Source organism: Megascapheus bottae, chromosome 32 (genome assembly GCF_031878675.1).
Source record: "Megascapheus bottae isolate mThoBot1 chromosome 32, mThoBot2.hap1, whole genome shotgun sequence".
NCBI classification, from domain to species: domain Eukaryota; kingdom Metazoa; phylum Chordata; class Mammalia; order Rodentia; family Geomyidae; genus Megascapheus; species Megascapheus bottae.
The window spans coordinates 7,700,859-7,822,754 of NC_143540.1; the positions used below are offsets into that span (position 1 = coordinate 7,700,859).

General features: G+C 45.6%; 10 protein-coding genes and 1 non-coding gene across 16 annotated transcripts in view; 8 read left to right on the forward strand and 3 right to left on the reverse strand.

The window, feature by feature from the left end:
- Positions 1–4,125, forward strand: part of Nicn1 (nicolin 1, tubulin polyglutamylase complex subunit) — a 4,483-nt gene extending 358 nt beyond the window's left edge. Inside the window, exons 2-6 of the mRNA XM_090323693.1 lie at positions 1,320–1,496; positions 2,024–2,137; positions 2,965–3,036; positions 3,646–3,750; positions 3,825–4,125. Coding sequence (XP_090179819.1) covers positions 1,320–1,496; positions 2,024–2,137; positions 2,965–3,036; positions 3,646–3,750; positions 3,825–3,866 — 510 coding nt within the window. The 3' untranslated portion in view covers positions 3,867–4,125. The remainder of the gene's footprint in view (positions 1–1,319; positions 1,497–2,023; positions 2,138–2,964; positions 3,037–3,645; positions 3,751–3,824) is intronic.
- A 587-nt stretch (positions 4,126–4,712) lies between these two features.
- On the forward strand, positions 4,713–12,536 carry Amt (aminomethyltransferase). Of its 2 annotated transcripts, none has more exons than XM_090323684.1 (9): positions 4,713–6,551; positions 6,683–6,850; positions 8,095–8,175; positions 9,099–9,230; positions 9,621–9,699; positions 10,425–10,570; positions 10,895–11,075; positions 11,249–11,404; positions 11,506–12,536. In XM_090323684.1, exons 1-9 carry the CDS (start codon positions 6,462–6,464, stop codon positions 11,682–11,684), a joined length of 1,212 nt encoding a protein of 403 aa, XP_090179810.1. In that variant the 5' UTR covers positions 4,713–6,461; the 3' UTR covers positions 11,685–12,536. The 2 variants fall into 2 exon arrangements, with proteins under 2 accessions (XP_090179810.1, XP_090179811.1); XM_090323685.1 differs by having other exon boundaries at positions 6,494–6,551; positions 6,697–6,850.
- A 1,537-nt stretch (positions 12,537–14,073) lies between these two features.
- On the reverse strand, positions 14,074–16,998 carry Tcta (T cell leukemia translocation altered). The gene is made up of 3 exons (XM_090323701.1): positions 16,555–16,998; positions 16,063–16,117; positions 14,074–14,268 (listed from the first exon to the last, which is right to left on the reverse strand). The coding sequence occupies exons 1-3, from the start codon at positions 16,775–16,777 to the stop codon at positions 14,226–14,228; spliced, it is 321 nt and encodes a 106-aa protein (XP_090179827.1). The 5' UTR covers positions 16,778–16,998; the 3' UTR covers positions 14,074–14,225.
- A 229-nt stretch (positions 16,999–17,227) lies between these two features.
- Positions 17,228–41,071, forward strand: Rhoa (ras homolog family member A). Of its 3 annotated transcripts, none has more exons than XM_090323695.1 (6): positions 17,228–17,381; positions 24,295–24,371; positions 33,121–33,278; positions 35,018–35,138; positions 38,539–38,669; positions 39,807–41,071. In XM_090323695.1, the coding sequence occupies exons 3-6, from the start codon at positions 33,123–33,125 to the stop codon at positions 39,978–39,980; spliced, it is 582 nt and encodes a 193-aa protein (XP_090179821.1). In that variant the 5' UTR covers positions 17,228–17,381; positions 24,295–24,371; positions 33,121–33,122; the 3' UTR covers positions 39,981–41,071. The 3 variants fall into 3 exon arrangements, with proteins under 3 accessions (XP_090179821.1, XP_090179822.1, XP_090179823.1); XM_090323696.1 differs by having other exon boundaries at positions 24,295–24,316; XM_090323697.1 differs by lacking the exon at positions 24,295–24,371.
- On the forward strand, positions 36,506–36,638 carry LOC150043181 (small nucleolar RNA SNORA31). The gene has a single exon (XR_016533513.1). It is a non-coding gene; the product is annotated as a small nucleolar RNA SNORA31 (small nucleolar RNA).
- Positions 41,072–42,164: 1,093 nt separating the features above from the next.
- On the forward strand, positions 42,165–43,321 carry Gpx1 (glutathione peroxidase 1). The gene is made up of 2 exons (XM_090323694.1): positions 42,165–42,493; positions 42,753–43,321. Exons 1-2 carry the CDS (start codon positions 42,248–42,250, stop codon positions 43,110–43,112), a joined length of 606 nt encoding a protein of 201 aa, XP_090179820.1. The 5' UTR covers positions 42,165–42,247; the 3' UTR covers positions 43,113–43,321.
- Positions 43,322–53,896: 10,575 nt separating this feature from the next.
- Usp4 (ubiquitin specific peptidase 4) lies at positions 53,897–80,281 on the forward strand. Of its 2 annotated transcripts, XM_090323665.1 has the most exons (22): positions 53,897–54,046; positions 56,354–56,481; positions 57,670–57,800; positions 59,508–59,634; positions 60,661–60,806; positions 60,929–60,990; positions 63,127–63,267; positions 64,304–64,421; positions 65,386–65,559; positions 65,717–65,875; positions 67,086–67,310; positions 68,974–69,057; positions 69,610–69,704; positions 70,971–71,162; positions 71,401–71,489; positions 72,379–72,606; positions 74,400–74,470; positions 74,949–75,067; positions 75,393–75,542; positions 77,508–77,611; positions 79,122–79,210; positions 79,598–80,281. In XM_090323665.1, the coding sequence occupies exons 1-22, from the start codon at positions 53,946–53,948 to the stop codon at positions 79,760–79,762; spliced, it is 2,898 nt and encodes a 965-aa protein (XP_090179791.1). In that variant the 5' UTR covers positions 53,897–53,945; the 3' UTR covers positions 79,763–80,281. The 2 variants fall into 2 exon arrangements, with proteins under 2 accessions (XP_090179791.1, XP_090179792.1); XM_090323666.1 differs by lacking the exon at positions 63,127–63,267.
- Positions 80,282–80,626: 345 nt separating this feature from the next.
- On the forward strand, positions 80,627–84,043 carry C32H3orf62 (chromosome 32 C3orf62 homolog). Its single transcript, XM_090323690.1, has 3 exons — positions 80,627–81,099; positions 82,687–82,865; positions 83,523–84,043. Exons 1-3 carry the CDS (start codon positions 80,705–80,707, stop codon positions 83,786–83,788), a joined length of 840 nt encoding a protein of 279 aa, XP_090179816.1. The 5' UTR covers positions 80,627–80,704; the 3' UTR covers positions 83,789–84,043.
- A 4,225-nt stretch (positions 84,044–88,268) lies between these two features.
- Iho1 (interactor of HORMAD1 1) lies at positions 88,269–103,208 on the reverse strand. The gene is made up of 9 exons (XM_090323703.1): positions 103,115–103,208; positions 101,566–101,634; positions 100,433–100,607; positions 97,984–98,153; positions 95,564–95,612; positions 95,301–95,388; positions 92,681–92,784; positions 91,450–92,565; positions 88,269–88,435 (listed from the first exon to the last, which is right to left on the reverse strand). Exons 2-8 carry the CDS (start codon positions 101,619–101,621, stop codon positions 91,456–91,458), a joined length of 1,752 nt encoding a protein of 583 aa, XP_090179829.1. The 5' UTR covers positions 101,622–101,634; positions 103,115–103,208; the 3' UTR covers positions 88,269–88,435; positions 91,450–91,455.
- A 343-nt stretch (positions 103,209–103,551) lies between these two features.
- On the forward strand, positions 103,552–116,025 carry Cimip7 (ciliary microtubule inner protein 7). Of its 2 annotated transcripts, XM_090323692.1 has the most exons (5): positions 103,765–103,809; positions 105,162–105,278; positions 105,895–106,008; positions 114,453–114,509; positions 115,604–116,025. In XM_090323692.1, exons 2-5 carry the CDS (start codon positions 105,195–105,197, stop codon positions 116,012–116,014), a joined length of 666 nt encoding a protein of 221 aa, XP_090179818.1. In that variant the 5' UTR covers positions 103,765–103,809; positions 105,162–105,194; the 3' UTR covers positions 116,015–116,025. The 2 variants fall into 2 exon arrangements, with proteins under 2 accessions (XP_090179817.1, XP_090179818.1); XM_090323691.1 differs by lacking the exon at positions 105,162–105,278 and having other exon boundaries at positions 103,552–103,809; positions 105,903–106,008.
- A 1,012-nt stretch (positions 116,026–117,037) lies between these two features.
- Klhdc8b (kelch domain containing 8B) lies at positions 117,038–121,661 on the reverse strand. Its single transcript, XM_090323687.1, has 5 exons — positions 121,157–121,661; positions 119,528–119,692; positions 118,703–118,927; positions 118,454–118,555; positions 117,038–117,918 (listed from the first exon to the last, which is right to left on the reverse strand). The coding sequence occupies exons 1-5, from the start codon at positions 121,530–121,532 to the stop codon at positions 117,722–117,724; spliced, it is 1,065 nt and encodes a 354-aa protein (XP_090179813.1). The 5' UTR covers positions 121,533–121,661; the 3' UTR covers positions 117,038–117,721.
- Between the last annotated feature and the right edge of the window lie 235 nt (positions 121,662–121,896).

Genomic DNA, 121,896 nt, shown 5'->3' on the forward strand with positions numbered 1-121,896 from the left:
CTGGCCTGGATGAATTAGTTCACCGTGCATTATTGTCTTCTGTATTTCCTGGAACAGAGCTTCTAATCTTGCTCTCTTCAACACCTCTTCCACCCCCACCCCCTCTCCCCACATAGCTGGCACCGAGGTGGTGCTGGAGGTTAACAGTAGTGAACCAAACAGAGATCCTTTGATTTCTGGCCACAATTGTTTACATTCCCAAATCTCCTTCCTTCCCCTCTGCTGGAGATCAGAATGAAACTTATCCCTTTTCCATGACTCCCAATCTCCCATCTCCAGTGGCACTTCCATATTAACTAACAGAGGCTGGAAACTGAGGGCCGGGAAGGTGGCGTAGTAGTAGAGTGTTTGCCTAGCATACATGAAGCCCTGGGTTCAATTCCTCAGGACCACATACACAGAAAAAGCTGGAAGTGGCGCTGTGGCTCAAGTGGTAGAGTGCTAGCCTCCAGCAAAAGAAGCTCTTTCCTCACTGCTACCTGGGAAATCTGACCCTGGAAAACTTTAGATAACTAGGTTTAAGGAGGAGCCTATGTCATGTGCTTGTTGTTGTTATACATTACGTTTACATTACCTTTCTTGGTCTAGTTGGCCTCCCTTGTACTTTCAGTTTTGTGTGCCAGGCCTGGAGCTTGGACTCAGGGCCTGGCCACTGTCCTTCAGCTTCTTTTGCTCAAGGCTAGCACTTTACCACTTGAGCCACAGTGCCACTTCCAGCTTTTTCTGTGTATGGTACTGAGGAACTGAACCCAGGGCTTCATGTGTTCTAGGGAAGCACTCTACCACTAAGCCACATTCCCAGCCCCTCCCTTGTATTTTTAGTTGACCTCATATACACTTTGTACTTTTTTTTTTTTGCCAGTCCTGTGCTTGAGCTCAGGGCCTGAGCACTGTCCTTGGACTTTCTCAAGGCTAGAGCTCTACCACTTGAGCCTCAGCACCACTTCCGGCTTTTTTCTATGTATGTGGTACCGAAGAATCTAACCCAGGTCTTCATGCATGCTAGGCAAGCACTTTAACCACTAGGCCAAACTCCCAGCCCCCACTTTGTACTCTTTTAAGATCAGGGCTGTGACTATCTTTTGGATATGTGGCAAGATTTATTGTTCTGGTTTATATTTGTGACTTATTCATCTGTGAGAAATTAGAAGTGCAAAACTGTCTTTGGGTCCTACTGGTTTTTTTTTTTTGTTTGTTTGTTTGTTTTTTAGCAGAAGAGTATATTCCACAAGAAATGAAGTGATAGGATCCTGGTCTCTTGGCCGCTCATCCTGGTTCTAATTTGTCATGAGGAACTATTGCTCTGATGTGTGCTCTAGTTGCAGGAGATCACATTTAAAAATTACTACACAGCCTTTTTGAGCATCCGTGTCCGTCAACATACCTCAATGCACACACCAGCCAAGTGGGTGACCTGTCTGCGGAACTACTGTTTGATGCCTGATCCACACGGCGAAGAGGGAGCCCAGGATTATGTATCACTGTTCAAGCACCAGGTTAGCTGGGCCACCATATGGCCAGGACCATGTGAAGTGGCTTGGGGAATGGGCCAATGTAAAAGGAAGAAAAAGGAAGCAAGACCTGGCTGGGTTGTGGCTTCTAGGAAAGTACCTTAGAGGGATTACTTTTCTTTCCTTCTCAGAGGAAGGAAGGGGACATTATTTGGACAGGAACTGTTATTTAGGAAGTTCTTGATATACTGTTATTTAGGAAGTTCTTGGGCATTGAGCTTTTTGTTTTGTTTTTATGCCAGTCCAGGGCCAGGGTGCTGACCTTGAGCTTCCTATATCTCAAAGCTAGTACTTTACCAGTTGAGCCACAGCACCATTTTCAACTTGTGCTGAATAGTTTATTAGAGTTAAGAGTCTCATGGGCTTTCCTGTCCAGGCTAGCTTTGAACCATGATCCTCAGATTTTAGCCTCAGTAGCTAGGATAACAAGCATGAGATATCAGTACCTGGCTTGAGCTAGGTTCTTATTGGGTCCTTTTTATATGTGTGTGTGTGTGTGTATTCTGTATCAGATGCTGTGTGACATGTCCAAAATACTGGAGCTGCGTCTGATTCTCCGGCAACCATCACCACTATGGCTGACTTTCACAGTAGAAGAACTACAGATCTACCAACAGGGACCAAAGGTTAGTGGCTAGCCCCAAATTGTTGGCTGGCCTATTTGACCAAGAGTCTTTCACTCATGGTTAGGAAAGCTAAAATAGTATGGTGAGGATAATGAGACTCAAAAAAAAAAAAAAAATGCAGCCTTAGGGCTGGGAGTTTGACCTCGTAGTAGAGTGCTTGCCTAGCATGCACGAAGACCCGGGTTTGATTCTTTGCTACCACATACATAGAAAAAGTTGGAAGTAGTGCTGTGGCTCAAGTGGTAGAGCTCTAGCTATGAGAAAGCCCAAGGACAGTGCTCAGGCCCTGAGTTCAAGCCCCAAGACTGCTAAAGCAAAAGCAAAGCAAAACAAAACAGAAAGACTTCATTGAAGTTAAGGTGTAAATACTACAATTTCATAGTAGGGGATAAGGCTCTAAGCTTGAACACTAGTAGCTCACTTTTGTAATCCTACGTACTAGGGAGTCTGGGATCTAAGGATTGAAGTTCAAAGCCAATCCAGGCACAAAAGTCCTTGAGACCCTTATCTCCAATGAACCACCAAAAAACCAGAAGTGGCGCTATGGCTCAAAGCGGTAGAGTGCTGGTCTTGAGAGGAAGAGCTAAGGGACCACGCCCAGGCCCAGAGTTCAAGCCCCATGACCTACCAAAAAATAAAATAAAATAAGGAATAAAGTCTGTCTTCTGTGTTTCCCTTATGTATAGCAGATCTTAGTAGTTTGCTATCCTCTTGGGCTTATGTGGACCCCCTAAAGAGGATTTTTCCTGTGTCTAAATAAAGACCTTTCTTTGTGCTTCAAGAGTTCTGCTCTAGCTCACTCAGGACAATATGCCTTTGCTTTGCAGAGCCCCTCTGTGGCCTTCCCCAAATGGCTCTCCCACCCTGTGCCCTGTGAACAAGCTCCTCCACTCTCTGAGGTAAGCTCTCACCCTGGGTAAGAACCATGGGGAAATTATTCTGGTCCAGCATATGCATAGGTGAACTCCTGGAGTATGGCTTAGTGGTAGAGTCCTTGCCTAGCATGCATAAAGCCCTACGTTCAATTCCAAAGTACCAAATACACAGAAAAAGCTGGAAGTGGTGCTGTGGCTCAAGTGGTAGAGGGCTAACCTTGAGCAAAAGAAACTCAAGGACAGTGGCCAGGCCCTGAGTTCAAGCTCCAAGACTGGCCAAAAATAAATAAGTAAAATAAAATAAAATAAAAAAGAATTTGGAGCTTGATTCAGGACCTTTGTTTCAAACTGCGACATTTCGGTTGTGGGGTTTGAACTCTGGGCATGGGCGTGGTCCCTGAGCTCTTCAACTCAAGGCTAGCCCTCTACCACTTTGAGCCAAGCACTACTTCTGGTTTTCTGGTGGTTCATCGGAGATAAGAGTCTCATAGACTTTTGTGCCCTGGCAAGTTTTGAACCGTGATCCTCAGATCTCAGCCTCCTGAGTAGCTAGGAGGACAGTCTTTAGCCACCAGTACCCTCTAAGGGTACTAAGGGGAGACTCATGTCTATTGACTCTTCCTTTCTGAGCAGGATCTTCCAGACCCCAGCAGGGTATCCTCAGAAGTGCAGCAGATGTGGGCATTGACAGAGATGATCCGAGCCAATCATACTGTCACAAGGATTGGCCGCTTTGATGTGAGTGATTACCTCCCCCTGCTTGGCTTGCATTGCCCAGAGCAAGTCAGAACTGATCATCTTTTCTGTTGCAGGTGGACGGTTGTTATGACCTGAATTTACTTTCTTACACTTGAATGGAAGATACTACCTGAGATATTGACCCACCAAGGCTTGGTTTGAGCCAACAGAGACAGACGCCTTTTCCTTGTGTATTTTGAGTATTGCCTGACTGTGTGTTTTGTCTGAGCCACACTCACAGATTCAAAACTCTCCCAGCTCACTCTATAGCTTCAGTATGAGTTCCTGATGGGGGTAGCACTGTGTCTTTATTGGCTGTAATGCAATCCGTTCTCCTACTCTGAAAATATAAAAGAAGAATGCTTATTAAGAATACTTACTGGGCCTGGGAATGTGGCTTAATGGTAGAATGCTTGCCTAGCATGCATGAAGCCCTGGGTTTGATACCTCTGTACCACATATACACAAAAAAGCCAGAAGTGGGACTATGGCACAAAGTGGTAAAGTGCTAGCCTTGAGCAAAAAAAGCTCAGGGACAGTGCCCAGCCCCTGAGTCCAAGCCCCAGGACTGGGGAAAAAAAAAAAAGTAACAACTCACTAAGAATATTAAGAATCAAGAGTGCTCTCAAGCGCTCTGCCCCTCCACCTGCCTGTCTTCTTGCTTGATTCCCCACCCTGCGTGCAGAGAACTCGGATGCCTTGCTGTCACCCAAATGCTAGGAAGCTCAGGGAAACTACTTCCAGGTCCTTCGTCTGTTTCCTCTGGTTGTCCCCTCTCCTCCCCTCTCCCCTCCTCTCCTCTCCTCTTCTTCCCTTCCTTTCTTGTATTATTATTTTTTTCTGTTTTGAGGCTTGCCCACGTGGTTTCTGAGCATTTGATCTCAAGACTAGTGCTCTCCCAGGTGGTTTTCTGGTGGTTTATTGAAGATCAGAGTCTCACAGACTTTTCTGGCCCAGCAGCCTTTGAACTATGACCCTTAGATCTCAGCCTTCTGAATAGCTAGGTATGATAGAGGTGAGGCACTGATGCTTGGCCCCTTTTCCTTTCTTATACCCACAAACACATTTTTGCTTTCAACTCTTCTGTTGCCTGCCTAAGTGACAGAAGTGGGGATTTCAGTAGCCAGTGTCCCCTTAGGGAAAGGGTTTCCGGCAATGCTGGGGCCACTGAATGACCATTTGACACAGTCCAAAACATATCCACAGCTGTTGGTTTTTTTCTTTTCCTTTCTTTTTTCTCTCCCACATGTGTTCTTTCAATTGCTTCTTTCCAGTCAGGCTTCAAATCATGAAAGATCAAAGGTTGATGGTGATGGGGTCCAAATAGTTTCTCAGGGGTGCCTTTGAGAGACTGAGTTTCTCCATTATCCCAGCCCAAATGTGATGTAGGCTCTACTTCCTTCCCATGTTACAACACTACTTCTCTCTACTTATTCCTGGCTTTGCTCTCGGGGGCTGTGACAAAGCAGTGTCGCAAGATGTCTCAGCCCTGAGAATGAAGTCACACATAGGGGTGGGGCAGTTTTCTGGAGGAAAATGAAGTCATCTTTTGGTGGCCATCTTCCCTTCCTACCACTCAGCCTTTTATTTCATTTTGTGGGTTGTGGGGCTTGAACTCTGGGCCTGGGTCCTTTACCACTTTGCGCCACCGTGCCACTTCTGGTTTTCACAGTGGTTCGTTGGAAATAAGAATCTCATGAACGTTCATACCTAGGTTGGCTTAGAACCACCATCCTCAGAACTCAGCCTCCAGAGTAGCTAGGATCACAGACATGAGCCACCAACGCTTGGCTCAGTCTTTTCTTTCTTTTTTTTTGTAGGTGTTGGATCATTTATTCAGCCCCAGTCAATTTTTGTTTTTGTTTTTTGAGTCCTGGGACTTGAACTCTGGGCCTGGGCACTGTCCCTGAGCTCTTCTGCTCAAGGTTACTGTCCTAAGCCTGGAGCCACAGCCCCACTTCCCGTTTTCTAGAGATTAATTGGAGATAAGAGTCTCACCTTCTTTAGTGCCTGGGCTGAACCCTGATCCTCCAATCTCAGCCTCCTGAGTTGCTAGGCTTACAGGCATGAGCCACCAGGCCCGGCCTAGCCCCAGTCAGTTTTTACAAAAGGGGTGATGCTTATGTTCAGTGGGCGTGCCTCAGTGCAAGAGGACCACAGTAGGGTGAGCAAGTGACAGTTACGGCTCCGGGCACAAGGCCTGATGTACCGCAATAAATATTTGTGGAATGCATGACTCCTGCTGGCTGCTAGTGTCTTGCATCATGGGAGGGCCAGAGACCTTAGAGAAGCCGGGCTATAGTGCTAATGTCTCACTCCAGCCGGTTACACAGTCTGCTGACCTTTCCATCCCCACCCCCATTTGACCTGAATGTGTAATTCAAGACTTTTAGTCCAGGGTAGAACTTTGACCCTCAGGAAGCTAAGCTGGTTCATTGTGAGGAGAATTGGTAGCCCCCAGCTCTTGAGTCTGGGCTGAGTCCATTGTAGATTGTCTAACCTGTTTTGAATAGCCGGAGGGAAGAGCCTCAAAGCTGAGTGGCTACATTTGCAGCTAGGAAGCTCAGCCTGCCCTCCAGGCTTCCCTCCTCTTCTGATCCCCTGCGGACTCCAGAGACCTGCCCTCTAGCCCCTGCTCTGGACTACATCTCCCAGCGTGCCTAGCACTGTGGTATCCTCAGTGTGCCGTCTGCACCAGTTGCTGGTGGACAATGCTGCGGGCTGTGAGCTTTGTGTCCTCTCTTGGCTTTCGACTGACAGCACTCCCCTCAGTCCGAGGCCGTCCACTCAGTAGTGCCCAGGTGGGATAAAGGGTGCTGGGATTAGATGTCGATCTGGTGGGGGGCGGGGAAGGCAGGAAGTGTGGTGGGGAGGTTTCTGGTGCCTGAGGCCCCCAGGGATGGTGCCTGGCACTAAGACTGACTGTCCACAGGATGTGCTTCGTAGGACTCCTCTCTATGATTTCCACCTGGCCCACGGTGGGAAAATGGTGGCATTTGCCGGATGGAGTCTGCCTGTGCAGTACCAGGAAAGTCACATTGATTCACACCTACATACACGCCGGCACTGCTCACTCTTTGACGTGTCCCACATGCTTCAGGTAAGGCATGAGGAGTGATCAATCATCAAACTTTTCTCCTTATCCACAGTGCTAGGCTCCTCAGCTTTAGTTGCTTGGAGGTAGAATTCCAAGATATTCTTCCCACAAGAGTTAGAGGTTTTATTTTTATCTTAGTGTCACTTGTGGGGCTTGAATTCAGGGCCTGGGCCATGTCTCTGAGCTTTGTTGCTCAAGGCTAGTGTATTATCACTTTGAGCTACAGCTCCGCTTTCACATTTAGAGATAAAAATCTCAAGGACTTGCTAGTCTGGGCTGGCTTTGAACTGTGATCCCCTGATCTCAGCTTCTTGATTAGCTAGGATCAGAGGTTTGAGCCACCAGCACCTGGTTTAGAGGTCTCTCTTTTTTATTTAAAAAAATTGTGGGGGATTGCTGTCAGTCTTGGGCTTCAACTCAGGGCTTGTGTTACCTAATACTTTAGCTTTTTCTTCTTTTTCTTTCTTTCTTTCTTCTTCTTCTTTTTTTTTGGTGGGTCATGGGGCTTGAACTCTGGGCCTGGGTACTGTCTCTGAGCTCTTCTGCTCAAGGCTACTGCCCTACCCTTGTGCCAAGCCTCACTTCTCATTTTTCTAATTTTCTAGAGGTTAACTGGAGATAAGAGTCTCAGGTCCTTTTGTGCCTGGGCTGGCTTTGAACCTTGATCCTTAGATCAATAGCTAGGATTACAGTTGTGAGCCAGCCACTGTGCCCCGCTTACTTTAAGCTTTGTCTGCTGAAGGTTTGTGCTCTACCATTTCAGCACACCTCCACTTAGAACTTTTTGCTGGCTAATTGGAGATAAGATTCTTAATGGGGTTTTCCTGCCTGGACTGCCTTTCAATTGATCCTCTGATCCTCAGATCTCGCCCTCCTGAGTAGCTAAGATTCCCAGCCTGTGCCAATGATATCCTGTGAGTTAAGAGGCTTTGGGGATATGTGGGATTGACTATGGAGCCCAGGAGCCCAGGGGCTTTGAAATACAATTCTCAGATCGCAGCCTCCTGAGTAGCTAGGATTCAAGATGTGAGCCACCAATATCCAGCTCTAATGTGCAAGGCTAACACTCTTACTACTTGAGCCACAGCACCACTTCTGGCTTTTTCTGCTTATGTGCTTAGTGAATTGAACCCAGGACTTCATGCATGCCAGGCAAGCACTTTACCACTAAGCCACACTTCCAGCCTGCTAATGGCTTTCTGAATGGCAGTTCTTGTACAGGCCTAAGCTTTCAATACCTTCTCTAGACCAAGATATTTGGTTGTGACCGAGTGAAGCTCATGGAGAGTCTAGTGGTTGGCGACATTGCGGAGCTAAGGCCAAACCAGGTGGGTCCTCCTTTGTGTTGTTTTGTGGGTCATGGAGCTTGAACTTGGCCTGGGAGCTGTCCCTGAGCTCTTCAGCTCAAGGCTACCACCCTACCCTTGAGCCAGGCCTCACTTCCGTTTTCTAGAGACTAATTGGAGTTAAGAGTCCTTGGTCCTTTTAGGTCCTTTTGTGCCCGGGCTGGCTTTGTACCCTGATGCTTAGATCTCAGTCTCCTGAGTAGCTAGGATTACAGGCATGAGAGCCACCACACTGACTCCTTTGTTTTGTTTTGTTTTGTCTCCTTTGGTGGTTTGGGAGTTATCACTCAGTGTCTTATACTTGCTTAGCTGATTATCAGAAGTCACCCCTGCCTTTTTTTTTTTTTTTTTTTTTGCCAGTTCTGGGGACTGAACTCAGGGCCTGATCACTGTCCTTGGGCTATCCTCAAGGCTAGTGCTCTACCACTTGAGCCATAGAACCCCTTCCAGTTTTTTCTGTGTATGTGGTACTGAGGAATCGAACCAAGGTTCTCATGCATGCTAGGCAAGCACTCTACCTCTACCACTAGGCCAAACTCCCAGCCCAGAGATTCTCCTATCTGGTGGGAGAGAAGCTAAGGACATTCTTACAGTATTTGGGAGCTATTGCTATAGAATCCTGTGGGAACATAAAGATGCACTTTAAAGCTTTTATCCTGGGGGTGTATGGTCCTAGGTATCATTGATTAAGTATGAGATTTGGGGAAGGGGTTTTCCAAGGGGGAAAGGGAGGTAAAAATCATGAGGATTAAAAACATTGGATTTGAGTTCAGCCTTGAACTTTGTCTCCATAACCCTTTGCACAAAGGTTCATATGGTGCTTGAGTGGGTTCAAGGGTCTGTCTGGCTTAACCTTGACCTTGATTAATGGACCTGAAGGCAAAGATGTTCTCCTTTGGTGCCAGGGGACATTGTCATTGTTTACCAATGAAGCTGGAGGCATCTTAGATGACTTGATAGTGACCAATACGTCTGAGGGGCACCTCTATGTGGTATCTAATGCTGGCTGCTGGGACAAGGACTTGACCCTTATGCAGGTAAGTCCCTCTGTGTGCTAGTCACTTTGTTTTCCTTGTTCATAAAGCGGAGTCCTTATGATCTAGGACAGGTCTAATACAGACAAGGGGTTTGGAAAATGGCTCTGTGCATGACTGGAACAGCTATGAGACTTAAGAGCACCCTGGAACATACCAAGGATTGTTGGGGATGGGGGAAGGATTAGGAGGAGGGTGAGAAAACTGGTCTTCTCCCCTTCATGAACACCCTCTGGTGATGGTATACCTGAGCTTAGGTCATCTGTACCATTTAGTAGCTATGTGTCCTTATAAGACCTCTCTCATTGACTAGCTTTGTTGTGTCCAGCCTATGGAAGAAGCTTAAGAAGTGATTCCAAAAAACTGATATGGTATTTCTGCTTTTCATTTCAGGACAAGGTCAAGGAGCTTCAGAAGAAGAGCTGTGATGTGGACCTGCAGGTGGTGGATAATGCTCTACTAGCCCTGCAAGGTGAAGTGGCCAGGCTGGGTTGGGAGATACCTTCCTGATTACATTTATCATTAAAAGAGGAAGTGATGGGGCTGGGAATGTAACTTAGAGGTAGAGTGCTTGCCTAGCATGCAGGAAGCCATGGGTTCAAGGCCTCAGTACCATATACACAGGAAAAGCCAGAAATGATGTTGTAGCTCAGGAATGGTAGAGTGCTAGCCTTGAACAAAAAGCTCAGGGAACTGGGTGTGGTGGCTCATGCCTGTAATCCTAGCTACTCAGGAGGTTGAGATCTGAGGAGGAACTTGGTTCCAAGCTAGCCTAGGCACTACAAAGCTCAGAGACTCCTATCTCCAAATAATCACTAGAAAATGGTAGGGTGGTAGTCTTAAGGTGAAGGGTTCAGGGACAGCGCCCAGGTCCAGAGTTCAAGCCCCATGGCCCACAAAATAATAATAATAATAATAAAAAAGAAAAAAAAAAAGAAGTTCAGGGACAGTGCCCAGGACCCAGGACTATCCCCCCCCCCAAAAAAAAGGAAGTAATGAATATTTATGCACTGTAATTTTCAGCTAGGTATTTTCCCTTTCACCCATATTTCACAAGGCTCCATGGGCTAGGGGCAAGGTCAATTTCTCCCACTTTAGAGTATGACTTGTTCAGGTCTTGTGGTTCCCTAAGAATGCCGGTCTAGATGTGAGGAGTGCTGGGACAAGGACACTTGGTTATTGGTTCCCTCGGTCCAGGCCCCACGGCAGTTCAGGTGCTGCAGACCGGTGTATCAGATGACCTGAGGAAACTGCCATTTATGACCAGTGCTGTGATGGAGGTGTTTGGCGTGTCTGGCTGTCGTGTGACCCGCTGTGGCTACACAGGAGAGGATGGTGTAGAGGTATGTTAAGAAATGGGCTGTTGGGTACTACTAGTTCAAGACTATCATCCTAGCTACTCAGGAGGCTGAGATCTGAGGATTGCAGTTCCAAGCCAGCCTGGGTGGGAAAGTCTGTAAGGCTGTTATCTCTAATTAATCACCAAAAAAAAAAAAAAAAAAAAGCCAGAGTGGCTCAAGTCGGGGAGAGCACTAGCCTTGAGCACAGAAGTTCAATGACAGCACTCAGGCCCTGAGTTCAAGCCCCAGGACTGGCCAAAAAGAAAAAAGATTGCAAGGCACAAACCTGGGGCCAACTGCTTACTCGCTCTCTGATTTTCCATGCAGATCTCAGTACCAGCAGCTGAGGCAGTCCACCTGGCAACTGCTCTGTTGAAAAACCCAGAGGTAAAGCTAGCAGGGTTGGCAGCCCGGGACAGCCTGAGACTGGAGGCAGGTCTCTGCTTGTATGGAAATGACATTGATGAACATACCACACCAGTGGAAGGCAGCCTTAGTTGGACACTGGGTAAGCTGGGCTAACATCCTAGGGGGTCCTATAGTTTAGAGTGATCTGGGGAGGAATGAAGATTGGAAGAGCCCTCGTGAAGATGCCTAGATGCTTGGTAGAAGCTATTTGGGGTTCTTTGTAGTGAGAACCTCTTATGTACTGTGGCTTAGGTCTGATGTATTCTGTTCCAGGGAAGCGCCGCCGGTCTGCTATGGACTTTCCAGGAGCCAAGGTCATTTTGCCTCAACTGAAGGGCGAGCTGCAGCGGAAGCGTGTAGGGTTGATCTGTGAGGGGGCCCCGATGCGGGCACATAGTCCCATTTTGAGCCCAGAAGGCACTGTGATTGGTAAGGTGGTTCAGGGAAATGGTGGGGGGGCCTTGTCTTTTCTCCACGAAAGGTGGGCACATTGGTAGCGTGGTGATAATCCCTGGCCTATGCCTGGACAGGTACTGTGACAAGTGGCTGTCCCTCACCTTGCCTGAAGAAGAACATGGCGATGGGTTATGTGCCCTCCAAATTCAGCAAGCCAGGGACACAGCTGCTTGTAGAGATTCGGCGGAAGCAGCAGATGGCTGTTGTCAGCAAAATGCCCTTTGTGCCCACCAACTACTACACCCTCAAGTGAGGATGCCTCAGGGGAGGGCTCTCCCCTTCTAGGATTCTTGCCCCTGGAAGGAATCATACAAGACTTAAGTCAGGACAGTGAGGCAGAAATTTAATGGGAATGGGCAATTGAGTAGTTTGCTTTAGTTGAATGGAAGGGACTATCCCATACTGTCTCCAAAATAATCTACTCCAGCTTCACGACCCCCACTTTTTGGGGGGAGGGGGTCTGAATTCTGGACCTGGGCACTGTCCCTGAGCTCTTCATCTCAAAGGCTAGTGCTCTACCAATTTGAGCCACCATGCCACTTCTGGTTTTCTGGTGGTTCATTGGAGATAAAAAGTCTCATGACTTTCCTGCCTGAACTGGCTTTGAACCTTCATCCTTAGATCTCAGCCTACTGAGGAGCTAGGATGACAGGTATGAGCCACCGGCACCCAGCTAAAGGACCCCCACTTCTCAGTGTGAGATTAGCTTACCCTATATCCTGGTTTGTTCTGACCCTGCTCACCTTTGTGGAGAAGTTTAACACCTGCCAAACACTACCTTACCAAGGTTTCTCATGTTTCAAAGGGTTATTGCCATGGAGAGTGTGGGCTTCAGGCTAGCTGACCCAGCTCCACTTTGCTTTCCATGAATACACCCTCTTGCCTCTTTCTGAGCAGAAAATGAATCCTGACACACAGTGTTGGCAGTTATCCCTGTGTGTAAACTTAGGGATGGCTGAGCGATCACAGACTCATCGTTCCACATTCCTCATCTGTTGCCTAGTAGCGAGCCACAGCAGGCTCACTACCTGGGTTAACTTGAAATCTGAGCCTGTAACTGGATTTGAATCACTAGTGAAGGAAATTAAACGGGGCTTCTTTCCTTGTCATGGTCATTATCATCATTTTTTTTCGTCTACAGGGTTTGTGGGGTGCCAGTCCAACAATTCTTGTCTTTCCAAGCCCCCCAGGACAAGCATGGAAAAGGCTCTTGAGGGGGACTAGATCTGTAACTAATTGGGGGGTGGGGTGGGTGGGTTTGGTTGACTCAATGGACATAAAACCCAGAGTTCAAAAATAACAAATGGGGTGTTTCACCTATTGGGTACCTCTCTACTCTGCCAACTGTAGCATTTGGGGTCCTGAGGGCAGAGCCTCCAGCACATTGCCTGTCACCAACTGCCTCTTGGCATGCACATTTGACCTCTTTGGAATAACCACACAATGGATGCATTTCTGTGTTTAATAAGCCACATCTTCAGTTGAGCCTGGGGTGCCATGGGAGATCCTGATTCTGTGTAGAGGTATTGGAGGATGGGCCTGGGGATATGAGAAACATCCTCCCCCTAGTCCAGTGATGTCTCTCCACTAGGTATGTGTACATGATGAGTTTGGTGCTGTCTTCACTTCTAGTGCACCTGCCCTAAAGTGTGCCTAGTCAGAGGTTACCAGATGGACTGTGTGTGACATCTTAGAGAATAAGCAAGCTGTGGGACAGTGAGGTAGCTGGTGGTCTAGCAGAGGCAGGCAGAAAATAAAGCAATTAGGGAAGGTGTCAGGTGCAGACACACATAATGCCTGTAGGACTACTGGGGTGGGGCATTTGTCTCCTCCCGCTTTGAAACCTCCTCTAAATCCATTGGCTGAAGGAAGTCTAGACCATGTGAAACTGCCTGGTCTTTGACTCTTCCCCCCCCCTCCTCCCACAGAGTACCAGGGGCTGAAATGTTGCTAGTAGTGAGGCTCTTGTTTGTCTAGATAGAAACTGATGAGGCTCTAGGATATGATGGATGAATGGCTTAGTATATCCCCACGAAGTGGGTAAGGTAAAGACCCTAAAATCTGGTACCTAAGATAGGGGACTGGAAGGCCACCCTAGAGGTTCATTTTGTGAGTGTTCTCTCTTTCAGGCACCTGTCTCTCCTCCAAGAATAGATAAGGTCAGTTGGGAAATATTTTTTTTTTCCCCTCCTGGCTCATACTTGGAGCTCTAGTTGGGCCAGAGAGGTGGGTATTTGGGGTCTCTATGTGGATAGTGCCAATAAAGACACTTTTGCCTTATGTGTGGTCAGTTAAGTATCATAGAGTAGAAGGCATGGCCCATGCTAGGGTTACTTGCCTCTCCTGCCAACAAAGCAAAACACCAAGGAAATTCAGGGCTTAGAGGGGAGCAGACTTTCCTTCCAAACCACAGAACTGGTCAACTTTAGGCTTCCTCTGAGAAGGGCAAATCCCTTTAAGGTCACATTCACCCGAGGGGTGAAAAAGATAGGGAAAAAAGCCAAGACAGAACAGGGACTAGTAGCTTCCCCAACTGAAAGGCTTCTCTTGAGCTCTAACTCCTGAGAGAATATGTCATCTCTCCTTAAGGCACTGAGACCAGGGGAGAGGCAAACTCTTCACTTGCCTAGTGCATGGGCTGTCGGGAACAAGGCTAAAGGCAATTGAAGCATGCCCTGCAAGCGCTGAGTGACTTTCAGCCCCCAACCCTGAGCCCTCTGCAGTCGTTCTCCCAGGATCTAGGAGCCAGCAGATCCATTGATGACTCTGGAGGCCCTTCTGCTGCTGTCTTCCCTTATTCTCTGTGAGTTTTGACAGGCTCATTTGCTGCCATCTCCCTGAAAGTGGTGGAGAGAAGAGAGAGGTTATTTCATGGGCATTGGAATACTCTCCTCAGCCTCTTGAGCGCTAAGCTAAGCTCTGTAAAGCTGCATTACAATCTAGTCTTTATTTATTTATTTACTAATTTATTTTGTTAGGCCTGGGTGCTGTCCCTGAGCTGTTCAGCTCAAGGCTACTGCTCTACCATTTTGGGTCACAGTATCACTTATGGTTCTCTGATGGTTCATGGGAGATAAGAGTCTCAAGAGTCTCACAAATTTTCCTGCCCAAGCTGGCTTTGAACCATGATCCTCAGATCACAGTTTCCTGAGCAGCCAGGATTACAGGTATGAGCTACATGTAAGCATCAGGACTTGAACTCAGGGCCTTGTGCTGTTATTTGGCTTTCATCTTTATAGCTGATGCTGTCTGCTACTTGAGCCAGGTCTCTAGTCATAATCTAGACTTTTCTTTATGGGTCTTCCACAGCCTACTCTGGGCCCACCACTTTACCCTTGCAGACCCACTCTTCCTGGTTTCCTAACTTACGACATTGCCAGCCATTCTCAGTTGGCTAAAACAGAACCCAGCTCAGTAGCAGTCTTCTGAAAGCCTCTTGCCTGTACTTTATCTACATCATTAGGCAAACTTTTTTTTTTTTTTGGCCAGTCCTGGGGCCTGAACTCAGGGCCTACACACTGTCTTTGAGTGTTTCTCAAGGCTAGCACTCTACCACTTGAGCCACAGCATCACTTCTGGCCTTTTCTGTGAATGTGGTTCCCAGAAATTGATCCTAGGACTTCATACATGCTAGGCAAGCACTCTATCACTAGACCACATTCCTAGCCCTAAGCAGATGTTTTCTATGCCAGTAATAGGGCTTGGACTCAGGACCTTACACACTCATGTGGTTTTTCACTCGAGGTTGGCATTCTTCTGCTTGAGCTCCACCTCCAGTTCTGGCTTTTTTGGTGGCTAATTGGAGCTAAGAGTTTCATGGACTTTTCTGCCTTGGCTAGCTTTGAATTGAGATCCTCAGATCTCACCTTCTAGGGTAATAAGGAACACAGGCATCACAGGCATGTGTTACTAGTACCTGACTAATACACACACACACACACACACACACACACACACACTATATATATATATATATATATATATATTTTTTTTTTTTTTTTTGGAGACAGAGTTTTCTATATTCCCAGACTAGTCTCAAACTATGGAACCCAGACTGATCTTGAACTTAACAATCCCCATACTTCTGTCTGCTGGATGATAGGATTATAAGTATGCGCCTGTTTTTCTTGTGTTATAAGCCCCTGGAAGCCAAGTCTTGGTTGTCCTTGTTTTATGGGTCTACTGTGACTTCTACTATGTGGTAGAGGCTCAGAGATAAGCTGAATGAGGACCCTGATTCGTTGTGTAAGTGAGGAGGCTGAGACAGGATGAGGTCAGCCAATGTGCTAAGAATAGAGCTCTTTCAGAGAGTAGTCACTTGCTTAGAAATGGAGACTCAAAGTTTTCCTAACTCAGAGGCCTTCCAAATGAGGAGCTTGCTCCCAAAAGTCTACTTATCGCTCTGAAATTAAGACAATACCATCATCCACCCAACGGGTTACTGATGAAGAACTACAGATTCTTGTGTCACCCCAACCTGAAACCTAAGCTCTACATCCAGATTTGAAGGATGCTTGCAAAGACCACTTTGCTGGTGGACTCATACTCAGAGAATTCCTCCCCCTGTCACCAGCACAGGAGTGTCCTCTGTCTGCTAAGCCTGAGGGTGGAGTAGGGACAGATTTACTCACCAAGTAGGGAAGTAAGTAGAGCCATCTGGTGTGGATCCATTTTGGCCGCCCAGACCTGGAGGCGCAAACATAACAAAAGGAACAACAAATATTAATCAGTCAGGTTCTATATGGTCACTGTTGCAATGTGATGGGTGGAGTGGAGGGATTTTTTTTGTTTGTTTTTGCCAGTTCTGGGACTTGAACTCAGGGCCTGAGTGCTGTCCTTGGGCTTTCTCAGGCATTCTACCACTTGTGCCTCAGCACCACTTCCAGCTTCCCCCCCCCCCTCCTGTGTATGTGGTACCCAGGAATCGTGCATGCTAGGCAAACACTCTACCACTAGGCCACGCTCCCGGCCCCTGCTGGGGATTCTTCAAAGAGTAAAATGATGGATGGCATAGGTCAGGGACCAAAGTTCTAATGAGGCCCTCGGAGTTCCAGTGGTAGTTTAGGGGGAGCCTGGGGGCCCCCGTCGTCGGTCAGCCCACGGAGGTTCTCAGGGAGCCTCACCTGGGCGGTGATATAACCCGGTCACCGTGTTCCCGTAGAAACCCCACGCCAGCTGGATGCCCAGGAGACTTAACACCAGCCACAGAAGTAGTAGTTTGAAGAGGGTCACGCGCATATCCTGCGCCTCCCACTCCTGGAGGAACTCGCTGCCCAAGGAACCCAGCATGCCCAGCACCGTGGCGGGCAGAGCCTGCAATTCCTGTCCAGACCAAGGCTCCGCCATGACGGGGCCTGCCTCCCAACCCCGGGATTCTGTCACCGTGGTTCCCACTGCGCAGGCGTGCGGTCTTCCGGGGTCAATCCCGTCAACACGCACGCGTAATACCAGGAAGCGAGAGGCCCTACTTCGCTTGCGCGAAGAGTTGGCAGTTTAGGGAGGAGTAGTAAGACCGCGCACGCGCACCTAGCCCCACCCAGCCGACTTAAAGGACGAGTGACTCCCGGAGTATAAAATAGCAACTGGGTCTTTTATAGCCCCAGCGTTCCCGTGATGCCCCGCGCGGCTGCGTTCATTGGTCAAGCTGCGAGCTTGTAGGGCGTGGACGCGCTCCGGAGCAATCGTGGCTGAGCGGTGAGTGTACGCGCGTGCGCGGGACCGCGACTGGGCCGCACGGGGGCGCGCACGTCGTTCCCCGCCCTCCCGCCGCCGCGCCCGCCCGCCCGCCCTCGCTCGCTCGCTCGCGCTCCCCGCCCGCCGCCCTCCGTCGGTTCTCTCGGTTAGTCCGCCCGTCGCCTCTTCAAGCTGCTCGCCTCCGTCGCCGAGCTTTGCCCCTCGCGGACCGGCGTCGTCGGTGTGAAGAGGCTGGACTCGGGAGTCATCGCCTGAGGTGAGCGGGAAGATTTCCTGGAGCCGCCGCGGCGCCCCCGGGCCCGCCCGGCCGGCACTTTTCCGGCCACCCCGCCCGCCGCCCTGCAGCGGCCGCGCCCCACCTGCTGCTCCCCGGCCGGGTCCTCCCTCCCCCCCTCCATCTTCACCCCGATCCTGGACCCTGACCCTGACTCCCGGCCGGGGGGGGGTGACCCCCCTGGCACCCCGAGGCCGCGGCCCCGCCCGCGCAGTCCCCGGAAGCGCGCCCGGCCGCCTCCGATGCCCCTTCCCCCGCCCAGCCCGGCCTGGTGGAGCCCCAGCCGCCCTCCCACCCCCGACGCTTCCTCTCTCCCGGCCGCGCTCGGGCTGGGCGGGGGCTCCGGGCCCAGGCCCGGCCCGTGGCCGCGCTGGGAAGAGTCCGCCGCCGCTGTGGAAGCGGCGCGAGGCTGTCGGGGGAGTTGAAATGGGAAAAGAAACTCTTTTTTAAAACAACTCCATTTTTGCCTCTTTTCCACTTCGCGTGGAGCGCACGAGTCGCTGTTTTTATCCTGCTGCGCTTCGGGTTCGGTTTTCTTTTTTAAGTACAATGTTCTTGGAGTTCAAAGATTATGTTGAACATGTACGGGTTAGGAGGATCTTATGGCGGGGGGTCCGGCGAAGGGATTTTCCAGCCTGGAAAAAAAAACACACACACACACTTTTTTTGGGGGGGGGGGTAACTTGAGAGATGTTGCATCAAAATCAGTGCACTTCTATTTAAGAGTTATTACCTTAATTCGGAATCACTTAATCACTTGTCCCCTTAGTTGCTCATCGGATCCAGTGTTCAGGTCATTTTCATTAGATGGTAGTATTTGCATCAAATAGATTTTGTGGGGAAGACAAAAACCACCAAAAACCGGTTCAGTATCCTTTTTTGCTTCAGAGTTGATTCTACTTAGGGTTTTTATCTTTTATGGTCGGGTGCTTTTAAATCTTTTCATTTTGTCTTTTGAAATAAGCCGTTCTCTCAGGTATGTAATCATATTTCTGTGTCAAATCTAAATGAGGGAGGAAAGACCCTCTATACCTTAAAGTGTATGTAGTGAGATTTTTTTCAATCATGTATCTTGTCACTTTTGACATAGATTTGTGGACATACTATTTTGAGTATTTCACACAAGTTACATTCTTTGGATTAAATGGATTAAAAATACAAGACTAGGGCTTAAAAATATGTTGAAGGAGTTCTTGATAAATGTATTTTGAGGTTTTTGCCTACAAATATAGAGCAATGCTGGCTTTTGAGGACAAAATACATTGGATTTGTGTGTGTGTGTATGCATGCATATACGTGCATGCTTGTGTGCCAGCACTGGGGCTTGAACCCAGTGCTGTGCCCATGCTTTGTCCAGCTGGCGCCATTTGAGTCAGACTTCCACATTGGGCTTTTTGGTGGTTAGCTGGAAATAAGAATTTCAGATTTGTCCACCTGACCTTTGAACATGATCCTCAGATCTGAGCTTTCTAAGTAGTTTGGATTACAGGTGTGAGTCACTGGCATCTAGCAGGACTGTTTTTGTATCAGTACTTGAACTCAAGGCCTGAATATTGTCCTGGACCTAAGCTCAAGGCTGGCACTCTATCCCTTGAACCACAGCTCTTGGGGCTCCTTTTGGTAGTTAATTGAAGGTAAGAATCTCACAGACTTTCCTCCCTTTGCTGTCTTTGATCAGATCTCAGCCTTTTGAGTTGTTAGGGTTACAGGCATGAGCCACTGGCACCCAGTTTAGGACAGTTTTTATTTTATTTTAAATGGCAGTGCTTGGATTGAACATAGAGCATCTATCAGTGAGCTACACTCCAGATCTGCAGCTTGTTTTGAGTACAACTCTAGTGCTAGAGTTACAGCCTCTATTCACCTAAGAGAATAGTAATATATTTTTTCAACCAATTTCTTCATAGACCTAGAATTTTAGACTCAAGGAACTTTCAGGACTTGTAGGCCAATCCATTTTGTAGGTGTGAAAGCTACTATCAGGAGACTAATAGGAGGGGTTTAGAATAACTTTTTCTATAAGATAGCTTTAATGTATTCTAGAGTCAGTTAAAATACAAGGATTCTATATTACTTCAGTGTTTTCTCATTTTATTGAAGCGTAGTTTGGAGAGTCTGAAAACTTCACTTCCAAAACATTGGCTTCTTTAGCTTTCACAATATACTTCACTGTGTAACTGGATGTTCTTGATGTGAGGTAGATGGATGCACAGAATCTGTTGCTAGCCTAATTCTTTAGATATTTAGATCTTCTTGAGGGCCCAACTTCCAGAAGAAAGTACAGAATTCCTTAATCCCAGACCAGTGTAACTAGGTCTGGCTAGACTATTTGCAGGCAACTGTGAGGCATTTTGGCTTGATTTTCAGTGGAATTGGTAAACTGCATAGAGCAAGTAAACAGTTTGTCTGCCACAGATATGATTTTGTTGGAGTATTTTTGAAGTCTTGAATCCCTTTCCTGTCATTAATTTTTTTTAAAAGTTTTACCTGGTCATTTTTGGGTGTAAATTATGAGAATGAAAACAGGTAGGTGTTGCCCATGGGTGGAGTCTAGGTGGTGACCAGAGTCCAAGAGGTTGAATGTTAATTTGGCTCTCAGTTGTCTTCAAGAAGAGCCAGTCTGTCTGTGAGACAATACACTGATATTTCAATTTGTAAGAGGTGATTTGGTTTGGTAGACTCTGTAGACTGTACATTTGATTTAATTGTATTATGGTTTTTAGTAATAATAATGTATGATAACTAATCACTGGATTTAAAAAAATTAGAGAGGCAATTGAGCACTTATAATTCATGCCTGTAATCTTAGGAGGAGGCCAAGATCTGAGGGGCATGGTTCAAAGCCAGCCTGGACAAAAATTCTGAGACTTAATCTCCAACTAACCACCAGAAAATTGGAAGTGGTGGTATGGTTCAAAGTGGTAGAGAACACTTGACAACAAAACAAAAGCTCAGGGAAAGCAAGCCCCACCATCAATGACAAAAAAAAAAAAAAAAAAAAATGGAGAGGCTTGGCATGATGTTAAAAGCCTGTAACCCTACACTGGAGAAACTGAAGCAGTAAGATTCAAGTTCAGCCAGGCCTTAATGTCTCTCACTCCTGTAATCCTAGTTACTCAGGAAGCTGAGATCTGAGGATAGCAGTTCAAAGCTAGCTGGGGCACAAATAATCTTGAGACCCTTATCTCCAATTAACCACCAGAAAACAGGAAGTAGCACTTTGGGTCACAAAGTGGTAGAGTGCTAACCTTGAGCTGAACAGTGGCCAAGCCCAGAGTGTTTTACAAAAAAAAAAAAAAAAAAAGTTTGGCCTAGTGGTAGAGTGCTTGCCTACCATGCATGAAGGCCCAGGTTCGATTCCTCAGTACCGCATACAAAGGAAAAAAAAAGCCAGAAGTGGTGCTGAGGCTCAAGTGGTAGAGCTCTAGCCTTGAGAAAGACCAAGGGCAGTGCTCAGGCTCTGAGCTCAAGCCCAGGATTGGCAAAAAGAAAAAGAGAAAAAAAAGATTCAAGTTCAAGGTTAGCCTGGCTACAAATTGAAACCCCACTTAAAGAAAAAAATTCCCAAGTGTTTACCCTCTTTTTGTGTATGTGTTGGTCCTAGGGCTGAGCACTGTCCTTGAGCTTTCTCAGGCAAGCACTCTACCACTTGAGCCATACCTCTTTTGGCTGGCTATTTTCTTTCTTTAAAAAAAAAATGATACAGATGATATATAGAGGGGTTACAGTTACATAAGCCAGGTACTGAGTACATTTCTTTTTTTTTTTTGCCAGTCCTGGGCTTGAGCTCAGGGCTTGAGCACTGTCCTTGGACTTTCTCAAGGCTAGAGCTCTACCACTTGAGCCTCAGCACCATTTCCGGCTTTTTTCTATGTATGTGGTACTGAGGAATCGAACCCGGGTCTTCATGCATGCTAGGCAAGCACTTTAACCACTAGGCCAAACTCCCGGCCCCGCTTCTGGCTTTTTTTCTATGTATGTGGTACCAAGGAATCGAACCCGAGTCTTCATGCATGCTAGGCAAGCACTCTACCACTTCCAGACTCCCCACCCTGAGTACATTTCTTTTTGGACACCCATTCACTCACTCTCCCCAAGCTTTTTCTCCTGTTCCCATGTACAAATTCTATACTTCATTTTCAACATAGTGTCTAGTGAGGTACCACTGCTGCATTTGTATACCTTAGCTGGTACTCTACCACTGGAGCCACAGCTCCACTTTGACCTTTTTTTTCCCCCAGTCCTGGGTGCTGTCCTGAACCTCTTTGTGCTCAAGGCTAGCACTCTACCACTTGAGTCACAGCATAACTAGCTTTTTCTGTGTAGGTGGTACTGAGGAATCAAACCAAGGGTTTCATGCAAGCTAGCATGCATTCTACTACTAAGCCACATTCACAGCCTTTATTTTACCATCTTATTAGCCTGTCCGATGGAACCTAAGTTTTTCTGAATCTATACATTAATATAACTATTTTATTTAGTGATACTGGAGATACAGCTCATTCTAGGCAATTACTTTTTAGCTTCTATATTCATAAATTACATTTTCAAGGCAGTTTGAAGTTCATAATTGCTACAAAGTTCCTATTTTAAATGTTTCTATTTCAAGTAGCAGAGTGTGTGTGTGTGTGTGTGTGTGTGTGTGTGTGTGTGTGTGTGTGTTATTGTTGATCCTGCGGCTTGAATTCAGGGCCTGAGCTCTGTCCCTAAAGTTTCTTTTTGCTCAAGCCCAGTACTATACCACTTGAGCCACAGTGCCACTGCTGGCTTTCTGAATTTACTAGAGATAAGAATCTCATGGACTTTCTTACCCAGGCTGGCTTCAGACCAAGATCCTCAGATCTCAGCTTCCTGAGAGGTGTGAGCCACCAGCACCCAGCTTCAAGTGACTTTTTTTTTTGGGGGGGGGTGTCAGTCATGGGGCTTGAACTCAGCCTGGGCCCTATCCCTAAGCTCTTCAGCTCAAGGCTAGCACTCTACCACTTGAGCCACAGTGCCACTTCTGGTTTTCTGGTGATTAGAGATAAGAGTTTCTAGGACTTCCCTGCCTGGGCTAGCTTTGAACTGGGATCTTCAGATTTCAGCCTCCTGAGTAGCTAGGATTACAGGCAGGAACCACTGATGCCCAGCTAAGTGACTCATTTTTAATCTGTGCTGTTGTATTAAGTAAAGGTCTTATGTACTCATAATTATGGTAGTCATATGACTGACAATCAGGCACTGAAACTTCTCATTCTAGATGTTGGTCTCAGTTTATTGATGCTTTAGTGCTTGTTCTAAGTGCTGGGAATATATTTAGTTGGTTTTTGTTGTTGTGGTGGTGGTTGTTTTTGCCAGTCTTGGGGCTTAAACTCAGGGCCTAGACATACTGCCCTTGAGCTTTTTTTTGCTTAAGGCTAATACTTGAGCTACAGTGCCACTTACTGCTTTTTCTGTGTATGTGGCACTGAGGAATTGAACCCAGGTTTCATGCTGCTAGGTAAACACTTTACCACTAGGCCATACACCTGGCCCAAGGCCTATCCTTTTTTTTTGGTCAGTTGTGGGACTTGAACTCTGGGCCTGGTTGCTGTCCCTGAGCTCTTCAGCTCAAGGTTCCCACCCTAGCCCTTGAGCCACAGTGCCACTTCTGGTTTTCTGGTGACCATTGGAAATAAGAGTCTCACAGACTTTAGTGCCTGGGCTAGCTTTGAACTGCGATCCTTAGATCTCAGCTTCCTGAGTAGCTAGGATTACAGGTGCGAGCCACTGCACCCAGCTAGGTTTTTGCTTCTTAAGTGAGTCTTGTCTTCCCATGCTCACTTTGACCTTTTACCCCCAGCCCTTAGCCTTCTGAATAGTTAGGATTATGTGCATTAGCCACCAGTGCCAATTTTGCGTTTTATAAAAAACGTTGATGCAGTTTATGTAACTAATTTATTTGCTTTAAAAGGAGCAATATTGTAATGCCTGCAATTAGGAGACTGAGATCTTAGGATTGCAGTTTGAAGCCAGCTCAGGCAATCTGTGACATTATTTACTGCCAGTTAGCCAGGAGATGCTTAGAAGTAGAGCTGTGGCTCGTAAGTCCTGGCCTTAAGTAAAAAAGCTAAGCACGAGCACAAGGCCTTGAGTGCAAGCCTCAATACTGGGATGAAAAATGAAAAAGGAGGGACCAAGAGGTTGGCCTAGTGGTAGAGTGTTTGCCTAGCATGCATGAAGACCCGGGTTTGATTCCACCGTACCACATATATAGAAAAAGCCAGAAGTGGTGCTGTGGCTCAAGTGGTAGAGTTCTAGCTTTGAGAAGGGCCAAGGACAGTGCTCAGGCCCTGAGTTTAAGCCCCAGGGCTGGCAAAAAAAAAAAGGAAAAGAAAAGGGCACATAATAAGCTGCACACCTTTAGTTCCTTCTTGGCACTTGGGAGGTTGAAATCTGAAGGCTCAAAGTTCAAGGCTAGCCCCAGTAGAAAAGTCAGCAATATTCTTTTTCCACTGAGGGAAGTATGGCTTGGTTCCTTTTGCCTGTAACTCCATCAACGCTGAGAAGCCCAAAGTAGGCAGACTGTGGCTCAGGCATACCTGACCTTGAAGTAAGGGCCCATCTGAAAAGAAATCAGCAAAAAAAATACCCCCAAAAACTAAAATGAGGGCTAGAGGCATGGCTTAAGCTTTAGAGCACCTATATAATAAGCAGCAAATTCCTGTGTCAAACCTCAATACCATTAGCAGAAGTTGAGAGAGGGGGTGTGTATACCAGAACAATATTTGGAATTTTTAATTATGTGGAATTCATATATTCAGTATTTACAATAGTTTGGAAAATAACACTGATTGTATACACATGTGTTAAGTGGAAGAGACTAAGGGTTGTATAAATAAATAATAGGTAATTCTTTGTTTCTTTTATTTTGTAGCCTTTTACCTGAGAAGTTCAAGGTACTTTGTTTAACTTCTATCACATAAACCGTACATTTTGCAGCACATTCATAAGGTATGTTGTCAGTCTATTTCCCTCTCTTATGAAAGAGATCATTTATTAATATAAATTCTGGGGACATGTGGGCACATAACCAGTATTAATGTGCTTCTCTTACTGGACAAGTTTTTTTTTGTTTTGTTTTTTGTTGTTGTTTTGCCAGTCCTGGGGCTTGAACTCAGGGCCTGGGCACTGTCCTTGAGTACTTTTGTTCAAGGCTAACGCTCTGCCACTTAAGCCACAGCACCACTTTCAGCTTTTTCTATGTGTGTAGTACTGGGGACTCAAACTCAGGGCTTCATGCATGCTAGACAAGTACTCTATCATGGCCAAACTCCTGGCCCTATTGGACCATTTTGTTGGTAGTTCTGTTTCAGGGTTGGGAATTGAACCCAGGGTGTTTTGAATGGTAAGGACATGCTTTTCAACTGAACCATGCCCCTAAACCAGAGGTGGGGGGAGAGTGTGTTCATGCACATGTGTGCTTGTCCTGGGGTTTGAACTCAAGGCCTAGGCTATGTCCCTGAGCATTTTTGCTCAAGGCTACTCTATCACTTGAGCCACAGCTTCACTGGCCTTTTCTGTGTATGTGGTACTGAGGAATAGAACCAAGGGCTTCATGCATGATAGGCAAGCACTCTACCACTATGTCATGCTCCTGGCCCCACTATTTTTAAATTTTAATTTATAGCTATTAACAAAGTCTTTGGCTTCCTTTCCATTCAAGAATAGAAAGCTGAGTACTGGTCACTCATACCCATCTAGCTACTAAGGGGGCTGAGATCTGAGGATCACAGTTTGAAGCCATCCATGGCAGGAAAGTTTGTGTTTTATCTCCACTTTACCACCAGAAAACTGGAAGTGGTGCTGCGGCTCAAAGTGGTAGAGTGCTAACCTTGAGCAGAAAAGCTCAAGGACATTCCCCAGGCCGAGTTTCAGCCCCACAACCAAAAGAAAAACAGATACGAGAGAAGTCTAACTTAAGGATGTTGAGGAGAGTTTTCCTATGTGTTTCCTTTGAAATATGGATTTGACTTTCTTTACTGGTAAATTATGGCTTTTGCTTATTCAGAAAACGTTAAGCAAAATATCTGACATTACTTGCTTAGTATGTGTGTTACAAGATGAGTTAAACTTAGTGAAGCCATTATTTTACAGAAGGGAAAAGAATTGAATACAACTAATCCTACCTTAAATTACCTTTCAATCTAGAAGGGGTCCTTTTAAGTATAATAAAGTGTTAGGTTTGTGAGGATATTTACAAAGCAGGTTGCGGGAAGAGGAAGTAGAACATGGAGTAGAGATTAGAAAATACTTGATGGAGAAGTGGTATTCTGTCATCTTAAAGGGTGTAAATATTTGCAAAAGAGAGAAAGGGAGTGACAAGTATGGTGTAGACATAGAATCTCGTGGTTTATATGAAGAAGCCAGCCCTGGCAAAAAGTTGACTGTCTGAAAAGCAACATAAAAATCATGTCTGAGGGCCAGGAGTTTGGCCTAGTGGTAGAGTGCTTGCCTAGCATGCACGAAGACCCGGGTTCAACTCCTTGGTACCACATACTTAGAAAAAGCCGGAAGTGTTGCTGAGGCTCAAGTGGTAGAGCTCTAGCCTTGAGAAAAATCCAAGGACAGTGCTCAGGCCTGAGCTTAAGACCAGGACTGGCAAAAAAAAAAAAAAAATCATGTCTGGGTACACAGCTTAAGTGTGATGATTCTATGTTAAGTTCCTGTTGCCACAGGAGAGGAGGAAAAATGAGTGGTGGTGGCTTCCCAGGCAGAAGGAAGATGGTAGCAGATCATACTGACACTTTCTTAGACAATTGCACTGTGTTGGCTGGGAATATGGCCTAGTGGTAAAGTGCTCACCTAGCATGCATGAAACCCTGGACTCGAATTCTCAGTACCACATACACAGAAAAAGCCATAAGTGGTCTTGTGGCTGAAGTGGTAGAGTGGTAACCTTGAGTAAAAGAAGCTCAGGGACAGTGCCTAAGCCCTGAGTTCAAGCCCCAGGACTGGCAGAAGAAAAAAGAAAAAGAAAACTGCACTGTGGTGCAAGTGGTAATGGAGTATTTCTTTCAGTGTGTGTGTGTGGAGGGGTGGCAGGTGGTGGGACTTGAACTCAGGGCCTAGGCATTAGCTCTGAACTCTTTTGCTCAAGGCTAGTGCTGTACCACTTTGAGCCACAGCTCCACATCTGGTTTTCTGGGGAAAAATTGGAGATAGTTTCAGACTTTCCTGCCTGGCTGGCTTTGAACTGCAATCCTCAGATCTCAGTTTCCTGAGTAGCTAGGATTATAGGCATGAGCCACTCCTGAGGAAGGCACCTTAGTCTTTGTGATTTGGGTTAACTTATTTAACTTTATTTTCTTTTTGCTAATTCTGGGGCTTGAACTCAGGGCATGATCACTGTCTTTGAGCTTTCTCAAGTCTAAATCTCTACCTCTTGAACCACAGCACCACTTCCAGTTTTTTCTATGTATGTGGTACTGAGGAATCAAATCCAGGTCTTTGTGCATGCTAGGCAAGCACTCTACCCAGAGGCCAAACTCCCAGCCCCTTAAATTTCTAAACATTGATCCTTGAGTGGATTTTCCCATTCAGCCATCTTTTGTCTAACACTTGGTGTCTCGTTTGTTACGTTAATTGCTTGGTAAAGCCAGCTTTTGTAGACAGTTGTGTCTTTACAAGTGGTATATATGAATGTATCATGGGTGCTTGATAAGACTTACTGAAATGCCTCCATTTGAAGCAGCTTTCTGCTTGGCTCTGATTTGTTGAACTGTTAGGCGCGTTTTTACTGTTCATTAAATAATTAGCTTCTCACGTTTTTACTGTTCTTCATTAAATAATTAGCTTCTCACTTTGACTCCCATTTTCACCTTTGGCAAAATTAAATCTCATATTAATAAGCATGATTTTTTAAAAAACCTTTTCCTAGTTTTTTTTTCCTTGTCTATTCTTGTCAGAGTAAACCTTAGGGACTTAATTGTACATGCCTTCCACTGTGTTACACCTCAGTTCCTGAAAGAGCTTTCTTTAGTTTCTATAGCTCTTAATGTTTATAACTATTTTCTTGGAATCCCAAGAGCCAAAATTAAGCTATGTGATTTTTTTTTTTCTGGCTCAATTTTGTTACATTTCTACTTTCTTGTATATGCTCACTGGTTCATATTGACTAGTATCTCATGTAAGTTATCCACTAAATCCTGACATGTACTGTTAGGCGAATTTTCTCTCAGTCTGTGCACATTATAGATAGAGACCTACAAAGAAGAGGAAGCCCACTTTCTTTGTGTGTGAAATTAGTTTATCTCTCTCTTCTGAATCAATGTGCATACTTGGGCCTACCAATTAATACTGGTAATTTATGCCATACTGCCTTTTCTTTATAACTTATTTATTCTATAGTGGTAACCATGGAATTCTAAATCAGAAGTCTCTTGAAGCAGTAGTGAGTACCATGACCCTTTTCAGTAGAAGACGAAGTCTATTAAGGACATGTGGCTGGAAATAGATCCTGTCACTCAACAGTCCTTTCTGGAACAAATCTTTGCAGGGTAGTCTGAGGGTATCTGAGGAGCAAGGCAAGATAAAACTAGTCATGTTCCTTTTAGCAAGGTGTATGAAATCCCTGACTGAGCTTGCTGGATCTAAGGTATATTCAATTCTAATCAGCTTCCAGGGACTTGAAGTTAGGCCTTGATTTTTTTCTTCTCTCAGTGTTTTTTTTCCATGCCTGGCACTCTCCCACTTGAGTCAAACCTCCCCTTCCACTTTTCGCTGCCTAACTGAAGATTCTTGAGGTTTGTCTGCCTAGACAACCTTTTAATTCTTTTTTTTTTTTTTTTTTTTGCCAGTCCTGGGCTTGAGCTCAGGGCCTGAGCACTGTCCTTGGACTTTCTCAAGGCTAGAGCTCTACCACTTGAGCCTCAGCAGCACTTCTGGCTTTTTTCTATGTATGTGGTACCGAGGAATTGAACCCTGGTCTTCGTGCATGCTGGGCAAGCACTCTACCACTAGGCCAAACTCCTGGCCCAACACCCTTTTAATTCTTAACTATGACCCTCCTGAGTAGCTAGGATTATAGTTATGATCACTAGTGCCTGGCTTTATTTTTTTTATTATTATTTTTAATAGTAGTATCTTCTTGCTATGTACATGTAGCCCAAACTAGACTTGAACTTTTGATCATTGGCATCACAAGCTGCTGTCATGAAGCCGCTTTATATTTCTATAGATTTACTAATATGGATAATTTCTCCAGTCCGAGGTATGTGATCCTTTGTGACTGAATTCCTATAGTAGTTCCCAGGCTCATCTATGCTGGAATAAGTACATAGGTCAGTCTTCATTTAGAGTCCTTTTATTGCTGAACTGATTCGAAAATATAATTTAGACAAGATTACTTTGTGAATTGAAAGCTAGTTAGTAAGGAATTTTAAAAATAGGGCATATTGCTGGAGTGGTAGAGCACCTGTCTAGCAAGAATATGGTCCTAAATTGAGACTCCCCAGTATCACCAAAGAAAAGGGGGGGAACATGTTAATTTAAGCATCAGTACCTTAAAATACCTGTTTTTGGTCAAGTGAGCAGTTACTTTAAATTCCAAGCCAGTTTAATCTAGGCTGTTAAAAAACTAGGTTAAACAAGAAGCTTCAGTGAGTAGCTCTAAAGGCCTTCAGGAAGCTGCTCAGACAAATGTGAGTCAACATCATAGTCACATACACATGAGGAAATCACCACGGACTGCTGTGTGCAGTGGAGCAAACTACACATTAATGTGTGGTTGTGGTTTAGCCACTTGAACATCTGAGAAACATCTGATAGACCACTCCCACGCTCTGCAGCCTGATAAGCAGGAACACATATGGGCTCTACAGTCACTTTGGGATCAATTAGACTTGCAAAAATAAGTATAAAATTGTTGGTCATCACCTAGTTTTTCTTACAACAGAGCCTCATGAAGCTCAGAAAGCTATAGCCCTTGCCTGGCATCCTTTGTCAGCCCCTTGCCACAAAAGTAAATAGACTTAAAACAGCAAAGCTGATGACCTCATAGCAACTAAGAGACATTTTTGTGATATGTAAATGAACTTCTAAAAGAAATATGTGTAAAGACATAAAAGTGTAGGATGCAATTGTAACTGTGTGTGCGCGCATTGTGTGCAAGTCTTGGGAATTGAGCTTGGTTGCCAGAGTGCTGTCAAGAGCTTTTTTTTGTTGTTGTTCAAGGCTAACACTCTACCACTTGAGCCACAGCTCTATTTCAACTTTTTTTGTTTTGTTTTGCTGGTTAATTTAAAGAGTCTCATAGATTTTCCTGCCTAGGTTGGCTTTTAACCATGATCCTCAGATCTCAGTAGCTAAAATCACAGGCCACCGGTGCCTAGCTTCTAAGGTAGTTTTCATTGTAATGTAGTTTTTTGGTTTTTGGTTTTTGGTTTTTCTTTTGCCAGTTGTGGGCTTGAGCTCAGGGCCTGAGCACTGTCCTTGGACTTTCTCAAGGTTAGGACTCTACCACCTGAGCCTCAGCACTATTTCTGGCTTTTTTCTATGGATGTGGTACTGAGGAATCGAACCTGGGTCTTTGTGCATGCTAGGCAAGCACTCTACCACTAGGCCAAACTCCCGGCCCTGTAATGTAGTTTTTAAAAATCTGTATCCTCTGGGATAGGTATAGCTTAGCAAGAGAACTTGCATAGTATGTGCAAGTCCCTGGGTTTGATCCTTGACACCACACAAAAAAAGCAACAGTCCCTACCCATATTGTCACAAAGAGATGATTAGAACATTCTAAACAAATGTTTTGTCATTTTTTAATTTTATTCTATCAAATATATCAAAAACTGAAATTCAGGAACTTCAGGAGAGATACTGATAATCATTCACCCTGAGTTTGTGTATGTGTGTGTATTTATCTTGTTGATATTTAGACTGTCTTGTATTGGGGATGTACTCAGTGGTAGAATGCATGCCCACCCTGTGCAAGGCCCTCAGCAAACTTTTGAGTTTGATCCTCAGCACACTCCTTTCACATACAGATGTGAGGGGAAGAAGAATGAAAGAATGGGAGCTGGGAAAAATTAACAAACTGCTCCTAAAACTAACACAAACCCAGAGGATACAGACTAGGCTAAAACAGTCTTGAGAAAACAAAATTGAAGGAGTCTTACCTTCTGATCTCAAACTTGCACTACAAAGTGACAGTATCAAAACAGTGTGGTACTTGATAGGAGACCAATGGAACAGAATTGAAAATCGCAAAATAATCCCTTCACATGGAGAGTCAATTGCTTTTTCAACAAGAGTATTAAGAAGGGTCCGTGGAGAATAGTCTTTTGAAAAAATGCTGAATGGCTAGATTTCAACTTTTTTTTTTTTTTTTAAAGTTCAACCCCTACTTTATATGTAAAAAATTAACTCAAGCTGAACACTGATGACTCTTACCTCTAATCCTAACTACTCAGGAGGCTGAGATCTGAGGACTGAAGTTCAGGAAGGAATGTCTTCGTGGTTCTAGCTCCAGTTGACCAGAAGAAACAAAAAGCAAAATTTGACTAGAAGTGTGGCTTAAGTGATAGTGTACCAGCTGTTAGGAGCAAGGGCCCTGAGTTCAAGCCCTGATTTGGGCAGGCAGGAAATAAATTGAAAATGAAATGCTAGAGGTAGAGCAGGCTCCAAGTCAGTTCTACCTTTCTTGCTTCTCATTGTGATTGGCGGGGAGATGTTGTGTCAGTGTCTCATCTTGCATGTGTCTTAATGTTCTGGACTTTGGAGATCAAAGCAATGGGCCAGTCCCTAAATACTGGCTGTATACTGGCACCCAATGAAATGTCAGCTGTAAGAGAAGACATTCTTTTGTCATTACCTTGTTTTCTAGCAGCAATTTATAATTTGATGGTATTTTCCTATTGCAAAGGCAACCACAGTACAGTGATGGTAGGAATTATTACACAGATGGTCTTGCTATCTCGGTTCAATTTCCTGACTTTATGAAGGTGCAAAAGTAGTAATCGTACATCAGCTTTGGAATTTTTATATTTTGCCAGTCCTGGGGCTTGAACTTAGGGCCTGAGCACTGTCCCTGAGCTTCTTTTGCTCAAAGCTAGCCCTCTACCACGAAGCCACATTCCCAGCCCTGAGATTTGGAATTTTTTATCTTTTTGAAAGCTATATGCAAGATGGTAATTTTGAGATGCAACTGGGAGCTGTAGCTATATAATTGTGAGGTAAACCATCAATACCGTATCGTGTACTGTATTGCTAAGCTACAATGGTTTAGTAAGTTGGGCATATAAAATGCAATTCAGTTTATAATATTTGCAGCTTAGGATGAATTTACTGGACTGTCAGGGGATGTATACCTAAATTGGAGGTTTTGGTGGCTGAGGTTCTTACTTAATGATAGAGTATGTGATTTAAGCATGCATGAGATCTTAAGTTGAATCCCAGTAATAGCAGAAAAAAAAAAATAGAGGTTTTGGAATGGCAGATTGCCATGGCTTTTTATTATGTTTTGTGATGGTACTAGGGCTTGAACTCAGGGTGTTGTACTCTTGCTTGGCTCAAGATTGATGCTCTACCATTTGAGCCACAGTTCTACTTCCAGTTTTTTGGTAATTAAAGATGAAAGCCTCATAGGTTTGTCCACTAAGGCTACCTTTGAACTGTGACCTTCAGATCTCAGCTTCCTGAATAACAAAGAGAAATTGTAAGTGTGAGCCACTGGCACCTGACGGAACTTTTTTTTGGGGGTGGGGGGGAATGATAGTGCTGGAATTGAACCTAAGGTCTAGTATAGGCTGAGCAAGTTCTCTGCCTGAAAGCTACACTCCAAACCTGCAGCTTGCTTTGCATCTAAGTCTAGTGCTAGAGTTAGAGCCTCTGTTCAGCTAAAAGTAGGTACCAGGCTGGGAGTGTGACCTAGCGGTAGCTTGCTTACCTAGCATGCATGAAGCCCTAGGTTCAATTCCTCAGTACCACCAGAAATGGCATTGTGGCTCAAGTGTGGCAGAGCGTTAGCCTTGAGCAAAACATGTCCAAGAATAGTGGCCAGCCCCTGAGATCAAGCCCTAGTACTGGCAAAAAAAAAAAGAAAGAAAGAAAAAATAAAATAAAATAAAAAAGTAGGTACCATGGCCAGGAGTTTGGCCTAGTGGTTAAAGTGCTTGCCTAGCATGCATGAAGACCCGGGTTCGATTCCTCGGTACCACATACATAGAAAAAAGCCGGAAGTGGTGCTGAGGCTCAAGTGGTAGAGCTCTAGCCTTGAGAAAGTCCAAGGACAGTGCTTAGGCCCTGAGCTCAAGCCCAGGACTGGCAAAAAAAAAAAAAAAAAAAGTAGGTACCTTCTGTGTTTTTTCAATACCATGATAGAACTACTTTGACTTGAGTAGAAGTAGAATAGTATTTGAAAGGTTTAAATTTAATAAATAAGAATTTTTAAAGTTAGATATAGTGGACACACCTGTAATTCCAGCACTTTAGGAGGCGTAGTCAGGATAGTGAGTTCTCCGTAGCCTGGGCTACATAGTGAGATGCTGTCTCAACACACACATACACACACACACACACACTCTAGTCTTTTACCATTAAATTAATTTTAATTAGTTGGGAGGTGTTTGTGTGTGTATCTATTACTTTTTGTGCCAAGGTTTTGAGTGTACACTAGAAGTTGGATGTGCTAACAGAGGGTTGTGTTCACAAAAGCGTGTGTTTGTGACTTATGCATTCTAGATAACACCTTTGTTCTGTGTTTAAGAGATGGCCGCCATCCGAAAGAAACTTGTGATTGTTGGTGATGGAGCTTGTGGCAAGACATGCTTGCTCATAGTCTTCAGCAAGGACCAATTCCCAGAGGTTTATGTGCCCACTGTGTTTGAGAACTATGTGGCAGATATTGAAGTGGATGGAAAGCAGGTGAGTAAAATTTCCATTATTAATAACTAGTACCATTTTCTATGTTAGGCTAGTCATAGCACATAGAGAATTAAGCCTTTTTTGGGGGGAGGGGGTCAGTTGTGGGAATTGAACATTGAGCCTGGGCACTGTTTCTGAGCTCTTCAGCTCAAGGCTACCCCCCCACCACTTGGGCCACAGTGACACTTAAGTTTTCTGGTGGTTAACTGGAGATAGGAGTCTCGCGGACTTTGGTGCCTGGGCTAGCTTTGAACCGCAATCCACAGATCTCAGCCTCCTGAGTAGCTAGGATTATAGGTGTGGAACCACCAAACCCAGCTAAGCCGTTTTCCCCCCCTTGTTCCTGTTTGAATGTTGACTAGCCAGATAAAGGGATGCCTTCATTTAGGAAGAGATCCCTAAAATACAGGCCCTTAACCTGGAAAAGGGGTATCATAGATTGAGTCGCCTACCTCAGAGCATCTCAGGAGTTATGAATGTGGGAGAGGGCACTTAACAATATTAACTAGTAGAGCCTGGGAAGCTATCTAAGATTACAGGTGGTCATGGCTCCAGGAGCAGGCCTGCTTAAAACAGGCCCTTTCTACCCTGAGACAGACTTTGCCCTTTGGAAGCATCTGGATTTGTGCTGCTGAAGAGAGTAGAGGGTTGGCTATCTTGTATTTACTCTTGAACATAGGGTTAGCACAGTGGGATTTGGTCAGGAGTGAAAGCACTCCACTATTGTAAGATCAGACAGGGGTTTTTTTTTTTGGTTGTTTTTTTGTGTTTTTGTTTTTGTTTTTTTTTTTTTTTGCCAGTCCTGGGCTTGAGCTCAGGGCCTGAGCACTGTCCTTGGACTTTCTCAAGGCCAGAGCTCTACCACTTAAGCCTCAGCACCACTTCTGGCTTTTTGCTATGTATGTGGTACCAAGGAATCGAGCCCTGGTCTTCATGCATGCTAGGCAAGCACTCTACCACTAGGCCAAACTCCTGGCCCCAATCAGACAGGTTTTAAAGATAAGGGTCCAGTATTGTGGCTTTAAAAAAAATTATTTATTTTATTGTGATTGATAGAAGGGCTGCAGTCATATTCGCCAGGTAGGTGCATTACTTCACACACATTGATACGCCTTCTCCTTCATTCATTCATTTATTTTGCCAGTCCTGGGCTTTGAGCTCAGGGCCTGATCCCTGTCCTTGGACTTTCTCAAGGCTAGATAGAGCTCTACCACTTGAGCCTTAGCACCACTCCAGGCTTTTTTTTTCCTATGTATGTGGTACCAAGGAATTAACCCGGTCTCCGTGCATGCTAGGCAAGCACTCTACTAGTAGGCCAAACTCCTGGCCACCCTTCTCATATTTCTGTGTCCATTTCTCCCCCCGCCTTTTTTTTTTTTGCCAGTTCCAGGCCTGAGCACTGTCCTTGGACTTTCTCAAGGCTAGAACTCTACCACTTGAGCCACAGCACCATTTCTGGCTTTTTCTTTTTCTATGTATTTGGTACCGAGGAATCGAATCCAGGTCTTTGTGCATGCTGTGCATGCTGTGCAAGCATTCTACCACTAGGCCAAACTCCCAGCCTTTTTTTTTTTTTTTTAAATGTAAAGGTGATGCCCAGAGGGGTTATAGTTACATGAATAAGGTAATGAATATATTTCTTTTTGAACAGTGGACTGTGCTATTTGAATGTACTTACAGTGTCATGTTTGCCAAAAATGATTAACCTCGTTCTTCTATGGTTATTTTTCCTATTACAGGTAGAATTGGCTTTGTGGGACACAGCAGGGCAGGAAGATTATGATCGCCTGAGACCCCTCTCCTACCCAGACACTGATGTTATACTGATGTGTTTCTCCATTGACAGCCCTGATAGTTTAGGTGAGTTAGTTGGCCCTGCAACCTGATACTTATGTTGCCGCCTGTTTTATACAATCCACATCTAGTGTCTCAGTCATTTCTTGGCATCAAGTGGTTGAAAAGCAACCATAAGCCTTGGGATAGTGGAATGAGGGCTATGGGCCCCTTTTTCAGCCTATCTCCCAGATGCACTGTGATTAGTAATTATGGGAGTTAATGATAATAGAATTTGAATTTGGTGCCTTGCACTTGCTAGACAGATGCTCTACTACTTGAACATACACATCTAGCCTTTTTGCTTTGATTTTTTGGGGGGGGGGAACTAGATTGCATTTATGCATGGTCTGGGGCCTCCTGGACTATGACCCTATTTACATTTCCCACATTACTGGGTTGACAGGAATGTGCTACTTTGCCCAGTTTTTTATTGATTGCCTCAAGATCATGAAGCCTGGGAAATCAGGCTAAGATTCAGGCAGGACTACAAATAAGAGCAAGTTTGCCATTCGTATCATTCTCAGCAGTTGGACTTTAGTTTTCTAATTAATCTGTCTTTCTCTCTGAGGGTACTGGGCAGCTCTATAGAGGTTTTTTAGGTCATAGGGAAAATGGAACTATTGGACATTTTAGATACAAGCATAAAGAATTTCATCTAAACCCTATGGGGCTGGGGAGGCATCTATGACCTTACTCTGGTCATCCAGGATGGAGTCCTATAGGGACAAAATACTTAAAATACTTTCAGAGCAAATCATCATTCTTAGTCTTTAAAAAAAAAAAAAGGCAAAAACAAAACTTGTCTCCTGTCAGGTGCTAGTTGCTCATGCCTGAAATTATAGCTACTCAGGAGGCTGAGAATCCTGAAGATTATGGTTCTAGACCAGTCTAGGGAGGAAAGCATATGAGACTCTTATCTCCAGTTAACTACCCAAAAGCCAGAAGTAGAGTTCTGAATTTAAACCCTAGTACTGGCAAAAACACTAGATAGAATTTGTCTCCTGGACAAATACCACTGATTACCAAAAAAAGAAAAACGGGTGAGGTGGCTTACACCTGTAATCGTAGCTACTCAGGAGGCTGAGATCTGAGGATCACAGTTCAAAGCCAGCCCGGACACTAAAGTCCATGAGATTTTTTATTTCCAATTAACTACTAGAAAATGGAAGTGGGGCTGTGGCTCAAGGGGTAGGGTGGTAGCGTTAAGCTGAAGAGCTCAGGAACAGCGCCCAGGCCCAGAGTTCAAGTCCCATGACCAGCCAAAAAAAAGAAAGAAATAAAATGCTAGGGTTGGAGGCATAGACTAAGGTCAGACTTGGTTTGTTTTTCCCTGTTTTTTATGGTTCTGGATCTGGGTGTCAGACTAGAAGATGGGTCAGAAATTAGAATGTATGCATCTATTTGACAGACCTAGAGCAGTTACTGTCTGCTGCTAAGGTTTCCAGTACGGATGCAAGAAAAAGTGTCCTCGCGCTTTCTGTCTGAATGATTGTGGCAGCCAAGATTGAGTAGAGGACTACAGGGAGAAGATACAGAAAATGTTTCTGATTTGGGAATAACCTTTTACCAAGCAAAGAGCTTGTTTCTTAAAGAACAACCTAAAATCTGGTTTATAGATGAATAGTTGGTAAATACATGGTCAACCCTTACTTGATTACACCTTTGAAAGCTTAAATTTTAAAAAATAATTGAAAACAAAGCCAGGCACTGGTGGCTCACACCTGTAGTCCTAGTTACTCAGGAAGCTAAGATCTAATGATCAAGTGTTGTTTTGTTTTGTTTTGTTTTGCCAGTCCTGGGGCTTGAACTTAGCTGGGCACTGACCCGGGGCTTCTTTTGATCAAGACTAGCACTCTATCACTTGAATCACAGTGCCACTTCCAGCTTTTTCTGTGTATGTGGTATGGAGGAATCAAACCCAGGGCTTCATGCATACTAAGCAAGCACTCTACCACTAAGCCACATTCCCAGGCCACCATGAGATTCTTAACCTACAATTAACAACAAGCTGGAAATGGATCTATGGCTTAAGTATTTGAGTACTAGCTTTGAATAAAAAAGCTAAGAAAATTTTGGGTGCCAGGCACCAGTGGCTCAGCCCTGTAATCCTAGCTGCTGAAGGAGCCATCCCAGGCAGAACAGTCCCCTGAGACTTACCCAACTAACCACTCAAAACTGGTAGTAGTGGTAGTAGTAGTAGTAGTGCCTTAGATCAAAAAACACTGTTTATTTGTTCCCCTGCCAGTACCAGTTCAGGGCATGAGCTTTACTCACTACTTGTGCTCTACCACTTGAGCTAGTCTCCAGCCTTCCTTTTTTTCTGGATATTTTGGAGATGAGTGGTAAAAATTTTTCTGCCTGGGCTGACTTCTCTCTTTTCTTTCCTTTCCTTCTCTTTCTCTCTCTCTCTGCCTGGGCTGACCTCCCTCTTTTCTTTCCTTTCCTTGCCTCCCTCCCCCCCTCCCTCTTTTTTGCCAGTCCTGGGGCTTGAATTCAGGGCCTGGGCACTTTCCTTGAGCTTTCATTTCAGTGTGAGTAGCTAGGATTAAAAGTGTAAGCCACTAGGGCTGGGAGCGAAGCTTAGTATAGAGGGTTCACTTAACATGCACAAAGCCCTGGATTAGATTCTTCAGTTCCACATACATAGGGGGAAAAAATGGCAGTGGCGCTGTGGCTCAAGTGGCAGAGTGCTAGCCTTGAGCAAAAAGTGTCCAAGGACAGTTCCCAGGCCCTGAGTTCAAGCCCTCCTGGACTGCAAAAAAAAAAAAAAAAAAAAAAGTGGAAGCTACTAGCACCCAACTTCATTCTGGAGTTACTTGTCATGGCTCAAGGTTTTGTGGACAAGATAGAAAAATATGTGGAAGCCAAGCCTGCTATGGTACCAGAATTGAGAACCTTTCTATAATTTTAGGTCTGAATCATCTACCATGGGGGGCATGCAGTTCTATTATGATGCCATCTTGTGTCTAAACCCTTTGTTCCTCCAGAGCTCTAACTTGGGTTGCACATTTTTTTTTTTTTTTTGGCCAGTCCTGGGCCATGAACTCAGGGCTAGTGTTCTACCACTTGAGCCTCAGTACCACTTCCAGCTTTTTTTTTTTTTTCTATGTATGTGGTACCGCAGAATCGAACCCGGGTCTTCAAGCATGCTAGGCAAGCACTCTACCACTAGGCCAAACTCCCAGCCCCTTGGGTTGCACTTTTAAAGGAGCTCAGCAATACTCTTGGACTGAGAGAAGCTGGTAATTTTCAGTGCTTATGGAATGGTAGAATTAGTCTTTTTCTGTGGTTTTTGAAACTTGTGGGTTTCTAATAAAATAGTCCAAGCAGCAAAGGAAGTGTCTTTGCAATTTAATGAAGAGCTTCTGGAAAGCTTTCAAGATGAAATTTTAATATTCCCAAATTCGGTTGATATTTCTTTCAGAAAACATCCCAGAAAAATGGACTCCAGAAGTTAAGCATTTCTGTCCCAATGTGCCCATTATCCTGGTTGGAAACAAGAAGGATCTTCGGAATGATGAGCACACAAGGCGGGAGTTGGCTAAGATGAAGCAGGCATGGTCTGGGGGAAAGATGGAAGAAGTGGGGGTGGGGGCCTGTTTCCTATAGTATTTTTGAACTTGAGCACCAGCAAACCCCCTGACAACCAGGTTGTTTTTAGAGGCCCAGAAATCCTCTTGTCTGCCTGGCCCTTGTTTACTGGAACCTGAACAGAGGAACCTTGAGACAGACCTCCTTAGTCTTGTGAAATGGGCTGTCTCAGTTGAGTCCAGGAGGAAGCATCCCGTGACTCCAGATGTTCCACATGCAGGAATTTCTGTCACATTCTCCACTGCCAGTTATTATCTGGGTACATATGAGGCTGAGGTAGCAAGCAACTGAAGGATCAGGGAAGAAAGTTCAGATAGAAAGCCCTGATGTCTTGATAACAATGGAGGTAAATCTTGGCCTCTTTTAGAAGCCAAGTGGCCTCATTGACAGAGCTTTCCCACAGCAGGGGAATGCAGAGGACTTTTAACCTGAGAAACTCAAGTCCCACTGGCCTTTCTCTTGTTAAGGGCAAACTATATTTCCATCTATGGGCAGTCTGTCCTTTGTAAAACTTAATACTAGAAGACCTAAGAGCATGCTTTAGATGATCTTACAATTTTCCAGGGCTGCTTTGAAGGTCTCCTCTCGCTTTTTTGTTGCTGCTGGGGTGTGAGTACTAGGATTTAGAACTTGGGTCCTAGGTACTGTCCCTTAGTTTTTTCCCTAAAGGATGGCGCTGTGCCACTAGAGCCACAGCTTCACTGCTGGCTTTTTGGTATTTAATTGGAGTGTCTTATGAAGCCAGGTGCTTTTTGGCTTGTGCCTGTAATCCTAGCTATTCTGGAGACTGAGATCTATCTCAGTTCAAAAGCCAGCCTAGTTGGAAAAATATAAGATTTTAAAGCAATTAAACATTGGTTAGAATAACCATTGGCCAGGAAGTAGAGCTGTGATGCAAGTAGTAGAGGACCAGCCTTGAATGAAAAGCCAAGCAAAACACTCATGAATTCAAGCCTTAGTACTAGCCAAAAAAATAAATAAATAATTTTTTAAGCTTTTCTGAAGGTATCAAGGAGAATTGCTAGAGGCTAACTCAACCATTGCACCTAGGTAGGCTTTTAGCTGAAAGTACTTTTTTTTTTTTTTTCTTCTCTCCACCAGGAGCCAGTAAAACCTGAAGAAGGCAGAGATATGGCAAACAGGATTGGCGCTTTTGGGTACATGGAGTGTTCAGCAAAGACCAAAGACGGAGTGAGAGAGGTTTTTGAAATGGCCACAAGAGCTGCTCTGCAAGCCAGACGTGGAAAGAAAAAATCTGGGTGCCTTGTCTTGTGAAACCTTGCTGCAAGCACAACCCTCATGCGGTTAATTTTGAAGTGCTGTTTATTAATCTTAGTGTATGATTACTGGCCTTTTTCATTTATCTATAATTTACCTAAGATTACAAATCAGAAGTCATCTTGCTACCAGTATTTAGAAGCCAACCATGATTATTAATGATGTCCAACCCGTCTGACCTGCCAGGGGTCCTTAAGACACTGCTCTAACAGCCCTCTCTGCACTCCACCTGACACACCAGGCGCTAATTCAAGGAATTTCTTCTTGCTTCTTTCTAGAAAGAGAAATGGTAACTTTTGTGAATTAGGTCGTAACTACTTTATAACTAACATGTCCTGCCTGTCATCCTCTCAGCTGCAAGGAACTCTGGTGAGTCACCACTTCAGAGCTTTACTCCTTAATAGATTTATTTCATTGGCCCAGCTCTGGGTGGACATCTAGTTTTTTTGTTTTTTGTTTTTGAAAATGTACTCAGCCAGAAAGGCAAAAGTCCATGGCAGCTGTGGCAGAGTTACAGTTCTGTGGTTTCATGTTAGTTACTTTATAGTTACTGTGTAATTAGTGCCACTTAATGTATGTTACCAAAAATAAATATATCTACCCCAGACTAGATGTAGTATTTTTTGTATAATTGGATTTCCTAATACTGATACTTGTCATTCCCACAAAAAAAAGTGTATTGGTTTTTTTAAGAAAAACAAAAAAAAATGAGTGTATCTGGAAATAAAGTCAGATGGAAAAATTCATTTTTAAAATTCCCGTTTTGTCAATTTCTCTATTAAAATAAGACTGTATCTGAAAACAGCCCCTCCCTTATAGCCCAGTAAGCTGTTCCAGAGCTGGGCTAAGTATACAGGAATTTGGTTTCACGCCTGAGGCAATTAGACACTTGGCATAGCCTTTTTCACCTGGACTGCAGGGTTTGGCTCTAATTCACAGTGCTCCTTTCTTACTGTATCCAGGTTCCTTCCCACAGGAGCTACCAGTTCTCATGAGACACTGGGGCTTCTCTTCTCTCCAGCTGACTAAACTTTTTTTCTGTACCAGTTAATTTTTTCCAACTAATAGAATAAAGGCAGTTTTCTAAACTTCCTGTATCCTGGTGTGTGTTTTGCTTTTCTCCAGGGGCTGGGGACAAGAGGATGAAAGGATTCAGCCCAGCTGTAGACCTAGTTCACCTGGGAGACAAGGGTGTATGTAGAGAGTACCAACTTGGTAGAGGTTGGTCCCAGACTCCTCCCTTCTCCCCCCTCCCCCCATCCAACACTAACCTGGCTCCTTCTAAGAATATGGAAATGATCCCGTGTCTCCTTCAGATTGGACGTGGGTGGGAATGCAATCTGGTCTGAAGGCTGAATGTCTATAGACAACTGCTCAGCTCCCAGAAGGCTGGAGGCTGAGCCTCAGGTCCTGTCCTGTCATTTAAAATGGGGAAAAAAAAATGTAGAAAGAGATGCTTCTCCCGGGTCAGTGAGAAAAGAGATCAGACCGGCACCTGTAGATTCTGAGAATCATGGTTTGAAGCCAGCTGGGACAGAAAAGTCCCTGTGAGACTTTCCAGTGAACCACTCAAAAACCAGAAGTGGTAGAGCACCGGCCTTGAGCAAAAGAGCTCGGGACAGCTCGGGTCGGCCCCATGGCCCACACAAATGGAAACATAGGTAAGACCAGAATGTGGCGCCCTGCTGCAGGTTCCCCTTCCTAAGACCGCCGCTGCTGAGGCCGCCCCTCTCCAGGCCGACCTGCGCCTAGGGGAGCCCTGCCCTGGAGCCGGCTGTTTGCCAGCCGCTTCCGGCTGTTGCCGTTGCCAACGGCCATTCTCCTAGGCGGGGCCGGGCCGGGGTCCCTCCGCCACCTAATTAGGAAAGCTTGGAGCTAATCAGAGCCCTCGAGGCCTGGGGCCGCCTGTGGGGTAACCCAGGTAGCTGCCACTGGATCCGCCCTGGGTGGCAGGAGCCCGACCCGGCGCGCCCTGAGCTTCTGCCCCCCCTCCGCTGTGGGTAAAGCCAGAGTTCCGCCCAGCCGCGCCCTTCCCCCTCCTCCCCCCCTGCAGCCTCCCCAGCCGGGGGAGGGGCGCGGCCCTGGGGGGCGGGGTGAGGCCGGATGAGGCGGGACCCTCGGGGGGGGGGGGGCGCCCGCCGGAAAGGTGCCGGGGCCACGTGACCGCCCGGCCGACCAGTTAGGAGGAGGCGCTCCCGGCCCTCCCGCTCGCCGCCGGACTCCGCTAGAGTTCTCTCTCCCGCTCTTTGCAGAAGCAGTTCGCCATGTGTGCTGCTCAGTCCCCGATGGCCGCCCCGTCCACGGTGTACAGCTTCTCGGCGCGCCCGCTGTCCGGCGGGGAGCCCCTGTGCCTGGGCTCCCTGCGGGGCAAGGTGCTGCTCATCGAGAACGTGGCGTCGCTCTGAGGCACCACGGTGCGGGACTACACCCAGATGAACGAGCTGCAGCGGCGGCTCGGGGCCCGCGGCCTGGTCGTCCTGGGGTTCCCGTGCAACCAGTTTGGACACCAGGTGGGTGGGCCCGGGGAGAGGGGGTTCGCGGGAGAGGCGGGCCTCCCTTCCGGCCGTGCTCCCGGCGGCTGGAATGCTGGCCCGCCCTTGGGATTGTGCAAAGAGGGAAACATCCTGGTGACTCACCGGGGAAAATAATTCTAATAAGAAAACTTTGCTTGTGGTTCTGAGGTGCCCCCCCCCACGTACACACACGCACATGCTCACAGCCCTGCACGCGCGGCCCCCCGCCCTGCCTAGCTGCCCTTCTCTCCTGTAGGAGAACTCTGAGAACGAAGAGATTCTAAACATCCTCAAGTACGTCCGACCTGGTGGCGGGTTCGAGCCCAACTTCACGCTCTTCGAGAAGTGCGAGGTGAACGGGGACAAGGCGCATCCACTCTTCCCCTTCCTGCGGCAGGCCCTGCCGGTGCCCAGCGACGACCCCGCTGGGCTGATGACAGACCCCAAGTTGATCAACTGGTCCCCCGTGTCCCGCAACGACATTGCCTGGAACTTCGAGAAGTTCCTGGTGGGCCCTGACGGTGTGCCCGTGCGCCGCTACAGCCGCCGCTTCCCCACCATCGACATCGAGCCGGACATCGAACCTCTGCTGACCAAGGGCCCCAGCTGTGCCTAAAGCGCCCCTCCTTGTCCACGCTGGGCAGAATCTTAGCTGCTCACTTTGGGGAAATTTCACCCATGAGGGTGTTTCTTCTAAACTTCATGGAGGAACACCTGATTTCCAGGAAAATCCCCTGAGATGGGCGCTGGGCCTGTCCATTCCCTTTGGCTCTCTATCAAAATCCAGGCAGTTTTTGTTGCTAATAAAGTGCCCGTATCATATAACTGTGCTTGTCCTGTGTCAATGTCACGTACCACGTACCGCTATTCTCTTCCCCTTGCCTCCCCTAAAAGTGCACTGTCATAATGGCAGGAATTGGTTTCAAAAGTCTGAATTACTTCATTTCCTGTGGGATATACTCTTTCCTTTGTGGGATGTCTGCCCTTTATCCCTCAGTTTCTCCTCCTAGAACATCTTTCTAGTCATTATTCCAAAAAGACTGTAGGGAAAGACCTGTGGTCTAATCCCAGTGCTAACCCTCTCTGCTCTGAAGAGTTAAAATAACATGGCCTTGCATTTAGGTCCTTAAGCGTTGGGCCCATACAAGTCCATTTTGCACAGTCACAGTTTGGTGCAGAGTTTCCCATACCACTTATCTAGTGCTTTTATCTATTGCTGCCACTCATATGTAGCCATAGCTAAGCTGTACCTAGCATCTGCATATTCAAGCCTAGGCTAGAGGTTTATCTTTGAGACCTGCTGCTGCCGCTCTTGTCCTACCCCTTTCATCTGTTGATCCTGCAGCCAATAATCATTCGGGAGCCATTTTCTATCACACAGAAGGGACCTCTGCAGCACCTGATTTAGCTTTTGCTTGGGCAGACAAGGACCCAAAGACAAGGTTGGCAGAATTACTCAGTCCCAATCATGGACTAGGGACCTGAGGTCTAACATTTGTGCCCAAATAGCTCTTCCTTATCACTGCAGTGATAGGAGCATCCAAGCCCAGAGGTGGCATTATTGACAAAGCAACACAGGGAGGAACAGATTCAAGAGAGGGTGGTCATGACTGAGATGTGCTGTACGGGCCATCCACATGCAAACAGATGGAACAGGGACAGAAGGCTCGGTAAGGCCAGATGCCACAGGCTCATGCTTGCAATCCTAGCTACTCAGGCTGAGATCTGAGGATCATGGTTCAAAGCCAGCCTGGGCAATAAAGTCTGTGAGACTTATCTCCAGTTAATGAGCATAAAAGTGGCTCAAGGATAGAATGCTAGCCTTGTGCAACTGAGCTCGGGGACAGCTCCTAGACCATAGGTTCAAGCTTCAGGACCTGCTCCCCTTGCCCCCCCCTCAAAAAAATGTTCAGGAGCAAAGTTAAGGGCTGAAGTTACCAGTCTGGCTAATAAGACAGCAGCCAGTAGAAAAGCTGAGATTGCCGAGGGAGATTGGCAAGGAAAAAGATCACAATCTAAGGCCTAAGGACTCACAAACCTGGACCAAGTGGCTGAGAACAGCTAGAGAAGAATAAGGATGTACCTAAGGGACTAAGAAAAAGGCTATTTCATAAAGAATGTTCAGGGATATAACTCAGTAGTAGAGCACTTGTCTACTATTTTCAAAGGCCTGGCTTAGATCTCTAGCACACACACACACAGGGAACATCAGCTGGGATAAGTGCTTGTCTCAGCAAACTTATCTCAGGGAGCAAGTGAAAGATAGTCATGCAAAAGCTGGGCAGGTGCAGGTGGCTCACACCTGTAATCTCAGCTGTTCAGAAGGCTGACATCTGACGATCATGGCTCAAAGCCAGGCCAGGCAGGCAAATGGGTGAGGCTTTTATCTCTAATTAATCACCAGAAAACCATAAGTGGAGCTATAAAAGCTCAGTTCAGTGCCAAGGCCCTGAGTTCAAGCCCTACCACAGACAAAATAAATAAATAAATAAATAAATGGAAGAAGATAGCCAGGTAAATTACAGTGGCTGGAAGTCACCTGGTACATGTAAGAATTTATATTCCATAGTACTGAGTTGGGAAATTAAAAGTCTGGCAACTCTACTTTCCTGTACAGTATCAGTACACCTTGAGCTACTCTGTGGTTAAGCTAGAAATGCAGGACTTCCCAAATTGACTCAAACCTCTTCCCTAGAGGTGACTCACCCTTTCTTCTCTGGTCCCAGGCCTTTCTTTTGTTGTTGTTCTCACTCTGCTGGTACTCTACAACTTGAGCTATACCTCCAATCTGGCATTTTGCTAGTTAATTGCAAGCGTCTCAAAGAATTTTTAATCGGTGGCTTTCAACAAACCTCCAGGTCTCAGCCTCCTAAGTAGCTAGTATTGTGGGCATGAGCCACAAGTTTCTGGTTTGGCTTGAGCTTGTTTTCTTTTATTATTATTATTATTATTATTATTATTATTATTATTATTATTATTGCTAGTCTTAGCGCTTGAAGTCTGGGCACTGTTCCTGTTGCTCAAGGCCAACACTCTACCACTTGAGTCACAGCTCCACTTTGGGCTTTTTTAGGGGTAACTGGAGCTAAGTATTTCACAGGCTTTTTGCCAAGGCTGGCTTTGAACTAAGATCCTCAGATCTCAGCCTCTGAAGTAACTAGAATTATAGCATTGTGAGCCACTGGTGCCCAGCTTAGCTGGTTGTTGCTACAACATCTCACTATATAATAGGCTTGGGCTCTCATCAGGCTGGCCTCAAATTTTCCATCTTCCTTCTCTTCTCCTGAAGGCTGGGATTTCACCACACCCTTGACCTTTTCTCTTTTTCTTCCATTTATGCCTTCAGCTGCCAGGGAAGAGAAATTTCTGTGTTTCTGATGTGGCTGACACTGGATGGGAAACATTCCTTTTCAGACTTCAAGCTGCTGCCTCCCTTAGCTGAATGTCTTTTCCAGCCCTCTTTTTTTTCAGAAACGATTCAGTGCAAAGCCAGTTAGGACATCCCGAGAAACTGGAGATATATATACACAGATACACACACTCTTACATATACTGTTGCATCATTCAACCTTGTGAGGGCTTCTACCCCACCCCATGAATCAGCAGTTCTATTTAAAGAAGAAAAAAAAAAAAAAGACTAGGAATCAGAGTCAGCTAGACTGCTGGTAAAATGGCTGCTGAGCTGGGAACTTGCTGTAGTATTTAAGCCACAGACCTTCTGGGGAAGACATGGGGCCCTACTGTTATTCAGTAAGATTCAGCAACTTTCTTTTCAGCAGCAGTTCTAGCAGAACTGTGTGTATGTGTGTGTGTTTTACTGGGAGATTGGACTGGACCTAGCATTTGTTTTTTAAAAACACTAAATCTGATAAAATTGGGTCAGGCACTCATTACCCAATTAGTCTTTCATCAAATGATGTCTTCCTTCTGTTCCAGTGTAGCTCCGCAAACAACATTTAGAGCCAACCTGTTTTAGAGGAGCATTCCCAACATGATTGACTAATAAATCTTGTGGGGTTTTTTTTTTGTCTTATACCAGAACTAGGTTTTTGTTGTTGTTTTTTGTTTAAAATTTTTCTGTGCCAGTCCTGGGGCTTGAACATTGTCCCTGAGGCTTGTTTATTTATTTGTTTTGGGGGCACAATAAAACAAGTCAAATACAAAAAAAAGGCTCGATGTCATATCACATCTATATCTCAGGCTGGCTTCTAACTTGAAATGCTTTTGCTTCTCAACTGCTGGGATTACAAGTTTGTCCCACCACACCTGGCTCAACATCTAAATACTTTTCACTGTTACAACTACGATGGTAGACATTTAGTAAACCTAGGCACAGGGTGCTACACCCTCCCTGCTCAGACAAGATAGCCACCAGCAGTGGTAAAATGAAATCTATTAAGCAGTAGAACTCAGCAAAAGAAAAGTAATCCACCTTCCTCGCTGTGAGATTTGATCTGTTTGACCTATCACCTTCTCTGATATCTAATCCTTGTATAACAGAGGTTAGAAATCACTGAGGGGAAAGAGGATACAGCTCAGTAGTAGAAAGCTTACACAGCATGCACAGGCTCTGGGTTAGATCCCCAGCACTACAAGCAAATGAACAGAAACCACTGGGATGCTTACTTTTATTTTCGCAAACAGGACCTAGATGTGTGGTCCAGAATGGTCTCAAACTTTCTGTTCTCTAGGCTGGGAGTTTGGCCTAGTGGTAGAGTGCCTGCCTAGCATGCACAAAGACCCGGGTTCAATTCCTTGGTACCACATACGTAGAAAATAAGCTGGAAGTGGTGCTGTGGCCCAACTGCTAGAGCTCTAGCCTTGAGAAAGTCCAAGGACAGTGCTCAGGCCCTGAGCTCAAGCTTATGACTGGCCAAAAAACAACAAGAACAAGAACAACAACAACAACAACAACAAAAACGGGCCAGGGCACAGATCAAGTGGTAGAATGTCTGTTTAGCAAGTTTGAAACAGGTGTGATATGCAAACCTCTAATCCTAACACAGGATACTGAGGCAGGAACGTTGTGACTTGTAAGCCAGGTTGATATATCCTAGTCTCCAACAAAACAAAACAAAACAAAACACCACACAAAAGGCATGAAGGCATCAAAACCTCTTTACCTTTTGTAATCACCTCCAATCAACAGGTGTCTATTTTATGAATACTGCCATGTGTATTTTTTGTTTTTGTGGGGTTTTTTTTTGCCAGTCATGGGGCTTGAACTCAGAGCCTGAGCACTTCCTTGGACTTTTTCTCAAGGCCAGAGCTCTACCATTTGAGCCACAGAACCATTTCCAGCTTTTTTTCTAGGTATGTGGTACCAAGGAATTGGACCTGGGCCTTTGTGCAGATTAGGCAAGCACTCTACCACTAGGCCAAATTCCCAGCCCCCTGTTGTTGTTTTGAAAAGTGTTATTTATTAGGAAAAAAAACCCCAAATTATGATTTGCAAATAATAAAGCTTAAAGTCCCCATACCTAGACATTATGCTTTGTGTGTGTATATATACACTTGATTGTGGGACTTGAACTCAGGGCCTAGGCATTTTATCCCTGAGCTTCTTTTTGCTCAAGGCTAGTGCTCTACCACTAAGCCATATATCCACTTTGGCTTTTTCTGAGTAGTTTATTAGAGGTAAGAGTCTCATGGACTTTACAGCCTAGACTGGCTTCGAATTGTGATCCCCAGATCTCAGCCTCTTGAGATGCTAGGATTATAGGGGTGAACCACTAGCTACATTATGAATTATTAATTAAACCATTAAGTAGTATGTGAGCACTCAGATCTTTTTTTTTTTTTTTGCCAGTCCTGGGCTTGAGCACTGTCCTTGGACTTTCTCAAGGCTAGAGCTCTACCACTTGAGCCTCAGCACCACTTCCGGCTTTTTTCTATGTATGTGGTACCGAGGAATCGAACCTGGGTCTTCATGCATGCTAGGCAAGCACTTTAACCACTAGGCCAAACTCACGGCCCCGAGCACTCAGATCTTTCTCTGCAACTCTGTTTTCTCTTCTGTTCTAGTGGCTGTTTTCCTACCCCTTCCCCAGCTGGAGGCCCTGGACTCCCATGTAAGCCTGTACTTCTCCCTAGGTTATTTAACACAGAGAACAGCTCTGGGACCGGATGTCTCCAGAGTTGAATCACTCACTCTTGTCATTTCCTATCAAGTCCTTAGGTCATTCCAACAATATCAGGAACAATATACAAGGAAATACCCATATTTGTAGTACTGGGGTTTGAACTCAGGACTTCATGCTCTCACTTGGCTTCTTCACTCAAAGCTGGCACTCCTCCCACTTGAACCATACCTCCTAATGTTCAGCTCTCTGCTTCCTGTGTAGCTAGGATTACAAGCAGGAGCGAATGGCACCCATCAACTCCTGACATTTTGTAATATTAATTTTTGTAGGAACTGAAACTGAAAAGCTGCCTTACATTTTCCAAATTTTTCATTTTTAGAAGTAGGTTTTGTCCCCTGTTGCTGCTGAAGACTTGTCCCTACTTCCTTAAGACTGCCATAAATGGTATGAAAGAAACTGCCACCCAGCTCACAAAAAAAAAAGAAGAGGGAAGTAGACAGCCTCTAGGGTAGATTCTGAACAAATGTTTGTTGGTAACCAACTTTCTTTTTCCATTAATAACAGGAACAAAAGTAGTGCTTTGAACTTGGTATCATTTAAAACAATTTCATAGAATCTTCACAAGTATTGTGGTAATCCTAGTATTTAAGGGACTGAGGCTAGACAATTATGAGTTCAAAATAAGCCTGGGCTATCTATGGAGATCCCATCTCCTAAACAAAATAAAACAAGAAAAGTTATATAGAAGTGGATGACAGGGGATGGGAATGTGGCTTAGTGGTAAGAGTACTTGCTTAGCATGTATGAACCTCTGAGTTAAATTCCTCAGTACCACATAAATAAAAAGAGCCAGAAGTGGCACTGTGGCTCAAGTGATAAAGTGCTAGCCATGAGCAAAAGCAGCTCAGGGTCAGTGCCCGGACCCTGAGTTCAAGCTCCAGGTCTGACAAAACAAAACAAAAAAAAGTAGTGGATGTCAGGATTGGAAATGAACTGTACAACTTGAGGGCAGGGAGTAGGGGGGGTTAGTGGGAGAAAAATGAGGGAGGGGTAACAATGTTCAACAAGGAATGCACTTGTTACCTTACTTATGTAACTATAGTCCCTCTGTACATCGCTTTTACAACAATTTTTTTTTTTTTTTTGCCAGTCCTGGGCTTGAGCTTAGGGCCTGAGCACTGTCCTTGGACTTTCTCAAGGCTAGAGCTCTACCACTTGAGCCTCAGCACCACTTCCGGCTTTTTTCTATATATGTGGTACCGAGGAATCGAACCCGGGTCTTCATGCATGCTAGGCAAGCACTTTAACCACTAGGCCAAACTCCCGGCCCCAACAATTTTTTTAAAAGTGGATATCAGGATTAAGTCCTAACATCTTGGGTAGAACACGTGAACTTGAGCCTGAAAGGCAAGCACTATGCCATTGGGCTACACTCTGAGCCCCTTTTCTGATCTGTAGGAGATTAATTGCCATAGGTAATCATTCAAGTCAGTTAATTTTTTTTTGCCAGTCTTGGGCTTGAGCTCAGGGTCTGAGCACTGTCCTTGGACTTTCCAAGGTTAGAGTTCTACCACTTGAGCCTCAGCATCTCTTTCGGTTTTTTTCTATGTATGTGGTACCTAGGAATTGAATCTGGGTTTTCGTGCATGCTAGGCAAGCACTCTACCACTAGGGCAAATTCCTCCCCCCCCCCCCCCCCGCTTTTTTTTTCCTTTTTTTTTTTTTGCCAGTCCTGGGCTTGAGCTCAGGGCCTGAGCACTGTCCTTGGACTTTCTCAAGGATAGAGTTCTACCACTTGAGCCTCAGCACCACTTCCGGCTTTTTTCTATGTATGTGGTACCAAGGAATTGAACCCGGGTCTTCATGCATGCTAGGCAAGCACTCTACCACTAGGCCAAACTCCAGGCCTTTTTTCCTTTTTTGAGACAAGAGTTTTGCTATGCAGCCCAGACTGGCCTTGAACTCAGGATTCTCCTGCCTCAGTCTTTGGAGTTCTGGGATTATACATGTGTACTACAAGTCCAGATTCAAGATAATTATTACTTTTTATTTATTTCTACTTTTTAGATACTAGAATTCAAATCCATTGAGCTTCAACATACAGCTACACCCAGAACTCAAGGCAGGTGTTTTTTGTTTGTTTGTCTGTTTTTGTTTTTCCTTGCTGGTTCTGGAGATGAACTCAGAAGCACTCTACCACTTGAGCCACAGGTCCTCTTCTGGCTTTTTGGTGGTTAGCTGGAGGTAAGTGTCTCAGGCTTTGAACTATGATTCCCAGATCTCAGCCTCTTGAGAGGCACTGGTGCACAGCTCAATGCAGCTTTAATTTCATCATTAATCTGTCGAATAGTCTACTTAGCTAGCAAGAGGCTTTGGTTATCCAGGCAAGCCAAACAGACATTTCAGGGAGACTATATTAATTTTAATTATCCCAAACTAGTCTGAGTGGTAAAACTCTTAAGCTTGATTGCAGCCCTAGATTCAATCCTCAAAATCCAAACAAACACAACAAACCAATTAACTGAAAACCAACAGAAAAGTAATGCATCTTCTCAAAGGATCTAGCCTCCCTTCACTTGGCCAGCTCCTTTTCATCACCAGCTCCCGATGAACAAGTTTGAACAGATGTTACTGGCTTTCATGCCATGAGTTAAGACTGTGGAATACGCCTTCTGAACCTGACTCCAAGAATTCTGTTAGGAGAAGACAATATTTCTTCCTACTTGTGTAGGCTTTCTAGGCTGGATTTCAAACACTGAAAGATTATTTCCCTAAAAAGCTACAGTGAGAAATTCCTAGTGGATCTCTGCTTGAACCATACCACTGTGGGTTTAGTTTCTAACATTAAGGTAGTCTTGACTCTACTCCAAAACCTCTGAGGCCTTCTTGCCATTAATAGCAAGCCCTAAGGTCCCTCTGGCCAATGTTCTGGCTTTAGATCCTCTTAGGTTCTTTCAGCAGTCTGTTCCTTGGCTCATCTGGCCAAATCTCCCTTTGATTCTCTTGTTTTATAATTCTCATGTATTATAAATTCTCTTCTGCTTCCTCCAGTCTATTCTCCTGCTTTGACTCAAGTCTCTTTGTGTGTGTGTGTGTAATGGGAATTGAACTCAGGGTCAGGGCACATAATTCAAGGTTGGCACTCTACTACTTGAACCACACCTCTATTTTCAGCATTTTGCTGGTTAATCAGAAATAAATCTTGTGGACTCACTTGCCTGGTCTGGCTTTGAACTGAGATTCTCAGATCTCAGCTTCTTGAGAAGCTAGGATTACAGGCACGAATCACCTAAACCTGGGTGCTTCCAACTTTTTTAAGGCCATGTTCAAATGTTATTAGAATCAAAGGCATCCTTTTACAGTTGGGATTGTCTGGCTTTTTCTTTTTTTCCTAGTCCTGGGGCTTGGACTCAGAGCCTGAGCACTGTCCTTGGGTTTCCCTCAAGGCTAGCTTTCTACCACTTGAGCCAAAGCACCATTTCCAATATTTTCTGTGTATGGGGGTACCAAGGAATCGAACCCAGGGTTTCATGCATGCTAGGCAAGCACTCTACCACTAGGCCACCCTCCCAGCCCCAATTGACTGGCATTCTTTACAGCTTTTGGTTCATATCCTTTATGGTCCTTGCCATACATTTCTTGGCAATTGGAGGACTCGCAAAAAGAACTATTAGACTGTTTGAAGAGGGACATGGACTTTTTTTTTTTTTTAAGGGGGAATGTGTAAAGAATGTGGGGATTAAACCCAGTTCCTTGTAAATGCTAAGAAAGCACTCTAGGTTGGGAATGTGGCCTAGTTGTTGAATGCTTGCCTAGCATGCAGGAAGTCCTGGATTCCATTCTTCAGTATCACATAAACAGAAGAGGCTGGAAGTGGCTCTGAGGCCCAAGTGGTAGAGTGCTACCCTTGATCAAAAGAAGCTCAGGGATAGTGGCCCTGTCCCTGTGTTCAAGCTCTAGGACTGGCAAAAAAAAAAAAAAAAAGTCCAAAAAGCAAAAAACATTCTGTCACCTCATGCCCAACTCCAGGAAACTGGTCTTATTTACCCCCTCCCCTTTTCTGTGTTGGTACTGGGGCTTGAACTCGGTCTGAGAGGTGTTTTTTTTTTCTCAAAGTTAGCCACAATTCCACTCACTTCCACTTGTTTAGTGGTTAATTAGACTTTACTGCCTGGGTTAGCTTTGAACTGCAATTCTCAGATCTCAGCTTCTTGAGTAAGCTAGGACTTCAGGCAGGAGCCACTGGCCCTTGGCTTATTTGCAGTATCCTTTGAGGGCAGGAACTGCTAGACCAGTGAATATAGACTCATCTATGCCATCTGCCTACCTCTCCCTTGATCTGGACTGATTCGTCCCTTTAGCAGGAGAGCTGTATGTGTGTCCCCGTCCAGCTTCGAGTGAGAAAGTGTTTAGGACACTTGTTCGGGGGGGGGGGGGGAACCAATTAAGATGCCTGGGCACCTAATACGGAACACATACCTCTGGACCTCTCCTTCCCCGGCTGCCATGGCCTCTCCAGTGGGTGGAGTCCTGACAGAAAACTGCCATGGGCCAAAAGATTCTGTGGTTCCAACTGTTTTGAGACAACTGTTCGTGACAAGACTGACCACACCGTCCAGTCCTGGTCCCAGTGGGTTGGTGCATCTCTGACAAAATGAAAAAAAAAATCCCCCCCGAAGGAAGCGGGGCGCTGGAGGCTCACACCTGGAATCCTAGCTCTCAGGAGACTGAGTTCTGGGGGTTGCGGTTCGAAGCCAACCTGGGCAGGCGAGTCTGTGGGTGAGACTCATGACCTCCAGTTAACCACGCCCAAAGCCACAAGGGGAGTTTGTGGCTCCAGGCCTTGAGCAAAGAGAAGCTCAGGGGTAAACACCCAAGTCCTTGAGTTCAAGTCCCAGGACCGGCACCCCCCCCAAAAAAAATAAAACCCCAAATGAAAAAGCCCGTAGGCCGGAATGGAGCGTCTGAGGGGATCGAGAGGCTCGCTGCCAGACCTCGAGAGAACGCAGGGCCGGACGGACACAACGACGGCTGGTGAGGTGAGGCGGGAAGAACGCAGCGGCCGCTTCTCGGTCGGCCCATCCCTCTTCCGTCACGGTCTCCGGGGCTCCACCGCGGATGGCGGCGCCGGAGTGGAAAGGTGAAAGCAGCTGACGGCGCTCGAGGGGGAGACGGCGTGTGCGCGTGCGCGGTGGGGTGCCCGCGAGCACGCATGCGCGCGCGTGCGCGTGTGTTTGTGTGTGTGAGAGAGCGAGAGGGGATAAGTATGTCTGTGCGCGTGCGTGCGTGCGTGCGTGGGCGCGGCCCACAAGCACGCTGTGCGCGAGGCGGATGTCCGGGCCGGCTGGGCCGGGGCGACGGACGAGATGGCGGAAGGCCGAGGCTGCTGTGAGCGACCGGATGTAGAGACCCAGAAGTCCGAGCTCGGAGCCTTGATGAGGACCACGCTCCAACGGGGAGCGCAGTGGTGAGCACCTCCCGGCTTGCCCCTTCCTCCATCTCGGCAGAAGCCAGGGGGCCGAGGGGCTCCTCGGGGTTCTTAGGCCAGGTCCTCCTCCCCCCGCCCCTGTATTTATTTATTTTCTCTGCTTGGGAAGGGGCTGAGTGGGGACTGGGTTGGGTGACGCTTGAAAGAGTGACCAGACATCCGTCCCTCACCTTCCCCCCCCAAAAAAAAACAAATGAAAAAAGAAAAACAGCTCAGGAGACAGTGCGGCTGGGACTGGGGGGGGGGGGGGGTTGTCCCATTCGGATCCCCCATAAAAGCCTGGCAGGCAGGGACAAGTAATGTAGGGTTGTCGAAAAGGATGGGGGAGAAAGCCGGGTAGGAGCAGCCCGTTACCACCCAGGGCTTGTTCTGTGACCTTGGGCAAAGAGCTCCAAACTTTACAGTCCTAGGTTCCCGACATATTACACTGTAGCATTTAGTGGCTCTGGGGAGTTGAAAGCGAAGATCAGAAGTTGATACTTTCTCAATTGTCCACTGCAGGACAGATGGTCTCAGAACCTCCCCCCTTCCCTCTCAGATTATTGTAGAATCACGTGTCAAAAATAATAGTGCTGCCAGGCTTCCCCCCCCCCCCCCCCCCCCCGTGGCTCACGCCTGGAATCAGGAAGCTGAGAACTGAGATCTGAGGAGCTTGATTTGAAGCCAGCCCGGGGAGAAAAGTCCGTGAGACTCATCCTCAATGAGCTACCAAGACTGTTGGAAGTGGAGCTGTGGCTCAGGTGGTAGAGTGCTAGATTTGAATACAAAAAGCTCTTGGACAGGACCTAGGCCCTGTGTTCACCCCCCTCCCTTCCCCCATGCTCAGCACAAAAATATAATTGTGCTAGTTGTTATCAAGGGAAAAACCTAGGGTGGCCTGGATCCTGGGGGGGGGGGGGTATGATAAAAAATATTTTTTAAAGGGCAAGCTGTAGAAGAGCAAAGCTGAGCTATCAGAAGTTTTGGTTTTTTTCTTTTTCTTTTTCCTTTTTCCATTCAAGGCTGGTGCTCTATCACTTGAGCCACACTTCGAGTCCTCAGGTGTAGTTTTATGGTGTTCATCTTTGTCTAGTCAAGATGAAAAGCAAGGCAAGCAAAAGTACTTTTGAAGCTTCTCTGCAAAGAGGTGATACATAAAGAATGCCCTGCAGTAGCAAAAGAAGTTTATGATAAACTCACCCAGTGAAAATATATAAAGGTTATTGCTCAAGGGATCTGGTGGGGAAAAGTGTTTTAGAGAATTGTCATGTTTGGATTGGAGCCATGGTTCAGTTGATAAGAGTGTTAGCGGAGTAGTGAAAGTGTCAGGTACCAAGTTCAAATCCCTATCTTGAATCGAAAAGAGGCGGGAGTAACAGATATGTATTCTGTGGATCCTTGAGCCTTCTGGGAAGTTGCTTGATTTCTTGTGATGTTTTGTTTCTTAAATTTCAAGGACTCCATGTAATTGTCTTTTTTCCTTCTGTCTTACTTGTAAAGAAGTATATCATACTTCAGAATGTAATCACATCCGGTCGCTCATATATGCGCACGCATGTGTGCCAGTCCTGAGGCTTAAAATCCGGGCCTGTGCACTGCGCTTGAGATTTTTTTTTTTCCCCTCCAGATTACTGCTCTACTACGAAGAGCCACAGTTTCACTCCCTACTTTTTGGTGGTTAATTGGAGATAAGAGTCTCACAGATATTCTTGCTTGAGCCTTAAGCCTCAGATCTTAGCCTCCTGAGTAGCTAGCTTTACAGGTGTTATAGAGCTACTAGTGCCTGAGTTGTCTTTTCTTCTTCTTCTTCTTTTTTTTTTTTGCTAGTCCTGAAGCTTGAACTCAGGGGCTGGGTACTGTCCTGAGCTTCTAGGCTAGTACTGTACCACTTGAGTCCAGCACCACTTCTGGCCTTTTCTGTGTATGGGGTACTGAGGAATTGAACCTGGTGCTTCATGCATTCTAGGCAAGCACTCAACCACTAAGCCACATACCCAGCCCCTCTTATTCTTTCAGCAGTTATTTTCCCTTAATAGATGATTGGCCCAAAGCCGTCTTAGTTGACTCCTATTCCCACTCTGGGAAGTGTATTTTGTAGTGAGAAGAACATATTCTGTATATGGGAGGACCATAACAAATATAATAATATAGGGACTGGGAGGACAGTTCAGTGATAGAATACTAGCCTACCATACAAGAGCCAATTCATTCCATTCACAGCACTGGAATAAAGAAAAAATTAAGTTGTAGCTTCAGAAGGTTGTAACCTTAGCTTTTTGGCCATAATAAATCGTTGTGTCTTTCTAGGTACCTTATTGACAGCCGGTGGTTCAAGCAATGGAAGAAGTATGTGGGCTTTGATAGCTGGGACATGTACAGTGTGGGTGAACATAATTTGTTTCCTGGGCCAATAGACAACTCCGGACTCTTTTCAGGTGTAGTATGCTGTTGCTTCTCTAGCAAAATGTTCACCTGCTCAGTGGCTGATGTGTGTATCTATAACATGGGCTTTGTGAACCTTCCTCTCTTATTGTAGAGATGGAAATGGATGTTCTCAACTTGCATCTAGAAAGTTTTGCAGATCTTTAGGAAGAGTTCAGCTTTTTTTTTTTTTTTTAATTTTTTAACCTCAATTCACTGTGTGTAAGAGTAGGTGTATAACATTTACATTTTCTCTATCTCTGCAATTCTGCTAGAGGATTCAGGTTTTAGAATAGTATTATACAGAAAAGAAATGAAAGAGATATCATTTGAAATTACTTCTGAAATCCAGACTTTGGAAACTAAAATTTTAAAGTATGTGGAGCAAACCCAAACCTTATATTTTCTAGGCAAGCACTTTACCACTAGGCTACAATCCTGGCCCCCTTATATTTTCTGTTTGGTGCCAGTCCTGGGGCTTGAACTTAGAGCCCAGGCACTATCCTGAGCTGCTTTTGCTCAAAGCTAGCACTCAACCATTTGAGCCACAGCACCACTTCCAGTTTCTTTTTTCTGGGTATGTGGTACTAAGGGGATGGAACAGGGCTTCATGTGTGCCAGGCAAGCACTCTACCACTGGGCCACATTCACAGCTCAACCCCAACCAGCTTTGAAAAAGATTTTTTAAATCATTATCTGCCTTAAGTTAAAGATTATGTATTCCATTGTGGTTACTTTCCTGGCTTCACTGGTCTAGAGAACAGTGACTTCCACCGTTCTTAGAGCAGGGGTGTTGACAGTCACAGACTTGGCAGTGACAGCTATTGGTGGGAGGTGATAAAGCCTTCCCTAGGTCCTCTATTGAGAACATGTGTTTTTCAAACTCTTGAGTGTCCAGTTCAGATCTCTGGAATGTTGACTGTCTGTGGTGGGTGTTTGGGTGTTAAATGAATGTTTGTTTGTGCCAGTCCTGGGACTTGAACTCAGGGACAGAGCACTGTCCTTGGCATTCTCAAGGCTAGTCCTCTTCCACTTGATTCACAGTACTACTTCCAGCTTTTTCTTTGTGCTCAAGGCTAGTACTTTACCACAGTAATTACCTTGTGTGTGTGTTATCATGTGTATATAGAGACAGATAACATAAGTATTATAAGGCATTTCTAGAAAGAAACAGTGAATTACGTGCTATTTTCCTTTTTCAGATCCTGAGAGCCAGACCTTGAAAGAACACTTAATTGATGAACTGGACTATGTATTGGTCCCAACTGAAGCCTGGAATAAATTACTAAATTGGTATGGCTGTATAGAAGGCCAACAACCCATTGTCAGAAAAGTGAGTACATGAGCTGTCGTGCCGGCTCATCAGTGTCTATGATGAGCAATTCTGATTGATCCTGATTGATTAGTTTCTCAAGAAAACAAACTAAATGGTTGAATGGAGATGCTTAAGTTCTTGTTTCTGGCCCTCTGTAGGGAATTACCTTCATAAGTGGTGAAAGATACTGCTCCCCTAGTATGTGACAATGAATGGTCTCCAAACCTGAGAGCTGCCCCATAGCTTGGGATCTGTCCAGTGGTGCAGTGAGAGCACTCTCTACAAGTCTTTAAGAAAAAAGTTCATTTGATGGACACAACATTAATATGCTGTTGCTTATTTATCTTTTTTGTTTTTGGTTGTGGGGCCTGACTCTGGACCTGGGTGCTTTCCCTGAGCTCTTTAGCTCAAGGCTAGCCCTCTACCACTTTACATCACAGTGCCACTTCTGATTTTTAGTGCTTAACTAGAGATAAAGAGTATCACGGACTTTGGTGCCTGGACTGGTTTAGAAGTGCAGTTCTCACATCTCAGCCTCCTGAATAGCTAGGATTACAGGCATGAGCTACCTGGGCCTGGCTTGCTTGTTAGGCTAGAGTTCTACCACTTGAGCTATAACACCACTTCTGGCTCCCTTCTCCCCCCACCCCCCCCCCTCAGGTCCTTGGGCTTGAACTCGGGGCCTGAGCTCAGCTCTCCAAGTGCTTTCTCAAGGCTAGCACTCTGCCACTTGAACCACAGCATCACTTCCAGCTTTTTCTATGTATGTGGTACTAAGGAATCGAACCCAGGCCTTCATGCATGCTAGGCAAGCACTCTACCACTAGGCCAAACTGGCCCCATGCTTGTTTATCTTAAAACCCTTCCATTTACCTATCATATGTAAGTCTCTAGGTTCTAACACAGAATAGCAGCAGTTTGATGGTACTTGCACAGCTGTGTTAACCCAGGTTGACCTCAAACTGATGATACTCCTACCTCAACCTTCTGAGTGCTACAGTTATAAGTGTGTGCCACCACATGTGGCAAGATTTTCAAACCCTGGAACAGAGGCTGATGGCTTTGAAAATGTGTACCTCTTGTGGGGCAGGAATCTCTACTTCTATTTCTCTAGTCTTTGGCAGAAACTGATGATCATGAAGTTTCTTCACTTGGCTATTGCTGAGTCATGTTGTTTCCATTGCTGCTATTTCACCTCTTCTGTTTTGTTTTTGATACCTGTCCTGGGGCTTGAACCTGTGACCTAGGCAATCCCTGAATTTTTTTTATTTTTATTTTTTTTTTTTTTTGGTGGTTGGTGGGGCTTGAACTTTACCTGGGTGCTGTCCCTGAGATTTTTTTGCTCAAGACTAGTACTCTATCATTTTGAGCCACTCTGCTACTTCTGGTTTTCTGGTGGTTAATCAGAGATAAGAGTCTCAGAAGCCTGGCAGTAGCTGATGCCTGTAATTGTAGCTACTCCAGGAGACTTATCTCCAGTTAACTCTCAGAAGACCAGGAGTGCTGCTGTGGCTCAAAGTGGTAGAGTGCTAGCCTTGAACTGAAGAGCTTAGGGACAGCAGCCAGGCCCTGAGTTCAAGCCCCATGACCAACAAAAAAATAAAGTCACAGATTTTCTTGCCCTGGCTGGCTTGAACCATCATTATCTGATCTCAGTCTCCTGAGTAGCTAGGATTACATGAGTGAGCCACAGGTGTCTGACTCATGTCTTCCCTTTGTTCACAGGTTGTGGAACATGGACTGTTTGTCAAGCACTGTAAAGTGGAAGTGTATTTGTTGGAACTGAAGCTCTGTGAGAACAGTGACCCCACCAATATGCTGAGTTGCCATTTTAGCAAGGCGGACACCATTGGTGAGAGATTGGGCTTAGGGTCCAGGGTGTTAGACGAGAGAGGGTGGGACATTAGATGGAACATGATGATTCATGCAAGGGAAGCTGGGAATGCTTTGTCCTGATTGGAACCCTGATTATCTCAGGCTGCAGTTGCCAGTCCTGACCTGGGAGTCTGTGGAGCTGAGCCCAAGAAAATTTCAACAGAAAACACCAAATAATTATTTTTGTCCGTTTGTCTTATGGTAATGACCATAAAGAAATCTAGAAGCAGAGAAGTTAAAAAAATCTTGATAACAACAACAACAGAAATCTCAAGGGCTGGGAATGTGGCTTAGTGGTTGAGTGTGCTTGCCTATCATGCACAAAGTCCTGGGTTTGATTCCTCAGTGCTATATAAAGAGAGAAGGGCAGAAATGGTGCTGTGGCTCAAGTGGTAGAGTGTTAGTCTTGAGCAAAAGAAGCTTGGGCAATAACCAGGCCCTGAGTTCAAGCCCCAGGAGAAAAAAGAAATACTGAGTGATCATATCTGTTTGTCAGACTTGTTTGTTTTTTTTTGAGTGCTAGTATTGGGGCTTGCACTGACAGCTGGGACATTGCTCCTTAGTTTTTTCAGTTAAGGCTGGTCCTCTACAACTTGAGCCACAACTTCCTTTAAAGCATTTTGCTACTTAATGGGGAAAAATGTCTCGCTGACTTTCTTGCTGTGTGGCTTCAAATCAGCCTCCTGATTATGGAAAACATGAAAAGAAAGGAAGTTCAACATCAAGATTATCTCAACTGTTTTTAGCTTTTTTTTTTTTTTTTTTTTTTTTGCCAGGCCTCAAGGCCTGGGCACTTCTGTGAGCTTCTTCTGCTCAAGGCTAGTCCTCTACCTCTTGAGAGCCATATTGCTTCCAGCTTTTTCTGTGTATGTGGTACTGAGGAATCGAACCCATGACTTCATGAATGCTAGGCAAGCACTCTCCCAATAAGCCACATTCCCAATCCCTGTCTTTACCTTTGTATCTGGAGAAAGCCCTGAGTGATGTTTCTGCCTGGCCCTAGCAACCATCGAGAAGGAGATGCGGAAACTGTTCAACATCCCTGCTGAGCGTGAAACACGGCTCTGGAACAAATACATGAGCAACACCTATGAGCAGTTGAACAAACTAGACAACACTATTCAGGATGCTGGACTGTACCAGGGTCAGGTAGGAGGTTTAAGCCTTGTCCTAACAGCAGCTATGCTCTAGTTCAGCCAGAGACCTTCAGGCTGGAAGCACATCTGAAATGGGGTGAGTTGCATTCTTACTTGGTTTTCTCTTTCACCCAGGTGCTAGTCATTGAGCCCCAAAATGAAGATGGCACATGGCCCAGACAGATCCTACAGTCAAAGTACGTAAAAATTTTCTCCCGTGTTGGCTGGGCTCACAGATGAAAAGAGAGACGTTCTTTCTTCTTATTTATTTTTGTTGTTTGCATGGCTTGAACTCAGGGCCTGGCCGCTGTCCCTGACCCTCTTTGTGCTCAAGGCTAGCACTCTACCCCTTGAGCCACAGCACCACTTCCAGTTTCCTGGTGGTTCATTGACAATAAGAGTCTCATGGAGTTTCCAACCCAGGCTGGCTTTGAACAGTGGTCCTCAGATCTCAGCCTCCTGAGTAGCTAGGATGATTGGCATGAGTCACTGACACTTGGCATGTTTATGATTTTTTTTTTCCTTGACAGTCCTGGGGCTTGAACTAAGGGCCTGGGCACTGTCGTTGATCCTTCTCAGATCTAACACTCTACCACTTGGGCCACAGCACTATTTCTGGCTTTTTCTGTGTATGTGGTATCAAGGAATTGAACCCAGGGCTTCATGCATGGTAGGCAAACACTACCGCAAACTCCCAGCTCCTTGTTTATAAATTTATTTATTTATTATTTTTTTTTGCGGGGGGGTGGGAGGGCAGTGGAGAGTCACTAGTGGGGCTTGAACTCTGGGCCTGGTCGTTGTCCCTGAGCTCTTCTGCTCAAGGCTAGCAATCTACCACTTGAGCCACAGCACTACTTCCAGTTTTCTGGTAGTTAATTGGAGATAAGAGTCCCATGGATTTTAGTGCCCAGGCTGCCTTTGAACCACGATCCTCAGATCTCAACCTCCTGAGTAGCTACGATTACAGATGTAAGCCACCAGCACCTGGCTCTTAAGAAAGTGCACATACAAATTTATTAGCATATATAAATTATACATAGTCAAAGATTTCACTGGAACACTATCATATATATACTTATACATGACCTCAGTCTTACCTTTGCCCTTCCTAATATTCCTTACCCTGATCCTTTTCCTCTTTCCTCATAGTCCTTGTTTTAAAAATCAAGGATATTTATTTTATTGGAAGTACTAGAGTTTGAACTCTGTGGCATGCTGAATTTGCCTGCCATTTGAGCTGTCACTCCACTCGTGCTTTTATTTATTTATTTATTTATTTATTTATTTATTTATTTATTTTTTGCCAGTCCTGGGCTTGAGCTCAGGGCCTGAGCACTGTCCTTGGACTTTCTCAAGGCTAGAGCTCTACCACTTGAGCCTCAGCACCACTTCCGGCTTTTTTCTACGTATGTGGTACCGAGGAATTGAACCCGGGTCTTCATGCATGCTAGGCAAGCACTTTAACCACTAGGCCAAACTCCTGGCTCCCTCATGCTTTTATTTGTTTTTGTTGTTGTTTTTTTGTTTGTTTGCTTTTTTGTTTTTGTTTTGTTTTGTTTTGGAGACTAAGTCTAGCAAACTTTTCTGCCCAGCTGCCTCAAACCGTTGTATCTCTAGATGTCTTGGAAAGTAGTATTACAGCATGAACCAACAATATTTGGCAGTTTATGATGTGTAAATGAAACCAAGATGCCTTGAAGGCTACCTTTGTGGTTTTCCAAACTGGAAGATTCAGTTTATGGCTAAGTGGATTAATGAGACTGACAATTTCTTAACTTTCAGATCTTAAAATAGTATGAGAATAGGAATTTTAAATGTTTATTTAAATTTTTTTTTGGTACTGGACCTTGAACACTGGGCCTGGGCACTGTACCTTAACACTTTCACTCAAGGCTGGTGGAGCCACAGCTCAAAACTGGTGATTAAGAGTCTCACAGACTTTCCTGTCTGGTCTGGCTTTGAATCACGACCCTTAGATCTCAACTTTCCGAGTAGCTCAGGTATGAAGGATTACAGGCTTACTTTACAAGCACGGGCTATAAAACGGTTTGGTTTTTTTTGCAATTGGGGTGACTGATATGGAGAATCTGTCCTCTGTCCCTCCCTTCCTTCTTTCCTTCCTTCCTTTTTTTTCCCCCCTCAGTGGTAGTGGGGTAGGCATTGTCCTCCCTCTGAAACCTTGGCTTTGAACTTGCTATGTAGTCCCAGCTGGCATCAGAATCCTCCTGTCGTGGCCTCTGAGTGCTAGGAATGCAAGTGTGAGCCTAAGGCATTCAATAGGGCCTGCACTTCTGTAAAAAGTCAGTAGTATTGTTTCTGCTTCTCTCTCTCAGATCAAGTACTGCGCCTAGCAGACATTTTACTACCTCTCCAAAACCATCAGCAAGTTCCTATTCCTCAGTGTCTGCTTCTCCCATCGCAAATGGTGATAGCACTAACACCTCTGGGATGCACAGTTCCGGTGTCGGCAGGGGGTAAGAGCAGGCCCTTTCCCCTTGCTTCCCTTCCCTCCAGGTCTCTTCTATAGACTGAACTACACATCTGCTGTTAGCTAGAGCTCCCCGTGAGACCGTGCTGCATGTGGTCTCTCAATCCATGTCCTACCCACAGAAAAGTATGCCTCCCTCTGCTCACTTCTATTCTTCTCTTCCTGCAAGCTGGTATTTCCCCCACAGCCTAAGTCATTAGTGGGCTTCGGGGTGGTGATGGTCACTAAATTTGTCTTTCTTTTTTTATTTTGTTTTTGGTCAGTCATGGGGCTTGAACACAGGTCATGGGTTCTAATCCCCGGGTTTTTGTGCTTAATGCTAGATCTCTCCCATTTTGAGCCACAGCTCTCCTTCTGGTTTTCTGGTTGTTAATTGGTAAGAAGAGTTTCACAAACTTTGCTGCCCCAATGGGCATTGACCCTCCATCTTCAGATCTCAGCCTCCTGAGTAGCTAGGATGACAGGCATAAGTCACCAACACCCAGTACTGAATTTGTTTTTGAAAGGATGGTCTTACAGTAGAGCAATATGGCTGAAAGGGGACAACTTCTGTGAGAGCGGCCCTGCTTGTCACCCTTCTTGGTGGCTGTGATTCTTCTCCAAGCATTTCAAGAGCACCTGCCAGAGGGCGCAGGCAAAGGTAGGAGAGTGAGGAGAAAATGTGTGCATGAACACTCAGGCTCAGCTGAGGCCCCGATTGCCTTGGTTGAGTGACAGGTGCAAAATCTTGGTCTTTATACCCCTCATATTCTTCTCTAGTGTCATGTGCCAGTCAGCCTCGTGGAAAGATACATTAGCATTTGCCAAAGCATAAAAGAGAGGAAAAAAACCCAGCATTTCTCCCTTAAAGATGTATTTCCTGTTAACTTGCCAAGTCAAGGATCGGCAACAGGTCTGCAGGGCTAGAGAATTCACATCTGAGATTACCAGTAGACACCAGTTGCGGTGGCCCCACCAGAGCTTCCTGAGGGCATGTGTGCTGACACTTGGCTTTTACTGCTCATGTGGGTTGTGTTTTTCAGTGGATCTGGCTTCTCTGCTTCGTATAATTGTCAGGAGTCCCCATCGTCCCATATACAGCCTGGGCTCTGTGGACTTGGAAACCTGGGGAACACCTGCTTCATGAACTCAGCTTTACAGGTAGAGGGGAAAGTTGTCACCTAATTGACGGGGCGTCCTGAGCCTTGGGTTTGGAGTTGTCTGTCAGGCCCTGAGTGGATCTTCACCCAGTCCTGTCACCTATCTCCTTTCAGTGTTTCAGCAATCTTTTTTTTTTTTCTTTTTTTTCCCCTTTTCCCCCTTTGGCTCAGTCCTGAGGCTTGAGCTTTGGGCCTAGGTGCTGTCCCTGAGCTCTTCAGCTCAAGGTTAACACTCTACCACTTCCAGCCACAGTACCACTTTGGTTGTCGATAGTTCATTGGAGATATGAGTCTCAAGGATTTCCATGCCTGTGCTGCTTTGAACCATGATCCTCAGCTCTCAGCCTCCTGAGTAGCAAGGATTACAGGCTTGAGCCACTGGCGCCTGGCTTTCAGCAGTCTTTATCTAGGCTTTAACTTAGCCTCAGCCGCACTACACCTGGCTAAAATTTTTATTGAGGCCTCATCCTAGGTATGTTTTTTGTTTTTTTTTTCTCCGCCCTGTATATCCTGGTGTTTGAACTCAAGGCCTGGTCTTTGTCCCTGAGCCTGTGTTCAAGGCTGTTGCTCTACCACAGCACTATTTCCAGCTTTTGTTTCTGTGGTACTGAAGAATCAAAACCAGGGCTTCATGCATGGTTGGCGCGCACTCTACCACTAAGCCATATTCCCAGCCCTCTTAGGTATATTTGATCGCCCACGTGACTGATGCCATGTTACCCGAACCCCCCACCCTAAGGCATTTTGTTTGTCTTTCCCTAGTGGTTTCCCATTACCCTATTGCTATCCAGATGTTCATCCCAGAAATGATTTTGTTAAATTATCATCTCTGAACCGGGCTGGTGAGAGATTTCATTTTGTTGGGCCTGCCCTCTCAGTGAGTCGTTAGCATTTGGTTATTAGCCTCTCTTTGTGCTTCGATTAAGGCAGGATGTAAAAAAGCACTGATCACATTCTGTTTTCAGTGCCTAAGCAACACTGCACCATTGACGGACTACTTTCTCAAAGATGAATATGAAGCTGAAATCAACAGAGACAACCCTCTGGGGATGAAAGGGGAGATCGCAGAGGCCTACGCGGAGCTCATTAAGCAGATGTGGTCTGGAAGGGACAGTCACGTGGCTCCTCGCATGTTCAAAGTAGGTTGAGGCAGAGATCTCATTTTTCCCATAGTGGGGAGAGCGATTGAGTGGCATAGTAAAGCATTTATTTTTCATTTTGGGGATTAAGCCGGGCTCTAAAGCTTAAAGTACCACTAAAAGCAAAGAACCCATAGTGCTGTTGCTTTTGTTGCAGACCCAAGTGGGACGTTTTGCGCCTCAGTTTTCTGGCTACCAACAGCAAGACTCTCAGGAACTGTTAGCCTTCATTCTAGATGGATTGCATGAAGACCTGAACCGAGTAAAGAAGAAACCTTACCTGGAGCCGAAGGATGCCAACGGGCGGCCAGATGCGGTAGGATGCTGAAGTGTTCTGCCCTGGTTTTGACAGGATGAGGACAGGCTTCTAGTCTTGGAGTATTAGGAGAAGGGACCAGGTGTCTTATCATTGATGCTAGCAACAGGTGTGAACTGTGCAATCCATGCCAGAAACTGAGTGTGTGCATGCCTGTGTCTGTCCTTTGTGTGTGTGTGTGTTGGGGATAAAATACATCCATTTGCATACTAGGCAGGGGTTCTTTGCTATATCCAGTTGTAAGATACTAATTGTGTACACCTTTAGTATTATTGTTTTTAAAGTCCATCAGAGATTATTATTATGCTTTGTTGACAAAAATCTTACTGTGTATCTGGCTAGTCTGGAACCTCTAGTCCTTTTGCTTCAGCTTCTGTTATGTCTGTATTATAGGTGTGAACCACACTATCCCTTGCTCCATCTGTATTTATTAAACTAATTTGTTAGTAAGTTTAGGACATTTACATTTATTGCCTTGTTTTCTCCCTTTCCTCTCTCCCTGCTTTCCTCTTTTTATTCTGTCCCTCCAGAGCTGAGAGTCTTGCACATGCTGATTAACTTGATTTTTCTGGTATATGAAAAGAGAATCTAGTATTTCAGCTGCCCTATCAGTAGGAATGTTTTAAAGTAGCACTAAGGTCTTCTAGGAAAAAGCTGACTTAATTAAACTATAGTATGGATTAAAACCTGCCTAAAGGAACTTGAAATCACTGGGAGCATAGGAGATGAATTTGTCCAGTCATGTCTGTTTGCATATCATGGTGCTCTCAAGGCCCCTTGTTTCTTATCAATTCTCTTTCTTTTTCTCCCTCTCTCCCTCCCTCCCCCGCCCCCTTTCTGCCAGTCCTGGGGCTTGAACTCAGGGTCTGGGCACTATCCCTGAGCTTCTTTTGCTCAAGACTAGCATTCTACCACTTGAGCCACAGCTCCACTTCTAGTTTTTTCTGTGTGATGGTACTGAGGAATCAACCCAGGGCTTTATGCATGGTAGGCAAACACTCTGCCATTCAGCCATATTCCCAGCTCCTCCTGTAGATCTTCTGTCAACATCTTCTTAAGCATATGTGTAGAGCTGCCATGACCTATGAGTCCCTACCTGGCCTTGACTACTCTTGGTTTACCTCCTGGTCCCTCTGGATGCAGGGTAGAAGGATTGGAATGCTGACATTATGTTGCACATGTCCTGCTTATCTTTTCTTCTTTCATCCAGGTTGTGGCAAAGGAAGCCTGGGAAAATCACAGGCTGAGGAATGATTCGGTGATTGTGGACACTTTCCATGGCCTCTTCAAATCTACTTTGGTTTGTCCAGAATGTGCGAAGGTTTCCGTGACCTTTGACCCATTTTGCTATCTAACTCTCCCACTGCCCTTGAAGAAAGATCGAGTTATGGAGGTCTTCCTGGTTCCTGCTGACCCTCACTGCAGACCTTCCCAGGTAAAAGTATCCTCACCTTCGTGAGATTAATTTCCTCTGCTGCATTGGAGATACTCTGCTTTCCCTGGGTCTCCTGTGTGTGCCCTTGGCCTCTACAGGCCCTTGGGTTGTCCCATATTACTTGGGACTTTTGTGAGGGTCTTTGAGGTTTCACTGTCATTTTTCCACCTGTGATCTATTCATGCAGCACTAGTAAGCTATTAGGTTGCCAAGTAGTTCTTGAGTCTGAAGGTCAGAGAATCCAAAGCAGTTCGCATTCTTTAGTCAGGTCTCTTATTGAATCAGCTAGGAGAGCTGGGTGCTGTGGCCCAGGCCTGTCATCCTCCCTACTCAGGAGGCTGAGATCTGAGGATTGTGGTTCAGAGCCAGCCCAGGTACAAACATTCATGTGATTCTTTTTTTTTTTTTTTTTGCCAGTCCTGGGCTTGAGTTCAGGGCCTGAGCACTGTCCTTGGACTTTCTCAAGGCTAGAGCTCTACCACTTGAGCCTCAGCACCACTTCCGGCTTTTTTCTATGTATGTGGTACCGAGGAATCGAACCCAGGTCTTCATGCATGCTAGGCAAGCACTTTAACCACTAGGCCAAACTCCCTGGCCTCATGTGATTCTTATCTCCAGTTAACCACCAGAAAACTGCAAGTGGTACTGTGGCTCAAAGTGCTAGATCACACACCTTGAGCTGATGAGCTCAGAGACAGTACCCAGGCCCAGAGTTCAATTCCCACAACCTACACACACACACAAAAAGCTAGAATAAAAGTTCCAGATGAGAAGTATGACCAGTAGGTCTTTGTGTCCACTTGTGCTAGTTGCTCACAAGGTGATTTATGGCTTCTTCTTCAGGCGTCTGTTTCCTTATCTCTAAAGAGAGGTGATATGTAAGACCAGAAGATAATTTCAATTCTTTTTTTTGTTTTTTTGCCAGTCCTGGGCTTGAGCTCAGGGCCTGAGCACTGTCCTTGGACTTTCTCAAGGCTAGAGCTCTACCACTTGAGCCTCAGCACCACTTCCGGCTTTTTTCTATGTATGTGGTACCGAGGAATCGAACCCGGGTCTTCATGCATGCTAGGCAAGCACTTTAACCACTAGGCCAAACTCCCGGCCCCAATTTCAATTCTTTTAAAGGAAGTAGTGAACTGCTCCAAAAAGTAGAGGATTAAAGAAAATATAAAAGGGCTAGGTGCTAGTGGCTCATGCCTGTAATCCTAGCTACTCAGGAGGCTGAGATCTGAAAATCAAGGTCCAAAGCCAGCCCAGGCACAAAAGTCTGTGAGACTCTTAGCTGCAAGTAGTCATTAGAAAACGGGAAGTGGTGCTGTAGCTTCAAGTGGTAGAGTGCTAGCCTTGAGCTAGAGTGCAGGGACAGCACCCAGGCAGTGAGTTCAAGCTGCACATCCAACAAAAAAATAAAAATAGAGATTGAGAAAGAGTTGGCCCAGCTCCCATGCTTTTGTTGCTTGAATGCCACAGCCTTGCTGATGCTGCAGACTCTCCTGTTTGTTGTTGCTTGGCTATTGACCCTATTTGGCTCTGACCTGTCCTGCACTGCCACTGGAACGGATCCTTTGTCTCCACTCTGCCCTCTTCTTCCTCCCCTCCTCCTCCCTGGTCATTTCCTAGTCCTTTCAAAATACCCATCACCTGAACTATTTTTCTCCTGCAGTACCGGGTGACTGTGCCACTGATGGGAGCCGTGTCAGATCTGTGCGAGGCACTCTCCAAGCTGTCTGGCATTGCTGCAGAAAATGTAAGGCAGCCAGGGGAGGGAGAAGATTATGTATGTGCATGGCATGTAGGCTGTTACACTTCTTGATCTGTTCCTGCTTATTTGCAACTTTGTAGCCCCTACCTGCCTCTTTTTCAGGGCAGTTGTTACTGGCCAGCAGTTTGTTGGTGTGTGTCTGTATGCCTCACACCCTAGCCCTTGCTCACTGTGCACACTGTGGCTAGTACTGGTGAGGAAACATTTCTCCTCCATTGTGGTCCTGTTCCTTGTTGTCTTAGAGTCAGGCGTAGGGCCCCTCTTCACAGCACTGTGTGATGCAGGTACCATGGAAACTCTGGCTCTGTGGAACACCCCAGAGGCTTCTAGACCAGTTTCTGGTCACCATTCCCTCGTCCCCCTTCCCAACACTTGAAAGCACCATGCTGCTCCCAGACCTTGGGCTCGATCTCTAGGGCTCACTCTGTGGCAGGCTCTCTACGGGCCACACTGCAGCAGCTCATCTGTTTCTGGGTTTTAAGCAATCAGTGGAGCACTCAGCCATTCCTATAATCTCTCTGCACTGTTGACTCTCAGATGGTGGTCACAGATGTGTATAATCACCGGTTCCACAAGATTTTCCAAATGGATGAAGGTTTAAGTCACATCATGCCCCGGGATGACATTTTTGTGTGAGTACTTCATGGTTTCTGGTGCAGAATTATAGGGCACATTCTAGAAACGTTGCCCTGATTGTGTTTCCGGAGCAAAAGTTCTGAGAGTTCCCTGCTCGGGTTGTATTTGTGCTAACCTTTGGTCTTCAGGGATGGATGCTTAAGACATTGTGGGGCAGCCGTCCGTGTGAAGCACCTACTGACACCCCTCAGGAGCCCTCAGCCTGGCCATGGCTTCAGTCAGCAGATGCTGCCTGCTGAGGGGCCTCATTCAGTGGTTCCTTTAAATGGTCCTGCTCAAAAAGAGTGGTGGTGGTGGGTGGGCTGGGAATGTGGCTTAGTGATAGAGTGCTCACCTAGCATGTAGGAAGCCCTGGGTTTGATTCCTCAGTAACACATACACAGAAAAAGCCAGAAGTAGTGCTCAAGTGGTAGAGTGGTAGCCTGGAGAAAAAGAAGCTCAAGGACAGTGTGCAGGCCCTGAGTTTAAGCCCCAAGACTGGCCCAGGAAAAAAAAAAAAAAAAAAAAGGTGGCTTTCACCCATAATTCTAGGTGAGATAGATAAAGTCTAGTCAGGACTGTTTGGGAAGAGGAGTATATATGTACAGTAACAGTTTTCCAAAATTGAATCTTCGAGTTTGTCTCCCCCTACGGGGAAAGGGAAAGACTACAATCGACTGCCCACAATTTTGGTAACACTTGTTCCACCATAATCTCTAAATAGGCTTGAACCCAGGACTGAGAGTTTGGCCTAGTGGTAAGAGTGCTTGCCTAGCATGCACGAAGACCCGGGTTCGATTCCTCAGTACCACATATATAGAAAAAAAGCCGGAAGTGGTGCTGATGATCAAATGGTAGAGCTCTGGCCTTGAGAAAGTCCAAGGACAGTGCTCAGGCCCGGAGCTCAAGCCCAGGACTGGCAAAAAAAAAAAAAAAAAAAAAAGTAAAAAAAAAAAATAAGCTTGAAGCCATATATTCACTAAGATATATTATTGCTTTTTTTGTTTGTTTTTCTTTTGCCAGTTCTGGGGCTTGAATTCAGGGCCTGGGCACTGTCCTTGAACTTTGTCAAGGTTACTTGAGCCGCAGCAGCACTTCCAGCTTTTTCTTTGTATGTGGTACTGAGGAATCGAACCCAGAGCTCATGTATGCTGGGTAAACACCCTACCACTAAGCCAGCTTCCCAGTCTTCCTGGGCTCCTTTGACAGCCACATTCCCATAGGTTAGATCTCTTGATCACAGGGGCCCATTACTAAAGTTTTTTTCTGTGTGACCAATGCAGGTACGAGGTCTGCAGCACCTTCGTAGATGGCTCAGAATGTGTCACACTTCCAGTCTACTTCAGGGAGAGGAAGTCCAGACCATCAAGTACTTCTTCCGGGGCAGTACTGTTTGGGCAGCCACTGCTCGTGTGTGTCCCCAAGCACAAGCTAACCCTGGAATCTTTGTACCAGGCTGTGTGTGATCGTATCAGGTGGGTGCCAACAATATGTCTGAGGTCAAGGAAAGGCCCAGCCATAGCAGCACCAACCCCTGCAGAGTCTCTGGGAGTGATTAAACCATTGCATAGTCATTTCAGGGGTTTTGAATTTCATAAATTGCTTTGTGAGTAGCTGAATGTGGAAATTAGGAAGTGCTTCTTAGTTACCTAGTGGAGAAATATAGTTAAGATGTACCACTAACACGTCTTTTCTTTCTTTGCATGTTTAAAGCCGCTACATCAAACAGCCTTTGCCTGATGAGTTTGACAGCTCACCCTTGGAGCCTGGGGCCTGCAACGGTGCTAGGGGCAGCTGTGAAGGTGCGTGCTGCCCAGCTATGGCGCTGGTTGAACACACTCCTCCTGATTACCCTCCTCATCCTCCATGCTATGGAAAAGGGAGGCTCTGAGATCTACTTGGGGGCTTTGTTCAAGACCCATGACCCCTCCCCCCCAAAATAGCACTATCACAGTTAAGTGTGTATTCGAGTAATTTCATTTTATTTTGTTATGGTTGTGTTTACCTGTATATCTACCTTTTTGGGGGGGGGAGGTGTCAATTGTGGGCCTGGGCACTGCCCCTGAGCTCTTTAGTTCAAGGCTAGTGCTCTACCACTTAAGCCACAGCACCACTCCTAGTTTTCATGTGTTTCATTGGAGATAAGAGTCTCATGGACTTTTGTGCCTAGGCTGACTTTGAACCTCAGTCTTCAGATCTCAGTCTCCTGAGTAGCTAGGATTACAGGCGTGAGCCACCAGAGGTCAGCCCAGCCCTTACCTGTCTTTCTGTGTATCCATCGTTCGTTCATTCATTCATCCATTTGGTGGTCCTAGAGATAGAGCTCAAAACCTTGAGTTCCTTGCCACTTGAGTCAAGCCCCTGTCCTTTTTTTTGCAAAATAGGATGTTGGCATTTCCATCCCATCCCCCCCAAGACCAACCTTTGAGTATGATCCTCGCAGGGAAGGATGGAGATGGCAGGCATGCGTAGTCACTCCTGGCCTTTGTTGTGCTTTTTGTTTGTTTGTTTGCTTTCTGGTTTGTTTTCAGATGGGTCTCACTAGGTAGGCAAAGCTCCCAATCACTCTCCTTCAACCCCAAAGTGCAGTGATGATAGATAGGTGCCACCATGCCCAGCTACGTAAAAAATGCTCAGTACTAAAATAGGGTGCCAGTGATACACAGGTGATTTCTTTGATTTGTGCCCCAGGAGATGAGGAGGAAGAAATGGAGCATCAGGAAGAAGGCAAAGAGCAACTTTCAGAAACGGAAGGTAGTGGTGATGATGAACTGGGGGACGACCCCAGCGAATCAACTCAAAAGCCCGGTAAAGGGCAGCCGTGCCCCAGGAGACTTTTTACCTTCAGCCTAGTGAACTCCTATGGAACAGCGGACATAAATTCACTCGGAACTGATGGAAAGCTCCTCAAACTCAACTGTAAGACCTTCCTCTGGCCCCTGGCGTTGGGTTTTGGGGACGTAGGATTGATTTGTAATCCTTGCACTGGACACCCAGTGCATCAGACATGCCCGGTCTCCACGTGGTTCCAGAAGTGAAGGCTTGTGTGGTGTTAGAATGAAAAGCTCCCTAAGAACGGTTTGAGAGCTGTCCCTCCCCACTCCACCTCCCTGTCACCTTCTTCAGGCTGTTCTTGGTCTTTTGTGGCCTTAGTAGGAACCAGACACAGGCTTCTCAGTCCCCACTTCCCTCTCCCACGTTATAGACCCTTGCTGTGGGTCAGATGCATCCTGTAGCCAGCCAACCTCGCTAGCATTTCCCTGAGTGCTTTTTTTTTTCACTGGAAAGAAAAAGTGCCTATTTCTTTTACTCCCTAAAAATATTTGTGGGATGTGACAGCTATAGGAATGGGAAGAGGCCTCCAGAGGATGTGGATATTATGTCTTTCAGTTTCCTTCTTTAGGGGAAGAAATTAGTTAATTAGCTACCCTTGGGCTGCCTTGCTTCCTTTTTCTTTCCTTTTTTCGTAAGGGCTAGCACTCTACCACTTGAGCCACAGTACCCCTTCCATTTTTTTCTGAGTAGTTTATTGGAGTTAAGAGACTCATGAATGAGCCAGGCGCCAGTGGTTCACGCCTGTAATCTTTGCTGTTCAGGAGGCTGAGCTCTGAGGATCATGGTTCAAAGCCAGGCTGGGCATGAAAGTCCTTGAGACTCTCTTCTCCAATTAACTCCAGAAAACCCAAAGTGGCACTGTGGTTCAAGTGGTTAGAGAGTGCTAGCCTTGAGCTGCAAAGCTCAAGGACAGCGCCCAGGCCCAGAGTTCAAGCCCCATGACCAAACAAACAAAAGAAAAAAAAGTCTCAAACCACAATCCTCAGATCACAACTGTCTAAGGTATTAGGATTGCAGTCATGCACCACTAAGCTTGGCCTGCTTCCTTTTCTTGTTAATATCATGTTTATTTTAATACTTTTGCAATACTAGGAATCAAACCCCATGCCTTGCTCATACAAGCAAGTGTTTTACCACTGAAGTACACCCTCAGCCCTTTTTCCTATTTGTGGATGACAGCATTACTGAGGAATTTTTTTTTTTTTTGTCTTTTAAGGTCTTGCCACTGAGTTTTTTCCTCTCAGGGCTAATGCTTTACCACTTGAGCCCCATAGCTCCACTTCTTAGCTTCTTTTATTGGTGATCTACTGGAGATTCGAGTCTCATGGACTTTTCTGCCTGGGCTAGCTTTGAGTCACACTCTTCAGATCTCAGCTTTGTGCGTAGCTAGGATTACAGGTGTGAGTCACCAGTGCCTGGCTTAAACAGTATTTGATTTTTCAGTTAATCTTCACTACTCTCTTACCCCATCAGTGGTCTGGGAAGTGGCTGCAGACAGCTAGGACAAAGAATGGGTCCCTGTTCCATCTTTCAGGAACATCTATCCTGTTCTGCTTATCCAGTGTTGAAAGATGGATATTTTTATCCATTTTGTTAGGGTTTTTAGTGGTTGAAGGTCTGGTCTCTGTTAGTCCCGGCTTGACCTGTATATATGCCTTGCCAGAATTCTTAGTTGATAGTTCCTTTGCAGATTATTCTGAAACACTAAGTAAGTCTGCCCAAAGCTTTTGGGAGCTAGGTTTCAGAGGGACTGGCCCAGCTGCAGCAGCTGGTGGTATGTGAGCGGGTGTAGGTGGCTCTGTCCGAGGTGGCAGTTCTCACTCATTTCTCCTTTATCTCTAACCACTCTGTAACAAGCAACACTTTGTTCTCGGCAGCTCGGTCCACACTGGCTATCGACTGGAACAGTGAGACCCGGAGCCTTTATTATGATGAACAGGAATCTGAGGTAGGTCATTTGGTTTCAGGGTCAGTGCCATGTGCCAGATTGTGCTCTGGATATGCAGTAACATCATGTTCTCCCGTCGGACAGCAATATAACCAGTTAAGATTAAGAATGAGAATGAGGCTGGGAATTTAGCCTAGTGGTAGAGTGCTTGCCTAGCATGCACAAAGCCCTGAGTTCGATTCCTTGGTACCACATACACAGAAAAAGCCAGAATTGGTGCTGTGGCCCAGGTGGTAAAGCTCTAGCCTTGGAAAAGCTCAAGGATAGTGCCCAGGCTCTAAGTTCAAACCCTAGAAATCATACATGCACACACACACACATATACACATACATCTATAACATTGAAAATGACAAACACCTCCGATTTAGTCATTTTATGTTCAGAGGTTCCAAAAAGTATATTCTATTCCAGGCAGAGTGCCTGTAGAGGCACTATGATGTTTCCGTAAGAGAACTCAGCCCTTTTTGTTCCTTGCAGGCCTTCGAGAAGCACGTGAGCATGTTGCAGCCTCAGAAAAAGAAGAAAACCGCAGTGGCTCTGAGAGATTGCATTGAGCTCTTTACCACCATGGAGACCTTGGGGGAGCATGACCCTTGGTACATAGCACCCCACACACACACCTTGAGGACCCCCTAAAGATTTCCATTTGCTGGGATCACCCACATGCACCAAAGCCCCTTACTAGAATGTGCTGTTGTATCACCCAGCCAGCCCCATAATATAGTCAGTCTGTGTGGATCGTATTTTCTAGACTGAGAAAAGAAACCAACACCCTGCTTTGGAAGCCTAGACCCCACCCAGAAGCAGTGGGTATGGAGTGCCACCTCAAAGACAAGGCAGCTGTAGTGACACTGCATCAGAGCCCCCAAAGTGACACTTTACCCCACTGCTTCACTAAGTAGAGGCTTCTCTTCTCTTTAGGTACTGTCCCAATTGTAAGAAGCACCAACAGGCCACAAAGAAATTCGACCTCTGGTCCTTGCCCAAGATTCTGGTGGTCCACCTCAAACGTTTCTCCTACAACAGATACTGGAGGGATAAACTTGACACCATCGTGGAATTCCCAGTCAGGTAGGTGGGAGCATTTTAAAAATAAACCAGGCAGGAGGCTGGGCGCTGGTGGCTCCTATCCATAATCCTAGCTACTCAGGAGGCTGAGATCTGAGCATGATGATCCCAAGCCAGTCTGAGGCCCTAATTTTCCATTAACCATCCAAAAAGCCAGAAGGGGAGATGTAGCTCAACTGGTAGAGCACTGGCCTTTATCAAAAATGCTTAAGGGGTCTGGGCATGTTGCCTAGTGATAGAGACTGCTTCCCTTGCATGCTCAAAGCTCTGGGTTCAAGTTCCTTAGTACCACATACACAGAAAAAGTGGGAAGTGGTGCTGTGGCTCTGGTGGTAGAGCACTAGCGTTGAGAAAGCTCAAGGACAGTGCTCAGACCCTGAGTTCAAGCTCCAGGACTGGCAGAACAAACCAAAACAAACAAAAATCCCACTTAGGGCTGACGTGCAGGACCTGAATTCAAGGGACCAGCACAACAAATTAATAATAAATTAAAAACATGGAAGGCATCTGGCTACTGATTGGATGAGCAATGTGACCACTAATTGAGACATTTGTCACACAAGGACTTGTGAATTAGGATGTGTGTGGCGGTATGCTTCCTCCCCATTCTACCGTAGATGGGAAAAAGACTCAGCAGAAGTTCTTCTCTAAGTTCAGGGCTCTGCGGATTGTCTCTGCTAGGGCTGGTCGCCCTCTTTGGGCCCTCTCTTGGCCACTTAAGGGGTCTGCTTTTCCAGTCCACCTTGGATATCAGCAATCCTGGCCTCAGCAAGCACAACCCAGTCCCAGTGCTCCTTCTCATTAAAGGCAAGGCAAGGAGGCCAGAGAGAGCTGCATTATTACAGGGTGGCGGGAGCGGGCAAGTGGTCTGTCCCTGGGGCTGTGACAAGGACTGACCAGCTGCTCAGAGCGTCCTGGGCCCCAGGGAACAAATTACAACTGAGGCAGGAAAGCAAGTCAGCCAAATAGGAGCTACACACAAGTGGAGAGTTTAAAATGCTTTCTAGGGGGAAATGAATTGATATGATGAAAAGAGCCATGTCCACGCCAAGAGGAGAATCTAGTGGTGGGTAATGAATGCATTCTTTTTTTGAAATAACAATGTATCTGAGGGCTGGGAGTTTGGCCTAGTGGTAGAGTGCTTGCCTAGCATGCACGAAGACAGGTTCGATTCCTTGGTACCACATACACAGAAAAAAGCTGGAAGTGGTGCTGAGGCTCAAGTGGTAGAGCTCTAGCCTTGAGAAAGTCCAAGGACAGTGCTCAGGCCCTGAGCTCAAGCCCAGGACTGGCAAAAAAAAAAAAAAATGTATTTGAAGGGTTAGAGGCGTGGCTTACTGGTAGAGTGCTAGGCCAAGGAAAAGCGTCAGGTACCAAGTTCAAGTCTCAGTCTCTGACCTGAAAAAAACATGCATTTTAGAAAGCAAGCTTTCAGGGGCCTGTTTTGCCATTTATTTAAATCATTCCACTCCCAGCTGTAATTATGTTAGTAATGGAACAACTTACCCAGCTGCTGAAGGCCCTGTATCATCTCTAGACTTTTTGTTTATTTTGCCAGTCCTGGGGCTTGAACTCAAGGCCTGGGCACTGTCCTTGAGCCTTCTCAAGACTAGTGCTCTACCACTTGAGCCACAGCGCCACTTCTGGGTTTTTCTGTGTATGTGGTGGCGAGGAATTGAACCCAGGGCTCTGTGCATCCTAGGCAAGCACTCTACTACTAGGCCATGCTCCAGTTTAGCATCTCTAGACTCTTGCATCCCCATGTTATAATGACCCAGTAGGCTTCCATTCTGAGTGTACGCAGAACTCAGGGCCCCTCTGCCATGGCCTGTTCATTTTATTTGTCCTCAAATAGTTTTTTTGGAGTGTCTCCTTGTGTTCTGGCCTCTTAGATGAAAAGAGTTGCTAGGTTACTGTGACTTCTTGAGTTTAACATATTTAAGCATTGTTCCTGTGTTTTGTGCTCAGAGGTCTGAACATGTCCGAGTTTGTCTGTGACCTATCAGCAAGGCCTTACGTGTATGACCTCATTGCTGTGTCCAATCACTATGGAGCCATGGGGGTTGGTCACTGTAAGTATTGGCACCTGCCCTTCCTCCTGCTCTCCCTTTCCCCTTTCCCTTCCTTCACCAGCTCTCTCTCACAGCCAGGCACTGGCTTAAGCGCACTGCACTTGGGTAGTTCCTTGGCCCCAGCCTCAGGTTGCTTCAGTACTGCTGTCCATTCTTTACATTTTGACTTTTTTTTTTTTGGTCCATCTTGGGCTTGAACTCTGGGCCTGGGCACTGCCCCTGAGATTTTCAGTTCAAGGCTAGCATTCTATCATTTTGAGCCACAGCACCACTTTCACTTTTCTAGTGGCTTATTGGAGATAGGAATCTCACGGACTTCCCTGCCCAGATTGGCTTTGAATGGGATCCTCAGATCTCAGCCTCCTGATCAGCTAAGATTACAGGCCTTGGGGCTGTGAGTTTGGCCTAGTGGTAGAGTGCTTGCCTAGCATGCACGAAGACCCAGGTTTGATTCCTTGGTACCACATACTTAGAAAAAGCCGGACGTGCTGAGGCTCAAGTGGTAGAGCTCTAGCCTTGAGAAAAATCCAAGGACAGTGCTCAGGCCCTGAGCTCAAGCCCAGGACTGGCAAAAAAAAAAAAAGATTACAGGCCTGTACCATCAGCTGCCAGCTTTTTGCTTATATTTTTGAAACAGGGTCTTGCTCTCTAGCCCAGGCCATGCCTCAGCCTCCTGAGTGCTGGGATTACAGACATACACTATGATACGAGTGTGTGTGTGTGTGTGTGTGTGTGTGTGTGTGTGTGTGTGTGTGTGTGTGTGTGTGTGTGTGTGTGTGCGTGCATGTATGTATGTATGTATGTATGTACGCATGTACATACTAGTATGGAGCATGAACCTCAGCCTAACCCTTGAGCTACTTTTCTATTTTCATATTTTTTTGCTGGTTAATTGGAGATGAGTCTTTAATTTGCTTTACCCAACTGATTCTCAGATCTCAGCCTCCTGAGTCGCTCGGATTACAAGTGTGAATCATTGACACCTGGCTTGTCTTTTTCAAATGCGGTCTCACCTTTATGCTCAGGTGGATCTGGACAATGATCCAAGTACCCGAGACTAACTGGAAGTGGGTGCCACCATGTTGAGCTTTTTATTGATTGAGATGGGGGTCTTGTTAAGTTTTTGTCTGCTCTGGTCTCAAACTGTGATCCTCCTGATTTATAACCCTCCTGAGTAGCTAAGATTACTGGTACCTAGCTTCTGAAGATAGTCATTTCATAAAATTGATACTAGGTAGTTCTTTTTTGGATTAGTTTTCCCCCAAAATTGTAGTTTCTAAAAGCTGTCGTCTCTGATAGCTCCATTTTTATCCTTTAGAGCTTTTTTGAAAAGGGACAGATTAAGAAAAAAGGTGAGTCTTCTTTTGGTCGTTAAGACACAAAACTAAATTATTTTGAATTTTAGGGTTTTTATTTTGAGGGTTTTTGTTGTGTTTATTTCATGCAAGCCTAATAAAAGTAGCTTGATTTCTCCGGTAACTGACAGAGCATTTCATTTGCTACATGGCAGACACTGCATATGCAAAGAACAAACTGAATGGGAAATGGTACTACTTCGATGACAGTAATGTGTCCCTGGCTTCTGAGGACCAGATAGTGGTAAGTACATGCTGCCCTGAGACCTCCTTCCTCTCTCCTTTGCATCTAAGCTGAGAGGGATCTGTGAGGCCATTTGGTTACCTCATAATCCCAATGTGACAGGGCCCCTGGATGTAGTAAGAGAGATTTGACCGCCATTTCTTCCAAGATCTTTCCTAGGAAAGAAACTCAATTTTCCTCAAGGTTGTATGTCACAAAGTCTCTGCCTTTCCCCATCTATCTTCAGTGGAAGGAAGGGTCTTCATGAATTTCTCCAGCAGTAGATTACAGAGGGCAAGATGGCAGGCAGTGTTGAACAGTAAGAAAAACAAAAAACTGGGGAAGTGGGTAATTTTCTTCCACCTTGTAAATGGCCGTTCTTCTTGCCCCCATTCTCTTGTATTTTAGACGAAAGCTGCCTATGTGTTATTTTACCAGCGTCGGGATGATGAGTGTTATAAGACTCCTTCTTCACTCACCAGTTTTTCTGACTCCTCTGATGGCGGAATGAAGCCAAGCAGCTCCCAGCAGGCCTTGGGGGATGATGAGTCTTGCAGCATGGACACCAACTGATGCTGACTCAGCCACTCTGCCACTGCCCCCTCCCTCCCCAGCAGTGTCACCTCCCCTCCCCTAGGAGATGATACTGATGGCTCTCTGAGGACTTGTTACATTCAATCTAAAAAAAAAAAAACAAAACAAAACAAAAAACAAAAAAACAGATGAGAAAATTCCCTCTTTTTTATGAGAGAAGAGAGGGGGAGAAAAAAAAAGACCGTTTGCTCAGAAGAGTTATGTCAAGAGGCTGAATTATTTTTCTTTTTAAACAGGTGGTCAGATTAAAAAAAAAAAAACAAACAACCTGTGGAGAGCTGCAAAGTGGGGTGGGGTACTAGGGGTGCACCATGAAATGTGTCTCAGTGATCCCAAAGAATGGAGAAGAACACGCTGTCACCGAATACGATGCAGCTGCGAAGCCCCAAGCCCAAGGCTGCTCCGAGCTCGGAGGTTTCTGGTTCTGATGTCCACTTACTGGTCGCCCTCCCCCCGCCCCCCAGTGGTCTGGCCACAGTAAACAGAGGCTTGAGTGAATGTGATGTCCCTGGTCTCTTGCTGTTCCCTGGAGGTGGGTTTCATTGGTAGCCTTGCTGTGGCGGGCGTGCAGACCCCGCGCGCATGCGCGCGCTCGGGTCCAGGGGCCCAGCGATCCGCCGGCAGCAGCAGCAGCAGCAGCACGGCCGCTGGGCCGCTGGGTCCGTGGCGGCTTCCCGGGCTTCCCGGCCAGGCCGCTTCAGCCTCGGGACGTGGACCTGTCCATGGCTCTCCAGATGGATATGTTTTTCCTTTCCCGGCCTGGTCCGCGCCTTTGACCTCTAACCTGGGGGCCGGCGCGGAGCGCGCGAGCTGTGCGAGCTGTGACCGTTGGCCGGGGGAGGAGGAGGAGGAGGAAGGGCGGGGCGCTGGGGATGAGCCCGTCCAGCTGTCGCCTCTCCTAAGCCCCCCTCAGGAGCAGCCATGTCGGAGAAACTCCGAAGGTGCCGCAAGGAGCTGACGGCCGCCATCGACCGCGCCTTCGAGGGCGTCCGGCTGTCCCGGGAGGCCGCCGCCCCGCCCCGCGCCGAGCCTGACTCCGCCCCGCCGTCCTGCTCGCTGCCGCCCCTGCACCGGCTGCTGTGCCGCGGACCCCCGCCCGCCGCCTGCCCCGCCGCGGCCTCGGCCGCCGCCGCCCCGGGCGCCCCGGAGCACGGCGGGCCCGGGAACGCCAAGGCGCACGCCCTGGGCCCCAAAAGGAAGCCCCTGAGCAGCAAGGAGAACGTCCTCCTGCACTCGTCCTCCATGCTGGCGCCCTCCGAGAGACAGCTTTGGAGAGCCGCGGGGGACGGGGAGAGCTGGAGGAAAGAGAGTTTAAGGTGATTCGGAAGCCGCAGACCTTTTCCGAGCCTCCCCTGAGGGCTGTTTGGTGACTGAAACTAAGTCAGGCGCTCAGTGGTTTCACACCTCTCATCCTCGCTGCTCTGGAGGCTGAGATCCAAGGATCGCAGTTCAAAACCAGCCTGGGCAGAAAAGGCTTGTCTCCAGATAATCACACGCACACACAGGCACACACACACACACAAGGCTTGTCTCCAGATAATCACACGCACACACACGTCTTGTCTCCAGATAATCACACACAAACACGCACACACACACAGGCACACACACACACAAGGCTTGTCTCCAGATAATCACACGCACACACAGGCACACACACACACACAAGGCTTGTCTCCAGATAATCACACGCACACACAGGCACACTCACACACAAGGCTTGTCTCCAGATAATCACATGCACACACAGGCACACACAGGCACACACACACAAGGCTTGACTCCAGATAATCACACACACACACAGGCACACACACACACACAAGGCTTGTCTCCAGATAATCACACACACACACACACACGTCTTGTCTCCAGATAATCACACACACACACACACACACACACACACGTCTTGTCTCCAGATAATCACACACAAACACGCACACACACACAGGCACACACACACACAAGGCTTGTCTCCAGATAATCACACACATACACACACACACAGGCACACACACACACAAGGCTTGTCTCCAGATAATCACACACATACACACACACACAGGCACACACGCACACACACACAAGGCTTGTCTCCAGATAATCACATACACACACACGCACACAAAAGACAAGTGGAGCTATAGCCCCTGGGGCAGAGCTCTAGTCTTGAGCAGAAAAGGCCAAGGGATGCACACACATACACACACACACACACACACACACACACACACAGCTTTATTTTCCATACTGCAGAAACAGAAACCGTAAATCTGTCTTAACATGTTTGAACCGAACCTGAGAACGGAAGGCCCCCTGTCATATTCTTTGCCCACATTGGGAAAGTCTGAATCTGACGGAGCCCTTCTCCTTCACCCTAAATTCTTTTGGGTTGTTATCTGGTTACAACTCCCCTAGGCCTATCAAGTTGCCTCCCACTGTCTAATCCCTGAGTAGGAGCAGGGACAATCAATCACATAGGATGCAACTTCACAGCCCCACCATCTTGGCTGCCTGAAGACAGGGGAGGAGGTTACTTTAAGGCCCAGAGTGTGGCCTAGTGGTAGAATGCTCACCTAGCATGCATGAAGCCCCTGGGTCAATTCTTCAGTCCCACATACACAGAGAAATCTAGAAGTGGTGCTGTGGCTCAAGTGGCAGAGTGCTAGTCTTGAGCAAAAAGTGTCCAGGGACAGTGCCCAGGCCCTGAGTTCAAGCCCAGGACTGGCCAAATATATGTGTGTGTGTGTGTATGTGGCTCAATTCCACATGTATTTATATTGGTTATTCATAAGCACTAATGCAACCTGTGATAGCAATGAGTCACAATTGAGAAGTTTCTGATGATTCTCCAATGCAATGCATAAATGACCATCACAAGTAACATTTTTGTCTTTTAGATTATCTAACAATGAGTTCTCCAGTATTTTCTTGAAAGAGGATTTAATTCCTCACCTTTCCTCCCCCCGCCCCGTGCCTGGGGACTGCAGGAAAGATACAGAGAGAGATTTGAAAGTTGACTCAAACATGTTGCTCGGGTCTAGCCAAGAGGTCACTAAGGATCTGCTTGATATGATTGGTGAGTAGAAAGGGACCCGCCAGCCATCCTCTCCTTGGGAGGAGGGGTTCTTCACACACCCTGGAGTTACCAGATACATTAGGTAGGAGAAAAAAGAAACAGGGGAAGGAGTTTGGCCTAGTGGTTAAAGTGCTTGCCTAGCATGCATGAAGACCTGGGTTTGATTTCTCGGGACCATACATAGAAAACAGCCAGAAGTGGTGCTGAGGCTCAAGTGGTAGAGCTCTAGCCTTGAGAAAACCCAAAGATAGTGCCCAGGCCCTGAGTTCAAGTCCTAGGACTGGCAGGGGGAAAAAACTGGTAATCTATGGAGATCATGCATCAATCAGATCATTTCATGAATGAACATATGACCCTAGGATTTGGTCTGGGAATGTGGCTTAGTGATAGAGTGCTTACTTAGTATACATGAAGCCCCAGGTTTGATTCCTCAGTTACATATACACAGAAAAAGCTGGAAGGGGCGCTGTGGCTCCAGTGGTAGAGTGCTAGGCTTGAGAATGCTCAAAGACAGTGTATAGGCCCGAAGTTCAAGCCCCAGGACTGGCAAAAAAATCAAAATAAAACATAAAGATTCTAAGATTCAGTTCTTATACTTTGATCTGAAAAGTAATAGAACATGGGCAAAGAGTAAAGGTGACTATTCTTCTTTTTAAGACCATACAAGCATCCGAACTATTGAAGAACTTGCTGGAAAGCTAGAATTTGAAAATGAATTGAACCGTGTATGTGGTCGGTGCCAAGATTCACCTTTTAAGGAGGAAGCCTGGGCCCTGCTTGTGGATGAGAGCCCCCAAAAAGCCTCAGATGCTGTCCCTGGAAGCCTTAAACAGGCTTTTGATGACCAGAATATTATCGAGACTGTTCTAGACTTGGAAGAGGATTATAATTTAATGACCTCTTTTAAATACCACATTGACTAAGAAAACATTATTTCTGTTTTTATCCTTTATGGCAGTAGGCTACTAAAGTGTCTGTAGAGAGCAGCCTCGGTGATAAAAAGCCATGTTTTCCAAAGGATTACCATACCCTTTTATTGTTGTATCCCTTTTTGAGCTAAGAACCCAGTTTTTATATTGTTTAAATGTTCCTACACTATTTATTTTTTTGGATTTAACATTTTGAAAGTGTTTTTTTTTAAATTAATGTTTAATACAACTAGTGTCTAAAGGAGTATACATTGTGCCTCTGTGATGTCTCTTGGTATTCTTTTACATGGATTCCTGAAAAAAAAAGAAAAAAGTATGAGGGACATATGAGGATTGGTTTTGTGCACCTTCTGGGAGCAGAAAATCCTCTGCCAGCTCAACTCCCATAGAAACTGAGTCAAGCCGGGCACTGGTGGCTCACGCCTGTCATCCTAGCTTCTCAGAGGGCTGAGATCTGAGGATCAAGGCCACACCCAGCCCAGGCATGAAAGTCCATGAGTCTCACCTCCAGTTAACTACCAGAAAGCCAGTAGTAGAGTTGTGGCTCAAATGGTAGAGCACCTATCCTTTAAATGAAAAGCTAAGGTACAGTGAGTGGCCAGGTTCTGAGATCAAGCACCAGCAGAATTAACACTGGCTCAAGTGGGAGAGCTCAGGGACAGCACCCTGGCCCAAAGTTCAAGCTCCACAACCAAAAGAAGAAACAGTGAAACAGAAGCCAGGCTTAGGTCTTCTATACTTCCACGCCATCTTGCACATAAGGGTTCCCTTGAATCTGACCTCATTTCTAGATTTCCTTCCCCTCAATTTCCCCATCTCTGCCCTGCCTAGGCTCAAAGGCCTCTGCAGGGGCTTCCTACTTAGATGGGAGTTGTTGGCAGGATGCTGGCCCCTGCTATTTAGGGTATCTCCATGACGCCCCATACACCACTTCTTTACAGGGACACCTGGGCCCCCCCAGAGAGGAGGAAGAAATGACAAGGGCCATCTTCATACCTGAACTTCACCCATCTCACGACAAATCTGACAACCCTTGGTGTTTCCCATAGCAATAACCTTGCTGAGCCAAGACAGCTGTGAGGCTTGAACTCAGGGCCTGAGCACTGTCCCTGAATGCTTTGGCTCAAGGCTAGCACTTTGCCACTTAGACGCACAGCATCATTTCTGGTTTTCTCCTGATTCATTGGAAATGAGTTCTCACAGACTTTCCTACCTCGGCTGGTTTTGAACCATGATCTTCAGATCTCAGCCTCCTGAATAGCTGAGCCACCAGTTATTCAACTGGCACGAGCCACCAGTGCCCTTTACCAAGTATCTACCCAGACCTCCCTATCCCTGTTTCTGGGGACAAGGATAGTGTCAGAGTCTTTAACAAGGTGACCCTGACCAAGGGGAATTCCCTTCCTTCAGGTTGTTATTGAGTCTCACAGAGCAGTTTTCCAGGAGCTCAGTTCACTGGTCTAGGTCAAGCCCCTTCCCAGATTAGAAGTAGCAGATGGGCCCTGGGTCCTTGCCTTCCTGTTAACATCTACTATGTTTGCAACTCTGGTTTCCAGAAGTAACCCAAGGAAACCTCCCTGCTTTTGTCATTTGCATTCACAGATGTGTGCTCCTCTTAGGAAGGAGGGGTGTGGGGAGAGGAAAGAGGAGCCTTGAAGAGAGAATTTTAACAAAAGCTTCTTCCAGTTCTCAGGAGCTGGGGACCAAAAGACTCTCAGGGATCCATGACAGTTGACCTTGGTCATGTCTGAGGCACTTTCTAAAATGTTTGACGTCATTTGATTCTCTCCCCCACAATTCATCTTGGCAAGCCAAACAATCACTGAATTGTTTCCGTGGAAACTCCAAACTGCAATTTGGATTACTGGAATCAAAATAGAAACAAGGCAGAGTCAAGAATAAATAGGAACTCTGGAACCTGCGAAGTTGCACACTGCAAATTCAAATCACAGCATAAGACATTTGAGAAGCTGAGCCCATCCACCCCTGTGAGGAGAGGTTTTCAGGTATAGGAATCCAGGATTTATGGCAAAGCCATGGCTTTATAAGCAAACTGTTTTGTTTTGTTTTTTGGCACTACTTTAGACAGGACCCTGGTCTATGTAGAGGAAAAATACCTCAAGCAGGCTTTTGGAGAGGAAGGTGGGGGAAAGGACAGGAACAAGGTGAGATGGATGGAAGGGACAGTGAAGCAGAGCCAATAATTCGAAAGGGATAATTCAAGAAGTATGGTCCAGGGCTAGGGACATGGCTCAAATGGTAAAATGCTATCCTAAGATCATGGATTAATTTCCAATCTAAAACAAAAGCCCCAAACCGAAAGGGCATGGCTGAGATAGGAAGCACTGCCCTCAGTTCAACCAGATTGGTAGTGTTCATCATACTTCTAAGTGTGGTTGCCTGTCTAGCCATATGGATCTGGTACTAGAATAAGAATTTTTTCTTTTTTCTTGCCAATTCTGGGGCTTGAACTCGGGGCCTGGTCACTATCCTTGTGGTTTCTCAAGGCTAGGGCTCTACCACTGGAGCCATAGCACCACTTGTGGCTTTTTCTATGTATGTGGTACTGAGGAGGCAATAATGCCATCTTACCATAGGTGGAGTTGTCAGTTGTAAATGTTCAAGGAAGACTGAAGAGGAGGATTTGCAAAAGAGACCTAATTTGGGCCTATTTCTCTCCTAAAATTTCCAGGCCAGGGGCTTTATCTCAAACCAGAATGGTATTACTCTGATGAGCCAGATAATAGGTCAAATGGTTAATATGGTAACAAAAACCAGTGAACGATCTCTGAAAAACGAGAGACCTAGGAAAGGCAGCGTACCCTGATCGTTGATGATTATGAAAAGGCTCTGTCACCCCAAGACCATTTGAGGTTCTGGAAATTTCCTTTCTTCTTAATGTGGAAGAACATTAATATTTTAGGTTCCAACTAAATATTTACGGAAGGAACAAAGTTTTACTCAGGAAATCTATTTGACAATGGATCTCGGCCCTATTGTGGAAGCACACTGTGTCCCCAGGCTGTCTCAAAAATGCATAATTAGGGGCCAGGAGTTTGGCCTAGTGGTTAAAGTGCTTGCCTAGCATGCATGAAGACCCGGGTTTGATTCCTTGGTACCACATATATAGATAAAAGCCAGAAGTGGTGCTGAGGTTCAAGTGGTAGAGCTCTAGCCTTGAGAAAGTCCAAGGACAGTGCTCAGGCCCTGAGCTCAAGCCCAGGACTGGCAAAAAAAAAAAAAAAAAAAAAAAAAGAATTCACGATTAGGGGGCCAAGAGTGTAGCCTAGTGGTAGAAGCCCTGGGTTTGATTCCTGGTTACCACATACTCAGAAAAAGCTGGAAGTGGTGCTATGGCTCAAGTGGCAGAGAGCACTAGACTTAAGCAAAAAGTGTTCAAGGACAGTGCCCAGGCCCCAAGTTCAAGCTCCAGGACTGGCAAAAAAAAAAAAAGAATTCATGAGTAGGACTGGAAATGTGGTTTAGTGGTAGAGTACTTGCCTAGCATGCATGAAGCCCTCGGTTCGAGTCTTCAGTACCACATACACAGCAAAAGCCACAAGTGGTGCTATGTCTCAAGTAGTAGAGTGCTAGCCTTGAGCTGAAGAGCTCAGGGGCAGCACCCTGGTTCAGGATTCCAGCCCCATGATTTCAGATAGTGTGAGGCAAAAATGGGGAAAGGGAATTGGTGGTTAAGTAAGCTGAGGGGGGAGGTCAAGGAGGGTGACATTTAAATTGATATAGCAATGCCAGACAATGAGATGCATCATCAGCTTCGTTTCCATCCTAGGATGTAGCTAGAGTTGTAACAGAGGGAGGAGCCCTTGCTGGGAGGCTCTCCAGCTCCCCACCACAGACCTCCCACCATGTCCGCCCCTACAGAGCTACATACAGCATCTGAGGAGCCAAAAACGTTAGGTGCTCCAGTGCTGTGTCACGCTCACCAAGACTGGCAGGAACATGGGAGTTAATTAAGAAAAAAAAAAAAGAGCCTAAGAAAATAAATAGAATATCCTTTTTTGATGATTGACAAAGACAAGCAGTGTAATTTTAATTAACTTAGTCTTGTTAGGAGATAAGGTTACGTACTACAAAAAATGCTCAACTCATGGAACACTGTATCATGCTGAACTTTGACTTTATTGCACAAAGGAAATTCTTCGGAGAAATAAAACATGTGCTATTACAGAAGAATCAAAGAACAGAGGATCTTTCAAGAAGAATGTTACAGTCATAACAGGATTCTCTTAACAAGGTCCAACTTGGAGTTAAACTAAACATTAAACTATGCAATATAAACTAATAAAACAATTCCAGATACAAGCCTCTGGTCTTTCAGCATCATGGTAACAGCTCCATAGACATCTGCAGTCAGTCTGGGAAGAGCTAGAAGAAATGCTTTGTGTGGCTGGGCTCCTTTTTCCTATATCTTCTGTGTACAAGCAATAAAACTAGTAGGCAGCAAAATAAAATAAAATAAACAGTAGGCCATGCAATGGTATCCGCAGAGGGCAGGATGAAAAGACAGACAATGAGATGCAGCCAATGAGCAGAAGAAGCCATGGCAATCTGAAGCAGAGCCCAGATCTGAATTTTTTCCTTGTGATGGCCCGTGGCTCCCAGCCTGAAGAGGTCTTTGATCTGGAAATGAGAGTGAAAGCAGTTTAGACTAATGTCCAGCATACCTGCCAAGGTTCTCCAAAAGTAAAGAAGAAGAAATCAAGAACTATTGCTTTATACAATAGTCTAAGTGGCCCCAGTGTCATTTACTGTACTCAGAAATGGGAAAATCCTAAAAACTATTCATCCCATGAAGATTTTAAAGTGTTAAAATTCTTTGTCTGTCTGTCTCTTTCTCTCACTTTCTCTATCCCACAATAGTCTTTTTTTTTTTTGCCAGTCTTGGGGCATGCACAGGGCCTGGGCATTGTCCTTGAGTTTCTTTTGCTTAAGGCTAACATTCTGACACTTGAGCCACAGCACCACTTCTGTGGTACCGAGGAATCAAACCTAGGGCTTCATGCATGCTCAGCAAGCACTCTACCACTAAGCCACATTCCCTGCCTCCCTGGTCTTGAACTTGCAGTTCTTCTACCTCAACACCTTGTAAAGTCTTGAGATTACATGTATGTACCATGACCATGTTTGGCTAAAATTTTCACTTTCATATAACATAGTAAAAAAAAATTTCTTTGCAATACTAGGGTTTGAACTCAGGGCTTCTTACTTGTAGGCAAGCAACTGACTGCTTCAGCTACACTTCCAATAGAATTTTTTTTTTTTGCCAGTCCTGGGCTTGAGCTCAGGGCCTGAGCACTGTCCTTGGATTTTTCTCAAGGCTAGAGCTCTACCACTTGAGCCTCAGCACCACTTCCAGCTTTTTTCTATGTATGTGGTACCGAGGAATCGAACCCAGGTCTTCATGCATGCTAGGCAAGCACTTTAGCCACTAGGCCAAACTCCCGGCCCCTCCAATAGAATTTTGTGTAGGGACTGGGAGTTTGGCCTAGTGGTAGAGTGCTTGCCTAGCATGCACGAAGACCCAGGTTTCATTCCTCGGTACCACATACATAGAAAAAAGCTGGAAGTGGTGCTGTGGCTCAAGTGGTAGAGCTCTAGCCTTGAGAAAGTCCAAGGTCAGGGCTCAGACCCTGAGCTCAAGCCCAGGACTGGCAAAAAAAAAAAAAAAAACCAAAAAACAAAAAAACATCTTGTGGGCCAGGAGGGTAGCCTAGTAGTAGAGTACTTGCCTAGCACGCATGAAGCCCTGGGTTTAATTCCTCAGCTCCCCCCTCCCCCCGGAAAAAAAAAAAAAGCTGGAAGTGATGCTGTGGCTCAAGTGGTAGAATGTTGACTTAAACAAAAAAAAGCTTAGGCATAGCACCCAGACCTTGAATTCAAGTCCCACAACTGACCCTCCACCCCAAAAAAGGAAAAATCAATGTTTTGTATAAGCTGCTACTTCCATGGAAATACTACAGAGCTTACAAAAACTATTGTTTTAAATAGTTGAAAAATAAAATAAAACATCCACGAAGAAAAAGTGGACTCATGTGGCTTAGTTGCAGTGAGGCTTCAAACAGTTATTTAGTGTATGTCACCTCTCTCACTGGAAGCTTTAGCATTCTTTCTCTGATCAGAAGATCAATTTAGCTGAGTTTGGTGGCATCCATTTGCAATCTTAGCACTCTGCTGGCTGAGATAGAATTGCAAGTTCAACACCAATCTAGGTTACATACCCAGACTTCATCTCAGTTTAAAAAAAAAAAAAGTGGGTGTGGTGGCACATGCCTGTAATCCTAGCTACTCTGGAGGCTGAGATCTGAGGATCGAGGTTCAAAGCCGGCCCAGGCACAAAAGAACCTGAGACTCATCTCCAATTAACCTCTAGAAAATGGGAAGTGGGGCTTAGCTCAAGGGTAGGGCAGTAGCCTTGAGCTGAAAAGCTCAGGGACAGTGCCTAGGCCAGCTCAAGCTCCATGACCTAAAAAAAAAAAAAAAGACTGATAGTGTATCCTATAACAGACACATTTATCAAGAATTGCAAACTTGTTGGCAGCAGAACTGGATAAATACATGAAAAAAAATCCCAAGGCCCAAAAACATATTGATCATTTTGCAGGGAATATTCTAAAGACCAAAAATCTTGTGCTTATCATAGCAACACTTCCATGAGAGTGCTTCTGGTTCAAAATATTCCATAAAGAAGCCAACTATACTTTTACCAAGCTACACTCACCTTCCCCATATCCCACCACCACTTACTACCTCATTCTTATCACCAGCACTCCCACACATCTCATTTTAATAAATAAAGATAAAGGGCAGGGAGCATGGCCTAGCGGTAGACTGCTCGCTTAGCATGCACAAAGCCCTGGTTCAATTCCTCAGTACCACCATATACAGAAAAAGCTGGAAGTGGTGCTGTGGCTCAAGTGGTAGAGTACTAGCCTTGAGAAAGCCCGAGAACAGTGTCCAGGGCCTGAGTTCCAGCCCCAGGACTGTCAAAAGGAAAAAAAGTAGATAAAATTGTTCCATATGCCCTGTTATGGGCCCCCCCAATGCTCACTGACCTCACTCAAGCACCCCAAGCAAGCTTCAGAAACGTTTTGCTATTGGCCTATCCAAATGTTCTACAATTTTTCTTTCTAGGTGACATTTAAAAAAAAAACGGGGGGGGGGGGGGAAAGAGTTTGGCCTAGTGGTAGAGTGCTTGCCCAGCATGCATGAAGACCGGGTTCAAGTCTTCAAGTACCATATACATAGACAAAAACTAGAAGTGGTGCTGTGGCTCAAGTGATAGAGCTCTAGCCTTGAGAAAGCCCAAAGACAGTGCTTAGACTATGAGTTCAAGCCCTGGGACTGACAAAAATAAATCAGCTGGGCACTGGTGGCTCTTACCTGTAATTCTAGCCACTCGGAAGGCTGAGATCTGAAGATCACAGTTCAAAGACAGTCTAAGCACCAAAGTCCATAAGACTCTTATCTCCAATGAACCAGCAAAAAATCAGAAGTGGCACTGTGGCTCAAAGTGGTAGAGTGCTAACTTTGAGCTGAAGAGCTCAGGAATAGCACCCAGGCCCAGAGCTCAAGCCCCATGATCGACCCTCCCCTCCCCTCAAACCCGCCCCCCCCCCTGCAAAAAAAAAAATCACCTGAATTCACTGTGGATTGTCATTGTCGTCACTGCTATCAAGACCAAGGTCACGGAGCAAAGTTCTCTTTTTCTTCTTACTCAGAGGAGGAGGAGAGGGATCTGGATTTCTATCACTAAGGCTATTAAACCAGCCAATCTGGTGGTCCTCCAGGGAACTGCTGAAAAGTAGCTCCATGTCCTGAGAAGCATGGCTAGTGGATCGAGTTGCTCTTGCTCTCTCATCTTCATTAAATGGTCCTCTTAGATCATAGCAAACTGCTTTTGGGAATCTTCTGAAACTCTGGCGTAAAGGTTGAGCTTGGGGTTCCTGCTGCCCTCTGGGGAGCCCTTGGGGACTAGAAACTGGAGACTGGTGCTTAGAATCACTTGGGTTTTTTTCTTGCTTCCTAACTGGACGCCTAACTCGGCGAGCTTTCCTGGGCTTCTTGCCTTTCTTCCTTCTTCCTATCATCCTACCTTTCTGTTCAGTTGCTAACTGTTCACCTGGGTCACAAGACAACATATTCTGGGCTTGATCCTCTGTGCTAGCATTCTTCGCGCTGGTTGTAACATCCTTGGAGAAGAGCTGTGAGGTTCCTTCGGAAACCAGGGCTCTGTCTTCACAAATCTTGTAGCCTGGGACGCCAGAGATTTGGTTCTTGGGACTCATTTTATCATCAGCCTGATTCCTATAGTCATTCGGTGATCTCTTGTTCTTCATATGCCCATTTCCTTCACGGGACTCAACTGCTGGCAGCACACCATCTTCTTGGAGAGCATTAGTCTTTGCTCCCTCATCCCAAACACCTAATTCCCCAGGCCTCAAGGAACCCATACTGGTTTTTCCTGAAGTAGGTAAGGTCTGAGCTTGCCAAGACATCAGATCCTGAGAGATCTGTGTTTCTTTCCTGCTGAAATCAAGGCTCTGGGACAGAGGTGAGGTCTGAGAAATGACATCTTTCACATTCCTAGGTTCTTGAAGTGCGGAGATCCAGTCTTTTAGTTCATGTACAACACATGGCACATTCACCTGGCTTAGCTGCTCAGAAAGCTGCTGGAGATCCTTACTTTGCTGGACAATGACAACTTCAAGGTGCTTTATGATAGCCTTCACCTCTGCAAAGTCTTCTTGTCTCTAGAGAAAGACAGTAAGAAAGAGAAGAATAATGAACAATGCAAGTCAGAAGGCATAATAGTTTGTGAGAATATGGGGCTGGGACTGTGGCCTAGTGCTTGGAGAATCTACTCACATTTTGGATTTTCTTCTGAATCTCAAGGATGGCCTGATCTCTGTTACCTTTGTCTTGTACTGACTCACACATCAGGTTCTTCTGGACCCGTGTAGTATCATGTACTAAATATGAAAGAATGACAATTTACTTTGTGAGGACTGTGGTATGCCACAGCTGCCTAGACCACAGCACTGAGAAGGGAAAAACTAGATTCTAGACTGATCCATTTGACTTTTTTCTGCTGACACTTATGACTACTCTAGCATCCCTTAGCACAGTGGTTTTTCCAGTGTTTTTACTCTTCCTTCTTTAGACCACCTTGACCAATGGGACTAGGAATGTGGCTTAGTGGTAGAGGGCTTGCCTAGCATGCATGATGCCCTGGGTTCAATCCCTCAGTACTGTATACACAGAAAAATCTGGAACTGTCGCTGTGGCTCAAGGGGTAGAGTGCTAACCTTGTTCTAAAGAAGCTCGGGGACAATGCCCAGTCCCTGAGTTCAAGCCCTGGGATTCCCAGAAACAACAACAACAAAACAGCAAAACATCAACAAAAACAGAATGGCTTGGTCACCAGACTGTGGGACTTCTGAAAAGTAGTGGAACTTTCAGGAGGAGGAGCCTCGTAGAGAGAAATGAGGTCATTGGGGCTGTACCCTTACACGCATAGAATATCTGGACATTTTCTTGTGTCTGGTTCTTAGCCACCATTAAGTGAACAGGGCACCTCTGCTGCATGTTTGCACCACGATGTACTACTATGCCCCAGGCCCAAAGCAACAAGGCCAAGTGACCAGAACCTGAAACCTTTAAAACTGGAGCCCAGAAAGAACTTTCCCTTCTTTTTTTATTTTATTTTTTTCAGTTGTAGGGCTTGAACTCCAGGCCTCGGTGCTGTCCCTGTGCTTCTTTTGCTCAAGGTTAGCACTCTACCACTTGAAACCATGATGCCACTTCTGGCTTTTAGGTGTGGTTAATTAGCGATAAGAGTCTCTCAAGGAGAGCCGGGCACAGGGCACAGTGGCTCACGCCTGTCATCCTAGCTATACAGGAGCTAGGCTGAGATCTGAGGATCAAGGTTCAAAGCCAGCCAAGGCACTAAAGAACTTGAGACTCTTATCTCCAATTAATCACTAGAAAAGGGGAAGTGGGGCTATCACTCAATGGGTAAGGCTTGAGCTGAAGAGCTCAAGGACAGCACCCAGGACCAGAGTTCAAAGCTCCACAACCCACCAAAAGAAAAAAAAAAAAAAGAGTCACACAAAGATGTTTCTGCCTGGGCTGGCTTTGAACCAAGATCCTCAGATCTAAGCCTCCTGAGTAGCTAGAATTCTAGGCAGGAACCATTAACAACCAGCTTTCTCAAGCCTAGCATTCTAGCATTTGAGCCATAACACTACTTCTGTTTTTTTTTTTTTTCTGTATATGTGGTACCAAGGACTCATGCTAGGCATGCACTCTACTACTAGGCCACACTCCTGGCCCTGAACTTTCCTTCTTATAAGGTGATTATTCCAGGTAGTTTGCTATAACACAGAATACTTATCACTTAGCTATACTATCACATTATACATCTGCCATTTGCTTTTGCTCTAAGCCTGGCTATTCCTTGTATGAGTAATACTCTTGATGTCCAGAACCAGTTTTCAAACAGATGCACAGTTGCCCTGTGTGTGGGATACTCCAGTTGGAAGCCAGCAGACAGACATATAGTGTTTCTTTGCAGACAGATGGGGATTAATTTCTAAATCACACAAAGGCATCAATTTTGGTAAATCATGAGCAATTCATCCCATGGCATTTGAATAAGTCGAATTCAATTTGTTTGAAAGGAAAAATAAACACACAGACAAATGCAAACAAGTACAGATGCATGTTCATCAGCTTTCTATTTTGTTTAGAGACTAGTGGTTCTAGAGAGGCATCTGCCTGAAGACAATTGTGTGCTGACTGTCTTCAATTTAGAAGGGCCAGGGAGATGGGTCCATCTACATGAAAATCAATTGGTGGAGCAGGGTATTTTGCAAACCACAAAGTATAACATTGAGAATGGCTCTGTCATTTGCTATGAAAAAAAGCTCTTATTGAAACCAAGGCAGCAAGAACTGTGGTGACTGGTAATATATAACTCCTAAAGGGACAGTTTCTATAGAAAACACAAAAGCAATACATTTGGAAGGCTGTGGCTACACTTTAGTCAGTGAGAGATGGGATTTAAGTGATTTTTTTTTTGTTTTGTTTTGATTTGTTTGGTCTGGCATGGGGCTTGAACTTAAGGTCTGGGCCTGAGCCTCTTTGTGCTCAAAGCTAGCACTCTACCACTTGAGCCACAGCCCCATTTCTGGTTTTTGAGTGGTTAATTGGAGATAAAAGTCTCAGGGGACATTTTTGCTCAGGCTGGCTTCAAACTGTGATCCTCAGATCTGTTTCCTGAATAGCTAGCATTACAGGAATGAGCCACAGGCACATGACTTCCAACTGTTCTTATAGAGAGTAATGTTACCCACGGCATAACTCATCCTCTCAGGGAAACAGTATATGGAACCACATTCTGGTAACCTGGGCAGGCTGAAGAGTTCAAATTCACTAATCACCAATGCCCTCCACTGATAATCTCAAAGACAAGGAAACAACTCACATGTATTGGTCATATTCTTCAAAGACTCCAAAAGAGTTTGGCTTCTTGAATGCAGATGTTCCTCAGACTGCTCTACAGATGTCTGCAACTAAGAAATCCAAAATGTAGAAATTATTTTCAGATGTTGACATATTTAACTGATTGGAAATATTATCATTTAATTGTAAAAATGGTATGCAAAATGTTGCTATTCTACATGAACCAACGCTAATATGTCCTAAGATGTAAGCTGTTTTAGTTCCTTGAAATGTATCTATACTTACACGATGAATACTTTCTCCAACTTGGGTAATAAGGGCATACAGTGTCTCACTAGAATAAGAGAAAAATATTGTGAAATATTGCAATAAGGTATAACAGAATTGATGGAAAGGGCAGTCCATTTTCTTTCCTTCTTCCCTTGCTTTCCTTTCTTTCCCTCTTCATCTCTCTTTTTCTTCTTATTACTTTTTTTTTTTTTTTGCCAGTCCTAAGGCATGAACTCAGGGCATGGGCTTTATCCCTGAGCTTCCTGTGCTCAAGACTAGTTAGTGCTCTGCCACTTGAGCCACAGCATCATTTTGGCCTTTTTTTTTTTTTTTTTTTTGGGGGGGGTCATGGGACTTGAACTCTGCCTGGGCTTTGTCCCTGTGCTCTTCAGCTCAAGACTACCGCTTACCCTTGAGCCAAGCCCCACTTCCCAGTTTTCTAGGACTTAATTGAGATAAGAGTCTCACCTTCTTTAGTGCCTTAGTGCCAGGGCTGGCTTTGAACTCTGATCCTCAGATCTCAGCCTCCAGAGTAGCTGGGATTACAGGCGTGAGCCACCTCGCCCTGTTACTTTGGCTTTTTCTGAGTAGTTTACTGGAAATAAGTCTTACAGACTTTCCTGCCCAGTCTGGCTTTGAACAGAGAACTCACTCAGATCTCAGCGACCTGATTACAGGTATGAGCCACTGATACCCAGCTACTAGCTCCACCCCCCTTCTTTCCTGCCTGCCTTCCTTCCTTCTTTTCTTTTCTTTTTTTCTTTCTTTCCTTCTTTCTTTCACTTTCATTTCTTACCTTTCAGTGTCCATGGGGTACTGGCTCCAAGACTTTGGAGGTTCATCTTACAGTCTACATAGTCATTTCTTTTTTTAAAAAAAATTTATTGTAAAGGTGATTCATAGAGGAGTTACAGGTAAATAAGTAATGAGCATATTTCTATTCAAACAGTGTTTCCCCTCCCTTATTTTCTCCCATTCTCCTCCTGCATTTCTATATTAATTATAATATCTAATACAATGTAAGTACTAGGTAAATAGTTATTATATTGTCTAGGAAAAAAATGACAAGGGCTGGGAATGTGACTTAGTTGTAGAGTGCTTGCCAAGCATTCATGAAGCCCTGGGTTCCAATCCTCAGTACTACATAAACAGAGAGAGCCAAAGTGGCCCGTGTTAGCTTTGAGCAAAAGCAGTTCAGGGACAGTGCCCAGGCCCAGAGTTCAAGCCCCAGGATCGTCAATAACAACAAAAATAATAATAGCAAGAAAAGGTTTGTTCATGTTGGTTGCAAATAAAATTAAGTCATAGTTGTTGAATCCACAGATGTAGAATCCATAGATTTAAAGAGATGATAGTAAAAAAAAAAAAAAAAAAAAAACTGCCCAGATTGGCCTAGTGGTAGAGTGCTTGCCTAGCATGCACGAATACCCAGGTTCAATTCCTCAGTACCACATACATAGAAAAAAGCTAGAAGAGGTGCTGAGGCTCAAGTGGTAGAGCTCTATCCTTGAGAAAGTCCAAGCACATTGCTCAGACCCTGAGCTCAAGCCCAGGTCTGGCAAAAAAAATTGAAAGACACAGGTTTATAAATTTACAGGAACTATGCAATGGCATTATGACATGCCAAATCAAAGCATAGTACTGTAAAATTTCAAAACTAAACAGATGATTAGAACATATGTGACACATACAAGGTTATGAACCAGAATGGCACCAGACCTCTTAAAAATAATGTTGATCCAATGGAAAAATGTCTTAGAATTTTTTTGGGGGGGGTTGTGACTGATACTCCAACTCAGTATCTGATGCTTTTGGTTTTTGGCTAGCACTCTACCAACTGAGCTACGCCTTCAACACCAAGCCTTAGAGCTTTTGAAAATATTCTAGTCTGGAACTCCATATGCAACTTAATTTGTAATAAAGTAGGAAGGGAAAGTGAAAAATTTCAGGTATTCAAGTACTCAGAAAAATAGTTTAGATCTGATGCAACTGTTCTCAGGGAATTTCTGGAGAATATGTTCCACTGAATTCAAGGACCAAATCAAGAGAGTTGATAATATAGGATTCAAGTAACAGAGAATCTAACCTGGGAAATAGGAGAAATATCCAGGGTGATGATAAAAACATGATTCTCTTTATTTGGCTTATAGAGGTAAATAGCTGAAACTGATATGTAGAATGCAGAATCTGGAGTCTGTGGTCTCAAATTCCAATTTCATTCTTTCCTGGTTCTTTAGTATGCAAGCACAGGCATATCTTGCATATGTGTGTGTATACATATATCTAGATCTATATCCACATGTATATGTATGTATACCTACATGCACATATAATGACTATACATGTACTATGCTGAAATTAAATTATTTGATTTACATTTCATTTTGTATCCCTCAGAGAACATGAGCTATCATCTGCTTGAAAGATTTGCATACCTGTCAGATTTGTCTGTTGCCCATTTCTTTTTCTCTTCAAACTGTCTCAAAAGGCCTTTTGGTTTGACTACTGGCAAAGGAAGAGAAAAGGTTGAAGAGCCTTCATCCTTTGTATCATCTTTAAACAACTGAGGTTTTGTCTGGTACTTTGTGAAAATGCTAGGCTCATTCTGCTAAATAAAGAAAAAAATATAAATGTATGTTAGCATTCCACACATAAAATATTCATTACATATGTAGACTATAGAATTACATATAAGGACAAACCACACTGTTAAGAACAATATAATATGTAAGTTTCAGCCAGATACCAATGGCCAGACACTAAGGAGGGTAAGATCTGAGGATCCGGGTTCAAAGTCAGCTTAAGAAGATAAATCTGAGAGACTCTTATTTCCAATTAACCACCAAAAACCTGAAAACAGAAGTGTGATTCAAGAGGCTGAGCACAAGCCTTCGGTGAAAAACCTAAGCAAGAGTGTAAGGTCTTGAGTCCAGGCCCCATCACTTTACACACACACAATGTTTAGGGTTTTTCTTTTATTTTTGTCTTATTTACTGCTTTTAGTGTTACTGGGATTTGAACTCCTGGTACTGTACTTGCTATCCAGGCACTCTATCATTGAGCCACACCCCTAGCTCTGTTTGCCTCAGTTATTTTTTATTTATTTATTTATTTTTGCCAGTCCTGGGGCTTGAACTCAGGGTCTGGGTACTGTCCTTGGCTTTCTCAAGGCTAGCACTCTACCACTTGAGCCAAAGCACCACTTCTGGCATTTTCTGTGTAAGTGATACTGAGGAACCAAACCTAGAGCTTTGTGCATGCTAGACAAACACTCTACCACTAAGCCACACTCCCAGTCACTATTATTATTATTATTATTGTCAGTCCTGGGCTTGAGCTCAGGGTCTGAGCACTGTCCTTGGACTTTCTCAAGGCTAGAGCTCTACCACTTGAGCCTCAGCACCATTTCTAGCTTTTTCTATGTATGTGGTACTGAGGAATCAAGCCCGGGTCTTCATGCGTGCTAGGCAAGCACTCTCTACCACTAGGCCAAACTCCGGCCCCCTATTTTTTTTAATAGGGTCTCCCACTAATAAGCAGGCCAGCATGAACTGTTGGTGGTTCTCTTCTTTATAATGGGATGATAGGCTTGTGCCACTACATCCAGCTTTTTTATTGCTTTTGGTTTAGCTAATTTTATGTTTTGGCTGGGCTTAAGCAGGGATCCTCTTGATCTCTTCCTCTTATGTAGCTAAGAATATAGGCATAAGACATTGCCTGCTTTCATTTTTTTTTTTGTCAGTCCTGGGCTTGAGCTCAGGGACTGAGCTCTGTCCTTGGGATTTCTCAAGGCTAGAGCTCTACCACTTGAGCCTCAGCACCACTTCCGGCTTTTTCCTATGTATGTGGTATCGAGGAATCGAACCCGGGTCTTCATTCATGCTAGGCAAGCACTCAACCACTAGGCCAAACTCCTGGCCCCCCCTGCTTTCATTTTTTACAGTGATCAAAAAACCATAAGCTGAGCACAGTGGCTCATACCTGTAATCTTAGCCAGCTTGAGCCTGCCTGGGCATTGTCCCTAAGCTTTTTAGCTCAAGGCTACCACCCTACCCCTTGAACCACCGTACCACTTCCGGTTTTCTAGGGGTTAATTGGAGATAAGAGTCTCATGAACTTGAGAGCCCAGGCTGGCTTTGAACCCCGATCCTCAGATCTCAGCCTTCTGAGTAGCTATGATTACAGACCTGAGCCATCGTGCACACCTTGATAACAATTTTTGTACTGAAATACTTATTATACAATATTTGTTTCTTCCTAGAAGTAACCAAGAGACATACTAGCCTATGTTGTTTTGGTAATAGAAAAATTATAAATATGAATATTTGTTTCTTTTCAGAATACTAATTCAAAGAAGTGATCCACAAGCACAGCTACATTTATGACAGTAATCTTTAGAGATACACAATTCTAAATGTTACATGGAGGATATCAGTGGCTCACATCTACAATTCCCCAGCTATACAGGAGGCTGAGATCTGAGATTTCAGTTCAAAGCTAGCTTGGGTAGAAGGCTGTAGTTTTCTTATGTCAAGTTAGCCAGAAAAAAGCTGAAAGTGGAGGTGTGATTCAAGTGAAAGAGCAAAATGGGTACATTAAGAACATGAGTTCAAGGGACTAGGAATATGGCTTGGTGGTAGAATGCATGAAACCCTGGGATCAATTCCTCAGTACCACATAAACAACAACAACAAAAACTGGAAGTGGTGCTGTGGTTCAAAAGTAGCGAAGTGCTAGCCTTGAGCAAAAGAAGCTTAGGGACAGTACCCAAGCTTGAGTTCAAGACCCGGTACTGGCAAAAATTAAAAAAAAAAAGTTACAACAAAATGAGTCTTCTGGTCATAGGTTATTTCCATAAAGATTGTGAATACATGTGAGACTCACATCCATAGAATTCTGCTGAGTCTGTTTTGGATTTCTTAAGTGGGGACCCAAGTCCAAAGGTGCTGATATTGACTCTGAATTTTCTGGACAAAACTGAGATCCAAAGAGGAATTGGGAATCACTGAGAGCAGAACAATCAGTCTGATTATTATTCCGGTTAGAAGACTTAATGGTCCTGAAATTAAGAAAGAAAAATATATTAGGTAATTAAATACCTTACAAAAATAAAATAAAATAACTTCATTTAAAAATATCCTAGGAACAGTGCCAGTTTGTTCTGACCTCCAAATCCCCTGAATCTTACTAATATACCTATAAACAGTTACAAGGATATTCTGAACATCATTATTTTGATTTTTAACAACCCAGGAATAACCAATGGAAATTCAAAGAGAAAGGACTAATATTAATACCATTAGTCCTTGTCACAATATTCTGAGCTGGAGCAGAATTTTAGAAAACAAAATTCATCTGGGCTCCGGTGATTCATGCCTGAAATCCTAGCTACTGAGGAGGTGTATAGTGGTTGAGATGCAGTCTGGGCAGGAAAGTCCATGAGACTCATCTCCAGTGAACCACCAGAAAACCAGAAGTGGTGCTGTGGCTCAAAGTATAGAGTAATAGCCTTGAGCAAAAGCATTCAGGGACAGGGCCTAGGCCCTGGTTCAAAAAAATAAATCATTAAAGTTTTAGGGATTAAGAGACATTCTCATTTTCTTTCTCTCTCCCTCCCCCCTTCTATCTCTCTGTGTGTACTAGGACTTGCTTAGCTTTTTTTTCTACCCCCCAAGTCCTATGGCTTGAACTCAAGGCCTGGGCATTGTCTTTGAGCTTTTTCAAAGCTAGCACTCTATCACTCCAGCTACAGCACCACTTTCAGCTTTTTCTGTGTATGTGGTACCAAGGAGTCAAATCCAGGGCTTTGTGCATGCTAATCAAGGACTCTACCACAAGGCCACACTCCTACCTCTTACTTAGCTTTTCTACAAGGTTGGCAGAAGAAGTTACAGAGAAGGAAAAGAAAACATGTGATATTACTACTATTATATTTTAATAGGAAGAGACTCTTCTATGAAATCAATAAAATTTTATGACTTTCTTAAAATATTAGAGAATATAATCAGAAAACGTACCCAGAGCCTGAGGGAATACTCATCATCTCTTTTATATTCCAGACATTAAAATTCATATTATGATTTTCTCTATTAAAAAGAACAAAGATATATTAAGGTTAATATAGATAGGTTCTGCTGACTCATGCTTGTAATCTAGCTACACAGGAAGCTGAGATCTAAGAATTGTGATTCAAGCCGCTTCTGGTGCTAGAACTATGGGCCTAGACACTGTCCCTGAACTCTTCAACTCAAAGTTATTGCTCTACCCCTTTGAGCTACAGCACCAGTCCCGGTTTTCTGATGGTTCATTTTAGATAAAAGAGTTTCACAGTCTTTTATGCCCAAGGGAATCCTCAGATCTCAGCCTCTAGAGTAGCTAAAATTACAGATATAAACCTCAATGAGTATGTAGCTGGGATTTGAACTTGGGACTCTAGGCAAATGCTGTACCATTTTTAACTACCCACCCCAGCCCACATCATTCACTGACTCTTCAGACCTACAATCCCAAGAATATGAGGAAAAACTTCTATCTGGCTAAGCGCCCTGTAACTCTAGTACCCAGAAAGCTGAAATAGGGAGAATGATGGTTTGAAGATGACTGTGGGATTTTTTTTTTTTGGTCGGTCGTGGGTCTTGAATTCTGGGCCTGGGCATTGTTCCTGAGCTCTTCAGCTCAAGGTGAGCACTCTATCACTTGAGCCACAGTGCCACTTCCAGTTTTCTGGCTGTTTATTGGAGATAAAAGTCTCAAGGTGGGGCCGGGAGTTTGGCCTAATGCATGCTTGCCTAGCATGCATGAAAACCTGGGTTCGATTCCTCGGTACCACATACATAGAAAAAAAGCTGGAAGTGGAGCTGTGGCTCAAGTGGTGGAGCTCTGGCCTTGAGAAAAGGTCCATGGACAGTGCGCAGGCCCTGAGCTCAAGCCCCACAACTGGAAAAAAAAAAAAAGTCTCACGGGTGTGGCTTTGAACCGCGTTCCTCGGATCTCAGCCTCCTGAGTAGCTAGGATTATAGGGATATGCCACCGCGACCCCCCCCCCAGTCTGGGGCTTGAACTCAGGGCCCGGGCACCGTCCCTGAGCTTTCTCGAGGCTAGCGCTCTACCACTTAAACCACAACACCACTTCCCGCCTTTTCTGGGTATGTGGTACCGTGGAATGGAACCCAGGGCTTTCTAGCCACTAGGCCCCACTCCAGGCCCCTGTGGGACTCTTTCTCTCTGAGGAACCACCAAAATTCCACACGTGAGGCTGTGGCTCAAGGGGTAGAGCACAGGCCTTGAGCGAGGTGCGGGGGGGAGACGGACGCGCGCGCTAAGGGACAGCGCCCAGGTCCTGAGGTCAAGCCCCAGGGCTGGAAAACGAGAAACAAAAACACCTCTCCAAAAGTCCTGTCAGGGCCGGGCCGGCCACCCTCCCTAGATCACCTCGAGGCGACGAGGGGCCGCAATGCCTCCCCTCGAGAGCCCCGCGGGCCAGGGCTCTGGGAATTCCGTGCCCACCCTCACCGCCCAGTTCTTCTCCTCAAGCGCCTCCACCCCCTCCCTCTCCTCGGGTTCTACCTATCCTTCACCAAACCCTTGCGGTCCTCACGAGCTCCGGTAGCCAGAGCTACAGCACGCGAGCGAGCGAGCTTGCCAGCAGCCTCCCCTGCCGCCCCCGCCAACACAGGCTGTCTGAGCATGCGCGCCAGGAGGGGGGCGTGCCTCCAAGCTGCACTCCGGCCAATGAGGCATCGACTTCATCCCCAGGCCCCGCCCCCGCAGCCCCACGTGACGAACGGCGCGTTAACGGTCCACGCCAGCCCCGCCTCTCCCCCCACGCGCTTATCTCGTGACCGCCGCCGCCGGGTCGACGGTACCTCAGGGGATTCGGACCCCGGCCTCGACTGCCCAGCCCTGACCCCTCCCCACCCCCACCCCCACACTGGTCACCTGACCGCTCTTCCCAGGCTTATAGGCCAAGCAGAGAGGCCTTGAACCCCCACCAGTGGCGAGCTGCCATTTCTGAACCCAGGGGGTGAGAGACCAGAACACGGCAGAGGCTCGGATGGTAGAAACCCAAGAAGAGCAGTCGCAGTCCTTGGTGGGGAGAGACACACGGGACACTTTTTCCCCCATTCAATGGGGGAAAGAAATACACATATATCAAGACTGAACCCTGGAGAGCAGCCCCAGGCCACACTCGAGGCACCTCGCCACAAGATACTACACACTCAGGAAGAAGAAGAAGGGGCTGACAGGACCGTGAGAAGAGGGTGAGGCTGGACTCGATGGTCGACTCGTGGAAAAAGGAGCCGGGTGCTGGTGGCTCACGCCTCTCATCCTGGCTCTTCGGGAGGCTGACATCTGAGGAGGGAGGTTCAAAGCCAGCCCGGGCACTCAAGTCCAGGGAGCCTCTGATCTCCAGTTAATCACTAGAAAACTGGAAGTGGCTCTGTGACTCCAGGGGGTAGGACTGAAGAACTCAGGCACCGTGCCCAGAGTTCAAGCCCCAGGACCCACCAAAAAACAGACAAAAACAAAGCCTAAACCAAAAACAAAAACTTGTGGAAAAATAACAATGAAATTCCCCCCTCCCTCCGAATAACTAATATAGCTAACAGAGGAAAAAACAGAGACAGAGGATTCATATTGTAGAGTTCTAATGCATAAAATTCTAGGGAATGGTCATGTATCTATAACAACGAAAAAGAATAAGGGAAGCGTGCAATCTCACCTAGGGGGAGGGGTGGGCTGAGACAGATGGATCAGAATGTTGGCTGACGGAATGGCTAGGTGGACAAGCACTTGGTCTAGAAAATGTTAGAACTAGCTGGGGTGTTGGGGGTCCATGCCTGTAATCCTAGCTATTCAGGAGGTTGAGATCTGAGGATCATGGTTCAAAGCCAGTCTGGACACGAATGTCTGGGAGACTTATCTCCAATGAATCTCCAGAAAACTAGAAGTGGCATTGTGGCTCAAAGTGGTAGAGCACTAGCCTTGAGAAAACCCAAGGACAGTGCTCAGGCTCTGAGTTAAAGCCTCTGGAGTGTGTGTGGGGGGGAAACTGTACCATGTCATAGGATCGTGTATTATGAAACAAACCCCCCCCCCAAATATACCATGATGTTCAATTCTTTGCAGGTTCCCGTTTATGCTTTCCTGTTATACTCTCAACCTCCATTCAAGCCCTTGTAACATTTATCCGTCACAACTGGCATTCCTCATTATCATAAACTCTTAAAAGGACTTGGCAGAACCTTTCTTCTGAGGCAGTAATTTCATTCTAACAGCCACCAACCCCTTTGAACGTTTCTCTTCAATACATGAAATGCTTTCTAAAATTATATCCCTGGCTGTAGGGTTGCATGGTTTTAAAACACTGGATTTGCCTCGAACACATTCTTTAATATTTCATTGGCTGTGAGTCCCATCAGACTTCCCTGTGGAGCTGTATGTGTTTATATAAGAGCTCCCCACAGTTGATAATGCCAAGGCCCAGGTTTCTCTCTTGGGGGGAGAGGAGAGAGAGAGAGAGAGAAACAGAGCAACAAGGACAAAAGAGCAATAGGCTTGTGCTGCCTCAACAAACAGAATTGTGTAGTCACATCTTCCTTTTGTCACTAAGCAACAAGCAGTTGACCGTCTGGAAATTCCTCAGATGTACCCTCACAAAGGCAAGAAGAAATCTTGCCTTCTCTACTCTGTTTCTGGACAAATGAAAAGTGCTTTAGTAGGCTCCTGGGTAAGAGTTAAGTACTTTCTACTTAATCCTGATCCCTGGCCCCTGGGGTTGGGCATAAAATCTGACTCATGAGGGTGAATTAAGAAGGTTTCAGCCAGGTACTGGTGGCTCATGCCTGTAATCCTAGCTACTCAGGAGGCTGAGATCTGAGGAGAACAGTTTAAAGACAGCCCAGACAGGAAAGCATGTAAAATTTTTATCTCAATTGCAGAAAAAAAACCCAGTCGTGGCACTATGCCTTAAGTGGTAGAACACTAACCTTGAGCCAAAGTGGCACTGTGACTCAAAGTGGCAGTGCACTAGCTTTGAGAAAGCTCAAGAGACAGTGCTCAGGCCCTGAGTTCAAGCCCCAGTTGCTTCTTGGATCTATCACAGATCCAAAAAGATGTCATTTTTGTCCTCTGCTAGTACTTTTCTTTGAATGTGTCTCCAGAAATTCTCTAGTGGTTAAATACTTCTTTGGGAAAGTTTACTACTCTGTGCCAGATTCCCAGGATGTCTGATCTGAGTTGTGGTCAGAGTTCTCTAGAATGTTCAGATGAGGATCTCTGGTGTCTAGGAGCCCAGATAGGGGTGTGAATTGTGCCTTTTACCCATCGTGCATGCCTTGTTCTAGCACAACAGTGGTTTCTATGGACACTACAGAGGTCAAGTCAAGAATGAAAGTGCAGGAGAATATCGTCTTGCAGCCAAACCTCAGCCTCCAGCAGTGTTCCTGAAGAGAAGTCAGGTACCATGCTACCCTCAGGGGAAGGATGGGCCAGTTCTGTCTCTCCTAAGTCCTAAGAGTATTTTCTCTCTCGCTCGCACTCGCGCGCTCTCTCTCTCTCTCTCTCTCTCTCTCTCTCTCTCTCTCTCTCTCTCTCTCTTTCTTTCTTTTCTTATTTTGATCTGCTGTTTTGCTTGAATTGAGGGCCTGGGCGCTATCCCTGAGCCTTGCTGCTCAAAGTGAGCACTCTACCTCTTTGAACTACACCTCCACTTCCACTTTCCTGGTGAGTCATTGGAGATGAGTCTCAGGGACTTTCCTGCCCAGACTGATTTTGAATGGTGATCCTGGATCTCAACCTCCTGAGTAGCTAGAATTACAAGCATGAGCCACCAACACCTGGCTTGTTCTAGCCCTTGTGGAGACACACTGAACATCTGAGACTAGCCTACCTCTGAGATGGATGGGAGGTTTTGTACCTTTTTCCTATCAGCAAGGGGAGAAGAGCAGGTACCAAACTGGGCAATCTAATGCTCAGGTGAGGTGAGTTATAAATGCAAAGACAGCCTTTAGAATCCAAAAAGAAATCAGGGGTTGGTGGTTCAAATCCATAATCCTAGCTACTCAGGAGGCTGAGATCTGAAGATCTGAATTCTGGGCAGAAAATTCCCTATGACTCTTATCTCCAACAAATTACTTGAAAAAGCCAGAATTAGTGCTATGGCTCAAGTGGTATTGTGCTAGCCTTGAACACAGAGAGGCTCAGGGACAGTGCCCTGGGCCTGAGTTCATGTCCCAGGACCAGCAAAAACAAAACAGAACAAAAAACATTCAAAAGTTCTCAGGAGCCAGGTGCCAGTATCCCATGTTTGTAACCCTACGTACTCAGGCTGAGATCTGAGGAATGTGGTTCAAAGGCAGCTTGGGTACGAAAGCCTGTGAGACTCTTATCTCCAATGACCCACTAGAAAACCAGAAGTGGTGCTGTGGCTCAAAGTGGTAGAGCACTAGCTTTGAGCACAGAGAGTCTTAGGGACTCTGTCCCTGAAATCAAACCTCAGGACCAGCAAACATAAAAACAAAACCAAGATTTGCTTCAACCATAGCAGCCTTTTATTTCCCAGCCTTTGGCTAGGTCCTTATTGGATCGGCCATCTTGATTCTTCAAGCTGACAACAGGACACTAGAGGTTGCATAACCCAACCTTCCTTAGCATTTCCTGTTGTAAAGAGTACCTGGTAGGGCTTGGAAGGTGGCTTAGTGGTAGAGTACTTGTCTAGCATGCATGAAGCCCCAGGTTTGATTCCTCAGTACCACATGTACAGAAAAACTCAGAAGTGACGCTGTGGCTCTAGCGGTAGTATGCTAGCCTTGAGCAAAAGAAGCTCAGGGACAGTGCCTAGGACCCAGACCCTGAGTTTAAGACCCAGGACTGATGAAAGAAAGAAAGAAAATCTAGTAATAATTGCAAAGTCAAAACCAGGCTCAAAGCTAGATCCAACTTGTCTTATCAGGGGCCATCATCTGTGGTGATGGTTGTGGTGGTGGTGGTGGTATGTGTGTGTTTGCTGGTCCTGGGATTTGAACTCAGGGCCTGGGTTATTGTCCCTTAACATTTTTGCTTGAGGCTAGCATTCTACTAGAGTCACACCTCTACTTCCAACTTTTTGGTGGTTCATTGAAGATGTCACTCTCAGATTTTCTTGCCTGGGCTGAACTGTGATCTTCAGATTTTAGCTTCTTGAATAGCTAAGATGACAGTCCTGAGCCATATGTATCTGGCTATATCTTTTTTTGCCATTCCTGGGGCTTGAACTGAGTGCCTGGGCACTGTCTTTGAGCTTTCTTAAAGCTAGCACTTTACTACTTGAGCCCCAGCACCACTTCTGGCATTTTCTGTATATGTGGTACTGAAGAATCGAACCCAGGACTTCATGCATGCACTCTACTGCTAGGCTACACTCTCAGCCACGACCTCTTTTGTAAGAATGATAAGTGTTGGGATAATACAAGAACAGAAACTAATCATACTCTTCCTCTTTTATATTTGTATTAGCTCTCAGTGACATCTTTCATCCCAGAGATCAAAATATCCTATTCAAATCTATTAAGCTCAGTCCCTAAGGAACAGACACATAAGGAACAAATTTCAGCTGCTACCATACTGAAAATCTACAGCATCTACTGGTATTACAAGCAGCTCAGAATAGCATGATCTCTGTGTCTTAGACTCAGATTGAATAAATGTCAAGTTTATTGTCTCGTTCTAATTTAAAGCTGTTTTAATTAATAGGATTACCCAGGGAAGGTACATATTTTATTTTCTCACTGGCTGAGACAAACCAGATTCCAGAAGGCTGATTTCAGCTATGGTTGTTTAAATCCTTTTCAGGATAGGACAACCACTTTCCTTGAGTTTGGAGGCAGATAAAAAGATTTTGTCAGCCAGACACCAATGGCTCTCCCTTGCAATCCTAGCTATTCTGGAGGCTGAGATATAAGAATCAAGCTTTGAAGTCAGTCAAGGGCAGACTTATGTCCAATGAATCACTAAGAAGCTAGAAGCGGAGGTGTCGCTCAAGTGGTTAGAGCACCAGCCTTGAGCAAAGGGGTTAAGGACAGTTCTTAGGATACACACACACACACACACACACACACACACACACACACACACGGAAAAAACATGCAAATGATAAACCTCATCAGGGGCAAAAATACCCAGAACTTCCTGGATAAAAAGGAAATGACTGCTTCTCACTATGCTCCCACAGCTGTGAGAGAGCAAAACTTGAATCAGTGGGAGTTAGTAGATTATCCTATCACTGCAGGAACAATGATTTTTCAGAATCAGAGTTGCCTCCAAATAGAGGCATTCACTCTAGGGCACTGAACAATTCTCTAGCTGAGAATAGAGATGGGAGAGACGTAGAGATCAAGTAGAACTTGATCTAGGCTCCCAGCTTTTTTTTTTTAATTGAAATTTTCATTAAGATGATTATAAGTCAGGATTTCACTAAGATGACTGAGCTCAGATTAGAGGCTCTCATCTGGAATCAGAGTTGCTTCAGAGGTGAAAATCTGGGGATTACAGATCAAGGCCAGATCAGGCATAAGAATCCAAGAGACTCTTATCTCAACCAGTGGTTGGGCGCTGTGGCATACATCTGATATCCCAGCTACAGAGGAAAACACAACAGTGACACAGGGTAACACGAATAGCATGATGGAAGTCTAAGCCAATCTGGTCATAAATTGAGACTTGAATTTGAAAACATCCAAGGCAAAAAACGGGACTAGAGGCATGGCAAGGCAGGTAGAAGGCTTGCCTTGCAAACATGAGGTCCTGAGCTCAATCCCCAGGGCTACCCCAAAATAAAAGAAAGGGATGGTAGATTTACAGGCAGTTGTAAGAAATTAATAGAGATCCTTTTCATTCTTTGCCCAGTTTCCCTCAATAATATTTAATAAACTACAGAATTATATCATACAGTATTATCAATACTGCAATCCACCAATCTCATTCAGATTTCCACATGCACACATGTGTTTGGGTGCATGCGCTAAAATCTTCAAGATGTAATCATCCATGTAAGTTCACATAGATACTAACACAGTTAAGCTTTGTTTTTTTGTTTGTTTGGGTTTTTTTTTTGTTTTTTTGGTCAGTCATGGGGCTTGAACTCTGGGCTTGTATGCTGTATTTGAGCTCTTAGCTCAAGGCTAGTGCTCTACCACTTTGAGCCACAGTACCACTTCTGGTTTTCTGGTGGTTCATTTGGAGATAAGAGTCTCATGGACTTTCTTGCCCTGGCTGGCTTTGAACAGTGATCCTCCAGATCTCAGCATCCTGAGTAGCTAGGATTACAGGTGTGAGTCACCAGGTAAGATTCTGATCAGCATCATAAAGATCCCTGGTTGCTGGGGCCGGGAGTTTGGCTTAGTGGTAGAATGCTTGCCTCGCATGCGTGAGGGCCTGGGTTCGATTCCTCAGTACCACATACATAGAAAAAAAGCCAGAAGTGGTGCTGAGGCTCAAGTGATAGAGCTCTAGCCTTGAGAAAGTCCAAGGACAGTGCTCAGGTCCTGAGCTTAAGCCCAAGACTGGCAAAAAAAAAAATCCCTGATTGTTTCCCTTCCACATTTCTTTGTCAGTCATGGGCCTTGAACTTAGAGCCTGAGTACTGACTGTGAATGTTTGTGCTCAAGGCTATTTCTCTACTACTTGAGCCACAGGTCCACTTCTGGCTTCTTGGTGGTTCACTGGAGATAAGTCTCATGGGCTTTCTTACTCTGCATAATTTCAAATCAAGATCCCCAAATCTCAGCCTTCTGAGTAGCTAGGATTACTGGTGTGAGCCACTGACAACCAACTTAATGCTTTCTTTTTATCCATTATACCTACCTGCCTCCCTCTTCCCTGCCTTCTCTGTTCCCAACTACCAATTTCCTTCCATTTCTAAAATTTTGTCACTTAAAAATGTTGGAATAGGGCCAGGAGTGTGGCCTTAGGGTAGAGTGCTTTCTTAGTATGCAGGAAGCCCTGAGTTTGATTCCTTAGTACCACATACATAGAAAAAGCTGAAAGTGGTGCTGTGGCTCAAGTGGTAGAGCATCAGTCTTGAGCAAAAAATGCTCAAGGACAGTGCCCAGACCCAGAGCTCAAGCCCCAGGGCAGGCAAAATATTAATATGTTAGACTATCTGGGTGCCTGCGGCTCATGCCTATAATCCTAGCTACTCAGAAGGCTGAGATCTGAGGATTGCAGTTCAAAGACAGACCAGACAGGAAAGTCCATGAGACTTTTGTCTCCAATTAACCACTAGAAAATCACAAGTGGAGCTGAATTCAAAGTGGTAGAACACTATTCTTTTTTTTTTTTTGGCCAGTCCTGGGCAGTACTCAGGGACTGAGCACTGTCCTTGGACTTTCTCAAGGCTAGAGCTCTACCACTTAAGCAATAACACCATTTCCGGCTTTTTCTATGTATATGGTACCGAGGAATGGAACCCAGGTCTTCATGCATGCTAGGCAAGCACTCTACTACTAGGCCAAACTCCCGGCCAGTAGAACACTATTCTGGAACACAGAGAGGCTCAGAGACAGTGCCCAGGCCGAGAGTTTAACCTCCAGGACTGGCAAAATAATAATAATAATAATAATAATAATTAATAATAATAATAATAACAAAGGGAAGAAAGGGGCAGGAGATGTGACTCAAGTGGTAGAAAAATGCCTACCAAATGCAAGGCTCTGAGTTCAATTCTCAGTACTACACATTGATATATATATATATATCATTATGTATATAGTAATATATATGTACACACACACATATATATATTCTTTAAATTCCATATGAGAGAACTAGGGAACCTTTGAATGTTGGATTTCCTTACTCAGGATAATTTCCTGGAGAGTGATTCAAATGGTGTATCAATTTCATGTCATTATTATGTAGTAGTTTCAGATACATATGTGCCAGTTTGTTCAGCCATTCACCTATTAAAGGATGCCTACATTGATTCTAGTTTTGGCACTTACAAATAAAGCTGCTATGAACATTTGTGTGCAGATATTTTTTTTGGATGAACATAAGTTTTCATTTGTCTGGGATAAATGCCCAGAAGTATAATTGTTGGGTCATATGGTAGTTGCATGTTTAGCTTTTTAAAGAAAGTATCAAGCTGTTTTCCAATGTGGCTGGACCATATTCCGTTTCCACCAGCTAGGCATGAATGATCTAGTTTCTCTGCATTCCCATGAACATTTGGTAATATCTCCATTTTTAATTTTAGCCATTCTGATAGATGTGTTGTGACATTTCATGGTGATTTTGATTTGCACTGAATGAATGTTTAATGATGCTGAATATCATTTCATGTGTCTTTGGCCATCTGTATATCCCTCTTCGTGAAATATCTTCATACTGTTTGTTCATCTTCTAATTAGATTGTTGCTTATTTTGCTGTTGAGATGTGATACTTTTTTTTGGCCAGTCCTGGAGCTTGAACTCAGGGGCTCGGCACTGTTCCTGAGCTTCTTTTGCTCAAGGCTTGCACTCTACCACTTGAGCCACAGTACCACTTCTGGCGTTTTCTGTGTGTGTGGTACTGAGAAATTGAACCCAGGGCTTCATGTATGCTAGGCAAGCACTCTACCTCTAAGCCACATTCCCAGCCTGAGATGTTACACTTCTTGATAAACTTTTCTTCTTTCCCCCAAGTTCCAGAATGGAACCCAAGACCTTGTGCATGCTAGGCAAGTGCTGTATTTAGCCCTAGAATTCTTCAAATAGTCTATTGTTCAGTCATCCTAGTCTTTTTTTTTTTTTTGCCAGTCCTGGGCTTGAGCTCAGGGCCTGAGCACTGTCCTTGGACTTTCTCAAGGCTAAGCTCTACCACTTGAGCCTCAGCACCACTTCCGGCATTTTTCTATGTATGTGGTACCGAGGAATCGAACCCGGGCCTTCGTGCATGGTAAGCAAGCACTTTAACCACTACGACAAACTCCCGGCCCCTCATTCTAGTCTTTTCTTGGGTTTTTCTTTTTATTCTTTTTTATTCTTTTTTTTTGTGTGTGTGCTCTACCACTCTGAGCCACAGCTCCACTTCTGGCTTTTTGGTAATTAGACATAAGTGTCTCATGGACTTCTTTCTTTCATGCCTGAGCTGTCATCAAACTGGGATCCTCAGATCTCAGCCTCCTGAGTGGCTAGGATTATAAGCATGGGCTGCTGGCACTCAGCTCCCTAGAATTCTTCATGTAGTCTAGATCGTAGACTTTTCTTAAATATGTGGTTTGTATTTTTCTTTTTTTAAATAATCTTCACTTTTTTGCTAGTTATAAGGTTTGTGTGCAGTATTTCAAGTATTTTACTCAGCTTATTTATAGGCTGGTTCCCTACCATTCGAGCCACACCTCCAGGCTGTTTCTTTTTTTGTTTGTGGGTTTTTTTTTTGTTTTTTTTTTGCTAGTTAATTGGTGGTAGAGTCTTAGAGACTTCTCTGCCTGGCTGACTTAGAACCACAATCCATCTGCTCCAGCCTCCTGAGGTACTATAAAAGAGGTGATTTGCTTTATTTGGTGCTGGGAATTGAACCCATAGACTTGTACATAATAAGCCCCATGCTCTATAACTGAACTAAACCTCCATACCAATGGGTCTTTGTTGTTCTGTTTTGTGTGTGTGTGTGTTTGTGCTGGTACTGGGGCTTGAACTCAGGGCCTGGGCACTGTCCTTTACTTTTATGCTCAAGATTAGCACTCTACCACTTGAGCCATGGCTCCACTTCTGGATTTTTGGTGGTTAATTGGAAATAAGAGACTTATGAACTTTTCTGCATGGGCTGTCTGTATCACTAGGCTGATGGCCCATGTCTATAAGCCTAGCTGCTCAGGAAGCTTAGATCTGAAGAATCTCAGTTTAATGCCAACTCAGGCAGAAAAGTCCAGGAGTCTCTAGCTCTAATAAACCAGAAAAGTGCCAGACTGGAAATGTGGCTCACGTGGAAGAGAGCCAGCCAGGAATGATAACTTGAGGACCTGAGTTCAAATCCCAGTACCAGCACACACAGCGCACGCACGTGCACACACACACACACATGCACACTCCAACAGATTAAAATGGGGAGCTTGAAAGCTCCGCACTCTCTAGGTGAGAAACTTGAATGACTTCAGGCAAAAGGAGCTCAGGAACAGTGCTCAAGCTCTGAGCCTCAGGACCAGCCAATAAATAAAAAATAAAATCCACGGAGAATATTTGGCAGGATACAGCAGCTGTCTGTGGCCTGAACTGGGAGGGACTATACCTAGAATGAATTTGGTGTATGGCCCATGTGTTTGGAGTTGGCTTTCAATAGCCAACTACCTAACTACCCAACTACCCATCTGGGGAGTAGGTAGTTGGCTGTTGAGCCTGGAAGTGCCTGAAAAGTCATCTCCAAACACATGGATCAATAGGTAGTTGGCTATTGAGCCTGGAAGTTCAGCAAATAGCTTGATAGCAAATAGCTAAAGACAGAAATGATAGTTTCCAAGCTGGGCACAGCACCGGTAACTCATGCCTATTATAATCCTAGTTAGTCAGGAAGCTGAGATCTGAGGATCACAATTTAAAGCCATAACACAGTCCAGAACATGGATACGTTTTCAGGGAGCAAGCATGGATAGAATGAAGGAGAAACTCAAACCCCAGATGTAGGTAATCTACGTAAAAGGGTATCATGAATGGCAAGATTGTTCAGATGCTTCAAGCCTGATCCAGAAGCTTCTGCCTCAGGGCAAATCCCAGGATGGGATAACCCAAGAGTTGAGGTATTGCTTTAATTTATCTCTTATTTTCAAGGTGCTGGTAGTTTAGGGGTGGTGGTTCCTGAAGTGTTCCTCTGTAATGGACCTTTATACATCTTTGTGAACAGATACACATGATTTTTCTCCCTTCACCTTGTTTCTTACTGTTTTCCAAGGAGCCAGCCAAGCAGCATTTCTTCTCCAAGCATGACAACCGCATTTCCTTCGACAAAGTGAGTGCTAAAAAGTAGGAGAGGGAGAAATCCCTCAGCCTAGCTTGAAGTTGAAGACAGAGCAGTTGGCAGGGTGGATGAGATAAGACCTTGAGGGGAAGGGATGGTTTCTTCAACAAGTAGAAGACTATTTCTCTATCACCATTCTCCAATGGGAAATAGCACATTCCCTAGACAAAGCCATCTCTGCAGTGGTTTCCTTTGCTGACAGTATGTAGATATTCTGAGATACACCAATGGCTGATACATGTAAATCCTAACTACCCAGGAGGCTGAGATCTGAGGATCATGGTTTGAAGCCAGTTTGGACCAGAAAGCCAATGAGACTCTTTTTTCTCCAATTAACTACCAAAAAAAAAAAAAGGCTCAATGGTTTCCCTCATTTGTCATAAGTAGTATAAACCTTGGACTCTCCTAACAGAGGATTACAATAGGGAAAAACCTAGTTACATAAGGCCATATAGGATGAGGCTAAATGAAAGAACTATAATGTACTATGTTATTTCACATCTCTTTTGTTGTCCCTTGGTTATTCGCATATTGTTACAGTATCTTACCTTGTTATCTGGTATGTGGCATATACATTTATTTATTTAAAATAGGATAGGAAAGGGGGAAAACAAGATGAGGGAAGGGGGTGGGGTAAGGGAAATGGGGACAAAAACATGAGAAAAGGGGTATCAATGTTTGAGAAGTAATGTACCTTCTATCTGGCCAATATAACTGTAACCCTTCTATTAATTACAATTTTTAAAAAAGGAAAAAAAGAAAAAAAAAAAAGGCCAGAAGTGGAGGTGTGGCTCAAAGTGGTAGAATGCTAGCTTTGAGTACAAAAACTCAGAGACAGTGCTAAGACGCATGATTCAAATCCCAGGACTGGCACAATGCCCCCATCCCAACACCTCCGCTCAAAACTGTGAGACCACTGTGTCCTCATGGATAACACCACTGTGAAGGCAGGCCAAAGAAAGTAGGGTATAGGTCAGGGAATACAAACATAATCTGGGTATCACTAAGTAGATTTAGAATTAGGTGGGATTCAAGCAAGTGCCTGGTGCCAAGACTGTGGGCCAAGGGCCCGTACCGTTGAGAAGGGCCCCTACTGGCTGCTACAGGGAATTGGAAGACGGAAAGATCTGGAGCGTCTATGGCAGCGTCATACCTTCCTGCGCTGGGCACCCAGTGAGCTGGATTTGAGTCGTCAGCGACCTCTGAAATCTTCCTACCAGATTGACTTCCAGCCAGGCTCAAAACTTGGTATTATCCCTCAGCGCCTAGTGGATTTTATGAAAGTCCAGACTCCTTATGTCAACACCACCTATCAGCAAAACTTCTGCCAGCCATCCCACAGTGGCTACTGTGGTATCAACAAGATAAATTTCCGTGCGTCAGTCAAAGACCCACTACCTGATCTTCCAGACATCCGGAAACCCAAGCTACTGCAACATTATCTCCATGCTGGGGTTTCTGAGTGTCTAAACTGGTCTACATCATTAAATAAATAGTTGATACTGCAGCTTGTTCAGACTTGCAAGCCTTGGAGTGGGGGCTGATGAGCTAAGATTCTTTGTTTATTGCCAGATCTAGTCTATTTGTGTCCATATGTGTATAATAGGCTGGGGAGTTGGTGTCTATGGAGAGCTGGGAAGGTGGCCTAGAGTGCTTGCCTAGCATGCATGAAGCCCTGGGTTCGATTCCTCAGTACCACATAAGCAGAAAAAGCTGGAAGTGATGATGTGACTCAAGTGGTAGGGTGCTAGCCTTAAGCAAAAGCAACTCAAGGACAGTGCCAAAGCCCTGAGTTGATGAAGCCCCCAGGACTGTGGAGAAAAAAGTACATGGACGGCATTCAGGAGGCTGAGTTCTAGAAGGCTGGGAGCCAATGGCTCGTACCTGTAATCCTAGCATGCAATTGCACACCTATTTTCCTAGCATATAATCACAGGAGGCTGAGATCTGAGGATCATGGCTGAAAGCCAGACCAGGCAAGGAAGCCAGTCCATGAGACTCATATCTCGAAATAGTTACCAAAAAGTTGGAAATGCGGCTGTGGCTCAAAATAGTAGAGTGCTAACCCTAAGCACAAAAGCTCAGGGGCAATGCCCAGGTGTCCTGAGTTCAACACCCCAAACCAACAACACAAAACAAAAAGAGTGAGGAGGCTGAAGACAGGCACTGGCCTCTCATGTCTGTCATGTGTTCAGCAGGCTGAGATCTGAGGATTGAGATGTAAAGCCCAGCCTAGGAAGGAAAGGTTATGAGGTTTTTAATCTCCAAGGAACCACCAAAAAGCCAGAAGTGCAGCTGCGGTTAATATGCCAGCTAACCTTGAGCAAAAATTCCCTGGGACTGTGCCTAAGCCCTGAGTTCAAGCCACAGGACCAGCGTGTACATACCCACACATACACACACCAGAAGGCAGAATCAAGAGGTTCCTTTGAGACCCTCATCCTTGAGAGAGTTGAGTTTCTAAAGGAGAGCAGGAGACTTTGAGAAAAACTACAGGAGTTCAAATCAGATTTTAGCAGTTTTTTTTTTTTTTTACTTCTACATCCAAATTCCCTCACTCCTCACAACAGCCCTGTGAGGTAGATAGGGCTGGAAGGTTTCAGAGAATCCTCATTGACAGATGAGGACGCTGAGGCACAGAGAGGTGAAATGACTTGCCCAAAGTCATAAACCATCAGTGTGGGAGGGCTCCAAGATCAGCATATCCCTGGCCCTCTGATAATTCTCACATTTTCTCTTCCATTCACCTCTGCCCCCCCCCACTACTCTGAATGCTTATGGGTCTACTAAGACCCTCAAGACAGTCAACAGCTGAAATGTTTCAGGAATGGCCATTGAGGTGAGCCTAATCCACTGCTTGGCTATCCTATGATGAGAATGGTGGAGGGGCTTGGGGATATTAAGGTCAGCTTTTGTCTCTCCCCACTTCCCAGTTGGACAGAGGGCCTAATTGCTTTTAGGACAACAGTTGAGCTAGATATGGTTCATGACTAGATGGTGCTAAAGGTAGTGTAAGCATATGGTGTGCCCTATGTTAATGACAAAGGCTCCCCAACCCCTATCTCGGAGGCAGTGTGCCTCCAGTGCCCACCTCTGTGCCTCCTGCACCCCACAGAGCCACAAGAGAGTTCCTTTAAGTACTAAAGGAATCAGATATCTGGTCCCACCCGAAGCTGCTCCCATGAACTGGTCCCACCAGACTATCAGACTCCATCCCGCAGACACAGTGCTTCTACAGCTTGACTGGGACCCTGGGCCACACCTCCAATCACAAACAGCCTGGACCCAGCTTGGAGGCTAGAGCAGGAGCAGCGGGCTGTGGGCATGGCAGGCAGTATTTCCCAGCGCTTTCGGGCCAGACTGAAGCTCTCTGCAGAGCCCAGAGGGCATGGCTGATTGCCTGCAGGAAAGGAGAGAGATGATTAAGAGGTACTCTAGGCCTTTTATCTCCCTCTAATAGTTATCATTGTAGGATGGACTAAAGGGCCTTGGCCCTCATTTGTTCATGCAATACATTCATGTTTTGATTTTTTTTTTGTCAGTCACGGGGCTTGAACTCTGGGTCTGGGTGTTGTCCCTGAGCTCTTTATCCAGGAATCATGGAAAGGGGGAGTTTCCTCCTGGTAGGAGCTACTCTTTCCCTCCTATCCCTTCCCTTTCCCCTCCCCTCTTCCAGTCCTAAGGTTTGAACTCTGGGCCTGGGCACTGTCCCTGAGCAACTTTTATTCAAAGGAAAGCATTTTACTACCACCTGAGCCACAGCACCACATCCAGCTTTTTTCTGTGATTAATTAGACATATACATCTCACAGACTTTGCTGGGCAGGCAGGCTTCAAACCACGATCCTCAGATCTCAGCCTCCAGTCCTGAGCCACCAACCCCAAATCTTTCCTGTCTTTATGTTTCTTTCTTCTCCTTAGTCCTGTAGACTTACCAAGGCCCCCAATAGCCACGATGTGGCCCCCAAGGGAGCCAACCACAAAATCAGCTCTCTTATCCCTCATGCGTAGGCCACGGGGCAGTTTGGTCCAGGACCCTGCAAGAGAGAAGAGATCAAACCTGGATACACATTCCTAAACACACACACACACACACACACACACACACACACACACACACACACACACTGCCCCCTTCCTCCCTCCTGTGGACAGTAGAACAGTCCAAGATAACCACTACTCACCATGTTCCAGATCAAACATCTCCACAGTGTTGACAAAATGCGGGCGAGAGTAGAAATTATGTGGCCCGGGCTGCTGCAAACCACCCAGGCTGAAGACACTGCCTTCAGCCATGGCACAGCCAGCAAAGGCCCGACGGCTGGGCAGGCTTGGATGTCGGGTCCAGGTACGGGCCTCCAAGTCAAAAGCTTCAAAAGCAGTCACCGGAAGCTTACCCTGACGGCCCCCTGGCAAGAGAAAATGGAGCACTTGGGTGGGAGCCCAGAGGCTTTGGCTCATTTATTTGATCTGTCTCCCCTGGGCTCCCCCCACCATGTCCAGCTGTATTGCACAACTGCTACTCATGGGTCAGTGACCCCATAAGACCCATAGTCAGCCAGACACGATGGTTCATGCCTGCAATCCTAGCTACTCAGGAGGCTGAGGTCTAAGGATCAAGGTTCAAAGCCAGCCCAGGCAAGAAAGTCCATGAGAATCTTATCTCCAATGAACCATCAGAAAACTAGAAGTGGCACTGTGGCTTAAAGTGGTAGAGCACTGGCCTCGAGCTGAAGAGCTTAGGGACAGCATCCAGGCCCATAGTTCAAGCCCCACAAGTGACAAAGGAAAAAACCCCAATAAACTACTCAGAAAAAAAGACCCATAGGCATTGGGTTTGATTTTTCCAACCCTAGCAGGGCTACCAGAGGTTAGAGTTTTACAGTAAGCCTAGATTAACCCTCCCTTCTTCCCCACAAAGTTTTTCACCCACATCCTATTCCAGCCAATCTATGTGGACAGAGGCTTCTGGACTTTAACTATGTCTTCCCACATCCCCTAGCCCTTACCCAGAACATAGATCTTGTTTCCATGCAGGAAGGTGGAGGCCCCGTAGCAGGGGGTGGGCATGGAGGGTAGCAAAAGCCAGCAGTCTCGGCGGGGCTCGTATACTCGTACCTGGGCCTGGGGAGCTGTGTCCGGGCCCATTCCCCCGAGGGCATACACCAAACCATCTGTATAGGAAAGAGCACACGAAGGCTGGGAATGTGGCCAGGGGTAACGTCCTTGCTTAGCATGCATGAAGCCCTGGGTTGGATTCATCAGTATCACATACACAGGGAAAGAAAAAAAAAAGCTGAAAGTGGTGCTGTGGCTCAAGTGGTAATGTGTTAACCTTGAGCAAAAGAATCCCAGGGGTAGTGCCCAGATCTTGAATTCAAGCCCCAGGACTACATCCCAACCTGACAACCCCACTCTGACAAATTTACCCTGGTCAGGCCTGGGGATAACAGGGGTAGATGGAGACCTATGTATTTATTTATTTGAAATCTTCTGAAGTGGTAACTTAAAGAGAGCTGGGATTTCTCCTCCGGCCAGGGGACCCTCTAAGTGAAGAGCAGGAGGCAGCTGCTCTAATTATAATCCGGCTCTGTCTCCCTGGAGACGCTATGGCAACCAAGTCTGGCATCCAAACGGGCTGGCCTGGACCTGATGGTCAGACCTGGAGGCCACAAGGTAGATTAAGAGAGGAGAAGGGTAGATTAAGGAGGAGAGGAAGGGGAAGTAGATCTCAGCACAGCTCAGTCTGGAAAGCAGATTCTGGAGAGCCATTGGAAACCGAGGTGAGTTGTGGGGCTACAAGCCTTTAACCCCAGTCATCCAGCCAGCACCACTACCTCACGCCCTTACGCTAGAGAAGGTTCTTGCCTTATTTTAGGCCTTCAAATGAGTTCATAGTATGTTTTAGGCACCTTGGAATGATGTACAAATCAGCTGGGGGCTTCCATGGCAACCATTCCCAGGTTTGCTTGGCCTCTGTCCACATCAAAATCTGTGTGTGTTTGTGTGTGTGTGTGTGTGTGTTGGAGGGGAGGTAATCTAAGCACTTAAGCATTTGCTGGGCTCTGAGCCAAGGCCCTAGTTCCCTCCTCCATCCCTGACTATTTATAACCAGGAGAGTCATTAGGCCACACCCCCTACTGCCAGTTAGAAATGAAGAATGGGGCAAGATGGTGGCTGGAGGGGCGGTGGTCCTTATATCCTTCTGGAGGCCAGCCTGGGCTGTGACTCCTACCTCACATCCAAGAAAGACAGCTCTACAGCAGGTTGCTGTGAGTTCTAGTTTAGAGCTAGGAAGGACTGGATTTAAGGAACAAAGCCATGTCCAGGGTATCTCTTGTCCAAACTCTGAGAATAAAGAACCAAGATAGGAAAAGAACAGACTGGAAGATGCCTGGGAACCTAAAAGAGCTTCTTTTTAATAGGGAAACTTGGGCTGGGAATGTAGCTTTGTGGTAGAATGCTTGCCTAGCATGCATGAAGTCCCAGGTTCAATTCCTCAGTGGCACATAAGCAGGAAAAAGTCACAAGTGGTATTGTGGTAGAGTGCTAGCCTCGAGCATAAGAAGCTCAGGGACAGTCCCTGGGCCCTGAGTTCAAGCCCCAGGGCAGACAAAAAAAAAAAAAGGGCCACTCACCTCTCTCCACAGTCGCAACCCCCATGGCTGCTTGAGGCAGGGTAGCTCGACGTTCCCATCGGCCTTCGTCAACCAGGTAAGCTTCTACAGCAGCTACTGGGCTCTGGAGCTCATCCACACCGCCTACCACTAGCACCTGCTTACCCAGAACCACAGCAGCTGCACCAGCACGGGCAGTGGGCAGAGGTGCCAATGCCAGCCATGTATGTGAAGCCATATCCAATGTCTCAGCAGTGTCCAGGGGTAATCCAGACCGTCCACAGCCCCCCAATACCAATAAGTGTCCATCTTGGTGAGCCACTGTGCCATAAACTCGGCAAGTAGGCATGGGAGGAAACACTTGCCATGTAAAGGCCCGGCTACCACCCGCAGCCATGTTACTCAAGACCAATGGTAAGCCATCGCTATCTTCTCAGGTGACAGGCCTCAGGAAGGGAATGTGACAGGGCCACATTTTGATTGCTCCCAGAGCTGCAGGGAGTGTCTGACAGTCCAGAATTTGTGCCTTCACCTACAGGAGAGAAGGGAAAGGGTCAGCACTGCTGCCAAGCTCTTCCAGAAACAGAGTTGAGGATAGGGCAGACCCCAGATCCCTGATGAGAAAAGGTGAGCACATCACTGGGGAGGCTCAGTTGGAGAGTAGGAAGACAAACCTCTCTCACTATAGGAACAGGAGGCCTTTTCCTCACCAACCAATCATGAGCTACTGCATCAAAGTCAGTTCAAGTGGAAGTAAGGTG

Excerpts from the sequence above, each read along its gene's own strand:
- Iho1 (XM_090323703.1), bottom strand. The coding sequence starts at position 101,621 with ATGAATTTTAATGTCTGGAATATAAAAGAGATGATGAGTATTCCCTCA. Across the intron at positions 95,389-95,563 it reads TTGGAGAAAGTATTCATCGT|TTGCAGACATCTGTAGAGCA; the intron begins GTAAGTATAGAT and ends TGGATTTCTTAG. Across the intron at positions 92,785-95,300 it reads GAAGAATATGACCAATACAT|TACATGATACTACACGGGTC; the intron begins GTGAGTTGTTTC and ends TTTCATATTTAG.
- Rhoa (XM_090323695.1), top strand. The coding sequence starts at position 33,123 with ATGGCCGCCATCCGAAAGAAACTTGTGATTGTTGGTGATGGAGCTTGT. Across the intron at positions 33,279-35,017 it reads TTGAAGTGGATGGAAAGCAG|GTAGAATTGGCTTTGTGGGA; the intron begins GTGAGTAAAATT and ends TTCCTATTACAG. Across the intron at positions 38,670-39,806 it reads AGTTGGCTAAGATGAAGCAG|GAGCCAGTAAAACCTGAAGA; the intron begins GCATGGTCTGGG and ends TCTCTCCACCAG.
- Usp4 (XM_090323665.1), top strand. The coding sequence starts at position 53,946 with ATGGCGGAAGGCCGAGGCTGCTGTGAGCGACCGGATGTAGAGACCCAG. Across the intron at positions 65,876-67,085 it reads CCAACGGGCGGCCAGATGCG|GTTGTGGCAAAGGAAGCCTG; the intron begins GTAGGATGCTGA and ends TCTTTCATCCAG. Across the intron at positions 74,471-74,948 it reads ATGATGAACAGGAATCTGAG|GCCTTCGAGAAGCACGTGAG; the intron begins GTAGGTCATTTG and ends TGTTCCTTGCAG.
- C32H3orf62 (XM_090323690.1), top strand. The coding sequence starts at position 80,705 with ATGTCGGAGAAACTCCGAAGGTGCCGCAAGGAGCTGACGGCCGCCATC. Across the intron at positions 81,100-82,686 it reads TGGAGGAAAGAGAGTTTAAG|ATTATCTAACAATGAGTTCT; the intron begins GTGATTCGGAAG and ends TTTGTCTTTTAG. Across the intron at positions 82,866-83,522 it reads GGATCTGCTTGATATGATTG|ACCATACAAGCATCCGAACT; the intron begins GTGAGTAGAAAG and ends CTTCTTTTTAAG.
- Klhdc8b (XM_090323687.1), bottom strand. The coding sequence starts at position 121,532 with ATGGCTGCGGGTGGTAGCCGGGCCTTTACATGGCAAGTGTTTCCTCCC. Across the intron at positions 119,693-121,156 it reads GGTTGCGACTGTGGAGAGAG|ATGGTTTGGTGTATGCCCTC; the intron begins GTGAGTGGCCCT and ends TTTCCTATACAG. Across the intron at positions 117,919-118,453 it reads CGTGGCTATTGGGGGCCTTG|GCAATCAGCCATGCCCTCTG; the intron begins GTAAGTCTACAG and ends CCTTTCCTGCAG.
- Tcta (XM_090323701.1), bottom strand. The coding sequence starts at position 16,777 with ATGGCGGAGCCTTGGTCTGGACAGGAATTGCAGGCTCTGCCCGCCACG. Across the intron at positions 16,118-16,554 it reads CGGGTTATATCACCGCCCAG|GTCTGGGCGGCCAAAATGGA; the intron begins GTGAGGCTCCCT and ends TTGCGCCTCCAG. Across the intron at positions 14,269-16,062 it reads TCTACTTACTTCCCTACTTG|GGAGATGGCAGCAAATGAGC; the intron begins GTGAGTAAATCT and ends CACCACTTTCAG.
- Amt (XM_090323684.1), top strand. The coding sequence starts at position 6,462 with ATGCTGCGGGCTGTGAGCTTTGTGTCCTCTCTTGGCTTTCGACTGACA. Across the intron at positions 6,851-8,094 it reads ACGTGTCCCACATGCTTCAG|ACCAAGATATTTGGTTGTGA; the intron begins GTAAGGCATGAG and ends TACCTTCTCTAG. Across the intron at positions 11,405-11,505 it reads CCCAGAAGGCACTGTGATTG|GTACTGTGACAAGTGGCTGT; the intron begins GTAAGGTGGTTC and ends ATGCCTGGACAG.
- Cimip7 (XM_090323691.1), top strand. The coding sequence starts at position 103,676 with ATGGGGGAAAGAAATACACATATATCAAGACTGAACCCTGGAGAGCAG. Across the intron at positions 106,009-114,452 it reads TGTTCCTGAAGAGAAGTCAG|GAGCCAGCCAAGCAGCATTT; the intron begins GTACCATGCTAC and ends CTGTTTTCCAAG. Across the intron at positions 114,510-115,603 it reads ACCGCATTTCCTTCGACAAA|GGCCCCTACTGGCTGCTACA; the intron begins GTGAGTGCTAAA and ends ACCGTTGAGAAG.